This window comes from Prunus mume, linkage group LG3 (assembly GCF_029339155.1).
Source record: "Prunus mume cultivar Tortuosa linkage group LG3, ASM2933915v1, whole genome shotgun sequence".
NCBI lineage: Eukaryota > Viridiplantae > Streptophyta > Magnoliopsida > Rosales > Rosaceae > Prunus > Prunus mume.
Window position 1 is genome coordinate 9,824,856 of NC_142700.1, and position 131,208 is coordinate 9,956,063.

Sequence of the window (131,208 nt, forward strand, 5' to 3'; positions counted from 1 at the left end):
TTCTCTCAGCAAACAAGAGGGCATGATCAAATGTCAAAATCTATAACAGAAATGCAATATCCAAAGAATGAAAAGCAGTCCAACCAAGAAGAAACTAGCAAATATTAGTGAATCAGCAAAACTTATGAATTTAGCAAATAAAGATCCTGAAGCCAGTTTCAAGCAGAAAAAACTTACTTGTGTAATATGAAGAGCCTGCTCAAGGCGCTGAATTTGAATCCACTGTTCTGTAACAATGTCAGCCATCTGAAAGCAAAGAGAAAGAAGCCAATGGCAAAATGAACAGCACACTAACAACATCACACACTCATAGCCATAGACCAAAGATGGATTGAGTACATCAGTGCATGACCTTTTGAGCCTGAGAGGCAGCCGTTTTGATTCTATCCTCGGAATCTTGTGCTTTAGACTCTAAAAAATGGTCCTAGGCGGGCGGCAAGGCGGCTAGGCGGCTAGGCGGGCAGCGAGACGGCTAGGCGGGCGCTAGGCGGCTGGGCGGGCCTCCTAGGCGGGTTGGGTCTTTTTTCGTTGCCGAACCCGGAGGAGGAAGCAGCCGAAACCGAAGAAAACAAATCGAAGCTTGAGTTGATAGAGAAGCGAAACTTCGACTGCAACCTCCGTCCCCTGCGAGTGCAAGCTTCGTGTTCGCTTTGAATATATTAAAAGAGTATAGCCGCCCGGCTATAAACTTAAAATATTCGAATATATTAACATTTACACTTTTAAAATATTCAAATGTATTTAGAAAGTATAGCCGACCGGCTATACGTTTAAAATTTTCTAATATATTTGGCGAGTATAGAATACTCTTGAAATATACAATTTTGTAATATCATTTTAAGGTTTGGAGCTGAAATACCACTTTAGTCCATTGGACTAGAGCTATTTCTTCAATTATTTTATTTGTACAAGCGATATTAGGGAATGAGAATTTAAATTCTTTACAATACCTCTCATTCTAATGATTTCCAGCTATTAGCTCATTGGGCAAGAATAAAAAAAATTGGATTTTATTTATAACAAATAGCACGGTTTGACCCAAAAATTCAACAACAAAAAATAGGATGTCAATGAACTCGAGGTTAATCCTTCTTCTAAAGCATTTTCAGCTAATGATGTCATAGTCCTTTTACACTAAGGGAGGCTCAATAAACGATATATATTTCATGTTGGTGTGTTAATTTAGTGTTTTTGAAGTTAGTTTGAAAAGTTAAATACAATTAAGAGATTCTCAACCCACGCTTTAGCAAATGCACCCTCTAAAGAAAACCTAGGTTTTATGCCTAACTATTTCCCAAGTTTTATATCAACTAGCTTCTCCACATGCGCTTCCGCGCCTGCATGATGCTTTTTTAAAAAATTTAAATTTATTTTAGATTTATAAAAGATAATGGGTAGTTGTGTTCCATAAAAGTAGAATCTTTTATCTGATTTTTCTTTTAATTCTTTTCAATGTGAAAAAGAGTGAATTTACCATATTATCCTCATTTAATTAATAATTTCAATTCTTAATGTTTGCATTAACCAAGAGTATTTTCTGGTATTTTGAATGTTGTACCATTCTCTACCTTTTGATTTATATATTTTGATTATGGTACTTTATCATTGATATGTCCTTTCATTTTTGCATTACTTATGTATAAATTTATAATTTATAATACAAAATAATTATAAATAAATAAAACACCTAGTCGATTACTCCTCTAGGCGCTAGGCCCGTGCCTACCGCATAGCTACTTTTAGAACATTGGTTAATCGACGCAATCTTCAATTAGTTACAACTTACAACATCGTTGAGTGTACAGAAACGACATGTCGATGACTTTCGTATGGAATCCAATAGAAATGTATTCTAATAATCCCCCCTAATTATTTGAAAAAACCTTATATTCATGTTTAGGTTCCAAAATTTGGAAAACGAACGTCTTTAGGAACAAGTGATTTAGGACCACTTTATTTATTTATTTTTAACCTAATGTATTAACAATATTTATATAAAAATCGCTATATTCACAATAAGTATGTTATGAATAATGGTATTTGTATATTAATCGCCACAGGCACATATATAATTATAAATCTAAAAATTTCACATATGTTCATACGGATGGTTATAGTTACACATAATTAAAACATTAAAATGATGGGAAAATTACTGGCTAGATTATATGAAAAGGGCATTTTAGGAATATACAAAAATCTCGAACTTGCTGACTCATCATGTAATGTAAGGAAATTTGATGGAGTTGAACATAAAGTGAACATACTTAATGCATTAAGATCATTTAATTTGAAACAAACACAATTTACAATCCGGATCTGGACAATAATAAAAACCGCATGATGAAACTCGTGAATTATTTCATCATACTATAAAAATATATGATTCCCAACAATCTACCTTCTCATATATACAATGGAAATCAAAAGTGAACAGGCTGAAAAAAAAAAATTAGTTACCTCTCAGCAGGCTTGATGAAACAGAAGGCTGAGGAAAACAGGGAGAAGAGAAGGATTGGAGACTTTGGTGTGAATTTAATATCAAGGGTTGAAACTTGAAAGTTAGGATTAGGTGGGGCTAAACAAAATCATAATTTATAAACATGAAAAAATAAATAAATCATTGAAGTCTTTTCGTTTCCGACTATGTGTTTGGCATTTCTTCATGATCACTTTCATATATTTGCATGACATATATACAAGAGTTGTTTGATGGACAAAGCTATAATTTATTTTTGGGTTCCTATGCAACAGGAGGAGGAGACAAGAGGGCATGATCAAATGTCAAAATCTATAACAGAAATGCAATATCCAAAGAATGAAAAGCAGTCCAACCAAGAAGAAACTAGCAAATATTAGTGAATCAGCAAAACTTATGAATTTAGCAAATAAAGAACCTGAAGCCAGTTTCAAGCAGAAAAAACTTACTTGAGTAATGTGAAGAGCCTGCCCAAGCCGCTGAATTTGAATCCATTGTTCTGTAACAATGTCAGCCATCTGAAAGCAATGAGAAAGAAACCAATGGAAAAATGAACACCACACTAACAACATCACACACTCATAGCCATAGACCAAAGATGGATTGAGTACATCAGTGCATGACCTTTTGAGCCTGAGAGGCAGCCGTTTCGAGTCTATCCTCGGCATCTTGTGCTTTAGACTCTAAAACATGAAGATCGAAGTTGTACTTTCTTGATGCTTGAAAGCTGAAGATTTTAAGCTGAAACGGGAAACAAACCTTAAGAGTGAACAAAACAGACTGCAAATGATGTATCTGGGTTTAACAGAAGTATGGAACTCAAGGAATGTGAGATGTTGTGCATGAAGAACTGTTCCTGCACGGCTTTTGCAAACTTGGATACCAGGGATGGAGGAAGTGGGTGCCTGCTGTGATTTAGTGAGCTGATTGATGTAAAAAATTTCACTGAAAATGGGCAAGATATTTATTTTAGAATGGCAGCATCAGAACTAGGTATCGAGTCATTTTTAATCTCAAAAGTCAGTGTGTTAATGCAAATTTTAAAGAAAACAAGAGAAAAAATAAACATCTTTGGATATGGAACAGTCAATTGGGAGTTATCCATCTCTTCATGATCATGTACAAAAAGTAAAATCAAAACATATCAAACCCAAAGGTTGTTACTCTATAATTTTGGATTTGGACACAATTATCAAACTCTACTTTCAAAATTCGTCTGTTAAGATCAATGGATGATAGACATTACAGAATTTTTTTTTCTTTCTTTATCAATATCTAACTTCTCACTCTTTTTGCTTTCAAATATATTTCCTGCCTAGATCATGAAGACTATACAACAATCAGTGCTAAACCTGCTAAACCAAATTTCCACCCCGAGGGGTTAGACCACTTGGGTTACATTTTATAGTCTCACTGAATGTGAAGAAAGCAAGAATCATAGTAGGCAGTATTGTGTCATCTCCTGGGCTCCTTCTGGGTGTAGCACTGTTTTTTCTAATGTTTGGAAGAAGCAGCACCAAATAGATGGTAAGTTGTTTTCTAGTCTTCTTTCGAAAATAGAGAGCAATATGATGTTAGAATTGAAAAAATAAAAATAAAAATGTGTCAAATTATAGGATAGCACCTCCCAATTGGAGATGCTCTTATTGGTACTTCTCTTGGGCATTTGTCTATCAAAGTCAAATGTGGGGTTCATCTCTTCTACTCTCTTTTTCCCCCATTTGGCAACTCACTTAAGTATTAACTTGAGGGGGACAAAAAAACTGAAAGAGAGAAAAAGATAGGAAGAATTAAAACAAGTATACAATTCAGAAAATTGCAGCTTCCTTTGAGTTGATTTGGTATTTGATTCTGGAAGACTAACCAAGTGAGTGGATGACCACAAATGATTTAGATTTTTCTACTAGAGGAACGCTCCTAATAGTCAATTGTCAGGCAAGACACCATCATTCTCAAGCAACATATTTCTGATCAACTTCTAATACCAAACAATATATTAACTCTAATTCAAATCACAACATGAGTTGTTGAAATCATGACAGAATAAAGGAACAAACTTTAAGTTACACAAATCACAACATGAGTTGTTGAAATATTTCCAAAATTCATATGAATGACAAAAAGGTCTCTTTGCATTGCAGGCTCCAAAATCTAGCAAGGAATTCTTCATGGGGTCTTGGACACACCCAATCTGCAATCTGCGTTTCATTTACTTTTAATGACCTTGAACTTTCTCCTATCACAAATTATGTTAAACCTTCTATATGACAGAATTTACCACTCATCTTTAGGGCTGTGGTACTAAATGGACAATGCTGACTTTCGTGATCTGCAGAGATCCGTATCGGTGGTCTTCTTTTGTGTGTCTGTGTGTTAATGCTCAAATGTCCGGTTTCATATGTGACGCATATCAAACCTTAGTTGATTGCATAACATGAATTTATAGTAATATATTTTATTAATATCCTAACATGATTTTGATAAGTCATGGATTATGAGAAGACTGTCTTTTGCAGCACTGGATTAATTCTTAGTTGTGGAGCACAGAGTCACTGCACCATGATGTCAAGATACTGTTTTCTAACTGACTGAGGGTTATCCCTTTTCCTTTATTGTTTGTCCTTTTTTAACATTGTCAGGCTTCTAAACTGACTTTGCCCTCGTAGGGATATGTGAGTTGCAGAAAGAGAATCGTGATATGTGAGCAATTTATAATTTTTCTTTTTATCAGAAACACAAATTTAAGTTACAAACTTTCATTAAAACAAAGAAAGAGAATCGTGATGCAGAAGACACTGTTGATAATAATAGTGAAGATTATTTGTACCATTCCTTATACTCAGTTCTGATGATTTAACTTCAGTAGCAGGCAAAGTTGCATCTACTAGATGGTCACTAGAACCATATTCCTTTGAATTCTGCTAACCAAGAGGAGCCTTTGTTTCTGACGAAGACATAAGAGCAACCAATTGCACCACTAAGAGTATCAAAAAGCAAAAACTTTCACTATCTAGCATTTACTCAATCATCCATATACACATGGGGAGAATGCAGATTATGTGGCTCATAGAATCAAAGCACGATAGGTAAAATGGAAGGTTTTGTTAAGCATATATATAGTGTGATCATCATATTTTGCTAGAATTGAAAGCTACGTTTATAGAACATCTGTTAGACCAGCCATGCTATATGGGACTGAATGCTGGACAGTTAGAAAACAGACATATTCATAGTTCCTGTAGGTACATATTAGCCAAATGTTACAACCAGCACAGTGATATGCACACCTCTATCTCTGTTTCTCTAACGGCATATTTGCCATTATTAGACACAAATTGTTATGAGATCAGATTCAAATATTTGTCACCTTTTGAATCCTTCAAAATTGGAGATGTTTGCTGAATAATCTTTGCTATCCTTCAAAATCGAAGGGTCATTGCCTCAACCTTAAAAGCCAGGTTTTTATAGTGAATGGGATGTCAATGAACTCGAGGTCAATCCTTCTTCTAAAGCATTTTCAGCTAATGAAGTCACTGTCCTTTTACACTAAAGGAGGCTCGATAAATGATATTTCATGTTGGTATGTTAATCTGGTGCTTTTGAAGTCAGTTTGAAAAGTTAAATATAATGAAGAGATTCCCAACCCATGCGTTAGGAAATGCACCCTCTAATTTTTTATTATTTTTTCTTTGGAGTTAAGGTGGAGTTCACACAACAGAAACACAGATGCTGATACAAGAACAAATATAAAAGCTTAAATGAATTAGATTTTTCACTTGAGGTGTGTAATATTTCAATTTTTTTTTTTCTGTCCTTTGGTGCGTTGGGTTTGGGTTCCTATGCAACAGGAGGAGGAGCCAAATCTTTCTTCTTTTTTCTTTTTCTCTCAGCAAACAAGAGGGCATGATCAAATGTCAAAATCTATAACAGAAATGCAATATCCAAAGAATGAAAAGCAGTCCAACCAAGAAGAAACTAGCAAATATTAGTGAATCAGCAAAACTTATGAATTTAGCAAATAAAGAACCTGAAGCCAGTTTCAAGCAGAAAAAATTTACTTGTGTAATATGAAGAGCCTGCTCAAGGCGCTGAATTTGAATCCATTGTTCGGTAGCAATGTCAGCCATCTGAAAGCAAAGCAAAGAGAAAGAAGCCAATGGCAAAATGAACACCACACTGACAACATCACACACAATGTCAGCCATCTGAAAGCAAAGCAAAGAGAAAGAAGCCAATGGCAAAATGAACACCACACTGACAACATCACACACTCATAGCCATAGACCAAAGATGGATTGAGTACATCAGTGCATGACCTTTTGAGCCTGAGAGGCAGCCGTTTCGAGTCTATCCTCGGCATCTTGTGCTTTAGACTCTAAAAAATGGGCCTAGGCGGGAGGCTAGGCGGCTAGGCGGCTAGGCGGGTGGCGAGACGGCTAGGCGGCTGGGCGGGCCTCCTAGGCGGGTTGGGTCTTTTTTTGTTGCCGAACCCGGAGGACGAAGCAGCCGAAACCGAAGAAAACAAATCGAAGCTTGAGTTGATAGAGAAGCGAAACTTCGACTGCAACCTCCGTCTAGGCGGGCGCTAGGCGGCTGGGCGGGCCTCCTAAGCGGGTTGGGTCTTTTTTCGTTGCCTAACCCGGAGGACGAAGCAGCCGAAACTGAAGAAAACAAATCGAAGCTTGAGTTGATAGAAGCGAAACTTCGACCGCAACCTCCGTCCTCTGCGAGTGCAAGCTTCGTGTTCGTTTTGAATATATTAAAAGCGTATAGCCGCGCGGCTATACTGTAAAAATATTCGAATATATTAACATTTATACTTTTAATATATACGGAAGTATTTAGAAAGTATAGCCGTTCGGCTATACGTTTAAAATTTTGTAATATATAGCCGATCGGCTATACCCTTGAGATATACAATTTTGTAAATACATTGCTGCGAGATGATTTGAATTTTATGAAATGTTTCCAATAAGGAAAAAAAGAAGAATTTTATTGATTATAAAATCAATAGTCTTTTTTCTCTTGGGTTGAAAGTAAGATCAGTGTTCTTCCAACTGAAGGCATCCCCAAAGCACACGTTACATCCCATGGTAAATTGTAAACGTGAAATTTACAGCTTAAAGTCTTCACTTGAGGCGATAGGTATACAGCCTATAGTTATTACACTTTGAATTGATATAGAACTATATATGTATAGGGGGTGGATCCATGACACTATATTTTTGACATAGAGTCCTAACTCACGTGGATGGGCGACCATGCCCTCTAAGAAACTGAAGATGGAACAAGGGCCATAAGTCAGCTGTATTTTTTTTCGCTGCTCTGTTTTGGTTTATGTCTCCTGCTGTTCTGGTTTTGTTTCTTAAAATGAAAGAGGTTTGTTAAAAAAATTGAGCTTTTAGACCACAAGTCCAACTTCATCCCACCTCACATATATTAATTTTCCAAAAAGACAATTAATGTACAAACAAAAAACGAACATTAACAGCAAATTATATTACCCCTATATCTGCATGTCTAATGAAATGAATTTAGGGGGCCTTCTGAAACCAAGGCTCACTCCAAAAGCTCATACAAGAGGATATTGATTGGCACTACTTTTGCCGGTGCTCTAGTACTAGTAATGGTGCTATACATCGGGTTCCACCTACAACGAAGAAAAAAGTTTGTACTTTCAGCTGGTATATTCTTTAAACTTTATCTGTACATGTTAAACATAATTTTCGCATCTTTAACAATTGTGTCAAATTTAAAATCTTAATTGTCTACACGATGAATCTAAACAGGCGATAGCAGGACAAACAGTCTGAACGAATTGCTTAACTTCATGATATATAATAGACCTACTGATGATTTTGATGGGCTTCAAAATGATCATGGAAACATGGGACGTCATGCTTTAAGCATATTTAGCTTTGCATCTGTCCTGGCTGCCACCTGTAACTTCTCTGAAGATAACAAGCTTGGTGAAGGGGCTTTGGACCTGATTATAAGGTAAGGCTTAAAGTGATTAAAAAAAAAGTATACCAATAGCAGAGAAATATCATAGTTTTTAGGTTTTTTTGGGGACAACTGAAAAATATTATGAATTGCCGATTCAGGAAAAATTGGCGACAGGAAGAGAAATAGCTGTAAAGAGACTTTCCAAATGCTCAAGACAAGGAACATTGCAGTTTAAAAATGAATTAAGACTTATATATGAACTCCAACATACAAACCATGTTCAGCTCTTTGGATTTTGCATCCATGGCAAAGAGAGGATGCTGATATATGAGTACATGCCAAACAAAAGCTTGGACTACTTTTTATTTGGTTGGGAAATTTGCCTTCGTTAATCTTTGTACTGGATTTCATTTGTTCAATTTGTTATATGAATTTTAATAAACTGTCATATATTGGACAGAATCAACCAGAGGTTTGCTCCTAGTTTGGAAGAAGCATTTAAGTATAATTGAAGGAATCGCTCAAGGGTTGCTTTACTTGCACAAGTACGTACTCGAGAAGGAAAGTAATTCAAGTGGATTTAAAAGCTAGCAACATACTACTTGACGAAAATATGAACCCCAAATTTCAGATTTTGGTATGGCAAGAATTTTCACCCATAATGAATTGGAAGAAAATACTAGTAGGATTGTTGGAACACGGTAATTATTAGTACACATTCTTATTACTACCCACATGTTGCTTTGTCATGCATTTCCATAGATCTGTACAAGAAGCTTTTTCTTTCTCATTTGGTGCAGTGGGTACATGTCTCCAACATCATGGAGGGAACTTTTTCAATAAAATCAGATGTCTACAGCTTTGGAGTGTTAATGCTTGAAATCATAAGTGGCAGGAAAAACAACAGATTATACAAAGAGGATTGTGTGCTCAATTTAGTAGGATATGTATGTCAAACAAATCTCTGCAGGCATGTTTATACTTTTCTTCTTTTTAAGATGTGATATTCGTTCTTATTAATCTTGGTTCAGGCATGGGAGTTGTGGAATGAAGGTGGAGGGCTTGAATTAATGGATCCAAATCTAGGAGATTCATGTATTAAAGATCAATTCTTAAGATGCATGCTTGTTGCTCTCCTTTGCGTAGAAGAGAATGCAGCCGATAGGCCAACTATGTCAGATGTCATCTCTATGATGACAAGTGAAAGCATGGAGTTAGCTATGCCAACAAAGCCAGCATTTTACACAGAAAGAAACGTGGCCACTGCTGCTCTAGCTAGATAGAAAGGGACCACAAGTTATATTGATAAAATTATTTGTCCAATTCCGATCTGGTGATGAGTTACTTGTGTAGAATTATGAATCTAACATAAGGAAGTTGTTATTGTAATAGGATGACGTTTATATTACAGCAACTGTGTGTGAATTCACTAAAACCCATTTCCAGCTAAGAATTAATGATTGGACATTTATCAATATCTTACTGTCTTTTATCAGAAACTTGACTTGGCTTCTTTTTTAATGAGCCTGCTAGTTTGAAACTTCAGCTGTGACTCATTACCTACCAGTATGAGAAAACGACAGTGCTTTCAAATTCAAATCTCTCCTTCCCATCTACATTAATTTTCAAACCTTCAGCAAATGGGCTTTGCATCTCTTAACCAGAAAATTAATATTATTCATCATGATTAAGTACAAGTGTTCCCTTATATATTATGTTTATTCCTTTTAAATAACCCTCGATGGTACGAGGAATTTGTTTAGTTATTCTTTTTATTACAATTTGGAATTATCGTTTTCCCACAAATACGACTCCAACCAGGAGCCAAGTGCCTTGTGAAGAAAGAAAAGCAAAGAGAAAAGAAAGGAAGATATAACTCTCTCCAAGAGCACAGATGGATGATGGATATGGTGTGTCCAGAAATATTAAAAAGAGTGAGTCAAACTATTTCCCTAATTTTTAAATCAAATAAAAGGAAACAAAGTCTTCATATCGAATTGTAAGTACTTTATTTAATGCCTAAACTATTTCAATTAAGTGTTCATGATCATCTGGAGAAATTAACTTCCTGACCTGTTGATATCCATGGCTACCGGTTTGATGATGATCAGCTCAATTATCTTCATCATTTCTGCTTCCTTGTGGACTTGCCATGATGCTGCAAGTGACACACTCAAACCAGGGGACACTCTCAATTCCTCAAGTTCCTTAGTATCTGCATCGGGAAAGTTCAGTTTGTATTTCTATGTATATAATGATGGTTCCAACAACAACAGCTATCTAGCTATCCTGAACAAAGAAGCTCCAAACAATGTATGGATTGGCAACCGAGACACACCTATTGTATACCCTTCATTCCGCAGTTCTGACCTTGGACTGGAATAATACATTGAAACTCACTCACCAAGGTGGAGACCCTATTGTCATTTCCTCTGCTCCACAAACTAGTAATATTAGTACTAGTGTTGTGGCTACCCTTTTGGATTCTGGCAATTTTATACTGCAAGAAGTGAACTCTACGGATGGATCGACAAAGCAGGTTTGGTGGCAAAGTTTTGACTATCCATTTGACACATTTTTACCTGGCATGAAGTTAGGTATTAATCATAAGAGTGGCCATCTTTGGTCGATGTCATCATGGGCTACTTACAACAACCCAATGCCAGGGCCATTCACTCTTGATTGGGATCCCAATGTACACCAATTGCAAATCAGGCTACAGGGGGTGCTTTATTGGACTAGTGGAGTCTTTACAAGCAGTAGTAAAATGTTCGAATTTATTTCGGCTGAGGTGTCCAAGCTGAGGTATAATTTTAGTGTAGTTTCAAATGAGAATGAAGACTACTTCACTTACACTGCTGTAGATCATGATCAAAGTGATCAGGAACCACAATGGGTGCTAACCTTTATGGGGAGATTTCATGATGGATCCTTTAATTTCACACAAGCAGAGAACTGTGATGGCTATAACACAGGTGGAGGGTGTGTGAGAAGGGATCGGCCAAGTGATTGCATGGCCAAATTCGATGATGAATTTGAGCTCAAAAATGGTTACTTCAAGATCAACAACTCTAGTAATAGTTCAAGATCCCCGTCCTGGTTTAGCACTAGTAGTAGTGATTGTAAGGCTACCTGTTGGCAAAATTGTGATTGCCTTGGATTTGACATTCCACTTGCTAATGGGACTAGCACCGGGTGCCGATTTTGGAGTGTAGACTGTCAATTCTTTGAAGACCTCACTGCAAGTAACAGTTTTGTCTTGTCAGGACATGCAACACCAGCAAAACCACCATCTGCCAAAAAAAATGGTAAGTCTAGCTGCCAATTTTGGTATCTGTACTTCACAAGAGACAGTTAATGTGCAAATAAGCAACGAACTTTAAATAGAAACAAATTAGCAAAATAAATAATTAATATACTCTGTAAATTATGCAGGACATAAGTGGTTGTGGGTTGGCATTGCCATTGCTGCTGCAGTACTTGTAGTGGTGTTCTGCATCTATCTGCTAAGAAGAAGAATAGTTTCAGGTATAAATAATCTTTAAGTCCCGTGCATTTGTTAGACAGAATTTACACGTTTGACATTGTTGACCTAAATTCAAATCTTTTCTCCACCAATCTAAATAAATAGGCAAGAACAGAGCAAATATACAGAACAAAATGCTTAGCTTCATGAAACATTCCAACAGACCTACTGATGAAGCAAATATGGGACAGCATGATTTAAACATATTTACCTATGAATCTGTCTTGGCTGCCACTTGCAACTTCTCTCAAGAAAACAAGCTCGGAAAAGGGGGCTTTGGACCTGTTTATAAGGTAAGGCCTTGCATACTAAACTGTGTAGTGATTTCTTTTCTTTTTTGAAACAATTCAGAATATTGTTGAGAATCTATTCAGGGAAAATTAGCGAATGGACAAGAAATAGCCGTGAAGAGGCTTTCAAAATGTTCCGGACAAGGAACGTCAGAGTTTAAGAATGAATTGATACTCATACATGAACTTCGACATAGAAACCTTGTTCAGCTCTTTGGATTTTGCATTCATGAAGAAGAGAGGATGTTGATATACGAGTACATGCCAAACAAAAGCTTGGACTACTTTTTATTTGGTTGGGAATTAAAACCATTTTAATCATAGTGCTTGATTTCATTTGTTATTTGATTTTTAATCACTGTCAAAATATGTATATTACAAATAGTATTCTTCCTTAACTCTATATGTGACAGATTCAATCAGAGGTGTGCTACTAGATTGGAAGAAGCGTTTCAATATAATTGAAGGAATCGCTCAGGGATTGCTTTACTTGCACAAGTACTCAAGAACGCGAGTAATTCATAGAGATTTAAAAGCTAGTAACATACTACTTGATGAAAATATGAACCCTAAAATTTCCGATTTCGGTATGGCAAGAATTTTCTCCCACGATGAATTGGAAGAAAACACCAGCAGGATTGTCGGGACACGGTTAGTAAAATGTCTGTGTGTTCACATTATTATCATATGTTCTACTTTTGGTTGCTAAACATGCATGTTTGAAATATATGTATTATGTACTAATTAAAGCCTTTTCCTTTTCACTTGGTGCAGTGGTTACATGCCTCCTGAGTCCGTGGAGGGAATTGTTTCTGTAAAATCTGATGTCTACAGCTTTGGGGTGTTGATGCTTGAAATCATAAGTGGGAGGAAAAACAACAGCTTCTACAATGATGACCGCGCACTCAATTTAGTAGGATATGTATGTCAAACAAATCCTTGCATTTATAATTTCTTCTTCTCAAGGTGTGAATTCAACCATTCTGATATCCTAAATGCTTATATATTTCAGGCATGGGAGTTATGGAAACAAGGTTCAGGGCTAGAATTAATGGATCAAATGGTAGGTGATTCGTCATGTATTGAAGATCAATTGTTAAGATGCATCCACATTGGTCTGTTATGTGTAGAGGAAGATGCAGCCGATCGGCCTACCATGTCAGATGTGATTTCTATGTTGACAAATGAAAACCCACCATTAGCCTTACCTACAAAGCCAGCATTTTTTGTTGGGAGGAAATTGGTGGAAGCTGGTATAGGTGAAATGCAACATGAAATTACATCAGTGAATGACTTGTCCATTTCCAATTTTGATGCACGTTAAGTTTGATCTTCAGAGGGTGCTAGCTTGTGTGTTCCCTGTATTAAAAAGATTATTATCCTCTTTACACATATTTCTTGCGTATTAAGTTTTTGTAAGTTATTAAATTGGCATTATGTATAACAACTTCACTAGTTATTCATGTGTGCATTACTATGTATAAATCTTTATATCGGTTGCCCGTTGAGAATATATGTATTGATCATGATGTTGACAGATGAAATGCTATAATAGAATTGGAGAGTGACTTTCTTTCAATTAAAATTTCCATTTTATGTTTTGTTAGATACAGAACGACTAAACGACACTAAGTTTATGGAAAGAAATTTGTCTCAAATGTTGAGGCCTCGTTTGGTGGCTCAGCTTGGACTGCCTTGCACTGGAATAATAATATTGCTAACATTGGGCAGGCCTTGCATCCAGAGGAAGGTTTTAACTAACAAGTGGATGTGTTCCTCCATAGCCAATTGAGTACAATCATTCATTAATTTATCACTCTTTATTTATTAGCATTGCAAATTATTGTTTTTTTTCCCACAAACACCTCCATCTCTTTCCAAGTCTTCCATAGGGATAATAGGATAATAACATATGAACGTCTCTTCCATGCCACGGATAGATGGTGTGCAATAGACTAGTATGAGTATGAGGGAGTCAAAGTTAGCTTCCTGTAAACATGTTAGAAACTTGATTTTAAAAATATTCTCTAGTATTGTCAGCCACTTGACCTTAAAGAGATGGATTGTTGTGATTGCTTCCATGTTTCTCAGCTAAGCTTTCATTCATGGCTATCATGATCAACTTAATTTTCTTGATCACTATTGGAAGCTTGTGGACCTGTCATGATGCTGCGCAAGCAAAATTAGGGACACACTCAAACCATGAGAGACTCTCAATTCCTCAAGTTCTTTAGTTTCTTCATATGGGAAGTGCAGTTTGGGTTTTGTTCACCCGTTTTGATTTAATCCTGTGATGGTAGGGCAAAGTTTCCCATTGGCCTGAAAACTATTGTTGGTCAACAAGTCAACTTTCTTTTGTGCGTGAGAGTGTCACTGCTAGCAATTTAAACCCCTAGCAGACTTATCAAAAATAGATAACTTGCACCCCAAGTTAATGATTCTAAACAAGCAATTGTGAATTTGGGTGAGGAATACCTCACAAGTAAGTTTTTTTCTTACGTCAGACTAGTGAGGATTTCACAATTTTTTTACAGTACAAAAATTGGTAGTTCTGGACAAAATAGATGAAAATAAGACAAACTGTCTAAGCATAACTTCCTATTATATGACTCAAAAGAGAAATGGCAACTCCGAAAAAGACAACAGAACGTTGGACTTCGATTTCTGTTTGGATAGCTGCCTCTGAACTGCCTGGATTGGATATGTCTATGCTGGATTGAATCGTCAACACCTTCAACTAATGAGTTTCAGCTATAAATTGATACCACTGTTTGAGTTTGGTAGAGCTTCGATCTATTTCAAGCTCTAGAAGACTTTTGAATAGGCGAATTAGGGACTATTTGGTCCAAGAGGCGTATGGTGGATTAATGATCACCGTGCTTGAATCTGCATAGTACATTACCTTGATCGGGCTTTCGTAAATTTGTTGAGGTTTTCATATTGTTAAAAAAAAAAAAAAAAAAAAAAAGGGGGACTCTACTTGACTTGGCTTGTACTGAACTAAATTTGTAACAAGAGAAGTCTCGCTTTGTAAAATTGTTTCTCTGAACTGAACTAAATTTAGATATTTGAATTCTAGCTTATTTGTTTCTGGTGGATCAAAGAGCTTTGGTTGTTTTAGTGTCTGAAGGCTTTTTAGATCAGTTGATCTTTTTGAGTTTGTCAATTGTGACTTTGAGAGTTTTTGTCTTGATTGATTTTTTTGGCTATCCTTTGATCTGTTCACCTCCTCTCATATTTATAGAAACTGCTGAAGTGAGGTTTTTAATCTTTAATAATGGACGGCAAATCTTTCAAAAGATCTTTCTTTTTAAATGCCACCAAAAAAAAAAGGAAGTTATTTATTCTGGCAGAGAAGAACCATCAACAGTCAGTTCACATGGTGGTCTTTTCCTTGCTTTTCCCTGAAAGAAAACCAACTCCTTTTGTTCTTTGTTTGTTCCTTGTAAAGAGAAAAAACACAATCTGCCATGATGGTCAGTTTACTTTTCCTAATGAACAACTTTCTTGCTCCCTACTTATCTCTTGAAAACGTAGCTTGCTTATCTCTTGGAAAGGAAACCTTCTTTAGTTTAGAGCTTCTCTGTATGTGAAAAAGGGATTTGATCTTATTTCCCTGGCTGCAGAAAAAATGGAGAAGTCATCCTGTAAGATCTGCCTTCATTAACTCCCTATCACTTCCTCTGTGATAGTTGAAAATTTTGACTTTTCCAAAGTTAGAAAGTCACATGGGGGCTCTCTTGAGTAAAAAGATATCTGCTGACTTGCCTTTTTGGGGTAGAGATCAAGTGGTGTGCATTTTTCAGAAGCTGGGCTTTTATCCAAAACTGTGTGTGTCAATTTTTAATTGCCAATAATAGTATTTTATTTTTTAGACCATAGCTATATTTGTGAAAAAAGGTCCGGGCTATTTCAGTTTCTTAGTTTGATTTCTAATTCCCATAAATAAAAAGCCCAAAATGTTGACAAAAAATAGGATGGCGCGCAGAATTTTGGCCCAAACAGGTTTCTATGTATAAAATAAAGTCGATGGTTCCAACAAAACCAGCTTTCTAGCTATCCTGAATAGAAAAATTTCAAACAGCATATGGATTGGCAACCAAGAGACACCAATTATGCACCCTTCACCCGCAGTTCTTACGTTGGACAGGAATAATACATTGAAAATTATACACCAAGGTGGAGATCCTATTGTCATTTGCTCTGCTCCACAAACTATACTAGTAATACTAGTACTAGAAGTGTTGTTGTGGCCACCATTTTGAACAAGGTAACCACTAATCCGTTGTATTAAGATTGCATGGAAAGGAACTTCACTTGCATGACATGTTGATAGTGTGTGTGGGAAAAGCTTCCTTCCCCACTATCGCTTGTATAAAAAAATACATCAACTACACAGTTGGCTGATGGGGCTTTGGGCCTTGTGACACGTTGCCCCCTCAAAGTTTGTTCAACCAAAATGCATCATATACGTTCAACGATAGTATATGATATTTCACATTGCGTTACCTTAGGATATTAGGTCGTTTTTATAAGTTTAAAAAGGTGTGGGGTTGACTAAAATCCATTTCCAACTAAGAATGATCGGATGTTTATCAATATCAACCTGAATTTAAAATATAAGATGGACACGTAGTGCTATTATATATAAAATTAATTAAAAATTACTTTTCTTTTTTTTATCATAAATTTGACTTGGGTTTTCAGTTTTTTTTTTTATCAGCCTGGTTCGGTATTTCATTCATACCTGCTATTTTTATAAATTGGTCATTAATAAAATAAATTGATAAATAAACAATCAGAATATATGAAAATTATTAGAGTGTAAAACACATTTTGAATCCTCTCCTCCTAACCTGAAAATTATTATTCTTCATCATGATTCAGCACAGATATGGTACGATGAATTTGTTTATTTATTAATTTTATTAGCATTTGAAATTATTATTTTCCCACAAATACGCCTCCAATCCGGAGCCAAGTGCCTTGTGAAGGAAGAAAGGCAAAAGAATGAATGAAGGAGACTGTCTTCTAAGTGCAGGCATTAAAAAAAAAAGTCAAAACTCTCTCTAATTTTTAAATCCAACAAAAGAAGAAAAGTCTTCATGTCTACTTGTAAGAACTTTATTTAATGTCTAAATGATTGCCGACCGACCGTTGACCTTAGGGATAGTGATCATATTCATGTGTAAATTCTAAGCTATTTCAGCTAAGTTTTCATGACCATCTGTATAAATTAAAGTGAAAGTAGGGCCTGACTTGTCGACATCCATTGCTTCTGGTTTGATGATGATGAGCTCAATTTTCTTCATCATTTTTGCTTCCTTGTGGACTTGTCATGACGCTGCAAGTGACACACTCAAGCCAGGGGACACTCTCAATTCCTCAAGCTCCTTAGTCTCTGCATCAGGCAAGTTCATCTTACGTTTCGTTGTACAAAATATCGACGGTTCGAACACCAGCTATCTAGGGATCCTGCGCAATAAACCAGGAGCAAACAAAGCATGGATTGGCAACAGAAACACACCTATTCCATACCCTTCCTCCCCACTTCTCATCTTGGACTTGAACAACGCACTGAAAATTACATACCCAGGCGGAGACCCTATTGTCATTTCCTCTGCTCCACAAACTAGTGTTGTTGTGGCTACCCTTTTGGATTCTGGCAACTTTGTACTACAAGAAGTGAACTCTGTCAACAAATCGACCAGTGGGGTTTTATGGCAGAGTTTTGATTATCCAACAGACACATTTTTACCAGGCATGAAATTGGGGGTTGACCACAGAAATGGGCACAATTGGTCACTTTTGTCTTGGGCAACAAGCTACAACCCAGCGCCAGGGCCTTTGAGCCTTGATTGGGACCCCAATGGACACCAATTGAGAATCAAGCAAGCTGGGGTGGTTTATTGGTCCAGTGGCATCTTCGGAGATGGAAGATTTGAATTTATTTTTCCTGATGTGTCAAAGCAGAGGTACAATTTTAGCATTGTTTCAAATGAAAATGAAGACTACCTCACCTACACTGCTGTAGGTGATCCAAGTGATCCTGAGCCAGAATGGGTGCTATACAGCAGAGGGACACTTTTTGAGTATGGAACACAAGTTGCTATTACAAAAGCGCTGAACTGTGATGGCTACAACACAGATGGAGGGTGCGTGAGAAGGGACCGGCCAAGCAGTTGTACAGCGAAATTCGGTGATGAATTTGAGCAAAAAAATGGTTACTTCAAGATCAACAACTCTAGTAATACTTCAAGATCCCCCAACTGGTTTAATGCTAGTAGTAGTGACTGTAAGGTTACTTGTTGGCAAAATTGTGACTGTCTTGGATTTGACCTTCCACTTGCTAATCAGAGTCAGACTAGTACCGGCTGCGATTTTGGAGTGTAGACTCTCAGTTCTTCGAAGACCTCAATTCAAGTAGCAGGTTTGTTTTGTCAGGACTAGCAACGCCAGCGAAACCACCACCGCCTGCCCAAAAAAATGGTAAGTCTAGCTGCCAAAATTTGATACCTGTACTTCACAAGAGACAATAAATGTGCAATAATGAGCAACAAACATTAACTAGAATCTAAGAGGGCCTAATATATGACTAAATATGTGGCTAATTAATTGTCACTCTGTAGATGATGCAGGACATAAATGGCTGTGGATTGGCATTGCTATTGCGGCTGCTGTCCTTGTAATGGTGTTCTGCATCTTGGGTTACCTGCTAAGAAGAAGAATCTGCTCAGGTACATATAAGCCTCATGTGAACTTGTTAGAAAGAAAAGAATTCACATGTTTCATAATTGTTGTCCCAAATTGAAATTTTAACTTTCTGCACTAATCTAAATAAATAGGCAAGAACAGAGCAATGATACAGAACAAATTGCCTAGCTTCATGAAATCCAATAGATCTGCTTATGATCCTGTTAATGAGCTTCAAAACGATCATGGAAACATGGGAAAACATGATTTAAGCGTGTTTACCTATGAATCTGTTTTGGCTGCCACTTCCAACTTCTCTCAAGAAAACAAGCTCGGAGAAGGTGGATTTGGACCTGTTTATAAGGTAAGGCCTTGCACAATAAAATGTGTCGTGATTTCTTTTCTTTTCTGAAAAATTAAGAATATTGTTGAGAATCTGTTCAGGGAAAATTGGCGAAGGGGCAAGAAATAGCGGTGAAGAGACTTTCAAAACGTTCCGGACAAGGAACGTCAGAGTTTAAGAACGAATTGATACTCATACATGAACTTCAACATACAAACCTTGTTCAGCTCTTTGGATTTTGCATTCATGAAGAAGAGAGGATGTTGATATATGAGTACTTGCCAAACAAAAGCTTGGACTACTTTTTATATGGTTGGGAATTAAGAACACTTTAATCATAGTGCTTGATTTGCTCTGTTATCTGATTTAAATTAACTGTCAAAATATGTAGATTACAAATAGTGTTCTTCGTTAACTCTCTATGTGTGACAGATTCAATCAGAGGTGTGCTACTAGATTGGAAGAAGCGTTTCAATATAATTGAAGGAATCACTCAGGGATTGCTTTACTTGCACAAATACTCAAGAACTCGAGTAATTCATAGAGATTTAAAAGCTAGTAACATACTACTTGACGAAAATATGAACCCGAAGATTTCCGATTTCGGTATGGCAAGGATTTTCACCCACAATGCATTGGAAGAAAATACCAGTAGGATTGTCGGGACACGGTAAGTAAATATTGTGAGTGTATATATACATTCTTATCATGTCTTCTGCTTTCAGTTGCTAAGCATGCATGTTTGCAGATTTGTACTAATTAAATAATTTTTTCTTGTCCATTTAATCCAGGGGTTACATGGCTCCTGAGACCATTGAAGGCATTGTTTCTGTAAAATCGGATGTATACAGCTTTGGGGTGTTAGTGCTTGAAATCATAAGTGGCAGGAAAAACAATAGCTTTTACAATGATGATCGTATACTCAATTTAGTAGGATATGTATGTCAAACAAATATCTAACTGAAGTTGTTATTATGCTTTTCTTCCTTTTAAGGTGTGAGATATTCCAATGATCCTAAATGATGATATTTATCAACTTGGTTTTCAGGCATGGGAGTTATGGAAAGAAAATGCAGGGTTAGAACTAATGGATCCCACTCTAAGCGATTCATGTATCGGGAATCAATTGCTAAGATGCATCCACGTTGGTCTACTATGTGTGGAGGAAAATGCAGCTGACCGACCTACCATGTCCGATGTCATATCTATGTTGACAAATGAAAGCATGGAGTTGCCTAAACCAACAAAACCAGCATATTACACAGAAGGAAATACAGACACTGCTGGTATGTGTAGAAAGGGACTGCAAAATGGATCAATAAATGGTTTGTCCAATTCAGATTTTGGTGCACGATGAAGGAATCAATCATGTTTTCGTGGCTGTAAAAGTGTGATAGTACTTTATGTGGAACTGTTATTTTTGTGAAACCCAGTCAATCTGCTTTATATATTGAAATGAACCAATCTTTGTCAATTTGAAAAACTCTTAGGAAAGATGAAGTTAAGGAGCAATTTTTCAGTCACATGTGATCATATCCATGATTTAGACACAATTTGCAACCAAGAAAGTAGAAACTGATATATGCATACATGTTCATAACCAATCATCTAAATCTAAACGCCCACAACATCAATTATAATGGCTTGTCCATTTCTGATTTTGATGTTGTACTGATCATGCTTTGTGTACCTCAACTACATACACTTCAATAAGATTTTTTTTGTTTTAAGGAAAGAAAAAACAAAAGTTGTACTTTGAGTCTTAGACCTGTTATAGTTTCAAGTCAAGATTAGCAAGTAAATTATCATTGTTAAGTACAGCTTTTCTTTTGTTTATTTCTTATCATTTGAAACCATTGTTTTCTTTTTCCACAAATTAATGCATTCCATCTCTTTTGAAGAAGAGGAGCCGACTACGTGACTTGATCAGAAAGAAAAGACAAAGTCATTGTTGTATATGCAGGTCATTCTAACCAAAACCAAATAGAAAAATCATTGTCAAAACATAAACATGTGAATCAAAAGTCTTCCTGTCATTTCCAAATTTTTAAATTAAAAAAAACCATTGTTTTCTTTTTCCACAAATTAATGCATTCCATCTCTTTCGAAGAAGAGGAGCCGACTACATGACTTGATCAGAAAGAAAAGACAAAGTCATTGTTGTAAATGCAGGTCATTCTAACCAAAACCAAATAGAAAAATCATTGTCAAAACATAAACATGTGAGTCAAAAGTTTTCCTGTAATTTCCAAAATTTTAAATTTAAAATAAAACAAATATCTTCCAGAAATTGCAAACAAAATTATTAGTTTCTAAAGAATTTCCTACCCTTGACCACTGTGATACTGGTTTTAACTCCCACACCTCTTGATCATGTTTTTTCAGCCAAGTTTTTCAGGGTCTTGTGGTCACCCATGGCTACAGCTTTAATGATGAACTCAATTATCTTCCTCATTTTTGCATGCTTGTGGACTTGTCAGGATGCTGCAAGTGACACTCTCAAGCCAGGGGACACTTTCAATTCCTCAAGCTCCTTAGTCTCTGCATCAGGCAAGTTCATCCTGCGTTTCGTTGTACAAACTAGTTCGAACACCAGCTATCTAGCTATCCTGCGCAATAAACCAGGAGCAAACAAAGCATGGATTGGCAACAGAAACACACCTATTCCATACCCTTCCTCCCCACTTCTCACCTTGGACTTGAACAACACATTGAAAATTAGTCAAACAGGTCAAGATTCTATTCCAATTTTCTCTGCTCCACAAACTAGCGGTCCGTTGTGGCTACCCTTTTGGATTCTGGCAATCTTATAGTACAAGAACTGAACTCTGTGGATGGATGAAACGGGTTTTGTGGCAAAGTTTTGATTATCCAGTAGACACATTTTTACCCAGTATGAAATTAGGTGTTAACCGTAGTAATGGCCACATATGGTCACTTTTAGCGTGGACAGGTACCTACAACCCAGCTCCAGGACCTTTCACTCTTGATTGGGAACCCAATGAGCGCCAGTTGAAAATCAGGAAAAGTGGGGTGGTTTATTGGACAAGTGGAGTCTTAAGATCAGATGGGAGATTTGAATTTATTTTGCCAAATGAGTCCAAGCAGAGGTACAATTTTAGCATTGTTTCAAATGAGTGCGAAGAGTGCCTCAAATACAGTGCTGTAGATGATCAAAGTGAACCTGAACCAGAATTGGTGCTATACAGCCAGGGGAAACTTCTTGACTATGGGGGACGAGTTGATATTGTACTAGCACTTAACTGTGATGGCTATAACACCGATGGAGGGTGTGTGAAAAGGGGCGATTGTGTGGCCAGAGTTGGTGATGACTTTGAGCTCAAAAATGGTCTCTTTAAACCCATGAATTTGAGCTCAAGATTCCCATACTGGTTTGATTCAAATATAAGCCACAGTGGTACTATAAACGCCTGCAAGGCTACTTGTTGGAACAATTGTACCTGCCTTGGATTCAACTTTCCAATATCAGATAATCAGACTACTGGTAGTACAGGATGTCAATTTTGGAGTGTAGACAGTGAGTTGGTCGAAGAAAACACTGGATCGAGTACTGCAACTAGTAGCTTTGTTTTTTCAAGTTTAACATCGCCACCAAAATCACCACCTCACAAAAATACTGGTAATTCTAGCTATGTATCTTTTAATACATTGAACTTAAGCACAAGTCCAATTTCAACTGGTATATTTTTGATGCAGGACAAAAGTGGATATGGATTGGCACATCTTCTACTGGTGCTGCTCTAATGCTTTTAGTCTTGTGCCATCTGCTACGAAGAAGAAGATTGGCACTTTCAACTGGTATATTTCTTTATAAGCTTTTGTCCTCTAGTTTTACATCATTGACTTTTGTTGTCCACAAATTGAAATCATAACTTTCTACACTATCAATCTAAATAGGCGAAAGCAGGACAAACATTGAGAACGAAATGCTCAACTTCATGAAATCTAATAGACCTACTGATCATGTTGGACTTCAAAATGATGGAAAGATGGGACATCAGGACCTAAGTGTATTTAGCTATGCATCTGTCTTGGCTGCCACTTCCAATTTCTCAGATGAAAACAAGATTGGAGAAGGGGGCTTTGGACCTGTTTATAAGGTAAATTTTTAAATTACAAAAGTATTTTCTATTTGTTATTCAAAAGCTGATGAACATGTAGGTTTTCCCTTTTTGAAATGGCTGGGAAATATTATGGATTATTAATTCAGGGAAAATTGGCGACGGGACAAGAAATCGCTGTGAAGAGGCTTTCGAAATGCTCAGGGCAAGGAACCGCAGAGTTCAAGAATGAGTTGATGCTCATATATGAACTCCAACATACAAACCTTGTTCAGCTTTTTGGGTTTTGCATTCATGAAGAAGATAGGATGTTGATATATGAGTACCTGCCAAACAAAAGTTTGGACCACTTTTTATTTGGTAAGGAATTAAAGATACTTGATTTTGATTTGTTATATTTGTAATCTGATTTTTATTCTACTGTCAAAATTCAAAGATTACTACTATTAATTTTAATCTTACTTAACTCTACATATTGGACAGATCCAAACAGACGTCTACTTCTAGATTGGAAGAAGCGTTTTGGTATACTTGAAGGAATCGCTCTAGGGTTGCTGTACCTGCACAAATACTCAAGAAAGAAAGTAATTCACAGAGATTTAAAAGCAAGTAACATACTGCTTGATGAAAATTTGAATCCCAAAATCTCCGATTTCGGTATGGCAAGGATTTTCACCAATAATGAATTGGAAGCAAACACTAGTAAAATTGTCGGAACACGGTAAGTGAACAAATTTCTGCATACACACTCTTATTCTGCTGTTGGTTAAACGTGCATTTTTGAAGATATATGCTAATCAAAGCCTTTTTCATTTTCATTTGGTGCAGTGGTTACATGCCTCCTGAGTCCATGGAAGGAATTGTTTCCGTAAAATCTGATGTCTACAGTTTCGGAGTGTTGATGCTTGAAATCATAAGTGGGAGGAGAAACAACAGCTTCTACAACGATGATCGCGCTCTCAGTTTAGTAGGATACGTATGTCAAACAACTCTCTGCATTTATAATACTCTACATTTTCTTTTTCTTAATCTGAAAAATGTTATTTCAGGCATGGGAGTTATGGAAAGAAGGTTCAGGACTAGAATTAATGGATCCAACGGTAGGTGATTCATGTATTAACGATCAAGTGTTAAGATGCATCCATGTTGGTCTGTTATGTGTAGAGGAAGATGCAGCAGATCGCCCCACCATGTCAGCTGTAGTATCTATGTTGATAAATGAAAGCACACCATTAGCCTTACCTACAAAGCCAGCATTTTTTGTTGGAAGGAAATTGGTGGAGGCTGGTGTAGGTGGAAAGCAACCTGAAATTGCATCAGTGAATGACTTGTCGAATTCCGATTTTGATGCACGTTGAAAAAAGTATGATCTTCATATGGTGCTCGCTTGAGTTCCCTATATTAAAAAGATTATTATGTTATTTACACATATTTCTTGTGGATTAAGTTATTGTAATAATGAAATAGAGTCGTATGCAATACATGTCGTTTTAACTCATTTCATTCTAACTCAAGTGGTTAAAAATCTTCTATCTAAGAACTCGAAATCGTATGTGTTCGGTTATTCACTCTTATGATATTTCGTACACATGAAAACAACTCCTAATGACTTGAACCAAGTGTCAGAGAGAGATAACAACAGGGAAAAATGAGAGTGAAGGTTGACATTAATTGCTCATCAATCAAGCCAAATCTAATTGATTGTCCTGATCAAAGTTTGCAACAGAATCTACATAACATCCAGACCGTTGTTTTATTTCAACGGTTGGGGTTTAAGTTTGGGCCGTTGGAGCTATTTATCTCGGCCCATGAACCAAACCTATAATAAATAAAGCCCAAAGCAGAATCCAACCACGTAAACAAAGCCGCAACCCAAAACGCAGCGCCGCATCGTGGAATTTCATCAGAGGCGGGTGTCCTCAAAACGAAGAAAGAAGAAGCTCCAGGGAGATAAACAAAACAAAAAGAGAAAAAGAAGAGAAAAAGAAGAGCAAGAGTATAGGAAGGAAGAGAGCAATCGGAGAAGGAGAGCGTAGTGGCGTCGACCAGACGGTCTAGATCCACCGGTTTTGTGGATCTGACGACCCAAAACCATGGCTTCCAAAGGTCCAAGGTCGAAGCTTGATCATGAGACCAGAGCTAAACGCCACAAGGTTGGCTTCCCTACATAATACTATTGCATTTTTGTTGAAATCTGAATTTTTGATGAGCTAGAAGTGAATAACTAGTTGTTTTTCTTATGAATTCTTAAAATGCCACTTTTTTATTTCTTTTTGTTAAACCAAATATGTACTGTAGTTTTTTTTTCCCTCGTATATGGGACGCAAAAGTTGAAGAGGATGAATAAATTGAAGTAAAACAGTGTTTCTTTGGAATGGGTTTGGCCGCAAAAGTCATAACATAACCCTTGTTTAGAAATAAAGTTAAAATGTCCTTTGACTCTTAACCAAGTGTAGAAAGACGAAAAAAGAACGTTAGTTCTATGCAAAAATGAAGAGAAATTGAGGACACCTTTTCATAGTGGAGATTAAGCATGCAAACCAATAACAGAATATTGGGTTCTCATGTTTTTTCCTATAGTTATATGATTTTTTATGATATTCCAACTACGAGCTGGGGAGACCTTTTATACTTTTCTTTTCACTATGTTATCGTACAAATATCCAACATACTAATAATATCTTACCCTGTACTGAAGAATTCTTTTTTGCATTAGGCCAATGTGTGTTAAGATTTTGATGATATAATGAAGATGTTTGAGGATTTACTGCTTATTAGTTGCAGCAAGCTTCTATTTGGGCTATTGAGAGTCAAGTTAGCTAGGTGATGAAGATTAAGCTTCAGGAATGCATGCTACTCTATTAGCCGAAGCATGCTTCTATTTTAGTTTCCTTTCAGATTTGTAAGTTGAAATGTTTCCTTCACTAGAACTGCGCAACAAGATTGCAAGTAGGCAATGATGTATCGGGCTCAAGTCCTAGCAAAGTGCATTGACACCCATTGTGTGGGCTGGGTTTCGTAAAAGTCTTGGCTTACGGTGCATCTTGAACTAAGTGAAACATCAGCACTTATATCTTCAATGGTGAAGAGCGTGGAGATGTTTCTATTTTTTTTTTAAATCTAGGGATGATTTTATTGAGAATTTCAAGACAGATAAAGTAGAGCAATGACGTCCAGAAAAGGTTGGTTGGGTGTCTTGGCTTGAGAGGAAACCCTTCCAAATCTTTGTGTTTTACAATGTTTCTGATTGTGGGGATTTGACAGATTACTATTTGTTGCAAAGTGATAAAGAATTTTCCTGTGGATGAGTCGTGCTTGGAAAAATTCTTCTTTCTGTGGGTTTTGTTTCAGCTTTAATGGGAATTACTGGTTTTCAAAACAGATATCTGTACTCTTCTTGAAGTATCATTACTACAGAGGGTGGTCAGATAACTTTAATCATTGATACAATAATTGGTTTTTATATTAGGACTTAGGATTAAACTGCTCTCTGGATTGACATGATGCAACAAGGGATCTTGAGTATAATGGTTTGAATGTTGCATGCCTTCAAGTTTCAATAAAACTATTTGGAGCTTTCCGAATATTTTTTATCACAAGCACATGCTTGTAATGTTCTTCGGACTCCATGTTCCTTGGTGATGATAACATTCTACATATTGAAAACAGTTAGTAATTTGAATGCATTGCTGCAATCCTTTTCTTATTCTACTCATTTTGACTAACTTAACTATGATAGGCCCTTGAAGCTCCGAATGAACCTCGTCGGCCAAAGGCTCATTGGGATCATGTTTTAGAGGAGATGATATGGCTTTCAAAGGTAATTTACTAATATATGCCTTGAAGATCTGGCAATTTATGTTGTTGGAAATTCTGGACTATAGTCATCTGCTTGTATGATTGTGCTTTATTATCTTCAGATCAAGTATTATGTTGAAAAGTGTGATATCTTTTCAATTATGTTGAGAAATGTGAGACAAAAGGTTTTATATTCCTTGCTTATGAAACTAGTTGTTACCAGGACTTTGAGTCAGAGAGAAAATGGAAATTAGCTCAGGCGAAGAAGGTTGCTTTAAGAGCCAGCAAAGGCATGCTAGATCAAGCTACGAGGGGAGAAAAAAGAATGAAGGTTCTGTTTTTCCCTAACTGAAGTAAATGTACATTTGTCATGCTCACATTTTAGAACAAATTTATCTCAATTCTCATGTTACACGAAATTGGTTCATATAACACTGGCATGCTTATTTTTCTTGCAACAATGTGAATTTCAATTTTGATCAGGAAGAAGAGCTGCGGTTAAAGAAGGTTGCCCTCAGTATTTCAAAAGATGTGAAGAAGTTCTGGCTGAAAATAGAGAAGCTGGTAAGTTTATATTTGCTTTGTCAATCAAGTCTCCAACTTATTTGGTTTCTCTTTATTAATTTAATCAATTAATTTCTTTATAGTTAGGTCCCTGACTGTATATACACAATATGTAATCTAGGTGCTTTACAAGCATCAGATGGAACTTGATGAGAAAAAGAAAAGGGCACTTGATAAGCAGCTTGAGTTCCTTCTAGGGCAAACTGAGAGGTAAATACGTTTTCTTGGTTAATTGATATAATCTGAATTTTCGTTATTTGCTGTATACTACCTTTGATTTCTGGCTATTTTCCCGGTGAACTGAATGGAAGTATGTTGTGCATGAAACTTCCAGGTACTCAACAATGTTGGCAGAAAATCTTGGGGACAGTTACAAGCCTGTGCAGCAATATCCCATACAAAATCAACTGAGTATTCAATGCAAAGAGATGGATGAAAATGATATTAACAAATCAACTGAATTTAATGCCGGTAAGTTGAAGGTTGTAATTTCATTGCTGTTATTCACTTACCTAGGAAGTTTATTTTACTTTTCTTTAATAACCAAAATAATTCACTCTTACACGTTTTAAGCAGATCCTCAGTCAGATACAGTAGACGGTGATGATGATTATGATGTACAATCAGATGATGGAACAGTGAGTCTTTCCTTTCCTTGTATATTCTGTAATTATATGATATCTCTTTCGAACTCAATTTGTTGGTATGCAAGTACATGATAATAATGTCAATCAGCCAAGGAACTCTATGCATATTAGAAAATATCAAGTAGAAGAATTCAGAGCACTCAGGGGCTAGTTTCCAGCAGGCATCAGCTGACGCCTTCTCTTTGTTTTTCCTTTTCTTTGATTATTGCTCAAGAAAACAGTTGTATGAAGATGTAGGGTTGGCTGTAGAAAATTGTGGTGGGCTGGTAGCCTTTTCTAGTACTCTTATTTCTTCACACTAGGAATAATATACAGACATAATTTTTCGCATGTTAGAATAAATAGAAAGAAAAGTAATCCTTTAGAATAAAAATAATAAAACTCAGCTGTCATTTATAGGAGGTTGCTGTTGCTGCTGCATGAATGGTAGCTCACGATATTTATTGGCCATATGATCAATCATGTCATATCAGCTAACACTCTCCAATACTCAGTATTTTGAACTAGATCCGTGCCTGCCACCCCTCACTCAGGGATGTTTAGCGAGCATGAAAGAAGCGTAGTTGGTAAAGTAGTTGACCACAACTTTAGGTAATCCAGAGATGAAGTCTATAGTTAAACTGACCCATGTTTCTGCCTAACAGCGCAACTGTTTTCTGGTTGGGAAACTTCTATAGAATCAAATGAACCCTAAACAATCTTGTGGAATTTTTTTTTCATGAATTTTTGGAAATGAGATCTGACCACAATAAGGTTGGTAATAAAAGACATACGACCTATGTTTTCTAAATTTGCAACTTGAATATGCACCCTCATGTTCTATTAATGTGAGTTTTATACATATATATGCTAGTTAGAGTACATTTCTATCTGTAAACTGTTATATTACCTGAATGTCTACTGCCAAAATGTATTAGTTTCCTTAGCATGTTTGCAAAGGCTGCCCTGTGTCCTCTATTGTATTTTGAGGTCATACTGTCCCGCCTTGTGGATTTAAACAATCTTTTGATACTGCTCTTTATATATAATTTCTATTCTTAACAGATGTTTTCCTGCATGATGATGCTGTTTTAGGAAGATGATGAATGCACTATTGAGGAAGATGAGGCTCTTTTTACTGAACAAGAAAGACAGGAAGAATTGGATGCTTTACAAAATGAAGTAGATCTTCCACTTGAGGAGTTACTCAAACAATATCCTATGGAGAAAGGTGAATGGTTATAATGTTTTGCACAATTATACTTTGTTTAATTTATGAGGGGCAGTTTGGGTGCCATAAATATGGGTCTGGAACTTTTCAAACAATTTACCCCCCATGTAGGTCTACTAGATGACACCTAGATTTCGATCACTCACAATGTCCATACCTGCTTAGGCATGTACCTCAGTGTATTTGTTTCCAGATTGTCCAGACTCATCTCTAATAGACCTACTTTTGGGTCAGCTTTATCTCTATGAATTTTATTTGTGTCCCATGCTAGAAATCAGAGTTGTGATAAATAGATACTAGATTTGGAAAATTATTGGTTGGATCTCTTCCCCTGTTGCTCCTATTCCAAGTGAGCTCCTTTATTTCGTACTAGTAGCATCTTCATAAATCTTATCTGACACATGGACTCTCAGTTAGCCCAGAAAGTAGTCCAGAAAAGGGTGAAGACGTCACAGAAATGGCCTCAGCAGGGGAAGATCATGGTATTTGTCCAGAAAAGGGTGATGATAGCGCAGAAATGACTTCTGTGGGGCAAGATCCTGGTACGTGTTCTGAAAAGGTTGAAGATGATGCAGAAATGACCTCAGTTGGGGAAGATCCTGGTATGCGTCCTGAAAAGGTTGAAGATGGCGCAGAAATGACCTCAGTGGGGAAGGATCCTGGTATGCGTCCTGAAAAGGTTGAAGATGGCACAGAAATGACCTCAGTGGGGGAAGACCATGGTATGTGTACCAGTTAATGTAGTTAATGTATTGTGTTACTTAGTGAAACTTATGATTATGTCTGAGAAGGTGATGGGTTAATTATGCTGCAGGTGGACAAAGCGATATTTTTGTAGCCAGTAAGACTGAAAAAATCAGCTCAGACATTTTCACCGGTCGTCGTTGTGTAAGTTGTATGTGTTTATAGATTCCAGTGCTGAAGTGTGCAGTATATGAATGGTTTAGCATGATAGTTATTTTCTAATTACAGGTGGAAAGTAATGGTGGTTTGTCCACTTCAGAAACCCATTTATCAGATATTGAGATAAATGGAGCCAAACATATTTCAGAAGCTTCTGCACAGCTTGCCAAGGGACATGTGCGATATGATTTTAATGATGAACATGTGAGTGCAATTATTTTAATTTTGATTTTGTTTTTTGTCTATTTGCACTGGTAGCATATGTTTAGCAACATTGTTTTTGTTCATGGGTTTTTATTTATTGGACATTGATGTCTGGTGACCTCATGTACCCTCTGATTTATATCTTGGAATGGTATTGCAAACTCCAATTATTTTGAAATTATGAGACTTCAAACTTATATGTATATATTGTACATATTATAATCCATATATATATATATATATATATATATAGAGAGAGAGAGAGAGAGAGAGAGAGAGAGAGAGAGAGATACATGTATTCTGAATTATCCATATTTCTGTATTCCTAGTTTCAGAGTCTTAGATATACTTTACCACAATCCTTTAGTTCTCCTTTCCTTTCCATTTAATATTTGGGCTTTCTATTTTATTTTTCTTTGAAAAAACTAATCTGGGTGTAAGGTTATTGCTCACTCTTTCTTGAATTATGCAGGAAGATGGTGACTTCATTCTTGCTGCTGGAGAGGAAAAGGTGGGAATGCTTTTTATGTTTCATTTCTGACTTTATTTCTTTTCTGTCTTGGGATTTTTTTTTCCTTTCCTTTATTAGGAATTAGGTAGCTATTGTTTGTTATTCGTCGACTCAACCATAGTAGAGGCCTTTTCATACTGTTTTTATAATCTTGGGTTGCTTGCAACATCTAGGTATATGTTGGTTCATTATTATTCTAGCCAAATTGTGATAAATACAGTCTGAGTTTTAGTTGAGTGGGGAATAGGTTTTGAATTAGTTGAATTTGGTTGCCCCAATAGGTTTTATTCATGTTGCTAATTTCCAATAGCCTTTGTTGTACTGATTTGAATTTGATGTGCAGGATGATGAGACAACTTTATCAGAGGAGGAGGAACTGGCAAGAGCAGATACCAGTGATCCCATGGATGAGGTGAGAAGCCATTCTACATGCCTTTTTTCGCACCCTTATACTTTAGGCATATTGGTAGAAACATCCAGATTAGATACTTTTAAAAGATTCGGTCTAAAGTTTGTCGGTTGTTTCTATGGTTTTTTGCAATCTTTCAGATTGCCTTACTACAGAAGGAGAGTGAAGTTCCTTTAGAGGAACTGCTTGCAAGGTATAAAAAGGTAGGGTTTATTGTATGCTTCTGCTCATAAGTTGAGTGCTTCACATCACTTATGATTTTTGTTCAATTATCAACCTGTTTTCAGGATTCAAACAGTGATGAAGTTGCAGATGGTGAATCTGAATATGCCTCTGCTTTATCAGAGGGATTTGTGGATTCTCCATCTCTTGAAGATGTTGAACCAAAGCAACATGGTGTTTGTATGGATGAAGATTATGACTCTGGTGAGCACCAGCCGGCTCTTGATTCTCCTACTGAAGAACAGAGTGCTAGGATAGATAAGATATCAGAAGGAGGAAAGGACAGTGAGAACAGACTTGAGGATGCAGCCGCTGCTGCGAGATCTGCACAACCAACTGGAAACACCTTCTCCACAACCCAAGTTCGCACAAAGTTCCCTTTTCTTCTTAAGTTCCCTCTACGTGAATATCAGCATATTGGCTTGGATTGGCTTGTAACGATGTATGAGAAAAGACTGAATGGGATTTTAGCCGACGAGATGGGGCTTGGGAAGACAATCATGACAATTGCTTTGCTTGCACACCTAGCATGTGAAAAGGGAATATGGGGTCCTCATCTTATTGTGGTCCCAACTAGTGTTATGCTTAATTGGGAGACTGAGTTTCTCAAATGGTGTCCAGCTTTCAAAATCTTAACTTATTTCGGAAGTGCAAAAGAGCGCAAATTGAAAAGGCAAGGCTGGTTGAAACCAAACTCATTTCATGTATGCATAACAACATACAGACTGGTTATTCAAGATTCAAAAGTCTTCAAGCGTAAGAAGTGGAAATACTTGATTTTAGATGAAGCCCATCTGATTAAAAATTGGAAGTCACAGAGATGGCAAACTCTTTTAAACTTCAATTCCAAACGCCGCATTTTGTTAACTGGTACTCCTCTGCAGAATGATCTCATGGAACTTTGGTCTCTAATGCATTTCTTGATGCCCCATGTATTTCAGTCCCATCAGGAATTCAAGGATTGGTTCTGTAATCCTATATCAGGGATGGTTGAGGGGCAAGAAAAAGTGAATAAGGAAGTTCTTGATCGTCTACATAATGTCCTTCGGCCATTCATTCTCCGTCGTTTAAAACGAGATGTGGAGAAGCAGCTCCCTATGAAACATGAGCATGTGATAAACTGTAGACTCTCCAGGAGGCAGCGTAACTTGTATGAAGACTTCATTGCTAGCTCCGAAACACAAGCAACTCTTGCAAGTGCAAATTTTTTTGGAATGATAAGTATTATAATGCAACTTCGTAAAGTCTGCAATCATCCCGACTTATTTGAAGGTCGTCCGATTGTCAGTTCCTATGATATGGCTGGTATTTACACACAATTGAGTTCTTCTGTATGTTCAATTCTTTCACCTGGACCCTTTTCTGCAGTAGACCTTAGGGGTTTGGGGTTTTTATTTACTCATCTAGATTTTACCATGACTTCTTGGGAGAGTGATGAAGCGAAAGCTCTTGCTACTCCATCAAGTTTAATCAAGGAGCGTGTTGAACTGACTAATCTTGAATATATTGGTGGATTTAAACATCGCAAGAAGTTGCATGGAACAAATATTTTTGAAGAGGTTCATAAGGCAATTATGGAGGAGAGACTAAGACAAGCGAAGGAACATGCTGCAGCTACTGCATGGTGGAATAACTTGAGGTGCAACAGAAAGCCCATATACTCAACAAGCCTAAGGGATCTTGTTACAATAAGACATCCTGTTTTTGACATTCACTCTCACAAGGCTAATCCTTTGTCCTACATGTACTCCTCAAAGCTGGCTGATATAGTCCTTTCACCAGTGGAACGCTTTCAGAAAATGATTGACCTGGTTGAAAGTTTTCTGTTTGCAATCCCTGCTGCTCGGGCGCCCCCACCTGTATGTTGGTGCAGTAAGTCTGGAAGTTCTGTGTTTCAGAATCCAGTTTATAAGCAGAAATGCACTGAAACCTTGTCACCACTTCTATCACCACTCAGACCTGCAATTGTCCGAAGGCAAGTATATTTTCCTGACAGGCGACTTATACAGTTTGACTGTGGTAAGTTGCAAGAGCTTGCAGGTTTGCTTAGAAAACTGAAGTCAGAAGGTCACAGAGCATTAATATTCACTCAGATGACGAAGATGCTTGATATCTTGGAGGCTTTCATCAATCTGTATGGTTACACATACATGCGTTTAGATGGGTCCACTCAGCCTGAGGAGAGGCAGACTTTAATGCAGCGATTTAACACAAATCCCAAAATTTTTCTTTTCATATTGTCAACCCGTAGTGGGGGTGTTGGAATAAACCTAGTTGGGGCAGATACTGTTATCTTTTATGATAGTGATTGGAATCCTGCTATGGACCAACAAGCTCAAGATCGATGCCACCGTATTGGACAGACACGTGAAGTTCATATTTATCGGTTGATCAGTCAGAGCACCATTGAAGAAAATATCCTGAAGAAAGCAAATCAGAAGCGTGCGCTTGATGATCTAGTTATACAAAGTGGGGGATACAACACTGAATTCTTCAAAAAGCTTGATCCTATGGAGCTTTTCTCTGGTCATAGGGCACTTCCTGTTAAGAATATGCAAAAGGAGAAAAATCACAACACAACTGAGGTTTCTCTATCCAATGCTGATCTCGAAGCTGCTCTAAAGCATGCAGAAGATGAAGCCGATTACATGGCATTAAAGAAAGTTGAGCAGGAGGAAGCTGTTGACAATCAAGAATTTACAGAAGAAGCCATTGTGAGATTGGAAGATGATGAATTAGTAAATGAGGACGACATGAAGGTTGATGAAACTGTTGAGCAGGGTGGCTGGACGACCTCTTCAAACAAAGAAAATGGAATAACGTTGAATGGGAGTGATTCTAATGATGAAAGAGCTCTTACTGTTGCTTGTAGAGAAGATGATGTGGACATGCTGGATGATGTCAAACAGATGGCTGCAGCAGCAGGACAAGAAATCTCATCATTTGGCAATCAATTACGTCCAATAGATAGGTATGCAATTCGTTTTCTGGAATTGTGGGACCCAATTATAGACAAAACAGCAGTGGAATCTCAGGTTAGATTTGAGGAGACGGAATGGGAACTAGACCGCATTGAAAAATACAAGGAGGAAATGGAAGCTGAGATTGATGAAGATGAGGAACCTCTTGTATATGAAAGTAAGTACCTCTTAATCTCTTCATTGCTTTTTTAAGTTCATAATCTTCGTGCCCAATATAATCTTTACCCACATGGCACTTGGTAAAGCTCTTGTTTGCAATTTGCCCCTTCACTGTGTCACATAGTGTCATGATATGGTATCTGGTATCTGTAAATCAGTTCTTTAATCATGTGGGGCATGATGGTCAATGATGTGATGTGAAAGATTCAAACTTATAATTTGTTATTATCGCCATGTGTACATGTTGCAACTCTAGACTAAACTCGCTGTTTCCTACTTAGCATGGGACGCTGATTTCGCAACTGAGGCATATCGTCAGCAGGTTGAGGCTTTGACTCAGCATCAGGTCAGTGGATACTCTTTGAGTTGCATATTTTTCTGTTATTTAAAAATAATGTGTGATAAACTTCTTTTTTTTCAGTTGATGGAGGAACTGGAATATGAAGCCAAGGTGAAGGAAGATGAAGCAGACGAAAATTGTGATCCTATGAAGTAAGCTGATAATCTAAACCCTTGTCCTGATAGTAATTGGTGCAATTTAATCCCTCCCATTAATCTCTCTCTCTCTCTCTCTCTCTCTCTCTGAGACAAAGGAAGTCTTATAACCGGCACTGAATTTATATACTACAAGAATTCTTGCCCCCCCACCCACACACACAAAACAAGATGGCTGCATCTGTACTGTAGTATAGAATAGCATTCCAGAGATACGAGTTTTACAATGATCCAACTGTCAAATGAAGAAAATAGAGAGCACTTTAGTTCTGAAATACCGTACTTAATTTAGAAATTTCTTAATGTAGCTGTTGAGATTTTTTTGTTTTTATATTGAAGACTCTGTAATTAATCAGTTGTATGCTATAGCAGGAATGAGATGCCAAGTGATCCTAAACCCAAGCCTAAGAAGAAATCGAAGAAAGCCAAATTTAAATCTCTGAAGAAACGATCTCTAGCTTCTGAACTGAAACCTGTGAAAGGAGATCTTCAAGTGGAACCTATGTCCATAGATGAAGACTCCATCTCTTATGAGATGGTTACCTATTCCGATATGGAATCACCTCGTTCAATTGTCAAGAGAAAACGTAAGAAGGCTGAATCTAGACCATTTGGTGAAGAGAAGACTTCAAAGAAAAAATCAAAGAAACTCAAGAAGTCTACTCTTGAAATTTGTCCTTCGGAGTTCGATACTAACCTCTCTACAATGGAGCATGATGAAGTTACAGAGTCAAAACCAAGTGAGAGTGTGGTTGATTTTGAGCATAAACCAGTTAGTAGAAGCAAGATGGGAGGGAAAATATCTATCACTTCCATGCCTGTAAAGCGTGTTCTCATGATAAAACCAGAGAAGTTAAAGAAGGGCAACATTTGGTCTAGAGATTGTATTCCACCACCAGATTTTTGGTTGTCACAAGAGGATGCGATATTGTGTGCTGTTGTACATGAGTATGGTCCTTATTGGAGCTTGGTTAGTGACATACTTTATGGAATGACTGCTGGTGGGTTTTATAGGGGAAGATATCGCCATCCTGTCCATTGCTGTGAGAGATTTAGAGAACTCATCCAAAGATATGTTTTGTCTACACCAGACAATCCTAATTATGAAAAAGTTAATAATATAGGATCTGGAAAGGCTCTTCTAAGAGTAACAGAGGTACAAATGGTGTTTTATTTTTTCAGAACTGCATATGTTTTGTCAATCTCATAAACACTTTTATCACTTAGCTATTGTGAATTGTAGTTGGTGCGTTAACATTTATTAAACGACTCATCATCTTTCTTATATGCCAGGATAATATTCGAATGTTATTAAATGTTGCTGCTGAGCAGCCCAATAGAGAGTTTGTCATTCAGAAACACTTCACTGCCCTGCTTTCATCTGTCTGGAAGGTGACATCTCGCAAAGATCGCCGAAAAAATCTCCCATCATCCTGGAATGGTCTATATTCTGGTGGAAGCTTTTTTAGTTCCTCTAACCAAATTTCTCAGACTTCCATGAAGGAACGTACAGAAAGAATGAAGTTGAGCACTTTTGGGCATGGTACCAAGTTGATAGCTGCTGCACTTAATGATGCCAGCAGCAGGCAGGAGGATGGCAGAGTCTTTCGTCCCAACCTGGGGAAAGATTCAGCAACAGATGCAGAGCGGTTGGATATAACTTTGGAATTTGAGGGAGAGAAAGATGACTCCATGGATGCATTGCCATCTGTTATAAATTTATCAGTATCCGATTCTGACCCTTTGCCCTTGTTAAGTCAAGCTACAGAAGATCATCATCTTCGAAACTCCAGCAATGATCAGTGCGAAGATTCCTGTGATATAAATTTAGCTGAGAACCGTTTCAGGTAAGGTCTCTTGCAACATGATTCCAGAACAATTGGTATATGAAAAATAAACATTTATTATGTAGATGTCTGAACAAATTCCTAGTATGGGGATTTGGGTATTGTAAGGTTGCTAATAAGAGTTCTGTCTACTTTCAGGACTGCAACAAGAACTTGCATTGAAGATACCATGGGGTGGGCTGCATCTGCATTCCCAACAAATGATATCAGGTCTCGGTCAGTGTCAAAGCCACCAACCACGGGAAAGCACAAACTTGTCTTCTCTGATTCAGTTAGACCTTCCAAATCGAAGATCAGAAAAAGTTCAGTAGAGCATGGTGAGATGCGTAGCTTTATTACTGAGCAGGTATTTCAACCTTTGCCAATGGCTGCACCCATGAATCCCATTCCAAGGTTTGACCTGAATATGCCTGTCAACGAGGATGTTGGAATTGATGATTTGGAAGACAATTCTTATTCTTACATTGACGAGTCTTTGTTGGAAACGGAGGACTTTGGAGTTCTCCCACATGAATATGTTCCTGGCTTGATTGGAGGCCTTGATGATGAACTATTGCCAGAATATATTGACATTGGGTAAGCTAAATCTGAGAGCTGGAACCACAAGTTTTGTGTCCAGGCCGAGCTCCCTCTTTAAAGAAATTACGATTGGTGGAATACTAATCTTCAAATTTGGGATTATCAACTTTTTACTCCCATCCCACGTGGATTACGAAGCAGACGGTATTGGAATTGGGAGATTGGACTTTGCCCTTTTCAGATGCAGGGGCAGTTTTTTGGCACATCTTCCCGTCACACGCTGAAAATGACTTTCTTTTCTGCGTGAAGAATCTGTGCGGGACTGCAAAGGAGCCAGGATTTAGGGAACTCTAATTGTAACATAAAATTTTTGTAGTTAATATCTCACTGGGTGGAGAGATGGTTGAATTTGTTTAGGGCTTCCATTGAGACGTCTGTATGGGCACATTTACTCCATGAGAAGTAGTGAATGAAATTAACTTACTAGTCATTTTTCAAGAAAATGAAAAAAAATTATTATTGGGCATGTGCATGTTGTCAACTATTAATTTGGGTTAATGCGAAGTTTCTGATTTAAAATTGAATTAGTTTATATTAGATGTAAATGCCACCACCGCCCTCTCTTCTTTTTCTCCCTCTCTCTCCCCTTAAATACTCTCAATATCCTCCTCCTCACCGTGTTTCCTTGTATCCTCCAAACTTGTATTATTTACAAGAGTAAGAGTAGCACACGTGGCATGGAGCGTCTAAAGTTTAATTGCAAAAGCACCAGTTGGCAAATATTTTCGAACAAGACAATAGACGTTGGGGTCAATTCGTGAATAGTGCACAATATAACCTACAGGATTCCGAAGACTGCAAGGTCAGAATTGGCGTTTCATATATGGCATGTTCATTAATTTGTAATTGAATTACGATGAATTAAATTAAGGATGAATTGAATTGAAGAGGAGTTGGATTGAGGAAAATTAAATTCCGGATTCCTATTGAAGTTGTTTACTAAACCATACGGGTTGAGAGGAGTTAGATTTCGGATTCTTAGTTGTTTACCAAATCATATGAAATTAGGATAGGAGTGATGCTAATTACTAAAATATCATCGGTGTTGAATTAAAGTATATGACAAATTTAATTTTAAAAATTGTATGAGAATATAAAGGGTAAAAAAGATGAATTTCTAATAGGTTAATTCTTCATGAATTAGAATATCACATCCCACCCAAAAATTGAATTTCTCCAAAATCAGGAATTCAATTCCTAATTTTGTATGTGCCCAACTTACTTTTCAATTTTTTAATGTTAAATAAACGCATGAATCCTCCATAGATGGAATTCAATTCTTGATAAGAATTCCAATTTCTAATTAGTAAACACATCATTATATTCTTTGTTTTGTGCTCTTTAATCGCTCTAAGTTGGACGATCTTCACATTTATTAGTTTAGGCTCTGTTTGTCTCAGCCATGTTTTTCCTCTTGCTGTGTCTTTAAATGATAAGTAGCTCGCCAAACACAACCTCGTTATTTCACGACTCACGTGTAATTTTCATGGGCCTTTGCAAACTCCCAAAACCAAAACAGAATTAGAGAATGATAAGTGTGCTTATCTATTAGGCCTTCCTTTTTCTTCTCTCATGATCAACCCATTTCAATTTCTCAGCCTACAAAAGACCTTTGTGGGATTGCAAGTAGGATTGGACAATCCGATTCTTACCCAAAATAAAATAAAATAAAATTGGCGAGTCCAAATTAATTTCAATATATGAAAATGTCGAAAAAAAATTGAATTAGAATTGGAATGTATCTCAAGATTCCGAAAATTCCAAGTTCCAAAATATATTGGGATTTCAAGTTTAGACTACGCGTGACTAATTCCACGTTGAACTAATTATGATTTGATGACTAAATAGACACAGAAGACTTATTAAATAAATGATAACATAAATAATAGCATATGATAGTTTTTCGAATGAGTTTTCAATTTTTAACAATTTTTAACTTTTTAAATTGTTGTTTTCAACTATTTTCCAAAATATTTTGGAGTAGAAATTGATGTTAAAAATTTTTGGACATTTTCATTCCAAATTTTTTTTTGGATTCGTATTGGAATCCCCTTGTTCCAATCTGATCTGTCCCAAAATCAACCTAGACCTTTGTGAGTCCAAAACCTACTCGGACCTTTAGCAATTAGGCAAGCGCGAAGTTGGTTTAGTCTAGAAAAAAAAAATAATAATAAGGGGAAAAGGATGGGGAAGTTCGTGCTAGGTCATAGGTTTCGAATTTGTATGGTTATGGTCACAAACTTTTGTTCCCCTACCTTTTGCCAATCTAATTTTATCCCCTTCTTTCAGCATCAATATTGCTGTCGACAACATCATCAAGTTTCATGTCCTCAGTGTACCTAGAAGAAATAATCACATGAATTTTAACATAAATTCAAAGCAAACAATGAGCTGAAGTAAAGGATGAAGAAATAAAATGGAACTAAAAGGTTAAAATAATTTATTGGTGCATGGCATGCTGCTGATTACACATGCTAATACGTGAATAATTAAGGAGATATATTAAATAGAATGAAATCATTCTTAAGAATCAAAGATCAGTAGTCCCAGTATCAATTATATAGATAACAAGATGGGTGGCTGCACCGTCGAAAATGTGGAGTATGAACTGAAAATAAATGATAAGCCTTAACAAATGATAAGTTAATTTTTTTTTTTAATTTTTTTTTAAAATATATACAAGTGAAATTCTACTTTAATCTAATCTCTAATCTACTACGGGGAGCGAAATTCGAACTTAAGTGGAGAGTGTGGAGCACATCCACTTTGCCAACTTGATTAAGCACATGTCCTTGACCCATAGTTAATTTCTCTCAACAGGTGGAAAGTTTAGAAGAGGGGGCTGAGCATAGACCAGACCGAATAAAAAAAGAACATCAAACATTTAAAAAATTGATAATTTTATAAATAGTAAGAAAAAAAACACTATTTCAAAAATGTTTTCCACTCTTCCGAACAACAGGGAAGATAGAATAAGTTCTTCGCTCAGTATGTATTACAGAAATGAGAATTCCATTAACAAAAGTTAGCAGAGGAGTGAAGCCAATCTCATCTTGATTTAAACTTCTTGGACTTTCCACCCTTGTGACCAAAATACTTCTCAATATCCTCCTCCTCACCGTAGTTTTCACCCTTCCTCTTCTTGCCTCCACCGTCTTTAATTTTCTGGTAAAGTCGAAATGTAGATCACGTTAACCATAATGGAACCAAACTTCTTGATACACTGGCAAGCAAACAAAAGATAGAAAACAACACCAACTTAAGAAGAACATTACCTTCAGGGCCAGTCTTTTGGCCTCTTTGACACGTTCGAACAATAGCAGGACTTCATCTTCTTCAGCAGGGAATTCGGGTAACTTTTTGTCTGGACATTGACAAATTTGTAAGCATCCAAAACACTCTATTTTAGTATCTCAAACAGACAAACATGGGAAACTACTATAGCCTACCAATAAGCTTCTCTATCTGTATATACCACTCCAACTCGTACTGATTCACAAGAGAGATGGCAACCCCATATCGTCCAGCACGAGCAGTTCTTCCTACTCGATGGATATAATCCTGTGATTCACTTGTAGTTAGCAAACAAGGGCATACAGAAACAAGAAAAATACAGTTGTACAACAGTATACTGTCTATATATTATTAATACATTATTTTTCTTCTTATTCCCTTTGAATTAGATAAGCTTGCAGGTTTTCGAGTACACATGATTTCCCCAACACACTAAAAGCATTACATACATAGAGTAGAGGGTCGGGTGGGGGCAATGGCACCCATTCAATATCCAAAATGGTCAGCTGTAGTAATGAACTAGTGAAGTTCTTCATTTGAGTGCAATAAAAAGGTGTTACCTTACCGATTTAAGGACAAATTTAGTGGCTAGGAGAATCCATATTTTTCCTGAGTCATACAAGTAAAACGTTGCAACATGTAGCTCAATAATAATACTAGGGACTAAATAGCATCAACTCAACTAAATAACAAAAGATACATTAACATCTGAAAACAAGATGAATGGCTAACTTTGATGTAAACTGCGAACAGCAAGCCCCACACTAGGTTAAACAATAGCAAGCCTAACCTTTGAATTTGTGGGGATGTCATAATTAATAACCATATCCACTGATGGAATATCCAATCCTCTACTGGCCACATCAGTGCAAATAAGTACATTACACTCTCCAGCTTTAAACATATTTAAGGCGCCAAGCCTTTTTGACTGCCAGAAACAATCCACAAAGAAAGTTAGAGAAATTCTGGAATATCAATGAATAACATGGTTGCAACAAATAAAGCAAACTTGAAAAAAAGCTCTAAAAATTAATGTTATTATATGTTATATACCTGGGTCATATGACCACTAATTGGGATGGCCCTTATGCCAAGATTTCGAAGCATCAAAGCCAAAAGCTGTGTTGCATCACATGTACGAGTAAATACCATTGTTGTACACTGACACTTCTCGGTCAGAATATATACAAGATAGCAATCCTGCAAGGACAATCATTGTGAAAATATATCCAAGGGAGACAAATTGAGCCATAAAATGACAGGAACATCAGGGAAGGAAAGCATGCATGCCATGATTATATCTTCACACTCTGTGTCCAGAATATTGCTACATCTCACTTATATTGCATTTTATATATTAAAATATTTAAAAGACTCTTGCCAAATATTTTGGCACCACTGCTATGTCCGTCATTTCATGTGTAGTTGTACTATGTCACCCATGCCTTCCAACTCTCTAAACACACAAACTTTATCTTACCTTCACTCCAGGATGTCCACGAAATAAATAAAACAATTCAGGAGCTCTTATCATCAGAGGTAAATTCATTGGTCTTTGACATTTTTTTATCTATAATCCTATTCTAACATAGACAAATCTTTTATGAGGCAAAGGCATAACATCAGGTGCTTTACGAGCCATAAATAAATGTGTAAAGAAATCATGAATCAGTCTTTTAGGCATTTCTTTTCAAGTACACACACTAGACAAGGGAATACAAAAGTTCTTGGATCTGGGTTCACCAACCACCAAAATTAAAGCTAAAGGCAATTAAAAAAGACGTTTTCGAAGCTGCTCTATGGCTTCAAAGTATAATCTAACGATGCTTTTTTCCTAATCTCCTGTTAAGAGTGATAGTTCATCTTTGTGTATTTTATTGGCAAATATTAGCAGCAGTCTTAACCATAATATACTTTGAAATATGATTCATAAACAACAGAACATGTACATAATATCAAAATGAGTAGAGGCATAACCAAAAGGTTAAAATTATATGAGTAGAAAAAATAACAAGACAGGGAGAAACCTTGTACTTAGCTGGCAGAAAACGATACTGCTGATTTAGTGTGTCAACAGTAGAATATTTTGATGCTACTTCAATCTGAGATAAATGAGAAAATAAAAAAAAACAGGTCGTTAAAATTTAGGAAAGAATTGTGGAGAATGAACATTGTGCAGCAAACTCTTTCATCATACCTTCACAGGGTTCCTTAAACAAGCCCGTTGCAGCTTTTTGACCTGCAATGTTACAAGCACAACTCTGTTAACTGATGAAAAATTATCATATATATATATATATATATATATCAGTCCCCTTCTATTGAGGGATCCCTCAAATAATTTTATTTGAGGGACACCCTTTACGGTACTCTACGAAATTTTTTTCAACGATCCAAACCATCTATTTTTTAGGACTTCATTCATAGATCATCCTTGCAAAAAATTAAACAAATCAGAAAGCGTTTATACATCTAATTGTGTCCTACAAAATCAATGCACACAGTGCTTCAAGAAAGTACTAAAATTTCAATAATTTAATTGAGTGGTCTTTTGATATCGGATTCAAGTGATTTTTTATTGAGATGATCTTTGAATGAATATCTACAAAATAGACGGTTTGGATTAGTGAAATACAATGTGGAGTATGCCCTACAAAAGTGTGCCTCAAATAAGCTTATTCTATTCTCTAAGGCACATATCTTCTCTGCTTGCGAGCAGGTAGGAAATGTAACCTCAAATAATATGGCAAAAGTTTTTTTTTTTTTGGTAGCTGCTTCGGGACCTAATAGTAACAGCAGCATATAAGCATTTTCATGACATGCAGGCTTACTTCAATCTCTGTTTTTTTTTCATGAAAACATCAATTTCAACAGTGTCCCATAATTTAAAATTTTGGCAGCATATTTCACCTTATACAAACACTTCTAAAATCGACAGCTTTTTGGTGAAAAAAAAAAATTAGAAACCAAGCTGCACATGTCCAATCAGCATGCCACTTTATGGTATTTAATATGCACCAAACCATGGTACGAGACGAAAATAAAAGCACAAATACGAAGAAAAAAAATGTAGATGCATTGAAATAATTGAACATATACCTTTTTAGTCATGGTAGCAGAAAATAAGTATGTTCTCCGATCACGGGGGATGACATTCAGGATTTCATCAATTGATTTCTCAAAGTCCTCGTTAAGCAACCTGTCAGCCTCATCTAAAACCTGCCCCATTGGATATAAGAAGCCTCTTAGTATATCTAGCCAGGTCTCAGACATGAGACATTTGAGATCATATCACAAGCAAATACAAATTCTTTTAAGGTAATCATATAAGCTAATGTTGCTAGTCTAACTGAACAAGAAAGAAGATACAAGAAAAAGTCTGACAAAATGCAAGACAAACAATGCTTGTTATAAATTAAATAATTGAAGTAGCCACTAATACTAAATAGAAATATCTGCGTGACGTGTCTTTTATTAAATCTAATTATTCTTTAAAGATCTTTTCATTATTTCATCCTCTGTTAGTCTCGATTGACCTCTGCTTACAAGTGCATGTAGTGGTCTACATTGTATATGACCATACCATCTAATTCATTTGTAAATTTTTATACACAGGAAAAATTGAAAAGATAACATATTAAAATAATCAGATCATACCAAATATTTCAATGAGCGAAGAGAAAATCCTTTTGTGTTCGATAGATGATCCATGAGGCGTCCAGGTGTTGCAACCTGCAAGAGGGGAAAAAAGATAACAAATCAAAACATAAGTTGTCAATTTTTGAATATTTACACAAAGATTCACATAAATCACAAAGGCTGCCGTGCCAGTAAAATAAAAACTTACAACAACATGTGGCCGCTTTGCAAGATTGATAGATTGTTGCACCATGTCAACTCCTCCAACTAGCTAATCAAAATTAAGTAGCACAAAAAATGTTTAAGAAAAGTTAATCAATAAGAAGCTTCAATCCAACAACTTCAGAATCTCATCTTTAAAAGCTCTAAAGAATGATTAACTCCTGTTTACTTTATAGACTTAATACAAAGCACCTAGAGAGAAATTATACATTGTTCAAAAATTGCACACCCCAATAAGAATTAGCCACTAAATATAATTAAGCCTGTATGAAACAACAGAAAAGAGCTTTGAACATAATTTCAGTAGTCTGTACTTTAGAAACTACACATCATTTTCCTCAACTATGCTGTCTATTTAGTTTGGCAAATCTCATACAATCGGTAATGTACAATATGCCAAACTAGCAAACTAAATAGGTCAAATGCTCACCACTGCACACTTGACACCAATCTCTGAGCCTAAAGCTTGAAACTGCTCAGCAATCTGAATTGCAAGCTCTCTGCAGCATACCCAAGTCAATGGTAAGATAGACAGTTATAAATGTCAAAATATATAACAATCCGATGTATCATACAGCTTCCTCGTAACATTTAATTTAATTTAAGTATCCAACCTTGTCGGGGACAGAACGCAAGCAAAAAATGCTTGTGGAGAATTTATTAACTCTTGCAATATTGGTAGCGCAAAGGCTCCGGTTTTACCCGAACCCGTTTGTGCAAGTGCGATCAAGTCTTTTCCTTTATACACAAAAATCCATATTTAGAATCAGTGGACATATACATACAAAATCTATATGTGAAAATCGAGCTCAGAAATTTGCTAAAACCAACTGGGCAAAAAGTTAAATTTGAAAAATAAGACATATGACAGCAAAGAGATACAAAAGTATGAGAGAGTGAACGAACCATCAAGGGCCGAAGGCATGGATTCGACTTGAATTGGGGTAGGGACTGTCCAGCCCAATTTTTGACATGCATCCACCAATTCGTCGCATATCCCCAAAGTCTTAAACGTCGTCGTCTGCTTCTCTTCGTCGGTGGCCATTCTCTCAAGTCCTGATGTTTGCTGAGCAGAGGAAACGGCGAAGTATTAAGCTCAATTGCTCATCATTGGGAAGGGATGACGATAATGAATAGATACGTTTAGGGTTTGAGTTTCAGATAGAGTACCTGAAGCTGAAGCTTAGTCTGTGTGGCGCGAGAAGTTCGGGTCGTCGGCTTCCGCGGTTAGGGTTTATCTGTGTGTGTTTGTTTGTGTTGTTTGGTTTTTTGTTTTTCAGTCTGTGTAAGGGTTTAAGGCGGTAAAAGACAACATGAAGATCAATTTTGGAGTTAATTACACTTTTGTCACTGTCATTTGACTTTAATTTTATTTCAATCTATAGTTCAAAAAAGAAACCAAAAAAAAAAGTTATTCAAGATAACCGAAGACACTTTTAATAGCATTTAGCTGAAAAGCTTGCGTTTCTCTTTTATTTTTTAATATGAGCGATAGTCTAAACAATAAGGGAATGTAATTTTTACACACTACTGCTTTGTGGATTGAACTTGATACCACTACTTTATGTTTTGCTTCATAGGTGCTTATTTTCAAAAAGCACTTAATTTTAATAAATATTTTCATGTGTTTCTAATAAGATTGATTTACGAAAAGTGATTATGAACATGAGAATTTTATACAAAAGCAGTCTCAAACGAGCAATATTTCTCTTTGGTTCAAATCTAAATGAATTTATCTTTCCTTCCCTTTTTACCCATCAAGAATTTGTCTTTCATTGTGAACTTAATGTTATTTTATTATGGCTATAATTGGTATTAAAATTTGGTTGGGCTGAAAACAATTGGGGCTGAGCCAATAGTAGCTTCATCAATGGGCGTAAACAATTACACTCTCAGGCCCAATAATCACACAAGAAAAGAAAAAGAAATCTGTAAGTGTCTCGCTCGCTCACACGCAGGAAAGGACCCATAATGCAAGAAAATTGTTGTTTCTGACTTTGCTGAGTGGAAGCCTGAAGAAGCAAGAAGCAGAGCTGGCTAGTTCCTGCAAAAAATTCCCAGCTCTCAAATTTGAGCTTCCACAGCCAGCTGCAGATTTGCCCAGTTTTACACGCAGAAGCTACATAAACCCAAAACCCATCTCTCTCCCATGCCTAGAAGAACCCACAAACTGTGGCATTCAGCCGCACCTATCAAACCACCCCAACCCGGAAATCTCATGCTTTGCTCGAAAGGGTTTCTCGGAAATCACCAAAGAAATATTCGGCAGAGCATTGCATGCATTATGCATAAAGGGGTTCGTGCCTCTCGGTGTATTCAGTTCGAATACTTTGGTAAATATGTACTCGAAGTTTGGTCGTATAGGGTATGCGCGCTATATATTTGATAATATTCCGGAGAGAAATGAAGCTTCTTGGAACACGATGATGTCGGGTTATGTACGAGTAGGTTTGTACCCCGAATCGATTGAATTCTTTTCTGGAATGATTGGCCGCGGGTTTAAGCCAAGTGGGTTTGTCATTGCTAGTTTGATAACTGCGTGTGATAAATCGGCTTGTATGTTCAATGAAGGATTGCAAGTTCATGCTTTTGTAGTTAAAATTGGTTTGTTATGTGATGTCTTTGTTGGTACTTCTCTTTTGCACTTTTATGGCACCTATGGTCTTGTGTCTAAATCCCGGAAGCTCTTTGAGGAGATGCCGGATAAGAATGTGGTTACTTGGACTTCTTTGATTGTTGGACATTCAAATAATGGAGATTTGGGAGAAGTTATGAGTATATATAAGCGTATGAGACTTGAAGGAGTATGTTGCAATGATAACACATTTGCTATAGTCATTAGTACTTGTGGGATGCTGGAAGATGAGCTATTGGGTCACCAAGTTCTTGGACATGTTATGAAACTTGGACTAGAGAATAGTGTCTCTGTGGCAAACTCCCTCATATCCATGTATGGTGGCTGTGGTAATGTGGACGAGGCCTTCTATGTCTTTGATCACATGGATGAACGTGACATAATCTCATGGAATTCGATTATTTCTGCAAGTGCGCAAAATGGGCTTTGTGAAGAATCATTAAGGTGTTTTCACTATATGCGGCATGTTAATAAAGAAGTGAATTCCACAACACTTTCATCATTGTTGACAGTCTCTGGTTCCACTGATAAACTGAAGTGGGGCAGTGGAATTCATGGACTAGTAGTAAAATTTGGGCTGGAATCAAATGTTTGTGTTGGCAATACTCTTATAAGTATGTATTCTGAAGCTGGAAGATCAGAAGATGCTGAGTTAGTTTTCCAAAGAATGACAGAGAAGGATATAATCTCATGGAACTCTATGTTAGCATGCTATGTTCAGAATGAGGAGTGCCAAAAAGCCTTGAACTTTTTTGCTAAAATGCTTCGGATGAGAAAACCAGTAAATTATGTGACTTTGACAAGTGTACTATCTGCCTGTCCGAACCCTGAATTTCTCATTCAAGGCAAAATTCTTCATGCTATTGCAGTCCTTACAGGCCTACAAGACAATGTGATAATTGGCAATGCACTAGTTACCATGTACGGAAAGTTTAATATGATGGTTGAAGCTGAAAAGGTATTGCAAATAATGCCCAATCGAGATGAAGTTACTTGGAATGCCCTTATTGGTGGTTATACCGAGAGCAAAGATCCAAATGAGGTGATAAAAGCTTTTAAATTAATGAGAGAAGAAGGAACTCCAGCAAACTACATCACAATAATCAATGTTCTTGGTGGTTTTATGACTCCTGGTGATTTACTAAAACGTGGAATGCCCTTCCATGCACATATAGTTCTAACAGGATTTGAGTCAGACAAGTATGTTCAGAGTACCCTTATAACAATGTATGCTAAGTGTGGTGATTTGAATTCAAGTAATTCCATATTCAATGGATTAGATTTTAAGAACTCCATTGCGTGGAATGCAATCATTGCTGCAAATGCTAATCATGGCTTAGAGAAAGCTTTGAAACTTGTTGTGATGATGAAGAAAGCTGGAGTAGACTTAGATCAGTTCAGCTTTTCTGTGGCACTTTCTGTTAGTGCTGACCTGGCTATGTTGGAGGAAGGCCAACAGCTTCATGGCCTGGTAGTTAAGCTTGGTTTTGACTCAGACCATTATGTTACAAATGCTGCCATGGATATGTATGGAAAATGTGGGGAGATGGAGGATGTTTTGAAATTACTTCCCTCACCAACCAACAGATCACGATTATCATGGAACATTTTGATATCATCTTTTGCCAAACATGGATGTTTCCAGAAGGCTAAGGAAGCTTTTCATGAAATGCTAAATCTTGGTACAAAACCTGACCATGTCACCTTTGTTTCACTTCTGTCTGCTTGCAGTCATGGGGGTCTGGTGGATGATGGTCTTGCATACTATTATGCAATGACCACAGAGTTTGGTGTCCCACCAGGAATAGAGCATTGTGTGTGCATAATTGATCTTCTTGGACGATCAGGAAGGCTTGCTGAAGCTGAAAATTTCATAAAAGGAATGGTTGTCCAGCCAAATGACCTTGTGTGGCGGAGCTTGTTGGCTGCATGTAAAATCCATCGTAATGTAGAGCTAGGGAGGAAAGCTGCAGACCATCTTCTGGAGTTAGATCCATCAGATGATTCGGCTTACGTTCTTTTGTCAAATGTCTGTGCAACTACCGGTAGATGGGAGGAAGTAGAGAATGTAAGGAGGCAGATGGGATCGAGAAACATAACGAAGAAGCCTGCATGCAGTTGGGTCAAGTTGAAAACTGAGGTGAATAAATTTGGGATGGGAGAGCAATCCCATCCACAGACAGGGCAGATTTATGCCAAGTTGGGAGAGCTTATGAAGATGATTAGAGAAGCAGGTTATGTTCCTGATACAAGCTATGCACTGCAGGATACAGATGAAGAACAGAAGGAGCATAATCTTTGGAACCACAGTGAGAGAATTGCCCTTGCTTTCGGATTGATCAATACTCCAGAAGGTTCACCTGTTAAGGTTTTCAAGAATCTTCGTGTATGTGGTGATTGTCATTCTGTCTACAAGCATGTTAGTGCAGCAGTTGGGCGGAAAATCGTACTGAGAGATCCTTACCGGTTTCACCATTTCAGTGACGGCAAGTGTTCTTGTTCTGATTACTGGTGAGGAAGATATTTAAGAAGCTAAAAAACACAGTACTGAGTCAACGGATCATTGTTGCTTTGGTACTGAGCATAGGATAGGTTTGAAACCACAATGATCTAACTTCCATTGGGATTACTGGTTAGGGTTTAGGGTATAGCATGAATGATTTGAATTTTTTTGTACTGTATCTCTGTACTCTTCTCTGAAATCTCAAGTAACTTTTTGATAATAGAAATTAAAATACAATTTCATCAAGCTAATCCGCGCCCTAACAGTTTTGTGCTCTTCAATTTGACGCGATACAGATTTCAATTCAGGCCAATTATTTCGTTGAGAAATGAAACTTGCAAATACTTCATTCTGGTGTGACTATTGGATTTTGGTCCTTTTTAACTGCAACAAATTCCTGGGTACTGGATTTTAAAGAAAGTTTCACAAAAGAAAAAATGCTCAGTTAACACCATGCACTCTCATTAAAGGGATCTCATCCAGTAAGTGATGTTGATGCCTATTGGAAGCTTGCAGTTATAGAACAAAAGCCTGAGCCCCACAAGCAGGTATTATCATTAGAAGCGAGTGACTAATTAGGTTGAACAGCATTTCATAAAACAAAGAAAACCCCAAAGCGTTTCTTGGTAGCACAACAAAGCAGGGAGCTACAAAACCCCCAAACTACAAAAGCGTGAGTCTGGTTGCTCAACTTTTCTTCTTCTTTCTCAAACTACTCCACTTCGGCCAAGTAATCTTCAATTTCAGCTGGTGTAAGAACTCTGCAACAAGATGATCACAATTTTTTTACATAAATATATTTTTAAAAAAAATTTAAAAATAACAGAAGCTCACGCATGCCAGCCAAAGGATGAAACAGCTACTTTCCAATCAAAGTAAATAAAACCTAGTAGTTATAATTGTAAAACTATCCTATCAACAATTAAAAAGAATAAATCTAAAGAAACTCGTACGGTTACTTCTGCATTTCTTTCCTTTTTTGTTTTTGTCAGTCAAAATCTGCTTGTTGAAAATATTTTGTGCATTTCATGTCTTCTTAGATATGTCAGAATCGGAATGCTATAACTTACGTTATGCAGTTTTCAGTTGAGCATTTACATAAAAAGTTTAAAACATCTCTGCATCTATGCATGTAAGTCGGTAGATAGATCCTGGGTCTGTGCTTGACTGCCACTTGGATGTTACTAAGTGAGCCAGATTTAATTTAACCCTCATTTCATCCCACAGCCGAAACTAAGTTAAAATGCACTCCGCTTAATACAAAGCTGGTAAAGATCAGCTCAGCTTTGCTTACATCAAGTTACTTTTCAATCTGCCAAATTTTTGCAGGAAAAACAAGAATGACAACAAACCAAGAAATATAGAAATAGTGTACATAATAACGGCAATATCATATAGGCATAATCAGGTTGTACAGGAAACTTGCCTGAATTTTTTGTCAGTACCAATTATGCCAATCTCAATGTTTTTGCCAGAAATTTGTCCTTCAAACCTAAAACCACATGCACAACGAAAGCTCAACAAAAAACTAACTCATATTTGCATAATAGAACAAGTGAGTATAGCTGTGCCGAACACTATGTCAGAGGCCAATAAGCTTGAGAGTTGTCAAACAAGAGACAAGCTACAGCTCTTTTGTCCTTTTAATATTACAACCACCGCCTTTGATAGGTGACACAAGTATGGTACGGAACAATTGAATAGACCTTAAATGTATAATAATGAGTCATAATTGAGTAGCGTAAACCCATTTGGTTGCAGATGAGAAATGAGAACCTTCGTAATTATCTAAGTTGTTTCATTTAGGAAGAAAAACAAAAATAATATATGAACTGAGAGATAAAATTCCTACCCTTCTTTCAGGGTCAATATTGCAGTGTGGACAGCATCATCAAGTTCCATGTCCTCAGTGTACCTAGAATAAATAATCACATGAATCTTAACATAAATTCAAAGTAAACAATGAACTGAAGTCCAGGATAAAGAAAGAAAACGGAACTAATAAAATAAATGATTTGTGCATTCTGATTATTACACTTGCCAATACAGGAATAATGGAGAATTATAAAATAGAATGAAGACCATTCTTGAGAATCAAAGATTATCCAATCTATTTAAATGATATCATCCCCCAAATTCCAACTTTGGTTCAGAATTAAAAGTATAATGTAGGTAACAAGATTGTAAGCACGTTGTTGCTTATTTATTAGTCTCAACCTGAAGCACTTTATTTTAGTTCAGAAATTTATACAAATGGAAACATCAACCAGAAAAAAAAGTTTCTTAAAATTGCCGACCGCAACTTGCCTTTTCTCAAGAAATGTTTTTGCATTAGAAACATTTTTCCCCATAGCAGAAGCTTTCCATGAAAAGTATGAACCTGATGGGTCCACCTACAGCATAATAAAAATCAGGGAAATGCACAAATCCAGTGGAAAATAAAATCGAAAAAAATTAAAGAATAAATAAGCTTTTACAAGATTGTGGTGGGCTATGTGTGTGTGTGTGTGTGTGTGTGTGTGTGTAGCTTTCCAACTAGATTTTGACATAGATGATGTGAAATAATAGCTACTTAGCTAGGTTCAAGAAATTATACGACATAGTTGGCCAACATAAATGGCATGTATGCACAATGGAGGAAGTCCATATGTAAGTATACCCCCTAACCAAAAGCAATCTTAAAAGCTTACATATTTCCTTGTAAATTAATTAAGTTTTTCCATTCTCAGATCTCACTGCACATGATGAAAAGTCGAAGTACAATGTTTTGCAGCAAAAATCTTTCAACTGCAACTATAGTACTGGGAAACCTCTATAGCTTGTTCCCAAGGACTCGAGCACAACGGCACCAAAAAATAGTTTAAACCAGCAGATGACAGAATTACACACCTGATATAGTTGTGGACCTTTGTCATCAAAGCCAGCAACCAGCAGTGAAACTCCAAAAGGCCTTACACCACTAGCAGAACAACAAAGACAAATGAGTTTCTAGAGTGGAACAGGAAATGAAGCTAATTGCAGACTCAAGTTGAACACTCATAACATGCATCTGCCTCTATACGAATTTTAAACGAGAAACATCCTACACAACCTTAATTTATTGAGTTCAAAATCTTCCAAATTCCAAGTTCGCCAGGTACACATAATTTCAACAATAAAATCATTTAAAATACTAAATTTTGCAAATGATACTAAATTACCCTTCACTGATTTTCTATATAAAGTAACTCGAGCAGTAAATCTTTTACTTTCTATGGACCAAGAAGAATGTTAAAATATGAGCAAGAACATAGTTGAGAAATGGAAATCAGGCCATGGGAGAAACAATAATTACCCCGACTGTGTGAACTCCTGCATAACAGCAGCAATTTCCCTCACAAGTTGGGTAACGGGGATTGGTTCCTGAAAAATACCCACCACATCACATTGTAAGTTATCATGCTCAAATATAGTAATTGACTAGGTGAATGTAGAAAGTATCAAGGAAACTTGTTTCAAGTGGAGACTCCATATAACAAACTGGGGAGTAGGAGATATCTCTTAAAAACAAGCTACCATCGTAATCTGAAAATATTATGACTTAAATCAATTTGTAGCCCATCCGAAGACCAAAGATCATTTACCACACACCAACAAGCTCCAACAACCCATATATGAACATTGAAATAAACAATCCAAAAAGAAAATGCTTAAATGGTGTGTTGCACATTGAAGAGAAATTGGATTCAGCAGAATTCTTCTAATGAATCTGAACTGAACTTCCAATCCTTACCATGTGATCAGTGAACAATACTTAATACTATGGACACAAACCAAGGGAATAAAATATGAAAACACAGAGAATTGAAGTTATACTTTGTACAACCGATGATATTGCTCTGCCTGTTTCCTGCTTTTACGAACCAGAACTCTGAAATCTGGACCCATTCCACTGCATGAGAGAACAGTAAATTTCAGTTAACCACAAGATTTGGCTGGGGAAACACGGAAAAGAAGAACTGGCAAATAATAAAAAGGAAAAAAAGAAAGCTAACTTAAATTGTCAATTCAATGACAACTACAACGTCAAAGAAAAAAAACATGGGCACCTCGTCTTTCTAGAAAAATACTTCTTAATACATAATTAAAAGGACAATCCCACCTTTTTGGAATTTTAACTGTCCTAGTGTCTTCCATACAAATATGTATTAGTATCTTGAAACTAATTTGTCATTGAGAGAAGGTCAAACAAAAGAAACAAGCATCGATTTGATTACATGTACAGATCCAATAGGCGGCATATACTATGAACACAATGATTCAACGTCAATAACTCATCATAGTTAAACTTCACTACAATTGTCAGTTCACAAGATCTAATGGAAACAAGTAAATCAGATCATGTATAATTCCACGAGTCAAAGCAGGGAAATTTAAAAACTCAAACACATGGGCCATCTAACATGGAACAAGAAAAATAATGTCAACGGCCACACGTATTTTATCTCAATAGAATATGAACAATGATATACAGAAGGGGAGTCTACTGTCAAAAAAAACCCGTCAATTAAAACCCATGGTACATCTTGAGAAAGTCTTTGTAGCCATTATTGGTGGAACTTATAAAATTTTTAGGTGGGACAACATCATTTATGCCATGTGAGTCCTCTAAAATTGAATTTAGAAAAAAAGGGATCCCACCAACAGTATTAGTTTTCAATTTAATGTTGGTTTGTTGTACCATGTTAAAATGATGACGTGGTACAACCATCATAGCTGAGACTTTCCCAAAGATCATCAGATATTGTAGAAGCAGTATAACACCAACAACACAATAGATAGTATCAAATACCACAACTTGAAAAACTCAAGCATGTAGTACAGACAAACCTGTAAACAACTCCAATGTTTGGCGTCAATAACTGAATTTTCTGAATCTGCAAACCAAAAACTTGAAAGGTTACAAGAAGTCTCCAGTATACCATTTGATTATCTGAGAGGACATGCCATAGTGGTGGAAAGAAAACAAACTCATAATATTTCAACACAAAAAGGTTATGAGATACCCACGCTATAAATCAATGCACAAGAAAGTTTCCAGTTTATAAAGAAGCGTAGCTGTTCACTTACAGATGTTTCATCAACTAATATAGATGGGAGTTTCTTCTCTGTTGCAATGACGACTCCATTAGCAGCTGCAACAACCAGATAGAATTTTCTAAACACCAACACCAAAAACACTAAACATTTGATAAGTTTCTAAACTTATCTGACATAAGAACCTATAAAATCGATAAGCTGTATCAAAAGGAAAAAGATCTGCAGTTCCAAATAATGTGCTGGAAACTCATTCCCTACCAACGACATTAAGTTCTTCATACTTACCAACGTGAATAAAAATTCTAAATATTTTATGCAACCACAGAGTTCTCCAATATTTGTTCATGCCAAATTCAGCAAATATGAACAGATTATTCATCTTTATACTGGATTATCAGTTCAGGCCAATTTAATCCGTCTCCTTTTATTCAAGATGAATACTTGATGTGTAAATTCAAATGTATCTGAAAAGAATTTAGAAAAAGGCATAAGAATTTGCATACCTTTAATCCCTAAAGATGTCTGGCCAGACCCAACTGCTGTTAGGGCATGTTCAATCTGAACAAGCTTCCCAGAAGGACTGTATCAAAATAAATATGGCAAATTATGCTAAAATAACCCCATTTCTATCCTTTTTTAGTCTAAATTGAGTTCACAAGTTCATACCTGAAAGTGGTAAGAGAAAATGAGTACTGACTATCCCCCATAATGTGTCACAGCCCAAAAGAACCTGCGGAAACAGAAATCAGAAAGAACCCATCAATTTCTAAGATCATAAACGCATGCAAATACATAATTGACGCATAAATATCACTTAATTTGATAGCTCAAAATTAGACAAATAAATAAAAATTCAAAATTTCATTGTTCCTTGAGCAGCAGAAGTAGGAATATGGTTTCTTTGGATACCAAACGGCGACTTAAGGTTGCGATCTTTTGAGGCTTACCTCAGTGGATCAATCTCACAATCGCCTGAGAGGGAGAGTTTTCTTGAAGAGTGCGTCTGGCGTGATTCAAGACGAAACTAGAAACGACGTCGTATTTGTTGGTATTTTCTCGTCTATAGTTGTCCCAAGCCCTGTTTAGCGGGGAATATTTTCTGCTCCTGCAGGTCCTTTTCTTCCTTGTTTAGAGTCTAAACTGAACAACTACTTTTTTTTTTTGGTCCCTTGTAGAATTTTGTTCTGAAGGTGAATTGTGTGCAATAATATCAGTAACAAAATAATAAAAATAAATTAAATAATTATTTTTATCGTAGAATCTCACATTATGATTCATCAGAAAAACTGAATTTAAAATTAACTAGATGGGTGACCAAAAAAGATTTCGATTATAAATTTCCTCGAAATTGGCTCAACTCATGTCGTTTGTAGAGCAAGCTGGAGCTTAAACATGGGTGTCTCAGCTCATTTGTGTAATAAGCTTGAGCTTGATATGCTTAATAACAAATGCTATAGAGATCCAATGTAGGTAAGTGAAGATTAAACTACATACGTGTCAACTGCTTCATCTTGATATTCCCTTTCTTTTACCAGCAACAAATAAGAAAATTACAAAGGGAATTAAGCTACATATGGTAATGTTTAGTGCTAAAACACATAAACCATTTCCTAGGTAGACAGAAAACCTAATTATACAAAGCTCAAAAACAAATCAAAAGGAGCAAAGCAGGGATCATCTGTGCTGTTGCATTTCAGCCTTTAATTTTCCACATATGGGCGCACCGGGGCCCACTCGCAATCCCCTCGTAGTATTTGGATTCGAGCTTTTGCTTGTTCCAAACTTTCACAAAGTCTGAAAATAGTTGGCGTGCAGACTCTGAAGAAAGATCGGAGAAGAACACATCTTTCTCTTCTTTCAGCCATGTAGAAAACTCATTGTTCTTGGAAAAATAGTCATCAGTGGACAGCTCTTGGAACTCAATTTTCTGAAAGAAAAATTATAATTTCCTAAGTCCTAACCATCAGAAAATTCATGCTCAAGAAAAAGATACCTTCAAACACCATAATCAACAAGGCGTATCAGCATCATCAAGTAATCAATATTAGAAACGCAAAGGGTCCTTTGCCAACTAGTCAAACTTCCTGAAACCTAATTCTACTTTCTACACCCACAATAGCATCTACTTAAACCAAGGTGCATCTAAATTTCTTACGAGTTCACAATTTTTTACCAATTCATCATTATTCATTGAACAGGAGCTTATAATGTTGGATAAACTTCATCTTCCCTAGAGATGGTCTTAATGCAATAAAACTACAGAGCAAACATTTGTCCGTTTACAAATATACTCTGTCTAGGTCTTCTCTGAGCATCAGTGGCACCTTTCCATAGGTTGAGCACCATACGCTCTTAATTGCAACAAGAAACATTTCCAAACATAACTAAAGAAACACTACTTCATGAGAAATATAGCTTGCTTGCATGAAAAGAGAACTTATAATAAAGACTGCATATTGGAGCAACATCTTGTAAGTTGTTTTCTGGTTTCTAAAATTGAATATCACAATTAGGTACCCAATGGCAACTATGTGTTGCTGCTCTCCCTGTTCCCCGATTTTACTATACATTCCCTCACACAATCTAAACTTTTGATGCCCTTTAGAGATCTATGCAATAAGAATGTCTGAACGGTCGAAATCAAAGCCTTGCCAACTTTAGAGAATCTATGCAAACTTTACCTGACTATCTCACTTCTTCAATAACTCTGATCAGTTGAATTATACTAAAAGTATCAAAGATTCTGCTAACATATTCAAGCACTTTGGATTATTTAACATTAAATGTAATGGCAAGTTATCACTTTTTGTAAGAAGTACGTTGCTTCCCTAAGGATTAAAAGGCACAGAGAAAATCCAGATTATACAGAGTTGGGACAACATAAAGCATGAAATATTTATTTCATAATTAGAAATAAGAAAGCTTACCGAGTGGCGATCACCTTTGCGATGTTTACTTTTGTGCTTATCCTTTGTCTTCTTTTCTGAGGCACAATAGTTTGTCAATATGATAAGTAATTTCCTATAAAGAGCCTCATCCTCAATAGGCAAAGAAATTAGTTACCACGGAAGTTTTTTGGATCATAATCCAATAGAAGACATTACTAAATGGTAAGTCAAATAATATAATTTTTTTCTAGTTAACCTCCTAGTTTTTTGTTTACTTTTTCAGTGTCAAAACAACTCGATCAAACAAATTTTTCCATACTCCAAAAAAAGGATGCACCTAATAAACCCATGCCACTACTCTAATTGCATAGCAACTTGAAGCTTAATTTCTATCATTATTCAACTAGTAAGCCTTTACATGGTCTAATAAAATCATACTGATGCAAATATGCCCTTACCCTACTTGGACTGGTTATTGATATATAATTTCTCATTATTCAACCAGTAGGTATATGATGACAGCTTGAGGTCAAATCAAAATGAATTTACTCTTAGACCCGATAAGTTTGATTCAATGAGTATCCACAAAGTGATATTATGTTAGACCAGTAACCAATTGAAAATCCATCCTAAACTAGTGAAGAATATAAACTGATACAACATTTTTCACATTGTTCAAACTGATAACAAAATCTAAACCCAAAAAGTCATATAATTTCAAATGATGAAGTACGAGCCTCATGCTCATATACCTTTATCAGAATGGTGTTTGGAGTGCTTATGTGACCTTTTCTTGTCCTTTGACTTCTCCTTCTTATCAGTCCTTCTGCTCTTCCTTTCCTCATCCTCTACAGGTCTATGCCTCTTACCTTTTCTCTCGTCTGTACTTCCACATTAGGAAAAAACAAAGAAACCATAAGAACAAACAACCATATACTCTTTTGGTTGCAAAAAGGAAACAAATGAAACAATGAATAATCAAATGGAACCAAACCCACATTCCAGTATACTCCCTGAGCAATAAATTACACAAATTTAGTGGAAACCCACAAAAATTTGTTTGATTAATGACAACATAATAGGAAAATATAAAAAAATCAAAATTTTCAACAAAGTCTGCAAGTAACCCACGTCTGAAAGCTATCTATTTGGCTCCACTGAGACGTGAGATTAAACCATAACAACAAAAGCTATGAAAAAGAGAATGTTTTCTTCATCTGTTTCTTTACCTATCTCGATTTTCGCTTGATTTCTCAGCAACCAACCGGAGAGAAAGGAAAAACAAAAAGGGAAGAGAGATTTTGAGTACCTTCAGAATCTGAAGAAGTGCTCCTTTTCCTACTCTTCTTCTTCTCCTCGGATTTCCTGTCGCTTCCCATTTCTATGTATTGCAGACGCGAGAGAGAGAGAGAGAGAGAGAGAGAGCAAGGCAACCTAAGGCTAAGGGAAAGCCTGGCGTACGCGGGTCGCAGAACCGTTAATCGTTTGGATCGGACCCACGGGCCGTCGGGTCGGTCCGACGATTGGGCCACAGATCATAAACCGGCCCATGGAAATTGATCCATAATTACTTTTCAAAATTCTGGTAAAATGACTAATGAGTACTTGATAAACATGCAATTTACAGAATTATTTGCCAATTCCTTTGGACACATATATACTTTGAGTCTCACCCAACCTGATATAATATCATAGGCTACATTGCGTTTTTCTTGATCAAAGGTGATTGTGATGAGGAAAAAGATGATTGTGATGAGGAAAATGCAAGTGTTTTGCGTTCACTAAAACGTTCGGATTTTGAATGTTGAAAAATTATGAAAGAATGATTCTTAAAGGAAAAAGCATGAATTTCTATAACAAAAGAAAATTTTACAATATCATGAATTAAAACCAGATAGGGTCATCAAATGCAAAGAAAAGAAAAAAATTTACGGTACGAATTAATCATTTTGAGTTATTAAAATGAATGGTTTTTGGTTTTTTTAGTTATTTTGTTCACAAGACCAATCAATCAACTTCTTAAGTTGAGTTCTTCTGATTGTAATGTCTACCTAGTTGAGTTCCATCATTAGGTTGTACTTATCCATTTTATCTATTTTAGATATATCCATGCATGTTTGGTTTGATACTAGTTTTAAAATGGAAACTGAATTTTTTATTTATTTGGGGTGTTGGTGAGATCAATAGGAAGTCATATTTTAGTATTTACCGCTGTCAAATTATATTCATGTGTCTCCTTCTTAGTAAGACTTGGACATGGAATTTTAAAAAAGATAAGAAAGAAACCGTGATAAAATCCTTGCGGAAGAAGAAATGATATATGAACCCTAATCTTGTATGGCAAAAAGAAAACAATCACAGTAGTCCTTGAGTTAAGCTTTCTTTCTTTGCTTGCTGCTATCTGCAGGTACAATAACAATTCACAAATGACCATGACTATTAAAGAGGCTAAAGGAATGAATGTGGTCTAAGATGACTAAAAGTTCTCTACAGTACAACCAGAGGGAACAGAATATTTCAATTGAAATTCTCTTCCATCTCCATCATGTACCCCGGTCTGATTATGTCAGGTAAGAACCAGCTAGCTAGAGACTGGCAGGTTGCATTCCAATCTGACCTGATCTTGAGATCCAGTGAGAACATTCAGGTTAGACATATCCTCATTATAGCCCCGGGCAAAGTCCATCCGGAAAGTTGATCCATCGTCTGAAGCATAAGCTCTCACCAATCATTCCACTCATTAGCTCTCCATCCGGAAAGTTGAATAATGAGTGTCAAAGCCTGCCCCAGACGATACCCAAGATGATAGTTGCTGAAAGTATGGCATCCCCCTCCGTGCAGTCCAGGTTTCTCACTCACTCATGCCCCTTGATGCCACGGGACTGCCATGGGTTATCCTTTTCTCTCTTCTTGTTACCAGTGTCTTCACAGAAAACTCTCATCTCATTGAGGAAACTAGGAGAAACAGTTAGGTTGGATTCCCTGTCTCCTTGAAGTTGTGAAGGCTCTAGACTGAATGAACTCGCATCCAATCTTCCCAATGTTGTGCCCTCCTTCGGATATAAAACAAAACAAATGATAGCGTATCGCCGTTCGGCTATACTATTGATTAAAACAGGACCCCCGTACCGCCGTACGGCTATACTTTTATATTCAGATAGTATATCGAACAAGGGAAAAACAGAATTTTAAAAAAAAGAATCCCAGTATACATTTAAAGCGTATAGCCGGTCGGCTATCCTACTTAAGAAAATTTAGAAACGGACCCCAGTATAGCCGGGCGGCTATACGTTTGTATTTAAACAGTTGCTGTCCGCCGGAAAGTTGATCCATCGTCTGAAGCATAAGCTCTCACCAATCAGGCTGTCCTCTCATTAGCTCTGGTAGTAGTGAGTGTCAAATCCTGCCCCAGACAATACCTATGATGGTAGTTGCTGAACTTATGGCTTAGCCCTCCGGGCAGGCTTCTCACTCGTGCCCCTTGATGCCATTGGGATGATGCCACGAGGGCTGCCATGGGTTATCCTTGCCTACTCTTCTTGTTACCATTGTCTTCACAGAAAACTCTCGTTTCGTCAGTTAATTTATCTCTTCTTGCGTAATTTATCGGGCACAATATTCTTGCAACCTTAACCCTTTCATACCATACCTTGCCATTAACTACCTGGATGGGTTCTTATCCAAGCCAGATATTCTGGTAATTAAAGAGCTCGATTTTCTTGAATTTGGTGAAGGAGGCGACAGCCTGAGTTTAGTTTTCTTTCAAGTCAGGAAAAAAAAACACAAAAAATGGCCCAGAGCCGCCTAGGCGGGCGCCTAGCGCCTAGGCCGAGTTTTTTTTTTTCTCTGAGGATTCAATCGGCTTTAATTGGTTATAGTTGGTGCTCTTCCTTTTGAAATATGAATATATATATTGTGCTAATTTAATTGGCTTGATATTTGCAAAGTTGCAAATGCCGTTGTTACAAGCCTGGAGAAACACAGCTCTCCGGAAGCGGACAAGTATGGGACAATTGTTAGAGTTGGCAAATCAATTAGGAGAGATTTTGTTATAATCAATCTGGTACCAAAACTTTCAAACTCCATTACTCCTTTAAAGTGGTGGAGAGATTGGATGAGAGTGTACAGCAGTTTGCAGTTATTATTATGTCTCAAGTTGTCCATTTGTGCATCCTGCTGTTTTGGTGGAAACTTATGCACGAGGGGAATGTTGTCTCACACTATGTCGATGATCTTGAAGGACATGATCGGATTAAATCTGCGCTTGCTCATATATATATACACGTACCTTCGATGGGTTAGCTTGCAAATGCTTACATTTTCTATGCTTCTCTGGAGGCAAATTAATATAAAATTTGATGTTGGGACAAACTTTGTGTTCTTACTATGCCTATTGGTGTTGAAATTGTATATATATTTATTTGTTTTTAGTTAAAATATTATGATATATGTATATTTAATTTATTTTTTATCCAAACCTTATAAAGATTGAATTGTGTTTAAATCTTATAAAGCATCTTGGTGTGTCTTAAAGTTTGTGAATTATACCAGTTGATATACCTGAATGTTTAATACTTTCTTGTCTCAAAGCGTGAATTTTGTCATGCACAATTGAAATATGTGATATATATATATATATATATGTGTGTGTGTGTGTGTGTGTAGTATTCATGCCTTTTTTTCGTTTATTCATCACTCTGTGTGTGTTATGGTTGTAGACAAATGCAGTTCTGCAATGATATTATGAACTCAAGAAACTTCTGTTACAAGTTTCCCTCCTTAATCTACATTCAAAAAATTATAGTCTAGGGGAATTGAGGGGTGGGAATAGCCATATTGCATCTCAGATACAGTACAAATAGAATATGATTTTTTTCATTTCCTTGTATTTGATTTAGTCTTTATAGGCATTTGCTTTCTGGGGTACTGCAGAAGGTGATCCTGTCCATCCTGCTGAGTGTATGCAGCAGAAACTGGGGAAAGTTAGGCGTCATAGAGTCAATGTTGATGGCAATGTCAGAGCAATGCAGCATTTACAAACATGCAGTGGATATGTACTCGGCAATCATTTGAATTCCCAACTGTCAGGCAACATCTTGACATGTACTCAACGAAGAATCTCCATTTCTTTTCTCTTTTTCTGAAAAGATGCTCGGGTGCCACATGAGGAAGCATGGAGGAGATAAATATTGTCTTTCCCAGCAGTGGCACTTACATCGCACATGTAAGCTCACGTACTTTGATTGCTGAACTAATACTTTAAAGGGCCATTCGCTTCACCTGTTTTTCATGACAAAGGTAGGCACTTTCAATCACTGATCAACTTTGTAATCATATGATGGAGAAAATAAGACATTGGTACTAGCATCCTAAACTAGTGAAGAATATATACTGATACAACATTTTTCACATTGTTCAAACTGATAAAAAAAATCTAAACCCAAAAAGTCATATAATTTCAAATGATGAAGTACGAGCCTCATGCTTATATGGAATTGATATACCTTTATTCGAAATTGTTCATAATTATTTTAAATGAATGGTGTTTCGAGTGCTTATGTGACCTTTTCTTGTCCTTTGACTTCTCCTTCTTATCACCCCTTCTGCTCTTCCTTTCCTCATCTTCTACAGGTCTATGCCTCTTACCTTTTCTCTCATCTGTACTTCCACACTAGGAGAAACAGTTGGGTATGGATTCCCTGTCTCCTTGAAGTTGTGAAGGCTCTAGACTGAATGAACTCGCATCCAATCTTCCCAATGTTGTGCCCTCCTTCAGATATAAAAGAGGGCTATACTGGGTTCTTTGTTTTAAAATTCTCTTTTACATATATACTATCTATACTTTAATTTAAAAATTTAAAGAGGACCCAGGTATAGCCGATCGGCTATACTATTGATTTTTATTGTTTTAAAAAAAGGAAACCCGTAGAGAGTCTAGGTGGCTGTTTTGTTTTTTTAAGAGTATAGCCGATCGGCTATACTATTGATTTAAATTTATTGTATTAAAACGGTAGCGCCGCGCGGCTATACTATTACTTTAAAAACACCGCAGCATAAGCGGCAATACTATTGATTAAAAATTATTTATCGGCTGTACTATTTATTTTTAAAAAAGGATCCCTGCAAATATAGCCGTGCGGCTACACAAAATTAAAAAAGGACCCCAGTATAGCCGGTCGTCTATACGACAAAATTAAAAACTATAGCCGAACGGCTGTACGTTTATATTTAAACAGTTGGTGTGTCCCGGAAAGTTGATCCATCGTCTGAAGCATAAGCTCTCACCAATCAGGCTGTCCTCTCATTAGCTCTGGTAGTAATGAGTGTCCAAATCCTGCCCCAGACTATAGCTATGATGATTGTTGCTGAACTTATGGCATACCCCTCCGGTTAGGCTTCTCACTCATGCCTCTTGATGCCATTGCGATGATGCCACGGGGGCTGCCATGGGTTATCCTTGCCTACTCTTCTTGTTACCATTGTCTTCACAGAAAACTCTCGTTTCTTCAGTTAATTCCTCTCTTCTTGCGTAATTTATCAGGCACAATATTCTTGCAACCTTAACCCTTTCATACCATACCTTGCCATTAACTACCTGGATGGGTTCTTATCCAAGCCAGATATTCTGGTAATTAAAGAGCTTGATTTTCTTGAATTTGGTGAATGAGGCGATAGCCTGAGGTTTGTTTTCTTTCAAGTCAAAAAAAAAAAAAATAGAAACAAAAAAATGGCCCAGAGCCGCCTAGGAGGGCGCCTAGCGCCTAGGCCGAGGTTTTTTTTTTTTTATTATTATAATTTTATTTTTTCCTGATGATTCAATCGGCTTTAATTGTTTATAGTTGGTGCTCTTTCTTTTGAAATATGAATATATATATATATATTGTGGTAATTTAATTGGCTTGATATTTGCAAAGTTGCAAATGCCAAGCCTGGAGAAACATAGCTGTCCAGAACCGGACAATTGTTAGAGTTGGCCTCCGTCTTCCCCAATACAGATTCTACAGGGACTATATATACGTTTCCTGCTAGAGGAAATGGATAAGTATGGAAGGATGTCTCTTTCCCCAAGCCTTTGTATCCACTTGTGCATCGTGCTCTTTTGGTAGCAAAACTTTCGAACTTCATTCCTTCTTTAAAGTGGTGGAGATTGGATGAGAGTGTACAGCAGTTTGCAGTTTTTATCATGTCTCAAGTTGCCCATTTGACAAGGGAAGCTGCCAATTGGCATCCACTTGTGCATCCTGCTGTTTTGGTGGAAACTTATGAACAAGGGGAATGCTGTCTCACACTATGTCGATGATCTTGAATTGAAGGGCATGATCATCGGATTAAATCTGCGCTTGATCACATTTGGACACACGCACTTTTGAAGATGCTAGCTCCTGGTAACATATATATACCCTTTGATGTTGCTTGCAATGCATTTATGCTTGTGTTTAAATCTTATAAGCATCCCTGCTGAGTACTCCAGAAGGTGATCCGGTCCATCCTGCTGAGTGTATGCAGCAGTTACTGGAGAAAGTTAGGCGTCATAGAGTCAATGTTGATGGCAATGTCTGAGCAATGCAGCATTTACAAACATGCAGTGGATATATACTCGGCAATCATTTGAATTCCCAACTGTCAGGCAACATCTTGACATGTACTCAACGAAGAATCTCCATTTCTTTTCTCTTTTTCTGAAAATATGCTTGGGTGCCACATGAGGAAGCATGGAGGAGATAAATATTGTCTTTCCCAGCAGTGGCACTTACATTACATTGCACATGTAAGCTCACGAATTTCTTTGATTGCTCAACTAATTCTTTAAATCTCTTCACCTGTTTTTCATGGCAAAGGTAGGCACTTTCAATCACTGATCAACTTTGTAATCATATGATCTGATAGAGAAAATAAGACATTTGGAACTAGGATCATTGAAAGTTAAACCACCCAAATTAACTACAGTGGATTGTATATGAAATTATGAAAAGCTCACGAGTAGACATAATCTGACCATTGATGCATTGTGAATTTCGCATGCATGAATCGACATGAATCTTGAGACTCACCATAACATATCTCGAACTTATTTTAAAGTGCACTTGCACATTAATTATTTTCCTTTAACCAAATGGATATCACATTTAATAAAGAGTGGTGATTTCCCCACTCCAATTTTATCCACTTACACTCCATTTTATAACTAAAAAAAGAGTGTAAGTGGGGAAATCATGTAACTTTTTTTTTTTCCATTTTGTTGGAGAGCAAAGTAATGTTCTCTAATCTTTACATGTACATGAATCATGTGATTGACCATAGCATATCTCGAAACTTATTTTGAAGTGCACTTGATGTAATTACTCCAAAAGAAGAAAAGGCATATGTATTAATTAAATGGATATCACATTTAATATAATATATGTAACCAACTTGTTTCCATGTAATCTTTATGCTGCCATGTTTTGGAAGTCCAATTGTCCATATGAAAGAGTGATTCATGAGTATATCCTTACAATTAGACAAATAAACCGTTTGACCATCCATATGTGGTCCTACAAAATCAATTGGGTGCTTCAAGAAAATCTAAAATTTCCTCTGAATTGCAATGTCAAAAGAATTACTATTCGACGAGAACTTTTTTTTTTAGAGATGATCTTTTGAATGTGTCTACAAGAAGAAGGAGGCGGTCATATGTCAAAGTTAATGTACTATAATCCACTACAATCATAATATATATATGATTTGTGGTTAGCTTTAGTTAGTAAATCCATTCGTGCGGGATTGTAAGAATTTTGGGAAATCATTGTAGAAATGAGATACAATATTCATGGTAATGATGATACGCTTATGCAACAGGTGTTAGTTGTCGCATTTCAAATATGCTAATCTTTAGTTGTACCACAAAGGCAATAAGTTAAAAACACCATTTAAAAATAAGATATTGAAACATGAAAGAATCAAGTTAAATATAAGAAATCGGAAATCTGTGAAATATAAGGAGCAAATTAGCGGATAGAATGAAGCAAGATCACTCATTTCAATATAAAACCAATTAGTAAAATACAATTGTTCACTTTTCTTGTGAACTTGTTTTATCATTCAAAGTAATTTTGTTGTAGTATAGAAAATTCTAATTAAAATTTTAATTAAACATAAAAAATGTGTAAACAAAAACATTGTTTAATTCAAGCCCTATTCTGGAGCAAGGTGTCTCACCAAGCTAGCACTATTCGATGTGCGGAGGAGGCCTTCTTTTCTAAGAAGGACTTAAGAAGGTCCGTTCCGAATTTCGAATGTAGCTACCTTGGGTGACTTTCAACTGTCTATGACTCTTGTATATGATTCTCAACTTGAAGTTGATGTTGGTTTCTATGAATCTTGAAACTCTTGTTTTTTCAATCTGCTGGTCATTTGGTTACTATAGCTAGGCATTCCCTTTCTTCTTGTACGGAGGTGTCTGTCATTTAATCAAGAAAGACACTCGATTATACTTGACACAGTTATTCTATCATGGAAATTGTTGAAATGCTTGAGGTGAAGATGGCTCTGAAAATACTTGACACAGTTAATTCTGTTTCGTTTCGTTTTCGTGTTGCGATATTGGTTCTATGTGAATCTTGAGAGACTTGGTTTTTCAATCTCAAAATTCAAGTTGTTCTTTCCTTGTTTTTAGCACTTTGAATTTGAAGATTTTTATCCTGTATCGCCGCTCGGCTATACCACTTATAACAAAAAAAAATTAAAAAATTAAAAAAACCCAGTATGGCCGTTCGGCTATACTAGTTACAAAAAAAAAATCCCGGTATACATTTAAACGGTATAGCCGCACGGCTATACTATTGAATAAAAAGATAATAAGAAGCGACCAAGTCTCGCCGGGCGGCTGTACTACTCATTTAAAAAATAAGAAAACCCAAGTATAGCCGAACGGCTAAACTATTGATTTTATTAAATAAATAAATAAAAAGAGAAAAGCCTATTGCCGGGTGGCTTTTTTTTTTTTTTTTTTTAAGGGTATAGCCGATCAGCTGTACTATTAATTTTTTTAATTTAAAAAGCCCAAGTATAGCCGTTCGGCTATACTATTTATCAGAAAAAAAAAACTAAAAACTTAAACTTCAAAAATACACACGTATGTCTACAATATGTGTATTATAAATGCTTCTTAAAAAATGTGTATTATACCGAGTCTTTAAGATGTATATGAAAAACAGAAATATTACTAAAAAATACATACATACATGTATATACAAGTATTAAATGAAAAAATACTAAATTCTTTACACGGATAATAACCCTGGGTAAGTGTCAAAATAAATGTTAGATACAGACTACTTATAATTAAGTAATTCGATGGAAATAATAAAAAAACTAAACAATCCATGTATGATCAGCTGGCTGGCAACTGGAACCTACACAAAGGGCATGTATGGCCGGTCACTAACCATTTGAGGACGCATTTAGTAGTGAAAGCTCATGACTTTGTGTCTTAAGACTACCTGAGCTTCAAGCGCCTATATCTAAATGACTCAAATATAAAAATTGAAAAACAAAAACAAGATGGTTATCAAACGGATCCTAAGATATATTAGTTGGCAACTCAAACCTATACATTGGGAACGGACAAGAGGTCGTCGACCATAACGTATGAATAGCAATTTGTACATATACTATGATAACAAGTCTTTTAACTGCACCTTGGTTAACAAAAACTAGAGTGCATGCAGTTTCTTGAAAACAGTTTCCACAGAAGGAAAGTCAACATCAAAACCATAACTCTGCCCTCCATACTGCACATAAAGGTACTCTTTTGGAGATGAGGGTGGGGGCAGAATTTGGAAGATTTCAGGTATGTCTGATGTTGGGGGTGAAGGTATGTCTTTTTTCTTCATAGAATAGTAAACATCAGCTATAAGAAGCCAAATAAGATCAGGATCCATAGATGCAAGACCTTGAAGGGCATTTACAGATGCATCACGGAGACCAACCACACCACTACAAGCAATCCCTACCACAAGACCGCTGACCTTCTTGAGGACAACTTCCAATGCCGAAGCACTCCTTCTGTTTCGGGACAATTCAGCAATCATGTTGAGCACTGCAACCTGGACTTTGAGATTAGAAGTTTCGGCCAAGGAGTCCTCCGAAGAAGTGGAAGTGCTTCTGTAAGGAAGTTGCAAAGGGATTTTTTCTTTTAAGTTGGGCTTTCTATGGAATGGGGAGGTAGACAGAAGTTTCCAGAAGTGGGAGCCATCAGTGTGGAAGCGTCGTGAAAAGAAATCTCCTCCACAAATTTGCACTGTGTTGCTCACCACACATAAACATCTTCTAACAGCCTGAAAACCCATAGGCAACAAGAGTTACAATCCGCTAAAAAGGAAGCATATAAAGCCACCAACATAAGAGTCTTGTCCAAGTCACAAAAGAACTAGAGAAAGTGAAAATTGCAATGCCTATGCAGGATTAAGACAACAAGCAAGGGGAAAGAATGGTCACGCACCACTGGATTTCTATTTCGAATACAAACAACCAGGAAAGGCCAGATTTTATTCATTGCTGGAAGCAACCTGTTCTCATCAGCCCCTTCATCAGCAGGATCCAACATATCTTGGAGATAATATAGTGAAGATGACTCAATCACTTCTTCAATTGCTTCCTTAGCAGCTCTCTCATGGCGATAAGCCTCTTCCACTTTTGCCAATGACATAACACCATCCTTCATATATAGAAGTGGGGAAGAAAATGTTCATTCATCATTGGATGGACAAGCAAAACGCACAGCTACTACCAATCAAAATTAAGCTAGTAGCCGTATCTTGGTAAGAAAAGAGTAAAGCATCTTATAAAATTAAAAACGAAGGCAAAAGAAAGGTAAAAGATCTTCTCATGGTTCACATTATCACATAATTACTTGGCATCTGTATGCATAACCCCACAGAATGGAAAGGGACAGAAAACAAATGGAGCAGAAAGTTACCTCGACTATATCCAAGGCCACCAGACAAGCTGCTTGCCTTCCTGAAGCTAGTAGAGGGGTTGCAGCCATAATACATGAACTGGCAATAGCTCCAACTGTTCGTCTATATCTCTTTGAATCATTCAGCTTAAACAAAATGCTCTCCCATTGCTCTACATGCATAATATATTTCATTAAATAAGGTACAGTTCAGCACTACTACTTACATTGCAGGATCCAGAGATTTAACTGCCAAGACAAATATAATACAGAGTACAGACAATAACAATATGCTTATAATCATTGAGTTTCAGATGCTACCTCTATTATCATATTCTGTCAAAACTAACAAGTTGAGTGAAATGAATTGAACACTAACTCAAGGAGACTCGTGCCAATTACTGGCTGAGTTGAGAAATTACACACTTAAAAATCTCACAACATAAAATAAAACCAAAAAGTAGTTATTGAAAAAAGTATTTAGACTGGAAACCTCAAATCAAATACTATTAAAGAAAAAAAAAATCATTTTTCAACCCAATCAAAATAAGCAGATATCAGAAAAGAAAACTGTTTACCTGAATCCACAGGGGACATAAGAAGGTCATCGTCAACTTTCTTTTCCATATCATGTATTCTAGCCTTGACATCCAACAAATAAGACTCTGCTTGGCTCGGCAATGAACAAGCCTCCCGCTTTGATGCCTTGGCAATTTCTGCTACAGCCTAAAGAGAAAAAAGAATTAACACGATATCATTTCTGTCTGACTAAATAAACTAAATACAGTGTTACTATTCCATTTTTCTTGGCAATTCATTTCCACTGTTTCTGATCAACTAAAGAAAATGTAAGCATCCTGTTTTACATGAATTTAATATGCCAATTAAAAATATACATTTATAAAACAAGAATAATAATTCTGAAACCTATACTTTCTAATCAAGGGATGAAATGAAAAAATAGTGTTTTTGAAATTGAAAACTTCACCAAACTCAACTTAATACAGATACTTTGTGTTTCTTAAACTAGCTTATTATTGAAGCTGAAATACCTGCCTATGATACTTAATAATCCATATCCTTTTCTTTCCTCCACTTTCCCAGGAATACAGAGCAAAATAATTTAGGTAAGTAATGCAGTTCTTGCCCATTTCCCCAACTCAGAAAAATTTACCAAACCACCAGGTAAGCAATGAGATGATTTTAGTTGCTGAATGAGAAGGGATTCTCGTAAAATACAATCTTTAAAGTAAAAGAAAAAGAGATTGTAGCATTCTTTAGTACAGCTCCTGGTAAATTTGGAATAGCAACCAAAAATACCATAAAAACCCCAAATAAATAGAATGACCAAACAATAAAAAGATGACCTTTAAAAAGGGAATGGTCAATTCAGGGTGCTGATGCCTGCCAAGAATCTCAAGCTCCACAGAAACAGAGCGCATCTGCATAATAGGAACACAGCTTAGCCCTGCAATTTCACCACCACATGCCCCCCAAATAAAAGGAAAAAAAGGGGAAAGAAAGAAGTAGGGGCTAAAACATCTACGTGAACAACCAATAAAGGACTTGACATCATGTTCAAAGTAATAAAAATATCAAAACAGATCATGCTAAGAAGGACTATATTTTCTAAAATGATCAGAAGGAAAATTGAGCATATCAGTTGCCCTATCAACATGCATCAGAAAATTGGACGTATAAGGTGCCTTTAGCATTTATCAACATCAAGGGGTCATGGGTGTACCGGCTCCTCAAATAGAGGCAATATCTTATAAGCCACTCCAATATAGGAAAGCATGGCAGCGAGCACATTTGGTACATGAGGGTTAATATCCAAATGGCGTAATTGCCGACATATTGAATCAATCACATAGTCTGCATTCTCTAGTACTAGGTGTCCAACCTACAAGACAATAAAAATGGAAATGTCATAGGCCAGACAATTGAATCCGAAAAACTGGAACAAAATGAGATTGTGTATGCTGCACTGACTCACCGTTGGATAGCCAGATGAAGCAGCCAAGATATGTAATACAGCATCGGAAGCACTTCTAACATGATAGTTTGAAGAAACGAGATTCTCAAGCAACATATAAAGGGATTGATGAAGAAATCCACTAGAAGCAAAATCTCCTCCAAGGCAGATACTGATTATGCCTATTCCTTCAATAGTAACCTGTTTGAGAAAAACAAAGCTACAGTGATTTATTGTACATCTACTGAACAAAACAAGACTGATGCAAGATTCACTGCATTTTATGCGCAGTAGGTGGAGAAAAATGTATATTACCTGGTGTAGCATAGCTGTGTCCTGAAAGAAGTTTACACTCACATCTTCAGCTTCATGGTCAGGATGTATGCCCGAAGATTTATGTTCAGTTGGAAGTTCCCATACTTCATGAGACAGATACTCATGTAAAATTCTACCAATACAGTCAATCAAGTGACTCCTTAAACCCTCATCTTGTAAAACCTTCCAACTAGATTCACAGAGGACAGAAGATTCAATTTCAAAAGGTTGGCCACCAGCAAACCCTGCACCAGATTCCTGAACCTCTTTCCTTCTTTTTCTTGAGTTTGGAAATATCCTTGTGAAAAAATCAGTGGCTTGATCAGATATACCAAATATCATCTCATTCAGAATACATACAGCAGTGCTTGCCTGGCGCAGTAACTGTCCTGAACCAGCTCTATTATACCATGAATGCCAACTGGCTTTGTTATAATCCTTCATACGAATCTCAGAAACTAATTTACGCAAGCAACCCAGTGGAATTTCAGTAATGAGTGACAGATGCTGCCCATTTTTTATATCTAGCAAGGAAGGAAACATGAAAACCCTGATGTCAGTACAGAGCAATGAGGATGTAAGTTGAAAGTTGAAACCAAACAATTCAATGTAAAGAGCTGAAATTACCTGACATCAAGGATAAACCTACAAGTCTAAGAATTCCTGAAAGAGCTTTGTATAGTTTTCGACTTCCAATGTGAAAAAACCAAGGAGGCATGTGCGGAAGCTCATAATTCTTCTGTGCATCATTTGATGCATATGGTATACCTTTCTCCTGAATGTCCTTTATCTTTGAATTTTGAGGAACAGCAGCCATGATTGTCAGGCAATCACTGGTAATGTTAGTTCCAGCCTTCAACTCAGATAGAGAGTCAAGGTAAACTACTGAGGATGACCTCGATTTAATAAGCTTATCAAGAGAACCAGCAAATACCGAATTCTGACTCATACAAACAGAAAAAATGTCCAGGAAACGAGTAGCTGTTACCTAGGCATTCCCAAGGAAAAAAATGTCATAGGCAAGAATAAAGAACTTCAAACTGAAATTATAAGGACTATGAGAAATAAATGCATGTCAGATTTACATACGACAATAACAGACATTATGCCTGGCCTAGACCTTTTTCTTTCTACATTGAAAACTCTTGAAATATTGTATTATGTGAACAAACTATAGTTCGGAGATTGGATGATAATTTACACAGGCATGAAGTATTCATAATTTAACAAAGAAAAAAAGAAATCTTTTTGTTTTATGAAAGTATAGCTACGAGTAGAAATTTTTGTCAATTACTGATGATATAGTAAAACATAGGTCAATCACATAGGTTGTCCGTAATTTTTGTTTTAAACTAAGTTTTTTATCTTGTTTCTCCAAATTACATGACATATATACGATCAAGCATGCAGCTAAAGAAATTTGTTTTGCTGAACTTGGAAAACAAAGAATCTTACAATTTTTTTAAGAGGTGGTTTTATATTTATATATGAAGATATACATTATCAATATTAAAAATATCAACTGGATAAAGCTCACTTGTAACTCAAAACATACATGCTAAAGTTACCAAGAAAATACACACATACTGGAGACTGAAGGATGTGATCCACCACAAACTGAGGACCAGAATAATACATTATTACAAGTAACTGCTGAGCATGTGATAGTGCAAGTGATTCCTCACTCCCAAGCACCACTTTTGGAAGCTTATCAATGAGCCTGGTAACATAATTAAGTTCTTGTAAGAATTTTTTCCTTTCAAAAGGGCAGGACCAACTACACCCAATATTTTGTCTAATATCAAATGAAGCACAAACCTGGTAAAAATCTGAGCAACATCATGTCCCAATTGATTTTCTCCAATCAATGTGAATAAATTCCGAAGGGATTCTTGTGCACCTGCAGACACCTCTTCAGAGTCATCAATAACCAAAGCACATAAGCACTCCTGCATGAGTAGTAGCAAGACATATGTTAGCTTGAACTGGAAGTTCAAGTTTAGCCCTTATAAATCAAAGCAAATTGGTTTAATTCAGGACAATGAACATGCTGATAAGTAAAAAAATGATCAGAACAAGAAACGGAAGCTTCTTTGCTTCAGCTGGAGATAAGACATGTTGAAGACACATTAAGATTCAAGAACAGCCAGAATACAGAAGCGGTGGAAGACATTAAATGAATATCCAAAAAAAAAAAAAAACCAAAAAACCTCAAGTATGCATGAAGTACCAGATCAGGACCTGATGGGATATGCATCCCACACACAAAATTCAAGACAGGTGTCCAACCAGGGTGTTTGTCAAGCAGAGAGCATGGACATTATGAGAAACAGAACTGCATGAAATATGTTTCCTGGTTGTAGGAATCAAGGATGTACTCAACATTTCAGACCAAAAACTGACACTCAACACTTGCACAATTTTAACTAAATATACGAATCTCAAGAACCAACTCACACACCAGACATGTTCACAAGTCAAAAAGTGCACTCTGTAACTGGAAAAGGAAAAAAAAAGTATGCACCCAATTCTATTTATATCATGCAAGGCAAATGCATCAACTTTAGTATATATGCAATGAGAGCGAAAACGAATCATAAGCACAAAAACACAAATATAATTTTCAGCTAACCAGAAGCATTTGTCTACTCTGCCTTAGAGTATAGCCGCACTTTGACAACAGTCCTCGTATGGAAGCCAGGAGCCCTTGCCTCACTTTTTTTGCTGGATGAATGCAAATCTACAAACAATCGAAGGATTTACTAATTGAATAAAAGCACTCAAATTTCAGAAGGAAAACATTGCAAGATTGGAAATGATGTAAATAGCCTATGTACAATAATTAACTAGTAGCAACTGAAACGAAAGAACGTACATGTCGAAAAGTTGCACCCAAAAGTTTATCCACATGGATTGAAGTTTTCTCAATCCAATCATTAGTACGATCCACATGCAAAGATCTATCGCCTTTGCCAGAATCAGTTTTCTTCTCAGATTGGGAAGTAGTTGGTATCACTTTATTACTTGAATCTTCCATTACCATTTTACTTGGACCATGTGCCTTAACAGGCAACTTACGGAGCTCATCCATTAAAGATTGTGTAGATTCATAGTTTTTTAAATTGGACTCAGAAGTAACCGTTACAGACATATCAAGTCTAGATAAATTAGCATCATCCTGCAGAACTATCATCAGATACTCAGCCAAACCTCTAACTGCTTGATCAATTGCATCCCCACTTCCTGCAGCCCCACTGGTCATTGTTTTCGAGGCATGCAAAACTTTGGCAAATTGACTAACAACACCAGGTAAAAAGAAGGCTAATGCATCAGCAGTACCAACCTGTAGGGAAAAAATATTCTGAATCAAACTAACCCAAAGGTACTGATTTTTAGGATTGCAATTTGCAGTGAAGGGTGTTTATCATACCCAAAAAATTTCAGAACCTGTAAAGGTCTGTTCATGTGCGAATAACACACCAAAATAAAGAACTGGTTGTCATGCTTGAGACTAGCAAAAATAAATAAACGAAACAAAATGTGATATTTTTACCATTCAAAATCGATGTTGTAAACACACTCTAAATAAAAGGTCAGGAAAATAAAGTATTTAAAATGAAATACATGGCTAAGTATAGTTCGTTTCTTATTAAGCACACCAGTTGGTTCATAAAGTGTCAAACAAAGTATTTAAGCTTTTTTAAAGGATAAGCACAAGGTAAAATTAAGAGGGGGCAAAAACAGAGAAACACAAATTCAAAATTTATAAATTAACCAAAGCTACAAATAGTTAGAACCTACATGAAATCAAAAGATTACCTTAGCAACAAGCACACGCAGAGTCATAAAGGCCTCAATACGAAGCCTTGCACTGCCTAGATGTCCTCGTGCAGCCTCAGTATCTGCAGCCTTTTCATAAAAACACAAAGGAAATAAATAAAATATGAAAACTTCAAAGATACAGGATAATCAATTTTTACACGAACAATTTAATATACATTGAGAAGAAGAGACAGCCAGTGTCCGACAGCTGCAGAAGCAGCTTGTGATTGTAGAAATGCAAGTAAACATTCATCTGGTTCTGAATCATACTTTGAAGATCTACTGAGAGGATCTTTTAAGTCTCTGTTTTCTAAAAGCATAGGCATGCCAAAGATTTGTTTACATGCACAGGACTCATCAGAGCATGGAAGTAAATTCAAAAGCATTGCCCTGAAACACTTAATAACTCCTTCACGAAACTCTTCTGACGCATCAGATGGAGAAAGCAAAGCCCCATAAGTCAATTTTTTCAGCACTACAACCATCTGCAAAAGGACATTATTGCACTTCAAATGAAAAGACCAGGTTCAAAAGGTGATGCAAGTATAACGTACCAGTTCTAGGACAACAATTCACATGAACAAACGCATTCATACAACATATAAGCCAATTTTGAACTCATAGCAAAACCATACCATTTTTTTTATAGGAAATATAACATTTTATTAAGCGTGAGGAGGCACAGAATAAGACACACATTGTCTCCATCCATGCAATGCAAAGAATACAAATAAGCTAATTGCAGGAGGGGAACTTTACAATTAATTCTCCATCTTTTCTACACGTCCCAATTTGAAGGTTTAAAGCATTGACATATTACAAATGTAATGTTACTTATAAGCAAACCCAATCAAACAGATCAAAGGGATATAATGTTGGATCATGTAATATTATTCATCTTGACAAGAAATTATCTACATGATAAAATATGTATCACAAGGGCTATAGCTCAGTTAGGTATAGCACCTTGTTTACACACACACCAATATTTTTCAGAGTCCATCAGTACATGGATTTATTTTGGATGAAGAATAGCAACAATCATCCTATTAAAGTTTGTCTAAGTAATTAGTAAATCTACATGTACGTAATGTGGAACAGGTCCAAGCAGTTGTCAGTCAAAACGGATTACCTGATCTGCAGATCCTAAAAGACACTTCTTGAGAAGTTCCTCCAGGCACTGAAGCACACCTTCAGCAACACTATCACTCACTTTTTGGGGCTTTTTTGAGACATTAGAGCTCACAACTTTTTCTTTGGAACCAAGCTTCTTTGAGGTTCTACAGTCGACAGCCGCATCCAATATAAGCAGCAAGGGAAACAACGTATAGCTGAAAGGTAAACAAAGATGTCAAGAAAATAATGCTTACTAATGTATACATAATTATACACACACATTTTGAATTCTTTTACAAGTTTGTATGACAAGTATTAAGTGATGAAACCATGTTTCCTCAGGTGTGGATCACCAGGAACGAGATTCATTATGAAATTGAACAATGAGACATGAAGTCCATTAGTGACAAAGTGAAGATTTTGCTCCTCCACCACCCAGATCATATCATATCAATATAGCACTCAACTAAATTAAAAAACAATTTGAATAAGAATGACGTAATTTGTGCCCTCTAACCAATGAGTATAGCTCGGATAGGCTGAGATAAAGTTATGTGCAACTGGGGTGAGGAATTTGGTTTCCTACAATACACAGCAACCAAATTCCGTCAACTCCATTAACTCACCCAACCTTCGAACATTGTACCAATCACTAAAACATAAAACCAAACACATTTAGGCTTTAATTTCAAATTATTAAGGCAACAAACTCGATCAAGTTACGGATGATTCATCCAACAGTCAAAATCTCACCTCACCGTTATATACTTATGCATACAAGTATATAAAGACTAAAACATGCACATTGAAGCAGATATATATACAAACATGTATATATATTTATAAACACGTAGATACATCTTTTAGAAAGCTTTCTGCTCATGATGGCATTTAAGCATAGAAAGGCTGCAAATTTCAGGCAAAGAAGCAAAATTTTCACAGAGGAGTACAGTGCTTACTCGAAGAAGGGCTGGAGAGCGTGAGAGGGAGACTGGCGAAGGAAATGAAGCAAAGAAGAAAGAGCAGAGGAATGCTTCTTAGGGTTTTGGAGAAGCTCCAGAAGCTCAAAGCAGTAGACTTTAGCTGAGTAAACACTCTGCTTCTTTCTTCTTCCGCTGGGCCGACGATTTCATCGATTTCCACCATTGCAGACTGCAGAGAGACGACGACGGGGACTTGAGAACCGCGAAATTGAAAGACGGCTTCTAGGAGTTCCTATTTTTTGGCAAAAATAATCTAAAACGGGTTAACGTCCGGTTCAAGTTTTCCCGGGCCGTTAAACCCGACCCATTGGAGGCCCTGGAACCTATCCAATTATTCTTAACCCTGGGCTCAGCAAGGATCCATCTCGACCTCATGTTGGGCCTTGTGGGCTGCCACGTGTCTAGGCTTTTTTCTGTTTAATGAAATTTGTTATTAGAATTTTTCTATACAACAACAAAATCACTTTGAATGATAAAACAAGTTCACAAGAAAAGTGAACAATTGTATTTTACTAATTGGGTTTTATATTGAAATGGGTGATCTTGCTTCATTTTATCCGCTAATTTGCTCCTTATATTTTACAGATTTTCCGATTTCCTATATTTAACTTGATTCTTTTATGTTTCAATGTCTCGTTTTTAACCGATTTTTTTCTTATTGACTTTATGGTACAATTAAAGGTCAACATATTTGAAATGCAACAACTACCACGTATTGAATCAACGTATCATCATATTGTATCTCACTTCTTCAATGATTTCCCAAAGTTCTTACAATCCCACACGAATGGATTGACTAACTAAAGCCGACCACAGATCATGTTTGGATCATATGTATAATGATTGTAGTGGATTATAGTACATTAACTTCGACATATGACCGCCTCTTTCTTCTTGCAGAGACCCCCAAAAAAAAAAAATTAGTTTTCGCCGAATAGTAATTCAGTACTGAATTCAAAGGTTATGAAAGCCAAGTTAAAGACCACGTATATGGTCAAATACATTGTACCTTTCACATGGCAGAAAAAGAGGACCATCTGCTTAATTAATAATTAGTATGTTTATAAATTAATTATCTAGTTAATTATACGTGAAAGTGTTTAAGTGGTTATCTTGCTTTCTTTTTCTTTTGTTTTTTACATATTTTTTTGACTAAGGTAAATTTGAACTCGGTGGTTTGGCTTTGACTATACTGTCCAAGTTATGTTTGCCCTAAATTCCTTGGATGAGTTGGGACATGAAAGAAAAATGTTACACTAATGGGAGTAAGTGGAGATTATCACCTACCCACTAAGTAAATTAGTCATCAATTAGATGATGATTAATGTGTGAAACAAAAGAAAAAATAAATAAATAAATGATTAACTTGTGCTTTTGTTGAATCTACAAACTTGAATTCAATGGACAATAGAATTAGAAAATTAAGAAGAAGAAAAAATATCTATTTAATGTCAATATCTTGACTACAAAAAGGGTTTGTTCAACCTACACAACGGTGTTTATATTATATAAGACAATTTCTTTTTGGCGACAAGTGATGGCTCTAAGAAATGCTAAAAATAAATCTAGAAAATGTTATGGAGATCGCTTTATATATCATATGGGATCTACGTCTATTAGAAATAGTACACAATGCGGTACATAAATGTACCTTCACTCCCATTCGCGGATTTGGCCAAACATACAAATACCAGCATGTTTACTACACATTTAATAACAATATTATTCTCCATGATAAATAGAGAAAATCTCTAGCAATAAAATCTATTTTTTTTCCCAATGTAAGAAAGTACTTGTTCGTTGAACCAAGCTAAGCTATTTAATGCAGTCAAACCATGAGGTAAAATGACACATGAGGTAGGTATTGCCATAACCAATTCATGCATGTGTGAGATAAATGGCCATAAAGATTACATGGAAACAAGTTGGTAACATATTTTATTAAATGTGATATCCATTTAATTAATACATAAGTGCTTTTTTTTTGGGAATACATAAGTGCATTTTAAAATAAGTTTTGAAATATGCTACGGTTAGTCATACGATTCATATCTATGTAAAAATTAGAGAACATTACTTTGCTCCCCAGTAAAATGGAAAAAAAATTTGTTACATTTTATTATATGTGATATCTATTCAGTTAAAGGAAAATAATTCATGTGTAAGTGCACTTAAAAACAAGTTTCGAGATATGTTACGGTGCGTCTCACGATTTATGTCAATTCATGCATACGAGATTCATAATGCATCTCACGATTTATGTCAATTCATGCATGCGAGATTCATAATGCATCGACAGTTGGATTACGCCTATTCATAAATGACTCATCATTTCGTATACATTACATCATGTAACTTTATTACACTATTTGGATGTAGCCGACACTTTTGTTTGTGTTTTTTAGCGAGTTTAGCATGCTCTGTCAATGGAGATGTTAACATGACCTGAATTATACGTCATTTTCCGAGTACAACAATGCATTAAATTGAAAATGGTCACATTCACTAGTTTGGTAAGATATCCTTCAAATGATATGATTGACTAGGCTACCTAGCACAATTAACATACCTCTCAGCCTTTTTTGTTTTTTTCGGTATGTCACATCTTTTTCACGGTCAACTTGAGGTTCAATTGGTTTTATTGGTTGCCTGTCTTCTTTTACTGAAATTTCATATAAAGCTCAAATCAAAGAGGTCGATTGCCTTGATTGATTCTAGGAGGATGCGAATTTGCTACCCAGCTACTTTGTCAAGCTTACATTGTTCTTTGAAGTTATTATATTGTCAAAATAAATCGCTGTAAGTGGGGACAATCACCCACCCACTCGAAGATGTTGGGCAATCATCCCATGAAAAAATGAGGATTTTTTATTTATAATTTTTTCTCTCAGAACACGTATATGTAACGATATAATGACGACACTTACTCATATATAATTAGAAAATATTATAGTAACCAAGCGAATAATTATTCACGAAAAATGATATGTTTGTTCAACCTACACTGTGTTATAAGATAAATCAGGAAAATCATCTAAAAAATTCCCATCAAAACATAAGCAAAACCCTATTTGAAATTTTGATCTGTAGTTAGGAGGACTCAACTAAGTATCAGTAACATGACTAAATTAAATGGAGGAATTGTTGTGTGGCAAAGAAGGCCACATTTGAAAGTAATCCAAGCTCTGGTCGAACTCCGCAGCAGGGTTTGGCATTTTGTCACACAGAAAGGTCTCTGGGAGTAATTGTCCAGTTGTGACCTGTGCTAAAAACTCCTGGCCAGTACAATCTGCAGTTGGCTGATCCAGTCCAAGCTCACTTTCCAAGTAACTAAGCCACTTCTCATTTTCATGTTGTCCATAGTTTGAACTCTTGCAAGCCTCAGCCTGATTTAATTGGACTTCATTTGACTGCAATGGCACAAACCCATCAAACGTGTTCCAAAAGTCAGAGTCAGGCTCCAATGGAATATCATAATTAGGTTCTGAAAAGTCAAACAGAAAATCCATTTGCTCTTCTGATGGCCTTGAAATATCAAGTTGGCTGGAACTTGAGCCATTTGATTCAATGGAGGAAACAGAAGAGCTGGTCAACTCTTTCAAGTCCTTGGGATCAGGCCTAAATTGATTTATTAATTCCACTGGAGGATCCAGATCAAGTTCCTCTGGAATTGTCAAAATGCATGGATCATGATGAGGGTTGTTGTTGGCCATGCTAGTTTCTTGGTCAGCTGATTGATGCTCAAGCTCTCCTGCAACACTTGGTTTTCCACCAGACAAAAATGAAGCACTAGAGGAAGATGATGAGGAAGAGGAGGTTATAGAAGATAACTCCTTTGATTCATCTCCACAAAATTCAGAGTTCTTGAAACCCAATTTTTTCTTCAGATGAGTGTTCCACACATTCTTAATCTCATTATCTGTTCTTCCTGGAAACTGGGAGGCAATTTTGGACCACCTGCGCAATATAAATTAAATATTTTTAATCGACGTGAGAGAATTCGATCTTGGGATATCTTCCAATATTGGTAACAAATAGCATTAACCCGTGTATAAGTAGGTGATTAAACTAACTTACTAATTACATTTTTTAAGATTTATTAGAACCTTACTTGTTTCCCCAGGCTTCATGCAGCCTAATTATGGAGTCCTCTTCCTCTCTAGTGAAGTTCCCTCGCTTGAGATCAGGCCTGAGGTAATTAATCCATCTCAGACGGCAACTTTTCCCACATCTCAGCAAACCTTCAAAACATAAAAAGTATTGTTTTTAATGATTATTCAAATATTAACTACATATATTTAATGTTGGTGGGAAAGAAAAAGAGGAGAAAGGGACATTCATCTAGTAGCCATGCAAAGACTTTGAGGAAATCTGATGTGACTGTAAATCGCCAGGCACTTGTTCTCAATTCCTAACTTGACATTTCTTGGTAATTGGTAAGATTTTCCAACCACACCATAAACCCATATGTGACAATTTTATATAAGTTAGGAAACCTCTCCCTATCATGACAATTCAACATTAGGACCAACGCTTACCATACTAAGTATGCACTCACAATTTATCATAAGTACGGGAGAATTTTTCACTCGTCATCGTAACACCGTTACATACCTTATGGGGTATTAGTATTACTAACTAATTTATCGTAAGTAAAATTTGAAAGAAATTCATAATTTTTCAAGAAGATAAGTTAGGTCAAAGGGAAAGTTTGTTTATTAGTATTTTCGTAAAATTAGGTACATTGAAATACATGAAAATTTGATAAATTCGAATAGAATTCTCCAAAGCTGGCATGGTCATAACAAGTTAGGGAGATATGCAATACCAACGATTAGTTGTTTAAATATGGTAATCACTAATTTTGTATCCCCTTCCACCAAAAACAAAAAGTTATATCCGTAATAAAAGTTATATTTAAAGGTGGAATAAACAGGAAAAACACGTTAAAAACGTTTCAAACTTGCCTTGTTTTCTGCTTTTTAGGCAACTAGAAAAATCCAAGTCAACCCAATGTCTAAAATGTGGCATCCGGTCATTTTATGCCATAGGAGTAAAAGCAAATTAAGTAACGCCAAACTCATTGTTCTAAATTCAAAATTTGGGAATTGTTTAGAAAATGTAATGCTTGAAAAGGAGAGTGCTAAAATTGAAACTTTGAGCTGACGTAAGATGAGTACTCTACCATTAAAACTAAACTTGATACCATCGTTATCATTCAAAAGTAAGAAACCCCAGCTAAAATATAAGCAAGAATGCAATGCATATGGAAAAGATAAACAAAATTGAAGGGAATGCCATCTTAAGTTGTAAACAGATGATTAACAAAAGGAATTGGGGATCATTGTTATGAAAGGGACGTTCAATGAGATTGCAAAATTACGGGGTCCACATATGAAATGAATGAATCGATATTCAATTCTTCTGGGAATTCTTTATCAAGAATTTGAAAACTTGTTATGAACACCATGTGATTTTCCTATCCATGGCATATCTATGACCATCATCATATCACCAGTGAGAGAGAGAGAGAGAGAGAGAGAGAGAGAGAGAGATCAGAGAAATCAGAGAGATCAGAGAAATTAGAGAGAGAAAAACACAATAATTGATTAAGATTATTATTACCTGCTTGCTTAGGGAGAGCCCTCCAGTTATCATGGCCATTCTTCTGAATGAAAGTTATAAGCCTCAAGTCCTCAGCAGGGCTCCAAGGACCCCTCTTCACTTTGTTCTTATCACAACATGGTGTTCTTCCCTTCCCCATCTCTCTTTCTCTTTCTCTCCCTCTAAATGTTTCTCTTAGACTCTCGCACTACTCTGAGCTCACTTATGATGTTTTTTCTTTCTTGTGCACATATGAGAAATTCACTTATGTATCACTCTCTTCATCGTATATATAGGGAGGGAGTGATAGTGATAGATGTGTTCAGGAATGTTTATTGGGCAAGGCCACAAGGTTCATGCCTCAGACTCAGAGTGGGAACTCTATGCTGTATAATAAATAGGAGATCCAGGATGATTACTAAATATCTATAATTTTATTCCTTTTTAATTTATTGCTCACTATCTGTTATGTAGTACTGCTACTATCTTGGTAATGCTTAAGCCTAAAATTCTAAGAATATCTCACACTGATGAAAATGTAATCTCAAACAATGATTATATAATAGTTAATTAATTTACTGTATTCACACATAGCAATCCACTTCAGCCAAAAAAACATCATTTTCCACAATTATAATCAAATATCCAAGACTTTTGGGTGCTTTTTGATTTTGAGTTGAAACTTTTACCGTATACAACGTATAATCTCTTTAATATAGATAAAACTAATAAAAATAAAATCATCTCTCTAATACAGGTAAAACCTATCGATGTGAGATTCACTACGAGAGTGTTCTCACCTTTATAATTAAGAAGATAATATGTTTGAGGGTCAGTTAAGATAGTGTAAATAGTTTTCTTTGATGTTAGGCTTGTGCTGCCTTTTTTCCTCAATAAATTGAAATTTATTATTGTGGCCCTTTTGGTATAATCCAGATTCTAGACTGTAGGATATTTTTCCATTTCGAGTAATAAAAAATAAATAGCATATCCTACTGGGCCAATGGTACACATGGCAAGTTAATAATTTCCAAAATAAATAGCATAAGTTTTTTTTTCCTTTGGACAAAATACACCCAATATTATACCATGTCTTTGTAGAGCAAATGATGTGACACCCAAAAGATTTTAGATATTTAACATTTTGCATGAGAATATCACAAACTGTTTTCTTCTTTGCTCCACATCGGCTGGATGGATTCTCTGCTCAATATATATATATATATATATATATCATGTTTTTGTCTTCTTCTTTCTTTCTATTTTTTGTATGTGTAGCATTTGATTTGATGAGCAATGTAGGCTCTCCATTTTATTCAAAAAATCATGAGATTTTAGAAAAAAAAATGTTCCTTTATTAGAAGCAAAACACATGCATGCATGGTTGATGGTTCTTTCTCATTTCATCTGTTTGAGAGGGAGAAAAACTACATGTAATAGGGATGTCATCGTGGTCATATTCTAAACCTATCACGTATCATGTCGGAAAATTATATTGTCATGTTGGAAAAATAAAATGCATAATAATAAATTATTAGTTTAAAATAGCGCCACAGTGGTATCTCTTGTATAGGTAAGTTTTTTTAATTTAAGAGGGCATGAAGGCCTCTTGTCAATTAAGATGTGAACTCAAGACCTAGATTCCACTATGCCAGATGTCATCTCGAACTTAACAGTCATCACACGCAAGTCAGCCATCGATTTGAATTAAGTTTGGATTCAGACAACATCTGGAAGGGAAATTTTGGCACCAATCAGCTTTTCCAAGTGTAGGTATAAGACCTGCCCAATTTGCTTTCATGTTTGACTAGTTCGTTTTATTGCATATGCTACAGTGCTATGCTCGTTTTTAAATCAAGTCGTGTAATGAAGCAAAGAACTTTGTATGAAAGTCTTACAACTTTACGCAATATAACTCACCAAATTTTACCCGTAACTTGAAAATTAAAGTCATCACCATCATTTTATCAATTTAAAAGGACGACTTAAGTACATTATCTTACAATATCAAGAGAGGTTCAAGCTTTTGAAGCACATCGGTGCTAGAAAATTAAAATGATCACGTTAAAAGCAGTTGAAAAATGAAACGTATCGTGACATGTTATATGTTTACTTGTTTGGAATGAATGAAGTTATAAGTAGGAAAAGTCATGAATAAGTGAGAGAATAAATGGGTATGGGATCTGCGAATGCATGGGAAGTCATGAATTGAAATGATTTCAATACGCATGCTAGTAAACGCAAGAAAAGTCAGAAACATAAACAATTCAAATGCCAATTCCATATTATCAAACATGTGTTGGTTATACGTAAATAAGCACCATACATAATTAATTTGTAAGAAAGTCTAACCATGTGTCGAGCACAAATAAAATTATTTGTAACACATTTACTGATCACATTTCTTCCGTAACTGAAATTATCAATTAAAAATAGCAAAAAATTTGACCAAGTCCCATCAAGTCACAAAACTATGTACTTTCCTGTGTCAATCAAATGACCTACTCCCTTGTTTGATTAATCTACCAAATTTTATCATATACAATACAGCAAGTGGAGTCAAGCACTGTGTGCATATGATCATGAAACGCCATGGTGACAAAACCTTGGCATATATATATGATTAGGTCACCCGCCCAAGTTTAGTGCCTTTGAATATAGTATTTAAATAAATTGACAGGTGATATTTTAATATAATTTCTTATGCCAAAACCCTGCCCCATGCAATCTACATTGAGCGGTCTAAGAAAGTCTAACCATTTGAAAAAGACCCTAAAATAACATTGAATATTAACTCTTTAAGTCTCTTGTTAGGGAAACTAACATTATATGGCTTTTACCATTTGGTACCTAATATTGACATCTTTCTGTTTGGTTAGTAGAATCTACTAACCACTAAGACTTTTTATGACTATGACATGGACAAGTAGTCAGAGGGAGAGAGAGGGAGAGAGGGAGGAGGGAGAGGAGAGAGAGAGAATAATATTATAATTTGCATGACGTGTAGCTTATGTGGGAAAAGAGTAAGCGCCATGTGGCATGCCCTTAATAAATCTATGTGAGTTTTTTAAGTGAGCTTGAAATTTGAGGGCTGAAATTTGTTATAAGAGTTTGTGTCCGAAAAGAGTTCGGAATTTGACAAATGTCAAAACCCTATTTGTCTTTTACAAAAATAATCTATGTCACACTCACTTTGGTCATTTTAGTTCAGAATGGGAGACTTAATATAGCATGCCGTTTATTTTTCAAATGAAGTGACTAAAACATTCTTGAGTTGGGTGGGATGTATTGTTGACATTGGTACATCGTCACTCAAAATAAATTCATTATAATATACATTATCCATTCAAAAGTGGATTAATTAAACTTAAGTGTGACATACGTTTAAGAGAAGTCAGACAATTGTATATATGTTCATCATTGTTCAAAGGGGGCAGCATGGTGCATGGCCTAATGTAATTCCTGATTTTTCATTGTAAATCGTCGCGGAAAAGTTTGAAATTTATAGACAAATAAACCGTATACTTTCACACACAAAAATCAAGTACTCTGAATATTTTTGTTACAAGACAAGGCTTTCATTTCATGGTTCAGTTACAAAACGAACTCGTATTTAGTATAAACCCCAGAAAATACCTTATTCGTCGAGTCATCATAGCTCATTCAGTGATACGTACATTTAGCCCATTAAACAATATATACTATCACTTTGAATTTTTCATACACAATTTGATTGGTCATTGGTCATTGACCGTAGAAAAATAATAATGGCTCACTAAAATCCTAATTAATTTGAGGCCACTATAAATTGCCAAAAAGATGGAGAAGGCTTTCATTTAATTAAAAAAAAATTAAAGAATATATATTAGTACCATGTTGTAGATAACGCTCTGTATATATTTATCAAACCCATAAACATATATTTAAAATTTACATCACTCTTCCTTAATTTTTTTTTTTTTTTAATCAACAGTTTTAAGTACTATAATTGTCATCCTTCGTCTTCATTCCTAATTAAATCGAGAGCATTATTATTCAAGAACTATAAAAGACAAGAAAACTGGAGATGAATATAAAATTATGTTGTAGAAAATACCTTTTGGATTTCAGTTTGCCAATGAATTTGGACATAATTAAATGGAATATGGTAAGATTAATGTGGGCATATACCAAAAAAGAAAACAATATGAGTATATAGGGTACATCGTTTTATATGGTAATTTGCATAACAATGCATTGTCTTTTTTGGACATTAGTTGTGGAACCAACCGTATGTAATGCATATGTATATAATTTACATAGATAGTAAATGAAAATGAGTGACTTGGAAAACACAAGATTCAAAGTATTTTCTTTCATTGCAATGGGTTTCCAAAATCATGGAGATTCAAATAATTTTCTTTCCAACCGTTGGAGGAGTTAGTTAGAACAGAACCAATGACCATTTTTTTTTTCCTTTTTCATTTCAATGAAATATTATTTTGTGAGACATTTTATATTCTTTCAAAAAATTTGTTTTTTAGTATAAGTAATTTGGGGAGGAGGGTTTAACATAAATATTTATTGGGTGTCTGTGGGTTTCGAACCTTTCCTTATATGGATGGATGTGGAAGAGATCAACCAACTGAAATATACCTCAATTGACTTTTTTTTTTTTTTTTTTTTTTGGAGAGAAAAGCAAAAATTGTATTCATAAATTAGTCCCAAAGTCTAGGGACGGACTTATGCCATGTACAACCTGGGCTATAGCCCAGGTTGGTTTTTTCTCTTTTCTTATAATTAGTGTTAATGTTTAAGCATATATAATGAAAAGTTGCTAGCATTGTTGGTGTAAAATAGGCCTTTTAAACAAATAAAATAAAAATGATATGTTCTCATAATTAAATTTATATATATTTATGATCAATCCCATATGCCTCCCTTAAGGGTTTTGTCGAGCCTAAAATCTAACAGTCCAGTAAGGTAAATCTAGCCCCCCTCATTTTGAAATGCTGGTCCGTCCCTACCAAAGACCATCATCCACAAAGGCAAATACAAATGCCCATAAAGGGGAAATTCAAATATAAAAGCATAGTCACCACATAGGGTTAATTCAAATACAGGCCACAAAATACCAAAGAAATTTCGGGATAAAAGCCGCATGCTTGAACAAACAAGACATGAACAAGACATGAACACAACATCCAAATCTAACCAATACAACTAACAACTTTTAACTCTCACAAGTACAAAATACAAGTAGAGACTAGAAAAAACAATCAAACACCCAACTCAAAAGGAGTTAGTGCAATTATTACAAGATAAGAAAATTGCAAACAAACAACCAAAAACCAACAAAGCCACTAGCGCCGTTATTGTCACCACCACCACAAACGTCGTCGTTGTCTTGGAGACAGAGAACACCACCGAGATTGCAGCCAGTCACTTTACAACTAAAACATCAACCAACAAAATCACAAATTCAAGCATATCTAGACACAAGTAACCTCCCCACAATTAAAATCCCAAATTCAGTAGATGGGGAAAGGGAAAATAAGTGGGGAGATAAAGAAAAGAGAAAGAAAGATAGAGGAGAGGAGAGGAGTGACCTCCTTCCCCCACCCCGAAACACGCAAAAGAGGTTTGAGAGATAGAAGGGAGGCTGGGGTTTAGAGAGACCACTCAACGCTAACTTGTTAATTTGATTTTAATGGATCGTCGGGTTCGATTCGATCCCTCCATTGTAATAAAAACTTGGTGATTTACTAAACATAACTCTCGGTTCAATATATCCATTGGCTTATATTCTTTGATTCTTATCATTAGATAAATATATCAAAAACACATTCGAGGTAATGCGCCAGAGTTCAACATGGTGACAATCTTTGAGTATAAAAAGTTTAAACTTTGAAGACATCAATAGAAGAAAGAAACCACAGAGCTGGACGATTGAAGTCAGAACAGATGAATCTGAGCTTGATTATATTTGACCTTTTAACTTTTTGGGCCTCTTTACACTCACAAACATATCTTTTTGGGCTTTTCTAATATTTTCCACAAATACAAATAAAATATTTTTAGGCCCTCCCCGGATTTGAAACCATCGCCCATTGGGCCTATGCTCAAAAGGTCGCTCTGAGCTTGAAACTGATTAATATACTTAAAGATTGCCACCCCTTAGAGCAAGCACCAGATGAAGGACAGAGCCACCTTCAATGTTGTAGTCCTTAGCTGTTTTGTCATCTCCAAGCTGCTTCCCAGCATAAATAAGCCTACAAAAACAGTTGTGAAGCCAACAAGATCTTTGCCACACGTAAATGAAATGACGACAGACAACAATCACTTGAACTTGGACAACAGGCGTAGAATGGCTGGTTTGTAAACCAGAAATTACTTTTGAGTTCTCAATTGTTTAGTTAATTTATCATATGTTATTGTTGTTACATTGAATATAAAGAAGCATACCTTTGTTGCACAGGGGGGATTCCCTCTTTCTCCTCAACCCTTTCCTTGATCCGGTCAATGGTATCATTTGGTTCAATGTCAATCTCAATTTCTTTCCCAGTAAGAGTCTTCACCTTAATCATAGTTCCTCCCCTCAGCCTCAAAACCAAGTGAAGCGTTGACTCCTTTTGGATGTTATAATCTGCAAGAGTTCGACCATCTTCCAATTGCTTACCAGCAAAAATCAATCTTTGTTGGTCAGGAGGGATGCCTTCCTTATCCTGAACACAAACATATATGTGTTATCATGCAATCCCAAACAACAAAAAGAACTCCCCTGGATGAATAAAAATAAAGGGAATGTAAGAAAAATCGCTCAAAAAAACTACATGTTAAGGAGCAAACGATCATCTTAATCAAATCATAACTCACCAAAAAAATTTCTACTAATCTTTCTCGATGATTAATATATTTTCTCCTATAAATGCTATTTGCCTGTTCTAGTCATGATGTTTTTTCCTTTATATACACAATGGACATTCAGATACCAAAGACATTAGACCCCTAACCCCTAAACTAAACAATAAGAACTCCTCAAGCAATTGGATGGAAGCAAGGCCATTGATTGCCAGTCTGCCACTTCAAATAGGGTATCTCTTACTTTCCCTAAACCACTGACAGAATAGGCTAGCTATACATACATAGCAAAAATTTGATTTTGAAATTTCGGTATCAACAGGAACCCTAAAATAATAATGCCCACAACACAAACTAATTCCTTCTCCATTCTGAATATAAGGTCAAGTTGCTAACACCATATGAACCTATAGTAAAAAGAAAATATCAAAACAGAAACCCTGCATCTATAAGTCACTCTTAATCGCACTAAATCTTTTCTATTTCACTTGTTAAAAATAAAAATAAAAATAAAAATAAAACTCAATTTTAAACGATAAATATCTTAGACAATCACAATTGGAATTCAGTGAACCAAAGATTGAATGTGTATCAAACGCAAATTACAACCTTCAATGTCAAATACAACGGAACCTTGTTCCAACTATTTGGGTCGGCTACATGAACCATGGTCCTCCATTCCATCTTATCCTAAGGCCTTTTCATGTAAGTCGCATGCTATCGTATATTTTCTTTAATCGCCTCTACTCTACCCATGTTACGTCTTCCTCTTCCACTAGCATTAATCGGTGCATCTGTTGGTGGTAACTGAACATATCCAAATCACCATACACAACTCTCTCTCCCTTTTCCAGCTAGTGCTAGTTTAACATTTTGACTCCTATCCTTGCCTTCTCATACATCCATCCTATCTTCCACACTCATTATATGAACATATTATTTTTTAACTGCTCAATATTTTATCCCACATAGCATGGTTAGTCTGATAGTTTTCCTACAAAACCTACCTTTCAATTCTACAGGTATATGATGATCACATAATATGCTCGACACACTCCTCCATTTCACACATCATGCTTTGGTTATAGGAGCCATGTCAGTTCCAATCAATCCCTCTCTATGAACAATTGAGCCTGGATAGAAAAACTCTTCACCTTTTCGTAGTCTCCTAACCATCAATTTTCACCGCCTCCCTGCTTGTGGTTCTTCATTTTTCTTCCATATATTGAATCCTAGATCTACTTGTCTTAAAACGTTTTGATTGTATAACTTATCTCCACAACTCTAATGTAGCATTTACTCCTCTAGTCTATAAATTAACACATTATCATCATACACCAAGAAAATTCAATGTGTCTTGTCACAAGACCAAAAGATAAGCACTTGGCACTGATCCCTATCAAAGAAGAACCTAAATCACTATATTCAAAATCAAATTTTCAGTCTTTTTTTCTCTCCAACCAAAAACATTTAAATACTAAACATATCTTCATCAGCAAGATCACAATCAATCATCCTTATTTTTGTCCTAGTCAAATTTTGTCAGCCACATGAATTGCCATATCTCAAGTTTCTCTAATACAAAGCATCTTCTACAAAATATAATTTCTTTTATATCTTTCCCTGTTACTAAATAAGCCTTCCTTTTGTTATAAGACCATTGAATGGTCTATGATGTATATGCTCTCATAACAACTAAGACTAATAATTCTAATATTAAAGCGAATTACAAAATCCTAATACAGCAACTCAATCTTTCTATAAACTTTAACCATAATTATATTTTGCACAAATCTTTCCACAAATTATAGATTTTCCTCCAACAAAAACAAATAAATAAGATGAAAATCTACAACAAGGAATGAGAAAGAGAAAGAGGAAGAGAGAAACAGTACCTGGATCTTGGCTTTGACATTGTCGATGGTGTCACTGCTCTCAACCTCAAGAGTGATGGTCTTTCCAGTTAGGGTTTTCACGAAAATCTGCATTTTTTTTGGTTTCTGTCTGAGAGAGAGTTTTGGCGTATCTAAAACAGCGTGCTGTGGATGACCAGCGTGCTGTTTTTGGTTTCTATTCTACTAATATATTTTATACAAATTTATAAATAAACCCAATCCTAGGTATTTATAGAAAAACAAACACTCTTCTCTCCCTACCTCTTTAAACTAAACCTTCCCTATTTTTAGCTTGATATGTGTCATTCTCCTTATACTTAAAACAATGTCATTAATATATTATCCAAACTAACTTTTGCTTTCCAAATTTACCTTTATTAATTGTATTCAATTTATCCAAAAAAAATTCACAACTTTCTTGCCCTATTATTATTTTTTAATGACAATTTTTTTATTTAAGAAAATGTCTACTTTAAAAAAAAAAGAGAAAATGTCCATTTTTTTTTAACGTCAATTTTATTTTTTTATTTTTTTAAAAGGGATTTCCTCTTTTTAAAAAGCAAAAATTGTTATTTAAAAAAAATAATTGACGTTAAAAAAAAATTAAAATGGTAAGAAATTTGTTTGGATAAATTGAATACATTTAATAATTATAAACTTGGAAAGCAAAAGTTAGTTTGTATAATATATTAATGACATTGTTTTAAGTGTAAGGAGAATGACACATGTCAAGTAAAAAATGGAGAAGGTCCAAAGGAGAAGGTTAGAGAGAAGGTTGCTAGCATTCCTCTATATTTTATATATATAATCGACTTTCTCCACCGGTGCCCCTAAATTATTACCCAATTATCAAATTTTTTTTTTTTAATGTAATCGATAATCTATGATAAGGAGATGAGATTTCTCACACATACATTATCAACATTATGAGGATTTGAACATAAGACCACTGGCTTGCAAGTTAATGCCTTTTTCCACTGGGTTCCTAGAAGGGCTATAATCACTTATGATGAGAAGCAACTCCAACGTTCTTCTTGCTTCTCTTTAAAACCACTTAATGTGATTATATGGAGAAGTGATTAACAAAAATGTGTTGGAATCTCTCTCTACTTACCTCGGTAGTGGGGCTCAAGAAAATGGGCTTGGGTTTTGGTGCCTCCAAGCAGCCCAAAACATCCACCTTTTGAACTCTTAATGGGCATTTTGGACCCTTATACCCATCCACATCACAACATGCTCAACAAGCCCCAATCATTTATGTGGCTTAGGCCCACTTAAACTTGTCTAGTAGTTTGTCACTAAATAGAGGGATTGCTAGGCTTTGCCTATTACTCGCATGATTGTGTTTGTGCTCAAGGTTCGTTGGATTGCAATGGCTTAAAGCCATGTTAGGTCATACTTGTTCAAGTAATAAGCTCGGGTTTATGGAACCGGTGCATTCTTGTGGGCTCGTTGTGACCTCCCCATGTGTATAGTTATATTTTTACGGCATGACACAAGTATCAAAGCTTGTGTAAGCACCTTATAGCCATGTTTGAAGAGTTTCTATATACCCTAAACGAGCCTCCTTTATAATAAGATATTGCATTTGGCTTGAAATACACTTGGGCTCCTCTTAAGATTTTTTGGGCCTCAACACATGGCACCCTCTTGGCATGTATTTTATTTATATTTTAAAAATGGAGTTCATTGGGCCTCAACACATAATTTCATGGCAAAACAACTAGAGGCAGAATATCCTGACTAAGAGCACCTCCACCGTTTATGACTTGCCCAGGTAGGAGGGAGCCCGGGCCAAGTTGCAGCTCCAGGGCAACAAGTTTAGCCCACCCAAGGGTTAGGTCCAACGAGCCCAAGCCCACGGGCAAATTCACTGAGTTCTTTGCCTGGGCAAAATAACACAATCTTGAAGTCATGATGACATTAGCATCCCAAAACAAAAGGCAAAAAAAAACCAAAAATTCCAAAATTATTTATTTATTTACTTTCCACATCAAAAACTTTATACAAATTTATCTCATCATATCTCATTTGAATAGTAATTGCCTTTGCCTTTTGAGGTGGAAACAAAAAGGCAAGGGTTGCCACTATTCATGTAAATAATAACAAATCTTGCCATTACCTTTTGGAGTGGAGGTGCTCTAAACGTCATGAATCCGTCATCCAACTGGTCTTTTGCAATATTAATTGTAGCATTGAAATGCATATTAAATAAGGTACCTTCCTTAGCCTAAATGCATCGACAAAGATAAATGCCTTCTTCTTTTTTTCTTATACTTTTAGGCTATAAATATTTTCTTCAAATGCAAAAACTCAAAAGTATTCAATTCAATTGTGTACCTCTTATCTTCCTGCACGCAAGGCTCATTACTACATGGCCTCTTTCGTTATTATCATGTCCGTACAAAGTTTGACAATTTCTTTATTATAATGTTAGGTTATCAAATTAAAACAAATGGTACTCTAAATTTATTTCAAGCCTATCATCTATTTAAAATATAATTATATATATAATTAAAAACAAGCTTGGTACATAACGAACTCTGCATGCACCTAGCTAAGCATTAGATATTTATGAAGTAACAAGCATAAATAAATACACTGAAATTAGTTTAATATTTTCTAGTATTTTTTATAAAGGATTAAATTATATATTAAAAAATGAATTTTATACTATTACATTTCAACAAAGGATTTATGGCCAACACATGATATTTAACATAATATTATTCAACTTCTCAAGTAAAAAGGGACAAAAAAGAAGTTATGCCTAGTTGACGTAGAAAAAACGTATATGAAACAGGGATAACACTGTTTTGCTATTTCCGACCAATCATATTCTATCAAGTGAAAAAGTTATCACGCATGACATAGCGTGATTGGTCAGAAATAACAAAATAGTGATATCCCCGTTGCACATAAGTGTTTCTCCAATTAAACAGGCCAATATATATCTACCAGTATTTCTTTGCATTTAATGCCATCATAACTTGCATGCCCTCTATTCTTTGAATTCTCCCCTAACTCATTAAATAAGTGAGCATTTAATGAAACAATCAACCTGTAGCTAATCACACTTAATTACAAGCCTAGAACTTATCAACCAACTAATATCCATCCACAACTTAATTACAGGTCATGATCAACACAACACCATCAAGCCCAAAAACTCAGAAGCTTCGTGGTTCGAAGATACCGTATGTATGGCCACAAGGAAATCAGCAGTTGGGACTATAAGAAATGAGATTACAGTTCCCCTTTTAATCTCAGCTATTCATGTATGTGAATTTCATTCGCGTCACTCGCTCATTAATAAACGGTTGAGATTTGTTTGCATGTGTGACGACCCTAGTTAGACTCTCTTCACTCTGCATACATGCACCTTCAAGCTTCCATCTTGAATCTTTCTAATTAAATTTAATAAATGATTATGGCCTTTTTCAATAAAGGGTTCATCTTTAATACTTGTGCGACTTTATTTATCTGCCTAAAAAGTATATAGTAATAATATCCTCATAATATAAATACAAACCCAATGCTAAATACTATGGAATATAAATTAATTAATTAAATCAATACACTATGAAATGAACCTTTCGAATTGATGCTAGCTGCTACATGCATGCAATCCTCTCTGTAACCAATTCAATGTTCATTTAATATGTTCATAAAATATGAGATTAATGCTTATACGACACCTATTAAGAGTCGTTAATTCCATATTAATACTAATAAATGAAGCACATAACAACCTTTTTCGTATCAATCTATGTTATATTTTCTACTCTTTAAAAAATACTTTTTTTTTCTAATATATATATATATATATATATATATATATATAGAAACAGGACCAATTCAAAAAGTTCACTATAGCTAACGGGTATAGCTCAATATAAAATGATATTGACTTGTACACCAGTGATTTCACATTCGAACTTCAATGGCACACTTATAGTGCGTGTGTGAAAAACCTCATTCCCCTTTATAATTTAGAGTATCAGTTGTATTTAAAAATAAATAAAAAATATTCAACTATACATGAACTAGGCCAAGCTGATATGTCTCACCTCGGATGCTTAGTTGAGGATTGTAAAACACTATCTCCTAGACAGGAGAGTACCTTAATTGAGTCACACGGAGATGACTGCTAATGAGGTGGCAACTCATTTGGCTCGCTACGCTATGTACTTCCACAGAGTGGAGGAATGGGTTACAGATCCACCAGAGTTCCTAAAGCTTTAGATATGTACTCTTGTGGTACTTTTTTTTCACTCTGGAGTTTTTTTCATGTGGTTTTTTCTGAGAATGTTTTAACGAGGCCACGCGAAACATGCACAATGTTTTCACTTTCTATTGAAATGAAATCTACCTTTTTTTCTATAAAAAAAAAAACAAAAAACAAAACAAAAACTACATGGTTATTTCTTCATATATATATCATTCAACTACTCTATCTATCTCTATCAAGCCAAAACTAGGCTTAAAAGTTTGCATTTTGTGGCACACTTGAAGCCTCTATCATGTCACGTGGTATTTTCTTTTCAGCTAAATATATTATTAGAGTTTAAATATTTTATAAATATTAATTAATTCTATTGGATATCTGGGACCTAGATTACCCCTATTGAGCGAGAGTTCTATATCAATCCTGTTCTTGAATTTAAAAGATTAATTTCCAAACACAGCAATATCATTATATTTGCAAACGTGTCAAAATCTTGTTCTCTCATCTTGAAAATGTCAAAAGCACTTTCTAAACAATTTGCGGGCTCATTTGGAACTGCTTTTTAGGAAACACTTCTACTCATAAGCGCTTTTAACAAAAGCGTTTTTATCATAAGTTGTTGAAAATTTCATAACAAATCGACGTGCTTTCTGCAGACAAGCTCTATCTATGACCTAAAATCACTTATAAACTTTTTGCCAAACGCCAGCGTTTTGATTGTCAGAAAAAGCTTTTAGCCTTTTCAGAAGCACTCTTAAACAAGCCATTTCCACTTCATTTAAGAGCTTATTAGAAGGAAATCAGAAACCTATAAGAAATCTCCAAATTAAAAATATATTATTTATTTATAATATCCACGTATAAAGAAATAATTTTAAAAGTTATTGTAAAAAAATAAAAAACATTGAATTACGGAGAGGCTATTAGTTTTCCAAAAGCATTTAATGCCACCATAACTTTAGGTGCCTCCTTTCCTTGAATTGTCCTCCCACCCCCTCCCACAACCCCATCAATTAATAACACAAACATTAAATGAATCAATTAATCAAATTTAATAAGCTTTATTATTAGCTTAATTCAAATTCAAACTAATTTTAATACTAGAAACTTTCGAAGGCAATCAATAAATAATAATAATATTATTATTATTTTAATTTAATTGCAAATATTACATAACGGGCTATATTTACTACCATATATAGTTCAGCTCTATATAATCCCAAGAACCCCTCGGTCTCTCTCTCTCTCTCAGAAAATAAGGTGTGTGAAGTCCCAGTAATGGCTGCTGACGTGAGCTCTCTGTTTCGGGTTCTAAATGGGTACAGCGACGATCAACATCTGAGTTTGGGGAGTGATTCTAGTGGGGAGAAATCAACGGCTTTGATTACACGAGACTTGCTTGGTGGTGGGTCTTCTTCCAAGCTAGCTAACGAGTCCCAGGAACTGGACCTCGACTTGCAGGTCCCTAATGGCTGGGAAAAGCGCTTGGACTTGAAGGTTGGTCTATTTTTCTCATATGGGTCTGTTTGTTTCCTGGGAAGTAATGGAACAGTTTGCTGTCATAATTTTCCTGGGAAAGATTTGACATTTCTTGGGAGAGTAGTCTTGGGAACTTGATTTTCGTGTTGCTGTAGGGTTGTGTTCTTGTTTTTGATTTGGATGCTTTGAATTCTGATTTCATGACATGTTCTGTTTCATTCATGGTTTGACTGCAATTGGCTGTATTTTATTTGTATTTTCTCAATCTAATTCCTTGTTTTGGAATTTTCTGTTATCTTTAGCTGTGTGTTTGGTTGCTGAGAAACAGATAGTAATGGAGTATAGGAAATCTTGTAGCTTTCTGCAGTCCATTTCTTTAATTCTCATAAGATTTTCAATTTATCATAATATTGTTTTTCCGTTATCAATGTTTTCTTTTTTTCCTGCGGTCCATTATAGCTTTTGGAATTCAATATAACAGTATTTTTTTTCTTCTTTTCATTCCTGAATTGAGTTTCCCCTGCAGTCGAACAGAGCCTTTTGATGTTTATGAATATCCTCAAGATGAACAATCTTTTTCTAATAGTTTATTGCTATTGCTTGAAAAATATAATATTTATAAAAAAAAACTGTAATTAATAGCAAAAGGATATATTTGTGTATTCTGTCAATTATTTTGGTGATGTTCTTCAATGCTCTGCAAGTTCTAATCCCATTGTAGATTCTTTAAAACTATCATTTATGTCATGAGTAAATTAATTGTGAGCAATTCGTTTATTTATTTTATTTATGTAATTAACATATTGTATATTGATTGCTGCAGTCTGGGAAAGTGTATCTTCAAAGGTGCAGTGCTCCAAATTCACTTTCAATCTCAGATCAGAAGAACCAAACCAATCCAACAGTTCCAAAGATGCAAGATTTAAATTTCCCTCCATCATCCTCCTCAAAAATCCCATTAAGTCTCTTTGATGACACAAGCACCAGCCTGGAATTAAAATTACTTCCCTCATCACCACCCTCACGCAATTACCAGAGCCTATGCACTTTGGATAAAGTAAAATCAGCCCTCGAAAGGGCAGAGAAAGAACCGATCAAGAGGCGATCTTCGTCGATGTGGAAGTCTTCGTTGTCATCATCACCATCGTACTCATCGTCGTCGTCATCCATCAAAGAAACTCAGGAGGAAGAGAGTGAGGAAAAACTATTTGCATCACCATTTGCAGCAGGGTGTCCTGGTTGCTTATCTTATGTACTGATAATGAGAAATAACCCGAAATGTCCTAGGTGCAATTCTGTTGTCCCATTGCCAATGATGAAGAAACCTCGGCTTGATCTCAACAGATCAACTTGAGAGGAAGAACATTGCTTATGGTTCTTCTTCATATGATTTTTGTATATGATATTCTACAAGTAGTCTTTTTCTCGAAGAGTAGATCTGTTAGTTCTTATAGAAGAGTAATATGTACATTCAAAAGGTTGTTTGCTTTTTTCTAGCATAATTTATAAGACTTTTATTGGTTTATGCCTTGTTCATTCTTCTTCCACATTCTGATCTGCTTCTGTGTTATGGAAATTTTGTTCCCTGGCCTCGTGTAGCAAATACCATTCATTGTGCTCTTTCAATTTGTGGCATAAATGGATGTATCAATTTATGACGGGTGTAGAGTGGGGAGCACAGCACATCCGCTCTAGCCAACTTGGCTAATCCTACTTGAATTTTGTAAATAGAGAACCCTTTAAAAAAATAAAAAAAATAAAAAAGGATTGTAAAGAGCTATTATGAAATTCAGTTTCTGAATTAAAGTTGTTGCTTCTGTGGCAAGTTATTGGCAGCATCATATGCATGCCAAATGGACCACTGGGGTATACTAAGGAACTTGTATGTCTTATAAACATGGCAGAGGTTCTGCAGAAACTTTTATTGATCCTAGCATTGGTAGAATTGATTCAGCAACTTTTTTTTTTTATTACTTCTGCCAATATTATTAATCATTTTCTTTCTGCAGTATGTTGAAGCTCATCTCAGTATATATATATACACACACAGAGAGATAATTTAACAGAGTGATTGCAAATTTCTGAAAGATAAAAACTTCAATTGTATTTTTTTTTCCTTTGCTCTGCATTCATATGCCATTAATTTATTAAGAAATGCTTTCCAATTGAAGCATCAACCTACCAATCTAGAACTTTATCCTGAAGCACCTAGATTAGAAAATCAGTGCTATTCTAATGTCATAATCAGCTGTAGTAAATGCACTTCAATTTCTGAAGAATTAAAATCCAACTGAGTTGCTTTACAGTTGCCACTACCAGAAGAAAAGAAAATACCATACACTTCCACCTACCCTTACCAAATTTTTTTTGCAATATCTTTTTTTTTCCCCATCCATTAATCCTATTTTAAAAGGCCTGCTGATTTTGCCCTCTTTTTTTTTCTATATAAAATCTAGTTGAGTTTTTTTTTCTTGGGGGAAGTGGTTCAAAGTTTGACATCATCACTGTCTGTTGCCGGCCATCTCAAGTAGACACAGCACTAAATTTGAAGTCAAGGTTTTCCGCCACAATCCATACATGTTTTGTCAATCAATTTAGCCAACATATTTTTAATTAATTAATTATTTGTTTGTTTTGTTGTGTTGTGTTTGGAAGCAGATAACCATTAGTTTCTCACCTACTATGGCGTCCCTTCTTAATTTGATGCAGAACATCATAATCTAGAAGTAAAGCTGGAGGAAACTCTGCTCCTGATTAACTAAGGGGTAAGAGGTACACATATTCAGGTTAGGTCTATAAATGCTCATGGTAGCATTCATGCCATATTAAATACTCACCCTCTTCCTGACTGTCCTGTAGTCATATATATATATATATATATATATATATATATCGTGTTGTGTATCATATACTGTATAACATAAACATATACATTATCCACACCCTACACAACATCCGTATATGTATCTAGGTAGCCCTTGATTAGTGCTACCTAACCTATACTAATACTTATCATGAGATGACATTTTGGAGCGAGCCATACGACTGATTAGTATCGTATTAATTCAGTACCTAGATAGCGTTTGACCGTTCCTCTACGTGTATATGTATCTATATCACGTATGAAATGTTGCAAGGAGGACCAGGCTAATTAAGGAGAACTCATTAATCTCAGATTGTGACTTGTATCCATGCATTTTGAACCCTTGAAGTGATTCAACATTTTGGCCGTCCTCTGGCATTAACTCACATGAATATAGGGGCTTTTCTTCATCTGTACAACAATCTTTTTGGGTTTGGTGGTGTGCAATTATAAATAAGAGATAGTGATGTCTAAAAATATGGTTGTGTCGTATAAATGTTTGAAAACAGCATTCAACTACAAATTGTCAAACTGATGTGGTTTAATGGCTCCTGCGTGGAGCTAATTATGGGCATTTAGTAGACCAATTCATTAATATACCTAACGAACATTAATGGAGAATTTAATTTCATCATACTCCTTTAAAGTTTTGCCTACCTACTTTCTTCTGAGAGTTTAATTCTTTTTATTTTCTCACGCCAAAATATTTTCCCTGTATAATTTCAACAACAAAATTAATATTGAACCCAAACTCCTCTTTTATTATATCCTTGGCTTTTATATACACACATGGCTCATATTTTTTGTAGGTGGGCTAAGTTAGGCCTACCCCTCCCCTTGGACACTTTCGAGGTTTCAATGTCAGCCACAAAGGTATTTGCTTATTCACCATATATAGCCTAGCTAGGGAAAAAGAAAAATTGGAACATATTCCCTGAATTTGTCAGCCACAGAGGTATTTGCTTATTGACTTGACAAAATAGACGGTTTGGATCGTTTAAAAAAATTCGTAGGAGACCTTTAAAGAGTTCCTCAAATATTTATTTGAGAATATTCCTCAATAAAAAGTAATTGTATACATATAATTAACTTTGCACATAAATTATCGGGTTGATTTAATTTTATTATGCCACGGTTTACGTCATTTTCATCGTTATGCACTCATCATCGATATGATGGTTAAGATACATGTTAAATTGACACATATATTTTTTTTTTCCTCAAGTGGAAGAATATTAATGCCACGTGGATTTATAAAATAAAAAAAGTATGATTTGTTTAAAATTATCCCGGACATTTTAAAATAAAATTAGGACTCATGTAGGGTATAAAATAGAGGCTAATTACCACAAAATACAAGTATCTTTAGATCCGTGATATGGTTGTATATATACTTTGATTGAACTCCTGAACTTAGGTAATGCAAGTAATTATGTGGGAGATTCACTATTATACCAAATATACGAGTCCAAATTATAAAAATAAAAAAAAACTCTATATGAAATGGATTTTAGAAACACACCTAAAACTCATTTACAACATAATAAAAAGACTTTTATCTGATTTTAAATTACAAAACTGCCATTGATTTCTTAAAACAAACTCAACCCCAAAACCTCATAGCAAAAACACAAAACACTCAATAGGGCATCAAAGTAATTTAATAATCAAAATTAAATTCAATAGGGACAGTTGTCATTTTTTGGGTTTTTTTTTTTTGAGTATGTTTATAGAAATTAAATTGTGTAAAGTTTATCTATATTATTAATGCTAAGAATAAGTATATGAATAAATATCTCTAATCATATATCAAGCATACATTGGTCCCCATGCACGTGCGCTTTTGTCAGGAATCAGCCAATATATAAAGGCCATCTCAATGCATTACTCGGCCACCATGACCATCTTCAACATCACCAGAAAAAAAAAACATTTCCACTAAATTAATTACCAGAAAACGCGTTAATGCAAAATGAAAGGTCCAAACTGAAAGAAAGGAAATGTCCCCCTCCTCTCATTCATGATGCCTTGTTTGAAGACTCGTTATAATCTTTTCTCATTCAAATAATACAACCGCTGTTCACTCAAAAAGAAAGGAAATGTCCAAAGAAGTTGAAGTAACAATCATCAAATAAATGAATGAAGTTGAACTAGCAATAAATGATGAACGGGACCAGTTGGTCACTTACCTAAGTTTCATGCAGGAGGTCTGGATTTAGCGAACGCGAACATTGAAAGAAGACGCACGGGTGCATGAGGGAGAGGAAAGCAAAAGTTTCAATATAAACGGCTCTATGTGATGTTACTAGTTTACGTATAATAAAAGTGAACGACATATTATAACATGAGCGAATTGCTCGCTTGATGAAATTTTAGTACCCCACATGAGAATTTTTTCTCACGTACTATTGCAAAATAGCACATGTACTCTAATTTTATGATTGTTTGTTACTGTGTTTACATGTTCCTAGTATAACAATAACACGGCAACTATCCCTTTTTATTTTCTTTGAAATGTCAATGTTTTGTGAGCGAGAACATTAATTTTGAACTACAAACCAACTTACGTAAGAATCAAGAGACAAGTCATACAATAACCAAACTCCATCACACATGTCATCTTTTGTTTTGTTTTTGTTTTTGACCTGAGAGTCGACTCATATTATTGTGTGGATTTGTCAGTCAACTTTAACTTCATCTCTCCTTTTGAAAGTAGGTTCATGAACTCAAGGATTATAGGCATCGGCGAAGTAATTATATGTGTGCCTCAAAAGTTTAGAAGGGTTTTAATTTCAAAGGGTGAATGTTCTGTTATCAAATATGTGGCATGATATATTATACTCAAACTTGCAATGAAGATTTGCTGCGCAACAGCAGAAAGGCAAATCCGTATTGGAAGCCAAATGACAATATGAAATAATATATCATAAACAAAAAACAAACTACATCAAACTCCTAATTCATGGGAATTATTAGACTAAAACAAACTAAGAAATAAGACCATCGCTACACGTCATCCTGAGCAATTCAAAGAGAGCCATAATGTCATACTTGCTAAACCCATAGTCCCACATCGGCTAAACCCGAACTCGATACAACCTGACATCATCCCCCCTTCATAGCTCCAAATCTATATCAAAGGCTGACAACTAGAGCCAAATCCTTGGCTTCACATAACAAAACAAAAAAATAAAACACAAAGAATCTAGAGGGAAAATGAAGGGAAGGAGAGGAAGGGGGATGGGAGGAGAAGAAAGGGAATGGAGTAGGAAGGGTGGCCGCTGACCCTAAAGAGGGCGGCAAGTAGGGATTTTTCTTTAGAGTTTTCTCATAGAGCAACAATTAGGTTTTACCCTTACACACACGTTTCTAAGAATATAATATGATATGACAAACTGCACGAAAAATAAAAGACTTTCATTCTTAATGAATGGTTGAAGTGTTATAGTTCATAATGCTTATCTAAAAAAGTCCTAATTAACTCTTAATTCAATTAACCTCTTTGATGAGTGTCTAATTAGTCTTTTTGTGATCCATAAATTATTGGATCCTATACAACAAGAGCACAGTGTGAATTAGTATATACATTCTCATTCCCCATCCAAAGCTTAGCCCCAATCAAACCTTAAAGAAGCAGGTAGCCCATTGTCAATGCTTAGTTTGTCAGCATCATCCTTATTGGATTGGTTCAACTAAATAAACCTTCCACATTAATGTCACACTTGGAAAATAGGGTCCTAATCTATTAAAGGAGAGTAGGGGTTGAAATGTCAAAAGCAGCAGCAGTAAATGAGAAATGGACCACCAGATTTTCTTTCCTATGGTCTCATCATGTATTGTAATGTATAATATTAATGTGTAGTGTTTTTATCGCTTTCTTGTTTGTGGAAATATTTGCACGTGTGTGTGTGAAAAGAAATCGGCAGGTCAAAGGTTTAAAACCAAGTGCACAGTGTATTGCAGCTAAATTACATGCAAATTGCAAAGAATATTTGAGTTTAAATCTTATGAGATTTCAAATTTAAGCCACCAAATCAATAGACAAATGGTAAAAATTAAACTCAGTTTAATCTACTTACTCAACAAAATGAAAAGAGGATGGTTGTCAATTATTATTATTATTATTTTTTCTAATACAAGCGATAATCTTAACTACAAGGGGAATGAGATTTCTCACACACAAACTATCAAGGTGACATGGAGGTTCGAACCTAAGACCACTGATCTATAAGTCAAGACGTTTTTCCTACTAAGTTAAACTTCGTTGACAATTTTAATGGACTTAATTCACACTATGTTTTATAGGTTAGCCATATAAGAAATTGTAAACTTTATATGTTTTATTCGTGCACGTAACAAACTTTGGTTCATAAAATTTGAACTAAAATGCCGCTGCAGACCTAATCCCATCCTTTTAGACCTTTACTAAAAGAAATTCCATCCTTTTAGATGAACTGAAATTCGTTAGTATTTTAAAGTTCTTTTTGTTCTTTTTTCCTAAATTTTAAATTTCTGGTTTTTTATTTTTTATTTTTATTTTTTATTTTTTATTTTTAATGTGTTTCTAGGCCATATACTTGTGTCAGTTGTTGGGCTTGGGCCCAAATGAATGCATCAAACATAAAAAAGGTATAAAACACTTCTTTTTAACGTAGGCCAACTTCGGGCCAAATAAAAACATAAGCCCCCTAAAACGGTGCGTATTGTAATTAGGGCGCCTAACATCATCTTCTGACTTCTGCAACTGAAGATTCGCAACAGTTGCAAGCGCAAGTAAGTTCTTTTCTTCTTCATTCTTCCTTCATCCTCCTCCTCCTTTTTTGGATGCCATCAAAATCACCACAAAATTTTCAAAATCTTTTCACTCTTACCCCTTGACGTATCGGGACCGTATAGCTAGCGTATTGTGACCGTATCGATGGACTATTGGAGCCGTATCATAAAGTCAACATCCTGAAATGGTCTACGATATGCCATGTGGTGTATCGGATATATATTGATGCCGTATCGTATCCTTCCCAGCCCCATTTTCCTTTTTTTTTTTTTAAAAAACTTTCTTCCTCTTCTCTCATTTCTTCTTCCTTTCCCCGTTTTTTTTCCCAAAATTTTAAATTCCTGTGTTCAAATCAAATCCACAATGAGAACTTAGGGACTCTGAGGGCCAGTTTGGGATTGCTATTACTTTAAAAAAAAGTTGTTTCTGATGTGCTTTGAAAATAATTAGCTATAAAGTAAAGTAGCTCCTTATTTGGTAAACAATATTTTTAAAGTGCTGTTAATACAAAAAGCAGTGTCGAAATTATTTGGTAAATTTTAATATAAAACTGTTGTACCTGTGAATAATGACTAAAATATACATGATGTTGAAAGCATTATGCGCTAATCATATGGTGGTAATAGTGGTGGTGAAAGAGATGGAGGTGAAGATGGTGGTGAAAGAGATGGTGGTGAGGATGATGGTTGTGGAAGTGGAGGTAGAGGTGGTTGTGATGGAGGTGGTGGAGGTGGATGAAGAGGTTTTGGTTGTGGTTGTGGTGGTGGTGGTTGAGGTAGAGGAGGATGTGGTGGTGGTGGTGGTTGTGGATGTGGTGGTGGAGTTGGATGTGGAGGTGGAAGTGGTGTCATTTTTAAAAATTAATGATGGTACTTTGGGAATTAAAAAAATTCATTAAAGGCTCATATCTGCTTCTTTTAAAAGCAGCTTTGTAAAGCAACCTAGAGTCTGTTTTTAAAAGTTGCTGTCAAAAGGTCACTGCTTTTAAAATAATTGGGATATTTTATTTTTACCAAACACCTTAAACTGCTTAACTCTAAAGTGAAGTAGATTTTTGCATATTTCTCACTTATATTAGGCGGTTGATGACCAAAGATGTAGACACCTTTCTCATAGTGACTCTTTTGATTAGTGACCCAACTAGTAATTTGATCATTAATAGGGCTAGAACAATCAACTTCTTTCCCTGAACAAACAAGTTTCCAATACAAGTTACAGTTCTAGCAGACATTTTTGAAGGACCACCACCTTTCCTGAAACTCATATCACTAGGGACTGCCCCCTCAAAAGGCTTATTGGAAATATCATTCAAAGCACCTTTAAGCATATGCTTAGCATTCTTGGTTTTAGTCCATACTTTCTTGCCATGCTCCACATCAGGAAGAAATGAGCTATTAAAATTGGACTTGTCTTGCTCAACAAACACATCACTAGCCGCCTCATCTCTTCCAAAATTGTCACTAAGGTTCCTAAGCGCATCAAAACGTGAGCCTTTAATCTTTGCACCAGAACCCTTACCACCATAAGCTTTAAAATCAGGTTTAGATCGCCTGCGAGATTGAACATTCATCCATGGACCTCTTAAACCAGAATCAGCCAAATGATCATTCACACTAGCGCCAGCAGAATCAGTTTTCATTTTATCTGAATCATCACCAATCAGTACTCTCGGTGTTTACATCAGCAGGTACCTTAACTCGCAACTCACAATTTTCTCGTTTATGACCATATCTTCCACACTGGCAACAAATATCAGGCAAACCTTCATACTCTATGTTGTACCAGTTTTGATTGATTTGTACAAAAGCCTCCAAAGGTTTATTTAAGTCTAACTCAACACACAACCTAGCAAACTTACCATGATTCTGAGTAGTGGTCAGCGAGTCAATTTTTAGTAACTTGCCCAGCAAATTACTAATCTGCTTCAAGGACCAAACGTCAAAGCACTCAAGTTGAATAGCCGAGACCCGAGCCAAGCTGCCATACGGGTAATATGAGCGTGGCTGGGCAAAACCCGGTCGCCATTTCTGCATTACCAAGTATTGTCCCGCTATAATCCAAGGACCACCTGTCAGAACAAAGTTCAGATCCTCTTCAAGCTCAAATTTCACCACATAGTAATCATTAACCAAATCTACCAACTTCCATGCCCCTTTCAAACTCCATTTCTGCTGTAATCTAGCATGAATATAATTATAGGTATGAGATTTACCTAACAATTTGACAATCAGAGCGTTTCTCCAAGGCTTACATAAACGATCCATAGCCCGATCAGAGAATTGAATACTTGGCCCACGTTCTCCTTGAGAAATTTGAACATCTTCATCATCATTTAACTCATCATAATCAGCATCAAGAGAACTGATATCAATTCCCACGTTTTTCTCCAAATTGACCTTGTTCATCAATTTATCACGAAAGCTTTCAACTCCAAAAATTGAATCCGGCATAGGACCTTGTTCAGATTGAGACATCACATGCTCCATCAAAGAGGGATTAGGCTGATCAACCATATCGCACACCGGGGCGCAATCATCTCCAACCCGAACTCGCTTCATTGAACGGTAGGTTTTAAGGAAAACCCCTGGCGATCCTTCCTCCATAATCAAAGAAAAGGCACCCCAAGGAAAAACAACAACAATCGATTAAGAACAATACCTGGAAACCACCGTGGCCTCTAATACGATGGGAAAAAAAAAAACCGAAATCGCAGATCTGAAAAAGAAAAGGGTGAATTGTTGTAATTCAAAAGTTACGTTGAACTCTAATATTTCTGATAGCTTGTGTCAAGCTGATAAAATGGATCTGTTGGAAGGTCAAGTTCATCTATGTGGTGGGAACTTGGCAGGCAATATCTTCAGCGATGGTGAAGGTATGACTGTTGGTATTTAATAAAGGGTCTAGCCTTTGGGTCCTCTTATCTTTCTATTTGTTTTTATGGATATTGTTTGCTGGAATGTTCGAGGTGCTGCTTGCACAAAATTCAAGACTAATATGATGGATTTGATCCATTCTCACCATATGGACATCTTGTTCATTTGTGAGCCTCGTATAAGCGGTGGTAAGGCTGCTTTTATTGCTCAATCCCTAGGTTTCTCTAATTTTGAAATTGTGGATGCTACTGATTTTTCTGGTGGTCTATGGTTGCTATGAGATGCCTCTAAAGTTCATGTTGATATTTTGGGGACTTCAGACCAATCTATTTCTGCTTCTGTGGCGTGGCGTGGCCAGTCTCCTTGGTTGTCTACAGCTGTGTATGCTAGCCCTTGTGGTATTAAAAGAGCTAAGCTTTGGGAATATCTAAGTTTTATCGCTGATAGTCATCATTTGCCTTGGTTAATTGCTGGGGATTTTAATGAAATGTTGAATGTGAATGATAAGCTAGGAGGAGCTCCTGTTAGTAGATTGAAAGGTTTTAGAAGCTGGTTTGATTGCAATGCTATGGTTGATTTGGGTTTCTCGGGCCCAAAATTTACTTGGAATAATAAGAAAGTCTTTGAAAGGCTTGATCGAGCTATATGTAATTTGGAGTGGAGGGGGTTGTTTGCTGAAGCCACTGTGAGACATTTGCCAAGAACCAAGTCGGATCATAACCCTGTTAAGATCTGTCTTACCTCGTGTTTCTCAACCTCCCCCGCCTTAAGGCCTTTTAGATTTGAAGCGATGTGACTGCATCACGAGAAGTTTAATGATTTTATTTCTGAAGCTTGGGGTCCTGGTGATGGTACAGCTGTGAAGAAGACTTTTGCCTTAATTGAGCGTCTTAAACATTGGAATATCAATGTTTTTGGACAGTTGCGCCAAAGAAAAAGTTGGTTGTTGGCTCGAATTACTGGTATCCAGAGAGCTTTATGCAAGGGGCCTAATAGGTTTCTTAGTGATTTGGAAACATCTTTGATTGATGATTTTAATCATAAGAAGATGGAGATAGAAACACCAAGTTTTTCCACACTACTACTATCATAAGAAGGAGAAGAAATAAGATTGAAAGGTTGAAGAATGCTAATGGTATTTGGATTGAGGAGGCTAACAGCTTAAAAAACTTGGATGTGGATCATTTTTCCAGTCTCTTTTCTTCTACTTCTCTTGGTGATTATGCAGTTGATCTCCCTAACCTTTTCCCCCTATTGATATGGATGATTTGCATAGGTTGGTTCAAACAATTAATATGGCTGAGGTTAAGACTAGTCTTTTTAATATTGGTCGGTTTAAAGCTCCTGGTGTAGATGGGTTCCCTGCATATTTTTATCAGAGTTAGTAGAATCAATGTGCTGGTGATATTTTCCAAATGGTGATGAATGCTTTTAAGGAGTGTCGAATCCCAGAGAAGCTCAACTATACTCTAATCACCTTGGTCCCTAAAGTTGACAACCCGCAGACTATGGTGCATTTTCGACCCATAAGCCTTTGTTCTACCCTTTATAAAGTTATTTCCAAAGTTTTGGTGGCTAGATTAAGACATATTTTGCCTCACATCATCAGCCTTAACCAGGTAAGTTTTGTGCCTGGTAGGCAAATCACTGATAACATACTTATTGCTCAGGAGTTGATGCATAAATTTAAGTTGTCTAAGGGGAAGAAAGGCTATATGGCTTGGAAAATTGATTTGTCTAAGGCTTACGACAGATTAAATTGGAAGTTTGTTGAGCATGTGTTAGTGGAGTTGGGGTTACCTTGTCCTATCACTAAATTGATTTTGAGTTGTGTTTCTACTGTGAGGTATCAAATCTGCATGAATGGTGAGCTTACTGATCAGTTTCTTCCTAAGAATGACATTAGACAAGGAGACCCTTTATCTCCTTATCTTTTTGTTATGTGTATTGAGAAATTATCTCATCTTATTTGGGATTCTGTTAAAAAAGGAGTGTGGAAACCAGTTAAGTCTTCACAATCTGGCCCAGCTGTGTCTCATTTATTCTTTGCAGATGACCTGGTTCTCTTTGCTGAAGCTAATTCTACTCAAGCTAGGGTGCTAAAGAGTTGTTTGGAGAGGTTTTGCAGTGCTTCTGGGCAAACAGTGAACTATGATAAATCTGTTGTCTTCTGCTCACCAAATACAAGAAAGGAGACAGCTAAGGAGGTAAGTCTGATTTATAGCTCTCCTCTTACTGAGGACCTTGGTAAGTATCTGGGCATGCCTATGTTGCATTCTAGAATTACTAAATTCACATATGGCAGTTTAATTGATAAAGTGCATAAGCGGCTTGCTTCTTGGAAGTCAAAGTTTCTTTCTTTGGCTGGTAGAGCAACTCTTATACAGCTGTCACTACTGTTCCTATCTATGCTATGCAGGCCTCCAAGTTGCCTGTTAGTGTTGGGCAAGAGTTGGACAAATTAAATCACAATTTCTTTTGGGGTGGCAGTGAGAAAAAGCAGAAGATCCACCTCTATCAATGGGATTTAGCTTGTCGTCCTAAGAACAAGGGGGTTTGGGTTTTAAAAAAACTACTGCCATGAATCAAGCCCTTTTGGCTAAGGTCGGGTGGAGATTACATAAAAATGACAAGGGCTTATGGGCTAAGATCTATGAGTCTAAGTATCTTAAAGGGAAATCTGTCTTAGATTCTTCTTTAATGTTTCGACAGGATTGCTCTACCACTTGGAAGGGTGTTATGTATGGGGTGGAGTTGTTAAGGCAAGGAATAGGTTGGAGGGTTGGTAAGGGGGATACTACTAAATTTTGGAAAGACAGTTGGCTTATTGATGAGCCTTTGTTGAAGCATGCTGGGGTCTTGCATATTGAGGATTTAGATTGCTCTGTTTCCAATTTTTTTTAAAGATGAGTGGTGGGATTTGGATAAATTACGAAGAGCTTTAACGGTAGATCTTGTTCAACTTGTTGTTAATTATCCTGTGGGTTTTGCTAGTAATTTGCAGGATTGCCAGATTTGGAAAGGAACTTCCAATGGAGTTTTTTCTGTAAAAACCGCTTACAATCTATTCTTTAAAGGTCCCTCATGGCCTGATTATAATTTTAGTTCTTTGTGGAAACTAAAGATACCGCCTAAATTGCAGATCTTTGCTTGGCTTATTGCGCAAGGTAAAATTCTGTCCAATGAGCAAAGAGTTAGAAGACAGCTGACTTTTGATGCTTCTTGTGGTGCTTGTGAGTGGCCTATTGAAACTACATTACATATTCTTCGTGATTGCTATAAGGCTAGAGGTATATGGAGTATTGTTTTATTGCCTGGCCATCATGGCCATTTCTTTCAAATGGATTTTCTTCCTTGGTTTCAGACTAATCTTCTTTCCCAGGCAGTTTGGTGTAGTAATATCCCCTGGAGTATGGTGTTTATCTTTACTTGTTGGTATGTGTGGAAATGGAGAAATCACCAAGTTTTTCAAGGGGATGAAGATGTGCCTTTTGATCCTAAACAACTTACTGTTTGTGCTGTCCATGAGTGGTTTAAGGCTTCTCATGTCTTGAGTAAGCATAATCATAAAGTCCAGATTGATCTTAAGTGGGAACCTCCTATTTCTGGCCAGTTCAAGTTAAATGTTGATGGGTCTAGGAGGAATGGCTCTGGACATATTGGTGCTGGAGGTGTTATTAGAAATTCCTCTGGAGATTGGATCAGTGGTTTTGCTGTGAACTTGGGGAAGGGGCAAATTCTTGAGGCAGAAATTTGGGGATTATTTTTTGGGTTGAAGCTTGTTGTGGACAAGGAGATTGATAATCTTGTTGTTGAAATGGATTCAGCAATTGTTGTTCAATTGATCTAGAAGAAGGGCCTTATTGATGTTCATCCTCTTGCAGCCTTAGTTGCTAGCTGCTGGGAGTTGATGCATAAGATTAATTGCTGCAATGTTTATCATGTTTACAGAAAGAAAAACTGTGTTGCTGATTGTTTGGCGACTTGGAGCTATAACTTAGACTTGGGTCTTTTATCTTTGTTGATGCTCCAGCTTGGGTTGGGCCTAGTTTGATCGATGATTTGCTAGGAATTACTAGATCTAGGCTAGTTCCTACTGATTTGCTGGTGTAAGTTGTTTTTGGGGTTTTTGTCCCCTTTTTTTCATAAAAAAAAAGTGAAGTAGATTTTTTGTCAAAAAAAGCAATTCCAAACGGGGCTTGAGATTGGTAACTCATGATACTTTTAGTGGGCTCGAGCAATAAAATATGGGCCGAGGGGTACTGAAGTGTGCCCAAGGTGTGTTTTTTGGTCAGCAGGTCGAAAGTTTTAACTAGCCGAGACTCATCTTCAGCTTCTCTCTCTTCTCTGTCTAAAACCCTACTAACAAGCAGCTAGGATTTTAGGTACAGAATGGTGGCGAAGAGGAAGCAAAAGCAGAGGATCATTCTACCTCCTGAGCTCCCACCGGAGGTCTCAGAGGACGAAATTGAAGTCTCGGACGAGGACAGGGACTTTGTCGATCAAAACCGAGAATACGCTGGCTTTCTCTCCACCTTAGACACCCAGTCCATCACCAAGTTTGTTCCTTTTCTCTTATTTCGTGCTTTTGAACCTTAATTTCCTTTAAAATTTAATACTTATATACCTCTGAATTTTCATTGGTTGGGCTTAAGTTTTCAAAGTTTCGATTTCAATATCATTTTTGGGTTCGTCTAATCTACATTTATGTTTAAACAAAGGCATGTTACCCGCGTTGCTGATGTAAAGGAGGATGCTTTGGAAGCTTTGTATGAAAAGCGCTTAAAAAGGAAATCCTTGCACAAAGAAAAAGAGGATCCTGGGGTTCAAGTTGATCGTGTAGATGCTCTTCCTGTTAAAACCTTAGATGGACAACTCTACTATCGAACAGGTTCCTCATTTTTATTTTATTTTTTCTAGTTTGGATAATGGTAATTGTTGGAGTTGTCTTTGGAAGGTCTTTGGACGTACACTGAATGTGCATGTTTTAAATTCTTGTCATGATGCAGCAACGAAGGCATCAAAAGCATCTGAAAACGATCCCACTGAAGAGGAAGCCAGTGGTGCTGCAGATAAAAGCATAGTTAAGCTGACAAAGGCTGAAAGGAGGGCAAAGCTTAAGAAAAGTAAGAAAGAGGCTAAGAAACAAGGAAAGGAGGCTGAACCTGAAGTCGAACAAACTCCACAAGAAGCAGTGCTGGTATCATCTGATTGGACTAGTTATTCTTCTGTTTTGCTTCTGAGTTTTACATTTAGTATACTGTATTATCTGTGTATCACATAAAAAATACTTATTTATTTATTTATTTTGGTTAGGCTGAGATTAAAGAAGATCTTACAACTGAAGAAGCCTTTGAAAGTAAGAAGAACAAACTTGCAGAGCTGGGAATAGCGCTGCTTGCTGATCCAGCTTCTAATATAAAATCTCTGAAGGACATATTACAGATCTGTAAAGATAACAATCATGCCATTGTCAAACTTGGACTCCTATCTCTGTTGGCTGTTTTTAAAGACCTTATTCCTGGGTAAGACCACAGTTCTGTTCCATGATGTACATTGATCTTTTATGATTTGTAGAACTCTTCTTTAGAATGAAATGCGGTGTACAAACGCCTTAGGACTTGTGCCTACCCATTTCTGTCACACCTTTGGATCCTTGGGAGGAAAAAGCCTCTCAAAATAAAGGAGAGTTATGGTGGTTTGATTTTTTGGAGAAACTTTACAGTGTTAATATTTCCAATTATCATGTTCGTGTCTATTTTTTATTATTAATTCTCACTGGAAGAATATACACCGAGCACATGTAAATATGTGCTAAATGTTTCAAATTAAGAATAAACATTGGTATTACATAATTTTGGCTGTTGAGGTGTTGGACGCCCTGTGTCTGTGTTGACACATGAAACTTGTGTCCTTGCCCACAAACCATTGTGCATGTTTACTCATGATCAACATTGTTTTCTGTCTGCATTCCAGTATTGGACTATAACTGTTATATGAATGTATTGTAGATATCGGATTAGGCTTCCTACTGAGAAGGAGCTAGAAATGAAGGTCTCAAAGGATGTTAAGAAAATGCGGCTTTATGAATCAACACTGCTATCTGTATACAAGGTTGGCAATATTTTCTATGCTTGGTTACTTGTTATGGTTTTTGTTTCTTACTTCTGATTTCTGATGGATCTGCTACACCTTGAACAAAATAAATTATTAATTAGTTTTATTAAGCTAGTGGATTTTGAATCATGCCAATTGCCATTTGTAAATTTGTTTCTTTTTCTTAGTGGTCATTTTGATGGATGATATTGTATTGTTTAGATTTTGGGGATGTAAAGTTTGTTTGGGTCATTGGACCAATCACTGAACCTACACTAGGTTTGTTCATTGTTTAAAATTGACCTAAAAACCTGTAAAACGTTGTTGATTTATGTAAATTTGAAGAACAATTTTGTTTTGAAGAACAATTTTGATTTATGTGGTTGTCCTTATAAATATTGTTAGAATTTTCTTTTATGCACATTCTCAGGCATACCTGCAGAAGTTGGCAGCATTAGAAAAGCAGTCCTCATTTCAGCATGTGGCATTTCGCTGTATCTGTACATTGCTTGATGCAGCACCCCACTTCAACTACCGGGAGAGCTTGTTAGGTGTTGTCATCAGAAACATAGGCTCCCCAGATGATGTTGTAAGGTTTTGCTCTATCTTTAGTTTTTGTTCCCTAATTTATCCTTTTGGTAAGTAGTCTTACAAGGTGTCTTTGAAGGTCAGGATTGACGCAAGAATTTGGAAAATGATTGTATCTTCAAGTTGGAGTACACAGTTTAACTCTAAAGATGAGCATTAGCCAGCATTTATTATACTTTAGGATTGAGCAAAACATTCAAGTGGAAATATTGTTCTTTGTTTAGAGTCTCAATTTAAAATTTTATCTGACAAAGGAAAAATATTCAAAACTTGGTTAAGGACTGATGATGTTTCTGGCTGCAGACTGCATGGGTGTTAAAACACCTTCTTTTGCCTAGAAACAGTTCAACATTGCCAAGGTGTTGACCTTTTTTGTCAAAAAAATTAGACATGGTTATTATTTTCATAATTATTTTTAAGAATATTGTTCTCATATAAAGATTTGTTTGAATGTGAACGGATATCTATATAAATATAAAAAACTGCAGATGTATTGATGTGTCATCGTTTTTGGGATGAAGTTGACATGACACGTTCATGTGTCCATGTACCATATGTAACACGTCTCTCATGTCTGTGTCGGTGCATGTCACTTTTCTCGGTTTATTCACAAGATAATTGTGTCCATGATCGTAGCCAATATTTTCTTTTACTATTTCATCCATCTAACTATGAACTACTTCTTAACAGGAAACTGTGCTGTTCTTCCATCAAGTCACTGTTTACAAACGAGGGAAAACACGGTGGTGAAGCAACTGTGGAGGCTGTTCGATTAATTGCAGATCATGTGAAAGCTCATAATTGCCAATTACACCCTGACTCTGTGGAGGCATGAGATTACTTATCTATTTGTTATTTATGTTTTAACCAATTTTTGTGCCGATCAACTCAATACTGGACCATCTTGCCTAACCATACTAGGAGAAAATAAGACCAGTTCTCTATATCCCTCTGCCAAAAGAAAATTATTGATCAAATGTTGTAGTTTTATAAGGATACAATCAGGGTTATATTGAGTTAAGATGAAGTTGTTATTTCTTTACTTATGGCCGTCATCTACCGTTGGACTCCATGCTCAGCCAACTAGATGGCATATTTCTTGAGTTTTGTTTAAAAGGAGCTTTACTGTTTTACGGTACAGAAATGTATATGTATATAGCTTTTCTCTGGTAATTTTGCAGCAATACATAATGCATTTGGTCAGTTGAACGTGCATATGTTACCGTAACTTGTGTCATACACAGGTTCACATAAACAAATGATTGTTGATAGGAAATTGTTGCTTTTCTGCTAGTAATCTACAAATAGTGCGAAGATGAATTTCGTGTTGGAATCATATTGTATAATAAGAACTCTTGTGGATTTTGTTTTTCCTCCATGCTTATTATTGTTAGTACTTCTGCAGGTTTTCTTGTCTCTGTCATTCGATGAGGATCTTGGGAGGGCTGCAAGAAATGATGAGAAACATAAACCCCAAAGCAAGAAAAGTAAGAAGAAAAAACATTATGAGGAGGCACGTCAATTGAAGGAAAATGACAAAAAAAGGAGTAGGCAAGAGTTATTGACGAAGACAAGAGAGGAGGTGTTTTTCTGTTTTGCAAAATCCATTGACTTCTTGATCTTGCTTGTTTCAGTGGTTTTTCCTCTCAACCTATTGAATATTGTAAAATGCTATACACAGGTTGCTGCTGATTACAAGGCTGTTGCTTTGACCCCAGATGTTATGGAGCGGAGAGGAATGCAGACAGAGGCACTTTCTGCTGTGTTTGAAACATATTTTCGCATATTGAAACATACAATGCAGTCATCAGCTTCCAGGTTTGTTTGCGCATCACGATTCTGATAACTTTGGATCTGTGATATCCTATGAATTTGCTTTAGCTTAAAAGACAAACCAGAGCAAGAAGGAGCAGATTGTTCACTATGTGTAGTCTGTACAAATAATTTTAATTTTTCAAAGAGAAGATTTACAAGTTTGTAAACTAAGCATATACATTAGCATACATGAGGTTTAAGACTTGAGAGATGACTGATCACATGGTATCAGGAAAAACTGGCTTCTCTGTCTATGGGCACTGTGGGGCACTCATGTTTACTTTTTCTGTAAATAGTGTGTGATACTGGTAAATGGATGCATTGTGGAAGAAACTCCTTGTAGAAGTGAATTTTCACATTTTGTATCATTGAAGACCAAAAGGATTTGTAAATTTTTCTGATTGGAAATTAGCTTCTGTTAAGTACTAGAAAAAAGATGGAGAATATGTCCATCTTGGCATAAAAAACTACAAGTGCTTAACAAGAAATAATTTAAATTTAGCTCAAAACTCCTTCCCAATCAGACCACGCTAAAGAGAATGTACCTTAAGTGCTCAAATGAGCCCATAAAGAACGTATGTATCTGATTCTGTCCTTTATAAAATTCACTTAAGCTACATTGTCATTAAATATAGCTGTATTGTGAAACAGTTCTTTTTTGGTGTAATTTTCATATTGTTCAACCATATTTCTATAATTTTCTATCTTTTACCTTTCGATATTTTGACAGTTCATTCATAATGTTGATAAATGCATAAACATGAATGATCTTCTGAGTGATATTTTAAATGGCATAAGCTCAGATAAGCTTGTTTATGAATATGCATGCGCTTTGCTTCGAGGAACTAGGTATCCAAAAGCAGTAAATGGCTACTTTGAGAGTGATGATTGAAATGGGAGATATATTCAGTTTTGAAGTCTGTCATAGATATGCTTGATTGAAAGTGGAAAGCATTTATAATTTGTTCTTTGGATAGTTTATGGATTTGCAATTCCCCTTTATTTCAGATTTCAAATGTATTGAATAATTTCCTGTGATTCTCCATTCAGATCCGAAGCAAATGCTAGTTTATCTACTGGTGCATCTGAGCCCCACCCTTTACTTGCTCCGTGTCTGAAAGGATTAGGAAAATTCTCGCATCTAATTGACATGGATTTCATGGGGGATCTTATAAACTATCTGAAAAAGCTTGCTTCTGGTGGTAGCGATTCTGAGAATACTTCAAAATGTTTGACTGTATCTGAGCGCCTCCGTTGCTGCATTGTTGCATTTAAAGTGATGAAGAGCAATCTTGATGCCTTAAATGTTGATCTGCAGGACTTCTTTGTTCAGCTTTACAATATTATACTTGAATATAGGCCTGGAAGGTTTGCACTAAACTTTTTAATGCCAAAATTTGGTGTTAAAACATTTCTCTACCCTCTGTGGCATCTAGTTATCTTTGTGCATTTTATGAAGTAAATAACCTCAAATTCCCATACCCATATTTACTGGAGTTCTGGAACTTAATTTGCATCTTTCTATTAAGAATATTCATTGTGATAGCTTAATTCCTGCAATGGGTGTATTGATTTTTCTTGTCACCTTAGAGACTAGTATAAGTGCATGCTTTCTAGGCTTGTTCAACTAATGACTTACCTAAAACGATTTACGTCCTGGTTGTGTTCATGGAACAGAGATCAGGGCGAAGTATTAGCTGAAGCTTTGAAGATAATGCTGTGTGAAGATAGACAACATGACATGCAGAAGGCTGCTGCCTTTGTAAAGCGTTTGGCCACTTTCTCATTATGTTCCGGATCGGCAGAGTCCATGGCTGGTATGTTCTTGTTTAGAAACAAAGTTATCAATATCTTGTTATGGATTTCTTATTCCTGTTCCCCATTTGAATCTTTTGCAGCTTTGGTTACTTTAAAGCATCTTCTTCTGAAGAATGTCAAGTGCCGAAATCTGTTAGAAAATGATGCTGGAGGTGGCTCAGTGTCAGGTTCTGTCGCTGTAAGTTCTCATGCCAACATCTTCTTCATGATATTTAATGAATTTCAGCCTGCGGCCAGCTTGTATTTCTGAAAATAAATTTCCAAAAACGCAAGTTCTTTTCATTTTGATTATCATGTGAAGGAATTAGCTTTATTTAAATTCTGATCTGCAGCTCTGGATGCCAAAACTGTAGAATTATCTTTTATCTAAATTTTAATCCACAGTAGAGAGGCCAAAACTATCATTTTGCATGCTGGAGTCCTTAAATTTCCCTCAAGGATGCCTCAATAATTCCCCATGAACCCATGATACCTACCACTGATAAAGTTTTACTCACTTTGTCTGTGTGGCCTTTAGTCTCCCATATGGAAGTTAGACAAATAAATTTTTCGTTTGCTTTCCTCTCTGCATGCTTATGTTTCTCACAATGGTCCTCTCTTCAGAATCTGAAGTCCATCTATAAATGTAGTATAAAAGACTCATCCAGTTGAATGCACTAGTTAATTTGTCAAGCAGGAGGGGAAAAGAAAAAAACAAAGAGAAAAAGGAAGAAAGACCTAAAACTTGCACAAACATACGCAATAGTTCAAATGATGCTTGTGCATTGTTCACTCTGTGCAGAATGCTATGTAATATAAAAATGAGAAATGTCTATCATGCTTGTTCATTCAGCAAGTAATCTTAAATAAAGTGATTTTATATAATTATTTTTTAGTTTATATGTGATTTTGGTTTGGTACATTTGGCATCATTACATGCTTACGCTCATTATAATGCTGAATCTAACACCGTTCCCCTCACTCTCTTTTCTCTCCCTCCTGATGCACAGAAATATCACCCATATGCTTCGGACCCCAATTTAAGTGGTGCTCTTGCTTCAGTCCTTTGGGAACTCAATCTTCTAACCCAGCATTATCATCCAGCTGTCTCAAGTATGGCTTTAAGTATATCTAGCATGAACACTGCTCATAACCAGGTTTATCTCTCTACCATCTCTCCTCAACAAGCTTTCACAGACTTTTCCTTGGAGAGGCCAGAGTCTTTCAAGCCACCGAGTGACATTAAAAAATCAAATAACAAAAGGAAAAGAGGAAGTGACCATTCTGTATCAGCTGTGATAGAACCTTCTGCAGATACAACTTCAATCGACGAAGATGATGTGAGAAAGAAGCTGTGTGCTCATTTCATGCTTCTTCGTGACATTAAGGAGAATCAGAGATTAAGGGCTGAGCTAGATGGCACTACATCATCCATACAACTATATGAAGAGTATAAGCAGCAAAAGAAAGAGGCTAAAAAGCCGAAAACAAAGAAAAGTAGAACTTTGTTGACTGTCAAGTAACATTCTTGGTCTTGCAAGTTCCGTAGAAAAGTTTAGTGAATTTGTTCAGTTGAACCTGACTCTCTCTTAGACCCTCAAAGAAAAAGAAAAAAGAAACATGAAAAATTGAAGAGGGTAATGTGAAACGGGTCAGGAGAAATTTTGATTGTAACAGTGATCTCTATCGGCCTTCCATTTCGGATTCAGCTGTAATATTTTGCTCATTCTAAAGAATACTAATTTTCATGATATTCTTGGATAATGCGTGCATCTTTGTATCACATGTGGAATTTAGCCCATCGTTTAGCTCCTAAATCTATTCGTAAAGCAACAGATCATATCAAAGCTTAAATAATCCAGACTCCATACCTGGCTGGCTCATTAGATGCGTCACATTCTTGGCTTATATTTAGTGTGCTCCAGAGTTATGGTTTTTAGGCCTTGTTATGCTCTGCAGATATTCTGAATGATGGTTTGTAAGGGAAAACAAGCACTTGGTGGTTTTATTACCCCTGCACCCGAGGTTATAGGTTAGATTCCTCCTTTCCTCAATATTGCTTGTAAAAAAAATAAAAAAATTGCTGACAGATCCTATTAACTAACTACTAGTAAAGCACAAAACAAATGACCAGTGGAGCTCCCAGTTGCATTTCTTGTTCAGAAATGTGACGTGCATAGCCATGTAAGTCATAAGTGGGGTCTCAACTAAACCATATCTCTTCATGGGACCAGAGCAGAGCCACAGATATTTGAGTGATGCTAATTAACTTCAGCCCACTCCACCTTTTCAGCTTATAAACTTAGCATGTGCCACGTGGCAAAACACTATTAGCTGGTTATATATCTACAATCCTTACTCATTCCAAGTTTCCATGCCCAAGGAAAATAGATTGAAAGCAGAGCACAGCTAGCTCTTGCAAAAACTGGTTTTGCTTAATTTGAAGCTGACTGTCAAATATGGAGACCAGTGTTGCATGCTACGCCAGAGGAGCTTTTCCAGCGCGTAATGTTTCATCTCAGCATTCAAGCTCCCTAGTCTCTCCAGCTTCCATCTCTTCATCTTTCAATTCTAAGGTATTAACACATGGAGTTTTCACTTTCAGACATATATGCATGCACATATTTTTGGCCAAGTTAGTACAAATTGCTGCTTGAGAATATATACCAATATATAATGGACTTCTTCTTTCGATACGTGCCCCAATGGTGCTCTAATGAAAATGGTGGATGAATGAAATATACATGTTGTTAAAGGATTTTTGTATGCATGGCAGGTTTTGAGAACAAGCTCTCTATTTGGGGAATCATTGCGTATGGTGCCAAAATCATCCCTGAGAGCTTTAAAGTCAAAGAACAGTTCCAGTGTACCCAAATGTGCACTTGGTGATAGCTTGGTAAGATACAAAAAGAAACCTCATGTTATTTCCTAAAAGTTAAAACTGGCTTACAAAAAGAGCTGCACAACCAGTATAGGCAAAAGGGTCTTTATGGAGCTTAAATACAAGTTTTTTTTTTTTTTTTTATAAACAATTAATTTGTGATTGTAGGAAGAATTCCTAACAAAGGCAACCCCAGATAAGAAACTGATCACATTGTTGATATCAATGGGGGAAGCATTAAGGACCATTGGATTTAAAGTGAGGACAGCTTCTTGTGGAGGAACAGCATGTGTCAATTCTTTTGGAGATGAGCAGCTTGCTGTGGATATGCTTGCTGATAAGCTTCTTTTTGAGGTCAGACTTAATCTATATATGCATATTGCACAAATGGGATAGTTTGAATTTTGCCGAAGAAATATACTTTTTTCAAAGAAGTTACCTAAACCAAACCTGATTGTAAACTCTGGTCTTCAGAATATTGTCAAAACTGATTTCTGTCTTTCAACATCTAGGCCTTAACTTACTCACACGTTTGCAAATATGCTTGTTCTGAAGAAGTTCCTGAGCTCCAAGACATGGGAGGCCCAGCTGAAGGTCTGCTAATCTTATATGGAAATTCATGTATTCATATGAGCACTCAATATATATTTGAACATTTACTCACTAGTTAATCATAACATAAACAGGTGGATTCAGTGTTGCCTTTGATCCACTTGATGGCTCCAGTATCGTCGACACAAATTTCACTGTAGGGACAATTTTTGGGGTGTGGCCAGGAGATAAGTTAACTGGGATAACAGGAAGAGATCAAGTTGCTGCAGCCATGGGGATTTACGGGCCTCGAACAACATATGTTCTTGCTGTTAAAGGCTTCCCTGGCACCCATGAGTTCCTTCTTCTTGATGAAGGTTTGCTTTCATATCGCAAAATTAAATCTCATATAAAGTTCTCACCCAACAATGATTTGATCAGCTCACTTCTATGATAAATTTCAAACTCAATACATGGCTTCCCTTAATTTTCTCTACAAAATGCATTGGTTAGGAAAATGGCAACATGTTAAGGAGACAACAGAAATTGGTGAAGGAAAGCTATTCTCCCCTGGAAATTTGAGAGCCACATTTGACAACCCTGACTACAGCAAGGTCAACTCTGCTTTCCTAAATTTTATTTTATTGATGTGTTTTCAGAAGACATGCTACTTTCTTTTCTTTTTTCACTCATGGTGTAATTTCTTGAATTTTTATTTAACAGCTAATTGACTACTATGTGAAAGAGAAGTACACACTGAGATACACTGGAGGAATGGTTCCAGATGTTAACCAGGTCCTTACTTATCTTAATTAATTAACACCATTTGACATGCCTGAGTTTAGTTAATTTCTAGTCATTAAGCAAAACAATGCATCTAAAATGACATACAAAATTATGGGTTTGCAGATTATTGTAAAAGAGAGGGGTATCTTCACCAATGTGATATCCCCAACTACCAAGGCTAAGCTAAGACTGTTGTTTGAGGTAGCTCCATTAGGCTTGTTGGTTGAAAATGCTGGAGGTTTCAGTAGTGATGGCCACCAGTCTGTGCTAGACAAGGTGATCGTTAATCTTGACGATCGGACTCAAGTTGCTTACGGATCCAAGAACGAGGTTATCCGCTTCGAAGAAACTCTATACGGATCCTCCAGGCTCAAGGGAGCAGTGCCTGTGGGAGCTGCTGCCTAGTGACAAATATTTACTTGGTTAATTATTTCCACCCCTTTTTTTTCTTTTCTTTTTTTGTTGGGAAAATCAAGCTATATAGCTCAAAATAGTTATTGTGAAATTGGAGACACGAGGTTGTGTTTGTATTAAGAAGTATAAATCAAGTAAAAATTGTTGAAAAACATTTGATCAGCAGAAAACAAAAGTGTCCATGATTTTTAAGATCCATTAACCAAAGAGTTATATATGGATAGAAATGTGCATGATAACTGGTATGCTTCAAGTCACCAGTTGAGCAATGCACTGAGGTACAACAAATACACATTTCTCTGATGCAAGAAACAGAAAACTCTGTTTAAGTTTTTTTTTATAGACAAAGGGGCATATCATTAGAATCATCAGAGAAAACGTTACAAAGGAACCCGCATGTAGGAACGCAGCCTAATTACAAACCTTTCTAGGAAAAACCACATTGTACAAAACCCTGGGGTAGGAAAAAGAGTGTCACCCATGCACTAGACTACAAAAGAGTCATAATAACACAAACACCAAAAGAAATAAGACTGACTGTTTAAGTTGTGCACACAGAAAAGTCCATTTGAAAAAAGCTGCAAGCCCACCAAGAAGCAGTTTGCTGTTGATGCAAAATAGGAGGCTACCAAAACAAAGATTTGAAAGATGAAACAAAATAGAAATGTTGAGCCATTTGAGGCCTGCAAATTCTATAGGGCCTAGAATTCATTCATTCAGATAAGCTTGGGCAAATTTTCAGGCCCAATGAAAATGCAATGCCCAAATCTCCATTATAATTTTCCTTCACCTATCATATTATCACATGAAACCATATTCTATCAACAAATTTGGAAAGAGTTAGAGCATAAAGACATGATGGTAGTTTACTTCCACATGTGATCATTAATTTTAGAAATCTGGATTAAATAGATTAACAGAGCCAGGTGTAGCTAGGCATGCTACTCTATATATGGAATACAAACTCCCTTATTATGCTAAAACCACTTGCCATAGCCAGAGAAAAATAAATTTATCAACATTATCAGCAAATTCATTCAAATTAATGTGTGTGTTTTTTTATACAAGTAACATTCTATTTTTATTTAATTTGAACTACAAAGATGAGGATTCAAACTCGGATGCAAAGTAACATGATACATATCGGCTCCAGCTACCTTGGCTAAGTACATATCTACATTAATGTAATTTTTTTTATAAAAAAAATCTTCAAAAGCCTTAGCCTTTAAGAATTGTAGATGCCGATAGTATATATGCCATCTCTTAAACAATTGGGATCAGAATATTATCGAAAATCGTACTATGAATTATGTCAGCTATTGCATGTGATGAACAAGTTGGCCCTTAATTTCCAAATATGTTTTTGTTCTTCACTCATGTTTCCATTAATGAAGATTCTGAAATTCCACAGCAGAAATATACCTTGGCTTAACTCGATTTCATGCACATTATTCGTCAATCATGCATGTGCTGCATCTTCTGGATCATTTACATTGGCGGTGAGTTATGATTTTGAACATGGCTGCGACTGCTGCTGAGAAAACCCGAAGTACTTAATTTCCAAGCTGCCATGTGCATCAGCTGTCCAAACAAATTAATATAATTATTAAGAGATAACTAAAATTATTTTATTAATTATTATGCTATATATAGTTTGATTAATGTAATGTAAGGCCTGCAGGTGCTGCAGGCTCATCATAAGCTGTAAGGCCGGCATTTATTTTCATATATTTATATCTGCAGCAGCTTCATATATAATTAGGTTGACAATATATATATATATATATATATATATATATATATATGAAGTCCTTGGTGATGAATTGGCCAATTCAAGAATTGAACTGTTGGACTGTAAGCTCTTGTTTTTGTATGTTTGAATTAAAGAAGGTATGAACACATTGGACTACGAATCATTGAGTCAAATCATGAACTCCAAGACCATCGAATGGTGGACGCTTGGCCAACTTTCTTGGAAGTTAAGATATAATTATCAAACATTTTATTTTAATTCAAATATTTTTGGGCAACCCATATCTTAATTCAAAGTAATTGACTAATTTTTATTTCGTTTCCTTAAATGTGAAATTTTCTATATAAGTGCTCGTATGATTGATTGGGTAAGCATATTATCCATGTATCTATCCATCTGGTTTATTAATCTTTAGTTTTTTTATATGAGAAATTCTGGAATTGAATTCATAATTCAACCAAAATAGCCACGCGCTACAAATGACTAATACAATAAATTTGAAGAGCGCTAATTGATTTTTTTTTTCTTTAATTATTTAAAACGTGTCTAAGGCCTAGGGAGGACATGAATCAAACTAAATCCTAAACACTTAACCTTAAACCCTAAATTTCCTTTTGTCCACAATCACAATATCAAGACATAAAAAAGTATAATTTATATGGGAGTAATACCATTATGTCACTACGCAACAAAGTCACTAATTACTATCCAACATATGATATGCCTTTACCGCTACTTTTATTTCGGTGTCTTATTGTGGCCGCAAAGACATTCGTGTTAATCATACTTATTTTTCCTTGGATTCTATAAGGATTAGTGGTGAAAGTTTTTTCAATCGAGTCCAAAATAGTAATTTGAATTATTTAAACAAAGTATGGATAATAAGTTATAAGGGGGTCTCATTATATACTCCTTCTTTAGAACAAAAATATAAAGAGGAAAATTATATATTAAACAAGTGTAAGATGACTTTTTTGGAAATATCACATGTTAACGATTGGTATAATGTCCGACATGCCGAAGAATTACGTACCCAAGGTAAATGCATGATTTTTCCTATACAACATGTGAACTTCTCTGAACGTCAAGGGGGAAAATTGCTGATCGAAGGCCTATAAGATCTCATTTCTCGTCAATATTGTCAGCTTAATTAGCTAGCTATATACCTATATACCTATAGCTCTAGGCTTGGGCAATGTATATCCATGCATGTGACCCGTATCACAAGCAGCTTCCATCACATTTGACATTTCTCCCCAATCGACTTCTGTTGTACGTACGGATTGATGAGATTTTGCCATTTTCACGGATCTTAGAGCTCATCCTTTTCCATAAACAATTCAAAATATTCCACAGAACCCAGAAATATACCTTCATGATTACAAAGAAGAACGTGCATTACAAGTTCTTGAACCCCAAATGTGCATGCCATGTGCCTCTGGGGGACCTCAAATAATTAGGTTATGTAATATTTTCACAGAGTTCACACCATAATCTCGATTGCCTCATTTCCTGCATACAAACCCAAACCCAGAAGATCAAATCACAAGTTGTTTCACACTGGCACGCGTAGCATCTCTCATCTAACATGATTCTTGGAATTTTTTTAAAAGATCTTAATGGGGAGTGATGAAGATTGGAGAAAAAACAATACATTTCTATACACACATGTACTGTCACAAAATTCCCATTCTAGCTAATCATGAACTCCACGTCGAAACCTATGTTTTTTATTTTATTTTATTTCTATATATATATGATATATATAAGCTTATGTAGCTGGCAACACTAGTCAAGTACGTACTTGAATAGGCTGGCATAAATAGGTTGTGTCTTATAATAATAAGCTGTAAAGCCCTCTCCACCACCTCCTCGGCTCCAGCTTTTTATTATTCCCTTTGTAAAATGTCTGGTAGCCTGGTACGGTTTTGTTCCAATTCGCTTTGGATTACCTTACAATAAGCCTTAATGAGCGGCAGGCAGCAACCCGACTTCACACTCCAATTAATTAACAACTCTATAAACCAACATTAGCCAAAGGTGATGCTATATAATGCAGTAGTGTACTTATGATACGCTCGCGCCAAATTCATTCATCACCGAATAATGATATCCGCGGTGTACATGTTAGTATCTTATTTGTTATATATTTGAAGATAAATGATCTCTTGCTAAACTTATACTATACCGGATTTGTGGATTTGAATCACGCATTTTGGCAAGAATTATTAGTGTATATGTCTGGCCTTCTTTGTATATACAAACGCAGTAAGCATGCAAGAACTATTTTCCCTATTGTGTTTGATTAATCAAGTAAGGGGAGATCAAATTAGCATAACTCTAGTTGGTAAAAAGCCTTTTCTCTGTTTCCAATGAAATCCGCATAATAATAACTTGCGGACGTCTTGATGAGAGAACTATATATACATTAGTTAATCAAAATGAAAGTACATAAATATACTAAGCTTATTCTCTAATATTCTACTTGAGTATAACAATCTGGGATTCGAAAAAGATAAGGATTTGCAGAGGAGAGATGAGCAACAATCCTAAATGATATTATTCTCTTTTTCACTTTTATATACCCTTTACTTGTTTGGTTTCACACTTGAAATTTCTCCAAGTGTTACTTGTAAAGACGGCAGCTCTTGACATATAGAACATCAGTCACTCTAAGGATATATATATATGAGCTGTCGTTAGTGATTGAGCTTAATTATGGATAAACTTAAACTAATTCATAATTAAGAAGGATAATCACAAAACAAATCCAATCAATGGTGTCAAAACTACGTCCTTGTGACGCCTCCAAAGTATTGCTTGCTTAAGGCCAGCATGCAGGCCCCGTCCTTCACTTCACATGATGATCAGTTTAGCAATTGCCACCATATATATATTTGGTACCTTATCTTTTTGCAATTATACTTGTCCATTTCTGCTTGTTTCCTTTTCATGCCGGATCGAATTTTGGGTCCACAATTAATCCAATTTCACTTGATTTACTCCTTAATCAATCAAAATTTGCTTAATTATTATTCTTCTTCTTCACAGTCCACACATATATATTATACACATTAGTTCATTTTATATATATTAATGTTCATAAAATAATGTTCAGAATTGAAATAATTTTCTTGTGGGGTCTTAAACCAAAATATTCTCCCACCACTCATTTTCCATGATTTCTTGTTTGAGACCACCTTAGCCTACTCATATGTCATTACATATATTTTACACTCATCAGAATCTGATTTCTGGTTTTTATTTTTTTATTTATTTTTTTTTATTCAATCGATACTCTATTTTAAATTAAGCAAAACTACATGGAGAGGGATTCGAAATCGGATACAGAGTGGGGAGCAAATCCTCCCGAAAAAAAATAGTCTCATGCGCCATTCAAAGCAAGGGAGCATTTTTGCTCATCACTTTACCCCAAGGTGTACCTCACCACCATTCTCAACATTTGACACGTGTTTATTGACATAATCATGGTTGCATAAATTCAAAGTAAAGAGTAAACTATGGTTATGCTATGGCCATGTTTGGCAATTGCCCCAAAAATGATTTCATGTACATTTTTAATGCAGGCAGATTTAATCAACCAGTCCCTAATTGTATGTATTAATTAGGAATGCCAAACACATCCATATAGCAAGTGCTCAAGTCCTGAGCTTTCGACACGTGTTAATTAGAGACAGCAAAGTAGATACACAAACAGAGAAAACGAAATGGTACGTAGAAGTGGAATCATGCGGACCAAGTTAACGGTTGTTCATGTTTAATTTTTGGCCCGGCACAATTCAATTGCTTTGGAGCTTCACGACATAAACTGCCTCCTTTGAGTAACGGCCCTTGCATTTTGTGTACTTCTTGTCCATTGGAACTAATTTTTCTATTAATGAGCTACTTAGCTATAATTAGTGTCTTATGTATAATCACTAGGGTTAAAAGTTTCTTGTCTATGCCTAATGCAATGTATGAGTCCGAGGCTTGACCGAATCGTACATGCATTTTTCTTTAATCAATAAAAAATGAAATTTGAACTTAAGATATTTGTCAAATTTAAGAAGAGAAGCACTAATAAATTCAAAGCTTGATAATAACACACACGAAATTAATCCCTCAAACACTTATTTTTATCCTTATTTTAGGGGTGAAGGTGTTTTTTTTTGAGAGAATAGCAATAGGATTTCATTGATAGGAAAAACTTAACCGGTACAAAAAACCTGGAAATGTCTTCGGGGATTAGGCGAGTTTCTCTACACATACGGGGACCATGCATGAACTTAGTAATTCGTAATCACCAAGCTTTGTAGCATAGCAATAATGTCCTTTACTCTAATTAAAGAAAGGTAGGTAGATTTTGTATTTTCTGTTCTTGTTTGTGCTCAAATTAAGATTTTGTTTTTCCGTGGCAAAACAAATACATACTTATAAAGTCAAATTAAGGGCATTAACATATAACATAGACAACTTTATTTAGTTTGGGGTGCCCCTAATCTTATTTAGGACGTTCTATTATGTGATTCTTTGAGTCGGGGTTAGACATTTTGTCCTCCCGTTGTAATTCTTCGTTTTATCAATAAAGTTTCCCTCGTTCCGTCGAGGTTATCTCAAAAAATATAAATACACTTGATTTTTATCTAAAGTTAAAATCCAAAATAATCAATCCCATGATAAAACTTAGGTATAAACTTGACTAATGACATATATGCATCACCTACTCAAGATAAAATTTGAAGTAATATTGGTATATTTGTTTGAAAAGACTAATAAAAAACTCACCTACCCAGAAATCTTTGACACGTTTTAGAGACAAAACCGAAGCATCTTTGACAAGTTTCTGTAATGTATTCTTGCATGGTAAGCTTTGCTCGAAGTTTCCTCTCCAAAATCAATCTACATTTCAACTAATCCGAGAGACCAAGCCTCGAGCTATGTAATCAAATGTTACTAATTAAGCTTAACACACACAAAAAATGTTACTAATTAAGTGTCCGTACAGATTTAGCAATTTCATTAGTGAACTAAAATTGGAATATTGTAGCCTCAAAAATAAGAGCAAGAGCAATATACTAGTGTGCAGACCGACCGGATGAGGATTTACCTAATCATATTAGGTGGCAAATGCATTAAGCCATTAATCATGGTGTCTATGCTTTAGGTGGACAATGCATGCCTTGATTTGTGTATATGGACTTATCTAATTTGGACTCTCTAAATCGTTGGTGGGTTGAATGAGATTGTTTTGACAGTTTCTTATAATCATTTGTGTTAGGTGAGATTAACTGCCGGATTATGTGCATGTTCATGTACATGCTTGGCCATATAGTTGGTAAATGTACTCTTTCTTCTTTTCATCTCACACATTCTTGCACCGGAGAAACTCGAGGCACACACTCTTGCATCGGAGAAAAACTTAATTGCCTCGAGTGATCAAATAACTGTGTTTACATACAACTCTGTTATAGATAAGTTTTTCTCCTAATACGATGCGGTATCATAGGACACAACTTTGCTTGACACTTAATTTATATTTCACCCTAAAACAAAAATATAAATCAGTGAAGCCAAAAATGTATTAATGTACACATTTTCTTTTAATTTTTGTGCAAACCAGAAGGTGCTTTGTGCTTCTACAGCCAGCCAGGCTTGAGCTACCACCGTCAAAACTCAAAAACAGCATATCACCAT

General features: G+C 36.0%; 16 protein-coding genes and 1 pseudogene across 23 annotated transcripts; 11 read left to right on the forward strand and 6 right to left on the reverse strand.

Moving 5' to 3' along the window:
* The first annotated feature begins 8,105 nt into the window (after positions 1-8,105).
* On the forward strand, positions 8,106-9,726 carry LOC103325784 (G-type lectin S-receptor-like serine/threonine-protein kinase CES101; annotated as a pseudogene).
* A 784-nt stretch (positions 9,727-10,510) lies between these two features.
* On the forward strand, positions 10,511-13,565 carry LOC148918681 (G-type lectin S-receptor-like serine/threonine-protein kinase CES101). 4 transcript variants are annotated; one of them, XM_089049304.1, is made up of 7 exons: positions 10,511-11,742; positions 11,861-11,953; positions 12,057-12,244; positions 12,326-12,536; positions 12,655-12,892; positions 13,016-13,163; positions 13,254-13,565. In XM_089049304.1, exons 1-7 carry the CDS (start codon positions 10,737-10,739, stop codon positions 13,563-13,565), a joined length of 2,196 nt encoding a protein of 731 aa, XP_088905430.1. In that variant the 5' UTR covers positions 10,511-10,736. The 4 variants fall into 4 exon arrangements, with proteins under 4 accessions (XP_088905430.1, XP_088905431.1, XP_088905432.1 ...); XM_089049305.1 differs by having other exon boundaries at positions 10,516-11,733; XM_089049306.1 differs by having other exon boundaries at positions 10,556-11,709; positions 11,843-11,953.
* A 3,923-nt stretch (positions 13,566-17,488) lies between these two features.
* On the forward strand, positions 17,489-20,745 carry LOC148918682 (G-type lectin S-receptor-like serine/threonine-protein kinase At1g67520). Its single transcript, XM_089049217.1, has 7 exons — positions 17,489-18,730; positions 18,871-18,978; positions 19,087-19,298; positions 19,379-19,589; positions 19,710-19,947; positions 20,069-20,216; positions 20,326-20,745. Exons 2-7 carry the CDS (start codon positions 18,930-18,932, stop codon positions 20,632-20,634), a joined length of 1,167 nt encoding a protein of 388 aa, XP_088905343.1. The 5' UTR covers positions 17,489-18,730; positions 18,871-18,929; the 3' UTR covers positions 20,635-20,745.
* On the forward strand, positions 17,534-18,634 carry LOC148918683 (Curculin-like (mannose-binding) lectin family protein). The gene has a single exon (XM_089048679.1). The coding sequence runs from the start codon at positions 17,534-17,536 to the stop codon at positions 18,632-18,634; it is 1,101 nt and encodes a 366-aa protein (XP_088904805.1).
* A 1,167-nt stretch (positions 20,746-21,912) lies between the features above and the next one.
* Positions 21,913-24,769, forward strand: LOC103325780 (G-type lectin S-receptor-like serine/threonine-protein kinase CES101). The gene is made up of 7 exons (XM_089049218.1): positions 21,913-22,917; positions 22,995-23,096; positions 23,196-23,398; positions 23,509-23,719; positions 23,843-24,080; positions 24,188-24,335; positions 24,409-24,769. The coding sequence occupies exons 1-7, from the start codon at positions 22,116-22,118 to the stop codon at positions 24,715-24,717; spliced, it is 2,013 nt and encodes a 670-aa protein (XP_088905344.1). The 5' UTR covers positions 21,913-22,115; the 3' UTR covers positions 24,718-24,769.
* Positions 24,770-25,219: 450 nt separating this feature from the next.
* On the forward strand, positions 25,220-38,318 carry PIE1 (SNF2 domain-containing protein / helicase domain-containing protein). 4 transcript variants are annotated; one of them, XM_089048443.1, is made up of 20 exons: positions 25,220-25,512; positions 27,099-27,179; positions 27,381-27,488; positions 27,641-27,721; positions 27,843-27,931; positions 28,056-28,192; positions 28,298-28,359; positions 29,443-29,578; positions 29,992-30,300; positions 30,393-30,466; positions 30,551-30,685; positions 31,158-31,196; positions 31,540-31,608; positions 31,746-31,808; positions 31,893-34,965; positions 35,249-35,313; positions 35,389-35,459; positions 35,832-36,618; positions 36,756-37,309; positions 37,448-38,318. In XM_089048443.1, exons 1-20 carry the CDS (start codon positions 25,453-25,455, stop codon positions 37,887-37,889), a joined length of 6,435 nt encoding a protein of 2,144 aa, XP_088904569.1. In that variant the 5' UTR covers positions 25,220-25,452; the 3' UTR covers positions 37,890-38,318. The 4 variants fall into 4 exon arrangements, with proteins under 4 accessions (XP_088904569.1, XP_088904570.1, XP_088904571.1 ...); XM_089048444.1 differs by having other exon boundaries at positions 35,835-36,618; XM_089048445.1 differs by having other exon boundaries at positions 25,461-25,512; positions 27,371-27,488.
* A 2,453-nt stretch (positions 38,319-40,771) lies between these two features.
* LOC103325717 (DEA(D/H)-box RNA helicase family protein) lies at positions 40,772-46,149 on the reverse strand. The gene is made up of 13 exons (XM_008227899.3): positions 45,950-46,149; positions 45,658-45,781; positions 45,474-45,543; positions 45,030-45,092; positions 44,840-44,914; positions 44,282-44,401; positions 43,380-43,421; positions 43,210-43,284; positions 42,236-42,382; positions 41,973-42,110; positions 41,338-41,449; positions 41,164-41,252; positions 40,772-41,053 (listed from the first exon to the last, which is right to left on the reverse strand). Exons 1-13 carry the CDS (start codon positions 46,086-46,088, stop codon positions 40,937-40,939), a joined length of 1,311 nt encoding a protein of 436 aa, XP_008226121.1. The 5' UTR covers positions 46,089-46,149; the 3' UTR covers positions 40,772-40,936.
* Positions 46,150-46,980: 831 nt separating this feature from the next.
* Positions 46,981-50,429, forward strand: LOC103325779 (Tetratricopeptide repeat (TPR)-like superfamily protein). The gene has a single exon (XM_016792876.2). It carries the CDS (start codon positions 47,383-47,385, stop codon positions 50,191-50,193), a length of 2,811 nt encoding a protein of 936 aa, XP_016648362.2. The 5' UTR covers positions 46,981-47,382; the 3' UTR covers positions 50,194-50,429.
* A 190-nt stretch (positions 50,430-50,619) lies between these two features.
* Positions 50,620-56,347, reverse strand: LOC103325715 (N-terminal nucleophile aminohydrolases (Ntn hydrolases) superfamily protein). 2 transcript variants are annotated; one of them, XM_008227895.2, is made up of 12 exons: positions 56,208-56,347; positions 55,927-55,990; positions 55,764-55,840; positions 55,291-55,355; positions 55,051-55,097; positions 54,037-54,112; positions 53,516-53,583; positions 53,071-53,140; positions 52,489-52,574; positions 52,034-52,096; positions 51,608-51,673; positions 50,620-50,942 (listed from the first exon to the last, which is right to left on the reverse strand). In XM_008227895.2, the coding sequence occupies exons 2-12, from the start codon at positions 55,965-55,967 to the stop codon at positions 50,894-50,896; spliced, it is 708 nt and encodes a 235-aa protein (XP_008226117.1). In that variant the 5' UTR covers positions 55,968-55,990; positions 56,208-56,347; the 3' UTR covers positions 50,620-50,893. The 2 variants fall into 2 exon arrangements, with proteins under 2 accessions (XP_008226117.1, XP_088904376.1); XM_089048250.1 differs by having other exon boundaries at positions 55,927-55,989; positions 56,130-56,215.
* Positions 56,348-56,751: 404 nt separating this feature from the next.
* SCI1 (splicing regulatory glutamine/lysine-rich-like protein) lies at positions 56,752-59,587 on the reverse strand. The gene is made up of 4 exons (XM_008227894.2): positions 59,458-59,587; positions 58,901-59,029; positions 58,188-58,243; positions 56,752-57,187 (listed from the first exon to the last, which is right to left on the reverse strand). The coding sequence occupies exons 1-4, from the start codon at positions 59,525-59,527 to the stop codon at positions 56,954-56,956; spliced, it is 489 nt and encodes a 162-aa protein (XP_008226116.2). The 5' UTR covers positions 59,528-59,587; the 3' UTR covers positions 56,752-56,953.
* A 9,107-nt stretch (positions 59,588-68,694) lies between these two features.
* LOC103325713 (ARM repeat superfamily protein) lies at positions 68,695-78,480 on the reverse strand. Its single transcript, XM_089048795.1, is given in 18 exon segments — positions 68,695-69,466; positions 69,631-69,846; positions 70,108-70,259; positions 70,665-70,812; positions 71,454-71,528; positions 71,831-71,989; positions 72,083-72,262; positions 72,377-72,900; positions 73,004-73,364; positions 73,964-74,096; positions 74,195-74,325; positions 75,009-75,116; positions 75,252-75,719; positions 76,196-76,285; positions 76,375-76,683; positions 77,331-77,529; positions 78,274-78,391; positions 78,394-78,480. Coding segments are annotated over 18 exon segments (4,062 nt in total). The 5' UTR covers positions 78,461-78,480; the 3' UTR covers positions 68,695-68,842.
* A 2,764-nt stretch (positions 78,481-81,244) lies between these two features.
* On the reverse strand, positions 81,245-84,269 carry LOC103325777 (transcription factor MYB58). The gene is made up of 3 exons (XM_008227961.3): positions 83,923-84,269; positions 82,409-82,538; positions 81,245-82,254 (listed from the first exon to the last, which is right to left on the reverse strand). The coding sequence occupies exons 1-3, from the start codon at positions 84,059-84,061 to the stop codon at positions 81,426-81,428; spliced, it is 1,098 nt and encodes a 365-aa protein (XP_008226183.2). The 5' UTR covers positions 84,062-84,269; the 3' UTR covers positions 81,245-81,425.
* Positions 84,270-89,822: 5,553 nt separating this feature from the next.
* On the reverse strand, positions 89,823-92,818 carry LOC103325711 (ubiquitin-NEDD8-like protein RUB2). Its single transcript, XM_008227892.3, has 3 exons — positions 92,637-92,818; positions 90,346-90,605; positions 89,823-90,152 (listed from the first exon to the last, which is right to left on the reverse strand). Exons 1-3 carry the CDS (start codon positions 92,727-92,729, stop codon positions 90,041-90,043), a joined length of 465 nt encoding a protein of 154 aa, XP_008226114.1. The 5' UTR covers positions 92,730-92,818; the 3' UTR covers positions 89,823-90,040.
* Positions 92,819-98,086: 5,268 nt separating this feature from the next.
* Positions 98,087-99,868, forward strand: LOC103325710 (filamentous hemagglutinin transporter). Its single transcript, XM_008227891.2, has 2 exons — positions 98,087-98,361; positions 99,167-99,868. The coding sequence occupies exons 1-2, from the start codon at positions 98,143-98,145 to the stop codon at positions 99,695-99,697; spliced, it is 750 nt and encodes a 249-aa protein (XP_008226113.2). The 5' UTR covers positions 98,087-98,142; the 3' UTR covers positions 99,698-99,868.
* An 8,911-nt stretch (positions 99,869-108,779) lies between these two features.
* Positions 108,780-109,946, forward strand: LOC148918684 (uncharacterized). Its single transcript, XM_089048680.1, has 3 exons — positions 108,780-108,852; positions 109,174-109,587; positions 109,687-109,946. Exons 1-3 carry the CDS (start codon positions 108,780-108,782, stop codon positions 109,944-109,946), a joined length of 747 nt encoding a protein of 248 aa, XP_088904806.1.
* Positions 109,947-113,172: 3,226 nt separating this feature from the next.
* Positions 113,173-120,900, forward strand: LOC103325709 (binding protein). Its single transcript, XM_008227890.3, has 13 exons — positions 113,173-113,412; positions 113,575-113,744; positions 113,863-114,053; positions 114,170-114,378; positions 114,865-114,967; positions 115,380-115,543; positions 116,228-116,366; positions 116,943-117,119; positions 117,219-117,355; positions 118,403-118,720; positions 119,030-119,169; positions 119,251-119,348; positions 120,160-120,900. Exons 1-13 carry the CDS (start codon positions 113,246-113,248, stop codon positions 120,670-120,672), a joined length of 2,526 nt encoding a protein of 841 aa, XP_008226112.2. The 5' UTR covers positions 113,173-113,245; the 3' UTR covers positions 120,673-120,900.
* Positions 120,901-121,514: 614 nt separating this feature from the next.
* On the forward strand, positions 121,515-123,936 carry LOC103325708 (sedoheptulose-1,7-bisphosphatase, chloroplastic-like). Its single transcript, XM_008227889.2, has 8 exons — positions 121,515-121,725; positions 121,926-122,045; positions 122,199-122,384; positions 122,543-122,624; positions 122,717-122,938; positions 123,075-123,175; positions 123,285-123,356; positions 123,471-123,936. Exons 1-8 carry the CDS (start codon positions 121,609-121,611, stop codon positions 123,750-123,752), a joined length of 1,182 nt encoding a protein of 393 aa, XP_008226111.1. The 5' UTR covers positions 121,515-121,608; the 3' UTR covers positions 123,753-123,936.
* Positions 123,937-131,208: the final 7,272 nt, after the last annotated feature.

What these genes read in the sequence shown, in the direction of transcription:
- LOC103325710 (XM_008227891.2), top strand. Translation starts at nt 98,143, where the DNA reads ATGGCTGCTGACGTGAGCTCTCTGTTTCGGGTTCTAAATGGGTACAGC. An exon ending in AAAAGCGCTTGGACTTGAAG is followed by an intron (nt 98,362 to 99,166) that starts GTTGGTCTATTT and finishes TGATTGCTGCAG; the next exon opens with TCTGGGAAAGTGTATCTTCA.
- LOC148918681 (XM_089049304.1), top strand. Translation starts at nt 10,737, where the DNA reads ATGTATGGATTGGCAACCGAGACACACCTATTGTATACCCTTCATTCC. An exon ending in CTTGGACTACTTTTTATTTG is followed by an intron (nt 12,537 to 12,654) that starts GTTGGGAATTAA and finishes TATATGTGACAG; the next exon opens with ATTCAATCAGAGGTGTGCTA. An exon ending in AGCAGGATTGTCGGGACACG is followed by an intron (nt 12,893 to 13,015) that starts GTTAGTAAAATG and finishes CACTTGGTGCAG; the next exon opens with TGGTTACATGCCTCCTGAGT.
- LOC103325780 (XM_089049218.1), top strand. Translation starts at nt 22,116, where the DNA reads ATGAAACGGGTTTTGTGGCAAAGTTTTGATTATCCAGTAGACACATTT. An exon ending in TTTGGACCACTTTTTATTTG is followed by an intron (nt 23,720 to 23,842) that starts GTAAGGAATTAA and finishes CATATTGGACAG; the next exon opens with ATCCAAACAGACGTCTACTT. An exon ending in CTCTCAGTTTAGTAGGATAC is followed by an intron (nt 24,336 to 24,408) that starts GTATGTCAAACA and finishes ATGTTATTTCAG; the next exon opens with GCATGGGAGTTATGGAAAGA.
- PIE1 (XM_089048443.1), top strand. Translation starts at nt 25,453, where the DNA reads ATGGCTTCCAAAGGTCCAAGGTCGAAGCTTGATCATGAGACCAGAGCT. An exon ending in TTTTCACCGGTCGTCGTTGT is followed by an intron (nt 30,467 to 30,550) that starts GTAAGTTGTATG and finishes TTCTAATTACAG; the next exon opens with GTGGAAAGTAATGGTGGTTT. An exon ending in GGAACCTCTTGTATATGAAA is followed by an intron (nt 34,966 to 35,248) that starts GTAAGTACCTCT and finishes TTTCCTACTTAG; the next exon opens with CATGGGACGCTGATTTCGCA.
- LOC103325777 (XM_008227961.3), bottom strand. Translation starts at nt 84,061, where the DNA reads ATGGGGAAGGGAAGAACACCATGTTGTGATAAGAACAAAGTGAAGAGG. An exon ending in GGCTCTCCCTAAGCAAGCAG is followed by an intron (nt 82,539 to 83,922) that starts GTAATAATAATC and finishes TATGTTTTGAAG; the next exon opens with GTTTGCTGAGATGTGGGAAA. An exon ending in CATGAAGCCTGGGGAAACAA is followed by an intron (nt 82,255 to 82,408) that starts GTAAGGTTCTAA and finishes TATATTGCGCAG; the next exon opens with GTGGTCCAAAATTGCCTCCC.
- LOC148918684 (XM_089048680.1), top strand. Translation starts at nt 108,780, where the DNA reads ATGGATCTGTTGGAAGGTCAAGTTCATCTATGTGGTGGGAACTTGGCA. An exon ending in TATCTTCAGCGATGGTGAAG is followed by an intron (nt 108,853 to 109,173) that starts GTATGACTGTTG and finishes TGGGGACTTCAG; the next exon opens with ACCAATCTATTTCTGCTTCT. An exon ending in TCATAACCCTGTTAAGATCT is followed by an intron (nt 109,588 to 109,686) that starts GTCTTACCTCGT and finishes TTATTTCTGAAG; the next exon opens with CTTGGGGTCCTGGTGATGGT.
- LOC103325779 (XM_016792876.2), top strand. Translation starts at nt 47,383, where the DNA reads ATGTACTCGAAGTTTGGTCGTATAGGGTATGCGCGCTATATATTTGAT.
- LOC148918682 (XM_089049217.1), top strand. Translation starts at nt 18,930, where the DNA reads ATGGTGTTCTGCATCTTGGGTTACCTGCTAAGAAGAAGAATCTGCTCA. An exon ending in CTTGGACTACTTTTTATATG is followed by an intron (nt 19,590 to 19,709) that starts GTTGGGAATTAA and finishes TATGTGTGACAG; the next exon opens with ATTCAATCAGAGGTGTGCTA. An exon ending in TACTCAATTTAGTAGGATAT is followed by an intron (nt 20,217 to 20,325) that starts GTATGTCAAACA and finishes CTTGGTTTTCAG; the next exon opens with GCATGGGAGTTATGGAAAGA.
- LOC103325717 (XM_008227899.3), bottom strand. Translation starts at nt 46,088, where the DNA reads ATGGCCACCGACGAAGAGAAGCAGACGACGACGTTTAAGACTTTGGGG. An exon ending in GTTTAAGGAACCCTGTGAAG is followed by an intron (nt 43,285 to 43,379) that starts GTATGATGAAAG and finishes CATTTATCTCAG; the next exon opens with ATTGAAGTAGCATCAAAATA. An exon ending in TTAGTGGTCATATGACCCAG is followed by an intron (nt 42,111 to 42,235) that starts GTATATAACATA and finishes TGTTTCTGGCAG; the next exon opens with TCAAAAAGGCTTGGCGCCTT.
- LOC103325709 (XM_008227890.3), top strand. Translation starts at nt 113,246, where the DNA reads ATGGTGGCGAAGAGGAAGCAAAAGCAGAGGATCATTCTACCTCCTGAG. An exon ending in GACACCCAGTCCATCACCAA is followed by an intron (nt 113,413 to 113,574) that starts GTTTGTTCCTTT and finishes GTTTAAACAAAG; the next exon opens with GCATGTTACCCGCGTTGCTG. An exon ending in CTCCACAAGAAGCAGTGCTG is followed by an intron (nt 114,054 to 114,169) that starts GTATCATCTGAT and finishes TATTTTGGTTAG; the next exon opens with GCTGAGATTAAAGAAGATCT.
- LOC103325708 (XM_008227889.2), top strand. Translation starts at nt 121,609, where the DNA reads ATGGAGACCAGTGTTGCATGCTACGCCAGAGGAGCTTTTCCAGCGCGT. An exon ending in GTGCACTTGGTGATAGCTTG is followed by an intron (nt 122,046 to 122,198) that starts GTAAGATACAAA and finishes TTGTGATTGTAG; the next exon opens with GAAGAATTCCTAACAAAGGC. An exon ending in CATGGGAGGCCCAGCTGAAG is followed by an intron (nt 122,625 to 122,716) that starts GTCTGCTAATCT and finishes TAACATAAACAG; the next exon opens with GTGGATTCAGTGTTGCCTTT.
- LOC103325715 (XM_008227895.2), bottom strand. Translation starts at nt 55,967, where the DNA reads ATGGGGGATAGTCAGTACTCATTTTCTCTTACCACTTTCAG. An exon ending in GACATCTTTAGGGATTAAAG is followed by an intron (nt 55,356 to 55,763) that starts GTATGCAAATTC and finishes TGGTTGTTGCAG; the next exon opens with CTGCTAATGGAGTCGTCATT. An exon ending in AAAACATTTCTTGAGAAAAG is followed by an intron (nt 52,097 to 52,488) that starts GCAAGTTGCGGT and finishes TATTTATTCTAG; the next exon opens with GTACACTGAGGACATGGAAC.
- LOC103325711 (XM_008227892.3), bottom strand. Translation starts at nt 92,729, where the DNA reads ATGCAGATTTTCGTGAAAACCCTAACTGGAAAGACCATCACTCTTGAG. An exon ending in ATGTCAAAGCCAAGATCCAG is followed by an intron (nt 90,606 to 92,636) that starts GTACTGTTTCTC and finishes GTTTGTGTTCAG; the next exon opens with GATAAGGAAGGCATCCCTCC. An exon ending in ATCCCCCCTGTGCAACAAAG is followed by an intron (nt 90,153 to 90,345) that starts GTATGCTTCTTT and finishes CTGTTTTTGTAG; the next exon opens with GCTTATTTATGCTGGGAAGC.
- LOC148918683 (XM_089048679.1), top strand. Translation starts at nt 17,534, where the DNA reads ATGAGCTCAATTTTCTTCATCATTTTTGCTTCCTTGTGGACTTGTCAT.
- SCI1 (XM_008227894.2), bottom strand. Translation starts at nt 59,527, where the DNA reads ATGGGAAGCGACAGGAAATCCGAGGAGAAGAAGAAGAGTAGGAAAAGG. An exon ending in CACTTCTTCAGATTCTGAAG is followed by an intron (nt 59,030 to 59,457) that starts GTACTCAAAATC and finishes GTGGAAGTACAG; the next exon opens with ACGAGAGAAAAGGTAAGAGG. An exon ending in CAAACACCATTCTGATAAAG is followed by an intron (nt 58,244 to 58,900) that starts GTATATGAGCAT and finishes ATTGTGCCTCAG; the next exon opens with AAAAGAAGACAAAGGATAAG.